Raw genomic sequence first — 113,283 nt, forward strand, 5'->3', positions numbered from 1 at the left:
ATTATGGGATTGGAGCTACCAGGCAGATTTAAAGGGCGCATTTTGGAATTTTTATTTTGTAATTGTTAACATCTTGGAGACGCTTCTGCCGGCAGTTGTGAAATTTTACTATTTGGGCGGAAATAACTATTGGAGAATATACTATTGGAGATCCTTTGAATTTTGAGGAATGTGCTCTTCTAATGTTTATTAGAAGTTATGCATAGTCAGTTTGATTACTTGGTTATGCTAGGATTAAACTTCTTGGAACATTCGATGGGGTGGTTTTGAAGGTTTGTAGAATTGACGAGTGATGTTATGCGGGGTTTCATGTTTCCTGTATTATTGTTCCCGCATTTGAAAATCTTCTAAAAATCCTTATTTGTAAACGGCAATAAAATTGCACTTTTTATATTTTGCAGAACAGATGTAGCGTGGAACGCCATGTAGAATATAAAATTCGAACGTTCAAACCGTCAAAAAATACGAACGCCCAGTCCCCGTCAAAAATATAATATTTAATGAATATGCCATCCAATTAAGATCGTTTCGCGCCAGTCGCTTTCTCGTAAATTAAATTTATAAATTAAATATTTCAAACAGAAAACGTCCGAACCCCGGCGCATCAAGGAATTCCTCTGATCCTGACGAAATTATTGATCACACTGTTACGAAAAAGAGACGCTTAATGCGTTCACGCTGGAGTAATGTCGAGTGCGTCGATTCAATTGAATTAATTATGGTGGAACGTACAGCTTAAAAATAACGAGCTGTGCGGCGCAACGACGAGAAATCAATACGCGCTAACGGCGTTCCGGAGACTCGTGGAGTATTAATAATTCATGTATAAATAATACGTGATCCTAAAAAGGAATCCTGTGAATAGCAAGGCGAAACAACACATTCGTCGATAGAATTTCATACACGTTGACCGAGCTTTACGCTCCTTGATCCAAAAACAATTTTTATAGTCGCACGCGCGTCTGCGTGGAAATGTCAAACGTCCATACTGGGTAAATAACACGATAAAATACCAATTTTCGTACTGTTAACAAAAACTTATTCACGCGGAAGGAAACTTGTAAACAATCCGAAATATTTACGATGGGCATTTTCGTTTAATACGCGCCTATAATCTTTATGCTAAAAATGTACATTTTGAGATGTAATTTGTAGTCTAATGGAAAATGGAAAATGTATATGAAAATTCGTTTTAGACAGAATCCTCTTTAGAGATTTGTCGAACATGCTCGATTGGATCGTTTCTGCCCACTATTGACTGATTCTACTTACAGTGAGAACTCGTGCTGGCAAAATATTGTTTTCTGTTAATATTGCTACTTTTACTGAATGAATTTATGTCGAATTATTTTGCACAATAAACAGTATCGTACTTTTGTTAATATTTACAACCAGCAGCACAAAAAAATGTGAAAAACAGGTATAACAAATTTTTGCAGGAACTTTTTTTAATATGAAATATCGTATGGAAAAGATTGATTTGTACTTCTTATTTGCACTGTAAAATAATATTCACAGCAACCCTTCCCCCTCGGAAGAATTGAATTCGGATATCTGATGAGCATGCGCACGCTTGTTAACGAGGCCTTCATTACTTGTCCACTAGATCCATTATATATTTTGATAGAAACCCACGCTACTGTTTTGGAACCATCTCATTCCGTGTATCAAAGGAATTTTAACACGTGTTAGCGCATTGTTATGAATTAATGAGTTCTTTACTGCAACAATGGGCAAAGTATCGAATATAATCCAGTTCATTACCACACGCGAGATTGGATTGGCTGAATCAGAAATTCCTGTGGTAATTAAAACTGCGCCGCTGAAATTTCATTTAAGATAACACATACGGTATACATGTACTTACAGTGCCCCTTAACCCTTGTGCACCTCTCGATTTATTCTAATCCAAAAGCAAATTTCTGTTTTCAATCATACTATCAAATTATTTACAATAAATCTAACTCCTGAATCCATTTGAAACAGTAATTAAATAATTATTTAAAAAGTAAACACAGGTGATATTACTTAAAATCATATTAATCGATACATTCAAAATCGGCAAATTAGGTAAGAAATAAAAACGAAAGAAATACCAACAATAAATCCAACCACCCATACTAAATAATTCGTACTCTCCAAGCCGTCCCGCCCACTTAGATACAAATAAATAACTATCATCCCCGTTTTTTCCTCCCAACCACTCTTCGCAGCTATCCAAAAGACTGGGGTGGATATCGAGACGCCACGGCGGGAAATCCCATCGAACCCACTCCGGTGGTCTCCGTGGCATCCCTCCGCATATCTTTCTTCTTGAGCCCGTAATATTCCACGGTAGCTGACGTGTACAATGTCTCGCAGACGGCGCTGGCATAATGTCTCGTGGTGTACGATAGTGATCCACCCCTCGAGGTGGCAAAAGCCGCGGCCGTGGGACTCAGCTCGTTAAAAAGTGCGTCGCGGACCACTCGTAACCTCCGCGGCAACGGTGAGAGCTGAGCGAAATGCACCGAGCCGAGCTGCACTCGCTTCCCGTTTCATCCCTATCCGTTTCCTTTCTCCTGGCTGACTTTCCTGCGCGAAGGGACCGAAATTATTAGCCGTCCACGGAGCCCGAACGATCCGCGCGACTCAGTAATTCGCGCGACACGCATCGGTGTACATCTTTGACTCATTCCACCCCAACGACATGACGCACAAATGACTCTCTTTTGCTCAGCGTCTGGACCACTTTACGTGGAACGTTATTTTCAACGTGTCAATGGGAAGATGAAACCGTGGTTCGTTATAATTAGCGGTTCCTTATAGGAATTCAGATTTCTGAGGATATTAGTAAAAATATAGAATTGTTACCCAAAATCGTCTCTCGTAACACATCCAAAACTACATTTTTAAGTTATAATTATAAATGCATAAAAATACGCTGTTTAATTATTACATCTTCTGTGAACAGTTTTTTGAGGTTTTTGATAAACAATTGACGATGAAAATTTAAACGGAACGTGCGTGATTTTTGTTAGGGTTGAATGTGAAAGCATGTTTAACCACTTCTAGGATACTGGCACATATGTGTATATATATTTGACTTAGTTTACCATTAAAGTCCATCAAACGGTCACTTTCTCGTTTTCATATGTTTTTAGTAACTGTTGTCTGTTGTCGTATCGTTCAATTCGTATCAGTTTGAACAAAATAAACTGCAGTGAAACGGAAACTAAAATTATCTTTGTTCTCAAAAAGAATTCGCCTTTGAAGAGAATAATGCTGGTAGTTAGGTAAGGAGTAAATGTGAGGCAGCTTGAACACGTTACTTGAGTAACTTGTCTATGTTTAGTAGTAGAAAAAAGTACATCAATCTTACTTGGATTCAAGGGGAACGTAAGTTGATGTCAATATTATTTTTGTTAGTGCAGGTGTAGAAGGGACGTAAAAGTTAACTTGACTTTTTTCAACAAAATGGTATGCTTTTTAGTTATCTTCGGATAAAGCGTTTGGAGACGGCTTATAATGGCCTATGGTTAAAAGTCGTTTGAGGTCGTTGATGGTCTACTGCGTTGCAAAACAGATTATAAAAAACTGTTGATGATTGATTATATTAGCCTTGAAACTAAGTAAGACTTTTCCAATGCGTTTTCTTGTATCGTCAAAAACATGGGTGGTATATTATTCAGATGAAAATTAGTTTTAGCTGTCTACGGAAATATCATAAAAATGATATTTTTCCAAATTTTGAAGTCATCGATGATTTTCAACTGTATTGATTTACTTTTACTGTTGTAATATTAAAGTCAACATCAATAATTTGAAAGTGTTTCTAATGTTATTAAAATCAACAAAGATATTTTGGATTTCATTCTTAGACGATTCACCTGCACAATTCCAACATCATTTAACCTTATTGATTCTAAAGTCCTCGATTAAATCTTGAGTGGTTAACATTGTATTGAATGGTACTTCAGTATCGTGAGCATTGGATTCATTGAGAAATGGGTGTACAGCACAGTATCGGTTTCCTCTTCGGTTATCGGTATCGTGTGTCTTGAGTTCTAAGTGAGTGTTACTGCTTCGTACATTGATTTGTAATCTGAAATCGTTCCCGTAATCGAGAAACGTTTAACAAAACCAGACAATTTTCAATATTTCGCGATATTCCAAGAAACTCTTGTCTACACTTCTAATGTTCTTAATTATGTATACTTCAAGAAACTTGGTACTAACGTAATACAAAGTATTGAACTTCCATAAAAATCGTGTGCAGTTTTACAGTATCGACGATGTGAAACTGTCTCAATTAATTTTTTCTGTGGGAAATACAATTTCCTTACAATGTTGCTAACTGTTAAAAAATGTATGACTCTATTCAACGTTTAAGGACCCCTCGCGATTTATTCGTCCATTATTCTCCATTTGATGTAGGAAAGTGACGATTTCATTTTATTTTCGAATCGATGAAATTGTAGAACTGCGCTCCGTTGGATAATAATGTACGTATTCCCCTAGGTCGGGGCTCCGTAGATCCTGGCAAGATTTCCAAAGTCACGCGGAGGCCTACGGGAGAAACCGTCCACTAAAATAGCACGTGATCAAGAATTCATGAGTCCTAGAGATACTCAAATAACAGATGATTGAGTATTATCACTGCCATCGTGCGATCGATTCCATCGCCACGGTTGCTTGAATATTTCAAGATCACGGTTGTTTGAATACTTCGGGAACACTGAAGAAGGTGCATGAACGACGACCAGTACATAATAATCAACACGACAGATTATAGTAATCGACATGTTGCCCACGAAAGAGTATCAGCTATTAAAATCTGCCGGTGGGATACTCGTAGAGTAGTCCATTGCGAAATTCTTTAGATGGTACTAACCAAAACGAGAACAACAATAATTACAACTGGAATTTAATTTCATTCATTACGAAGCGTATCAGTAGACCGAACGGCTAAGAGTTGTTACAAAATTTTATCGAGCACCACTCGTAAAAACAGATGTTCCACATCACCTCCTCGCGGAGTGCTTGCTTGAGCCCGAGACTTGAAGAATCTTCAATGAGTGAATAGTGAACAATCTTAAACCTTAATGGAACAATGAATAAAAGGTTGAGCTCCAATATATTCAATAAATATAGAAGTCCATCCCCTAACTAACGAAAACTTTTCAAAAATCCCTATTAGCGGAAGTTATCTATCCACGCTCGAGAACGTTTCTTATTTTTCCTAAGCACTCGTGGCGAAGTTCGAACAACCCTTCGCCGCGTATCGTTGCATCCGGTGACATACTCGATCCTATCGCCATCAATGATTAACCGGAATAAAATCCGCGAGTGTGACGAGCCTCCCAGGGTACTCCGGAGGGCGGCGGAGAAGAGGACGAGGGGGATGAGGGGAGGGTTGCCAACAGTGCAACGAATGGAGATCGATTCTGAGTCTGGGTCAGGCGAGGGCGTTCACCCCCTAGTGCAGCCCGGGAGACACGGAATCCAGGGTCGTAGCTAGGGTATCACAGGAGGGGTACTGATGCGGGGGTCGGGGGGTGAAAGCGGGCGGGGGAGGGTGGGTCGCACGGGACACTCCCTTCGGTGAGTGCAACGTACGCTCCTCTGTCCAAAATCGTAGCGATGCGATCCTCCGTGGTCTAACCCGGCCCGACGCGAGAGCCAGGCCAGAAGGTTGGGATTCGTATAGCGAATTCGCCCGTGGGATCGCCTGGCGTTAGATTTTCTGGGCGATTGAAGCGTTTCGACGACGGGACCCGCGTGGTCGCCGCGGCTAACAATCACGAGGCGTTTAAGATGCATTCCGGGTTTTAGAAATCAACGGGGATCGCCGAGGAGGAAGTCCCAAGGGATGGTAACGGACAATACACGGTTAACGATACGAAACCTTTAGTGAGTTGCGGGGATGATAAGAAGATACGATTAAATTGATATTAGTATGATATTAATATAGGTACTATTATGATATGAATTTAATACTGAATAGCTCCTAGACGACGTTTAGACTTCATGTTTTGAAAAGGATTAGACGAAGTCCTAATTAGGAGTAGCTAAATTGGGAGGCTAGGTCTGGGATAGGTATGAATCTGATTAGTTGCAGAACTCTCGGACCACTCAGCTACCTACGACAACCAGTGTGTTTCCACGTTTGGTCTTGTCTTTGGGAGATGATCCTCTCCGAGGATTAGCGACTCCCGGTGGATGTTCCATAGGTTCGCGCGGACTTTAGTGCTTGTAGCCTTATTCAATTTATGTACGACGCAGATCATGTAATTTTTATGCAAGTTCCCGTACGCGACGTCATGGTCTTATGTAACTGTGGGGATTGCGAGGCGCGGCGAAATATCGTAGGAATACGGATTTCGAGGTCCACGGTTCCAAATTATTGTTCATCGTATCCCGAAAACACTGATCGTTCGGCATATTCACTGTTTGATACTGGATACTACTCTTGGTAGATCGATGAACGTAATACCTGGGTTCATTGTTTAATGCACCTCATTAGTCCCTGTCTTTGTTTGGTGACGTGTGTTTCACTCGCAACTAACGAAACTTGATACTGAAGTTTATTGTACGAGTTAATATAATCCTTGTTCCGATGTACAAATTAACTCGTTCCTCTTGACCGATTAATTAGGGGTGTAATATTAAGGGTGAATGTCTGCCGTTTAGTTGAAAATTTATGAGATTTATTTTACAACATAATTTACTCTTAATTAGGATTTCTAACGAGATATTGGAAGGAAGCACGAAATAATTAAAACGTTTACTAAGGTAGTTACCCATTATATGGCGAAAGATAAAAATGTTTCTGCGTATTATAAATGTAGTGCAACGTAATTAAAAATATAGTAAACTGTTAGTCGTGCATACTGATCTCAGTGCAGATATACCAGTACATGAATTAACAATTTCTGCCGTAGATGCTAAATTTTTAATGCTAAAACTTCAATCTAATATTAATTGTTAATCTCTCTTTATTGTAATAAAGAATTTTCTATACTGACTAATCTAACATTAACTAACTCTTAAAAGCTTTTTCACCTTTCGATATATAGCACTTCAGGTTGGATCATCCCAATAGGTACATTTGTTACAGAATTCATTCTGAGCTGATGTTATTCCTCCTCCATCGCGTTTTACAACATTCTATGCTCACATCTAAAGTGTAGAGAGGTCCTTCATGTCTTCAGCTTTAACCTGACAACCTGGAGCGACTCCCAGGACGAGGTGAACGATCGACAGGGTAGTGGTACGTGACCTTTTGCTCGAAGGATAACGGCAGGGGTGAAGTGGGGACTTTACCCCTCGGTAACGGGGGTGAATGCACGTACGACATATCTACCCCCACCCCACTTCGTAATGGCTGACTATTTTGCCGAAACGGCTGATTAATAATCCTTCGAACCGGCCCTGTGTTGATTTATGGACGCACAAACGAGAATACGAGAAAAAATTAAATGTTGGATGAGTAACAGTCTAACTCCGGGTACTACTTAAGTATGTCTGGCTTGAAACGATGCACCAAACGCAGGATCGATTCGTATTTCGGCCATTGTTTCTCCTACACTCAGAGTTGTCACAAAATATACTTTAGTTGTGAGTTATAAGATAATAAAAGAATATTCTTTATTAGAAAATTGCCCGAAACATTTTAGGGTAACTAACACTAGATAACATGAATTTTCAAATAAAATGTAACATTTTTTTGTCCTGAGAAATATATCTTTTATATTACATTTATTTGTACGTATATTTGTTAAGTATTTTAACTAATGTTATATAAATTTTCTAAACATTATAATAGAATAAATATTATTATTGTCAACATAAAATCTGGAGGAATTTTCATTATCATTAGTGAAACATTATCCTAAGAGTACGTACATATTCCCAGTTACCCGAATAGCCGTAGCGTCGCCACGTGCCGATGTTTATAGACTTACGACATTGATAAGATACAGAATTTAAGATCCGTACAGGCAGTGCGTACAATCATCGATGAGAGACAGGATAGATTAGAGATCTAATGAAAATTTCTGTCACGAGTTTACTATTTTCATATCACTTACAACGTTACCAACAGAGTATGAATAAATATAAATAAATAAATGAAAAATATAGTTTTAGGAAATGGTTAGCAGAGGGTCTAATATTTCTTACAAAAAGCAATAAATTGTTGTAGTCAAATGGAAACGACGTAACGTAAAGGTTCTACAAAACATTCATGCTAAACATTTTAAGCTGTTCCGCAGCTTGTGATTATGAACCACCCTTTAGGTTCATAATGTTCAAGTACTAATTAATTAACAACCAATTAAAATTGTAAGTAACTAAAAATTAATTTAGAAAGACTTGAACATTTTCATATTTTCTATAAGAATTCTTCTATCTTGCACGAGAAATGATCTTATAAAGAAAATATATGTTATGGCTTATTTACAATCTACATACTGCATATTACACAGTGTCAATCTGTTGTATAAAAAACAATAATTGTCAATTATGAATAAATTGCATACACTTCCCTAGATTAAATAATCTAATGTGCAAAGTACTAGTATTTGCTTTTTTGGTATATTTGGTATTTTTTGTAATGTAAAATTCTATGTATTTTCAGTAGATTGTTCTTCATCGGTAAGACAAGGAATTGAATTAGAACTGTCAGAATTGACAGTTAATTCTTACAAACCGTAACAAATTAATATGTATTTTAAATATTAATATCATGTTGGATCGATCAAATAAATACTGACATACAGTTAAATATGCAAATTAAATAATTTTTATTGTAACTATCGTGCTATCGGAAACTTTATAAAACAAGAACGATGGCAATGTTTAGCATAGTGCTAGTAATCGCTTTTGGATTAATAATTATTTTGTTTTTGAGATCTTATTTCCGGCGACGTCGTGTGAAAAATGTTAATAACAAGCACGTTGTTGTAAGTAACAAAAACCTAACCTATATTTAACATTCTATAAAGGTACATGCAAAATATTTGAATAATAAATGACACAGTTGAATAACTAATATCGTTGCAATTTTACTTGTTGATTTGCTTGCAAATATTTTCCTGGAATTATTGCATGTAACTGTATATACGTTCATATTTTTGATATATTTCTTTTAGGTAACTGGTGGTTCTAGTGGTATTGGGAAATGTGTCGCAATTATTGCTGCCAGACACGGAGCACATGTCACAATAATTGCAAGAGACATCCAAAAATTAGAGGCTGCGAAGAATGAAATAATTCATGCTTGCAAAGATAGAGATGTGCAGAAAGTGGAATATTTGTCTCTAGATATTGGTGAAGATTATGAAGTAGTTGAAAAGGCCTTAAATGATTTAGAAAGGAATATGGGTCCAATTTATATGTTAGTAAATTGTGCTGGTACTGCAATCTGTGGTAAAATTGAGGATACCACAGTGTCAGACTTAAAGAAAATGATAAACATTAATTTCCTTGGGTCATATTATTGTATCAAAGCTGTGGTCCAAAGAATGAAGGCTACTCAGGAAGGAATAATTGTTTTAACTTCTTCTCTAGCCTCACTTATGGGTACATGTTTTATATGTTTTCCTTAAACTTAATTGCATAATACATTGTATATGTAATATACATGTATATACCTATTTTCAGGCATATTTGGTTATTCAGCTTATTGTAGTACAAAATTTGCTGTTCGAGGTCTAGCAGAAAGTATATCTATGGAACTTAAGCCATATAATATTTCTACAACTCTGTGTTTACCTCCAGACACAGACACTCCAGGGTTTGCTATAGAAAACCTAACAAAACCACTTGAAACAAAACTTATATCTGAGACCAGTGCTCTAGTCAGTCCTGAAGTGGTAGCGAACAAACTTTTTCAAGATGCATTGGTTAGTAAACTGATAGTAAACTGATATATATATCATCATATATATATAATATAATATGATTATTTAATTATTTAATTTGAAAGATCTCATATGGTTACATCTTTTGTAGGATGGTAACTTCTTCTCTACAGTTGGCATAGAAGGTTTCATGTTATCTGTTCTATGTTCTGGGATGTCACCATTCAATTCGTATGGGGAACTAATTGTACAATCATGGCTCATGGGTCTTTTTCGTTTTATAAGTGCTTGTTACCTGATCCGCTTCCAAAAAATCATTCAAAATTGTATAAAGAAGCGGGATAAGAATAAGAAGTCCGAATAACGAAAAAAATGACTGCTTTGTCATATTTTTTATTCCGTCTGTGCACAATAAAACATTTTATTCACAGAATATATTTAAGTAATTGTTTACATTACTTAATATTGCGTTTTAAAATGACCAGTGAATGTTTTTAAACACAAACCTAATTTTTAACTCTTGAATTATATCACCACAGAAACTTAAAATCAAAATGGAGGGCACCGTCGGGCGAAGGAAAGAAGACACATTGGAAACTTAACGGTTTGGCTTACTTTTATTTAGTATCCCGTAAGTTCATAGTATAATGTTCTTCGTTAAGCTTTATGGTTTTTACACACATAGAACGAGACAGTTCTCGTTCCTGTTGTCACGATACTTTGAAAAACGGAAACGCTGAGAGTTGTGTAGTGTGTAACTTTAATGTGGACGATGTTTTGCTCGTGAGTAATTATGATCGCATCTAGCATCCTCCGATGCATCAAATTAAGCACGGAGCATCCGATGTCGGTTAGCCCGAGATTCGTTACGTTGGCCCATTAACAAAACACTCCACGCATAGCATGGGTCGATTTTGCTGCGATTCATGCCCATGGAGGTTGTTGCGTCCAGCTTGCGAAATCGAGGCTGAACTTATGCAGAGAAAATGGCGAATAACGAAGATGTATTTTCCGGAATTGCAAGTCGGTAATGATCAGTTTAACATTGATTTATTATCGTTCTCTCTCACTCTCTCTCTCTCTTTCTCTCTCATCCTGTCGTTCGTTCTCTCGCCCTTTCTCACTCGTAAAGATACTGCACCCACGCGTTCCCATTTTCGTTCGTTTCGACAACTGCGCTCGTCCACAAAATTGTTGATCCTCGGCATCATCTCGCAGATTCGTTTAAAGTCTATTTCCCCGTTACCCTAAAGCGCTCGTCAATGTGCAGCTGGGAATCTGCGAGACAAGGCTTTCTTCGAGGGATATCTCTTTGTTCCTTTTTTTCTTACCATTTTCTTTTCGTTTTCTTTAAATGTTTTCATCTTTAAATTTATGTTAGCTTCAAGTCGATGTTCGCATATTCGGGCGTTCGACAAACGCATTTCCCCACTGTCCTTTCCTCCACTCCCGACCTGCTACCAAAGTCGATTGTACGTTGCACGTAATTAATTGTCAGCCTCGTCGAACGTTCGAATTGGCAAACGATTAACGTTTAATTAGACCCATTGGCTACACGTGAAAACGGTCACTGTGGGAAATTCGTAAACTGAAACATTTTGATAGACTGGTTCCCCTTCGCTCATGAGTTTGAAACTTTGAATCTCGGAAATCGACGAATCGTTCGGTCGAGATCCACAGAGTCTCAAATGGCGGCCCGTTTTCTCGTCGTACAAGAGAAATGCGACGAATCGTACCGTAACATAACCGATTACGAGGGATTGATGAAAGTATCGCTGTCCCGAGGGTTTCGATCGACGACTGTATACCACTTGTTCAGTTCTAACCCTCCACAACTAAAATTCCTTTTTATTTGCATTGTAAGCCGAGTGTACGTAAACACAAGTGATTCAATGAACATCCTTCAATTAACATGGGAAAATATAGTCATACGATTCAAACATAAGAGTAAATGTACGTGAAAACGAAACGAATAAAAAATATAATCGCGGCAGAAGGATTCATCTAAGGTACATACTTGGCTTTTCTCTTCTTAAAAGTTATCTATACTTACAAGGCGTTCCGATATCATCGCAAATAAGTACCCTATGATGTCTCCCATGGCAGACAACAAGCGGTAAGCGGTAGAGGGTTAAAATCACTATAATCACACGTGTACTCTCCCATGGTTATCAACGCTATTCTCGGCTATTACTATTCACGGGTAGTCCGGGTTCTCAGCGCAACAGTGTACAAGCTTTTTTCGACGAGTTTCTGTGCTCTCTCGTGAGATCGTTTAAGCGGCAATTTAATCATCATCTTTCCGCATGCGCGGAAAAGATAGATATTTCGAACGTGTGTTTCCATCGAATATTTGAAACGCAAGGGTTGTATTCGTTTACGGTTTACGCTGCTCCTCGGTGTCGTTACATATTTTTTGCTGTTTTACCTACTATCGAAAATACTACCTCGAGTATTTACGCGTAAGAGCACATTGACGAACTGTTAGGACGGTCAATCATTACACGAAAAAGGATCTCTTTTCGATGCATCGCGTACCGCGACTCTCGGGAACAGGCGCGCGTGTGTCGTTGGGGCGGACATGAACTTGCGTCGATTCGTTCCGTGATTTGTCGTGGAGCTGATGAGAGATGATACAAGGTATAATCTTTCGCCTCCATGATACTTACTGCTCAAATACTGTGTAGCTGTGAGCGGCAAGAATCATTGAAATGGTGTTCGCGTCGGAACGCCGGGAATAACGAGTCTCTCAAGCAAGCGAAATTTTAAGAGAGTCAGTGGTTCTCAATTGGTGTATGATTCGGTTGATGGGGGAACGTTTGATCGAATCATGTCGCGACTTAATTCGAGTACGAAATAAGAGAACAGGATTTTCGAGGGCGGAGAACCGCTGACCAGGGGGCGTATTCATCGACGCAGGCTCCTTTTAAATGAATAAAAGTCTCGCGCGACGCTGGCAGCGCTAGATATCAACATCCGCCCCACGAGCCATCGACCAAACCGAGAATACATACAATAAGTACGTGCACAGGCCTGCACAGGCGGGCAACCCTAAGAACTGAAAACTCCGCGGCACTTAAGAGCTACTATAGACAATGGTACAAAAATTCAATGCTGTCTACGACGTTAGTATACCTTAGACGACGTTTTTATTTAATCCCATCATCATCATCATCATCATCATCATCATGATCATCATCATCATCATCATCATCATCATCATTATAATCATCATCATCGTAATCATCATCATCATCATCATCATCATCATCATCATCATCATAATCATCATAATCATCATCATCATCATCATCATTATCATCATCATCGTTATAATCGCCACTCCACCGCCGGTCGTCGTTATCCACCGTCTTTCGTCCCTTCTTTGTTAGTTCGGTTGTAATAAAGCAGGCGACGAGGACAAGCACGGGAATTATAACTTTCTTCAGCCACCTCGCGAGGGGTTGGCGCGCGAGAAGAAAAGGGCGCGAGCTTTAATTTGCGGTCGCGAGGCAAGCTTTGCCGCCAACCCTTTTCCTTCATCCTTTCCTTTCATTTTTCCTTCTTTCTTTGCCAAGAGTGGCCCTCGTGAGGTGCGCAACGAGGAAAGGGAAGAAACGGTACAAGAAAGATTGTCCTCGGTCGCCTCTTTCTATTTTGAAGCGTGTCATTCGACCAACGCTTTACCGCGTCAGCCCAACGAACAACCGTCTTTCTTTCAAATTTTTTTTTTCTTTAATTCTTTTACCTTCGCGCACGCATGTGTCCCTTTCTCGCCTATGTATCTGTTTCAATCGCTCGTGTCCGCTTTCTCTGTCTCGCTCTTAACAACCGCACGCTCATACGCACACACAGCCAAACATACAGACAGACAGTCAGTCATAGTTCGCCGCCGCGGACATCACGTATACGCGTGTACGTTCACACTTGGTTATTATATCAGACAGTATATCCCCTTCATTTATATCCGTTAGTTCTTACGCTAGGCGTTAATTAGTGTTACATCTAGTCGCGTGTGGCCGGCCCGTGCTACCCAGGAACGCGCTGCTCGCAGCCGCACGCTCCTTTTTGTTGCCTCGTCTGGCACTGAGATGCCAGAAAAAAGCATGCGCGCCGGTGCTAGACCGTCTCCTTTTCACCTTCCCGCCGCGTTCAGTCTTTTTTTGCTTTTATTCCGCGCGCGTATGCGCTTTCGTACATGCTCTCCCGCTGCGCCCCCTTTCAGACACCGCGTCGCGTTAACAGTCACGCCACAAACACGAATAAACATATCCTGCCACACGACATCTTAAAAGCGTCAACAACGAATACGTCAGGTCCCTCGGAAGGTTCTCGCGGTTTTTGTCGGTGGAACATGATACGCTGGCGTGTATTTTAAACTTAAACGAGTTTGCGCGTGCTTTCGGCCGCGTAAATTGATTTATCGAGTTTGAAGTTGAACGGGCGACGAATTTTTCTTACGCATCGAAATTATTTGTCTAGCTTAATCATACGGAAAATTCAACGTTTGGAAGTGAACGAAAGGGGTTGAACCTTCGATGGAACCTGATTAACTCTCAGAGATAATTGCCTGATCCTATTCATTTATTAGTTATATTTTTTTGTCTATTTGCATCTTTGGAAAACAAATGTTTTTAGAGTTGAAGGTATTCGAAGTATACGTATTAAGTTTCTAAATGATAAGAATAAGAGAGAGATTGCGAATGGGTGAAGATTGTCGCTACTCCGAGCGTTAAGAGATTAAAAAGAGAAAAGGAAGAATGGGAGATAAAACGAGCTTTCGACTTTCTTATTAGCCCAGCCACAGTTACATTGAAACAATCCGGGATCGGTTAGCACGGGCGGCCAGACCCATTCGAATGCGTTTACGATCCGAGAAATTACACAGTAACGTTATTTATTTATTCTTTTTCTTCTTGTTTGTTTCTTTAGTGTAACACGTACGGCATATCAGTAATTAACGTTACGTTATTTATTTACTATGTATTTACAATCACATGAATCGTAGATATTCTAACGTGTCGTTCGTTTCGTACAGCTAGTCTTTTTCTCCCTCTTCCTACTGCCTTTCCTTTTCTTTCTAGCTCTCTCCTTCACTTCTTTCACTTGCTTCACGGTTATTCACAGTCTTCCATCACGATTAAGTCCATGCACTCGCCCGGCGGAAACATTTCTCTAACTCTAAACCCGTTCTACACCTGTGTCGTTTCTTGCGTCACTTGCTCTATCAATTTCATTCTTTTTCTCATTCTGTTTTACTCACATACATGCAAACTTTCTCTCTCTCTCTCTCTCTCTCTCTCTCTCTCGCTCTCTCTACCTCTCATTTTCTTTCTTTCTTCCTTCCATTTTCTCTCCAGGGTCGAGCTGAAACTTGTTCAATACTGCAACACCATTGTGCAACGTATTCGCGCGCGCGTACACACATACACATATATATATATATTTTTCTGTTTCGTTTGTATATATATATGTATATTTATATATATATATATTTATATAATATTATAAAAAACAGTATCTCCTAACGCTTGCGAGATGAAAGCAAATTCACGGGACTGCCTCAGGCGGCCCGAAAAAGCTGTCCGTCCGTACGTTTATACAGCCGAACATGCACAACGTTAAAGACGGCATGGGTCCGCGTGTATAGTAAGGCCAGTCTAACTCACTATCGGCCGATCGCCGTTACACTACCAAAGTTTTACACGCATCGATCGATACAATTTGAAAGACAACACGCGGAGTAGGTGAGAACCTGCAAAGTATAGAGAGTTGTCAGTGGAAAGGATATATTATCTCTTTTCAAATTTTGCGTGAGAAGATCATGAATTATCGATGCTTAATCTACGATTTACTTACTACTGAAGCAACGGTTGCTTCAACTATTGTTAACGATACTTTAAATTCTTTTCGAATGAAGTATTTATAGTCGGGTCAAACACAGTGGACGGTTTTGTCGCGCGTATTCGGACGACGGAAGGGAGAATAGGAGTACCATTGGTTGTTTCCCCACCTTGTCTTCATTTTTTGGCCAATCACACTAGCTACTTCTTTAACCGTCATTTGCGTTTTGGCCAGACTATATCTATCGATGCGAAAAATTAACGAAAAGGGAATCGGAACCGAAGTTCCTCGCACGACTTGGAATTAGGTTCCCAGTTGCCCCACATTTCTCTCGTTCCTATTGTTCCCGATAATTTTATGATTGCGTTATATCCTTCCCACCGAGATTACCTCGTATTCAATGACCCTATCGCTCGACATTGGAAGCTAGTTTATTAAGAAGTATTTTGAATCGAAAGAGGCTTTTGATTTTTCGTAACATGTCGTCTTAATTCGTTTCGAATTCCTGTGATCAATTTCGTACAAGAACATTTCCGATGATAAGTACCAATGATGATTACACGCTAATTCGTAATTTAATCTCGTCGTGACCCATCCCGTTGTGAATTCTAACACGCATGCACGGACATATAAGACCTTTACTTGGCTCGTGTCTATGCTCAATACGCTTTGAGTACCAAAATGTCTGTTACCGTGGATCGTCGCGAGGCATTCGGTACGTTTCACGCCGTGCTTCATTTCGCGTCTGTTTCTTCGACACAAATGTAAATAACGATGGCAGTGTCAATAATACAGGCAGTGTTTCCATCGTGAAACTGAGAACCTTTCACAGGCAGGAATCGATCTTCGGATAGTCGGGTCGCGACTTTCGGTTCGGTTTTTGGTACCAGAAATATTCAGGAACTGCGAGAAACTCTGATATGGAGGTTTGACCTCGTCGTCTGATATGAATGAGAAGTATCGCGGTCGATTTATATTTTCGCTTATAGAACTCACGATAAAAGTGTAATGGAGCCACCGTTCCAGCTTCGAATTTCTTATTACCACTTATTCATCCTAGATCAAATAGGATATCATCTTTTAATATTGGCTCGAGCCGGCGACGATACGAAGGAAGCGATTTTCCATAAATAAAGGTTCTGCTTTTACGTGTCAACCGTGAGTGTTGCATATACTCACAGGTTATTTTTATCGCATCTGATGGAACTTTTCAATGCACCTCGCACGAAGCGTTTTAGGGAAAAAATAAAGGAGAATATTATTCGACGCGATGGGGAAGATTTTTGTTAGCCCGTTCAACTAGGAGGGGTATATTTTCTAAAAAAAAATAGGGACTTTCAATGAACAGCGGACCCTCCTTTAAACAATGCCAACAGAAATGAATTTCCGACGAGTTATGGACCTTCTGATCTTACTCTATTAAGCGTATCTTCTAATCAATCGAACAGAATACTTCCCTTCTCAGTTATTACAAGTTTACATTAATTTGTTGACGTGAAGTGTTAACTTTCTTACAATGATCACGAGAATTAACAAAGATTTCAATAAATAGTAAAATTTCAAAAATTAGAATAAATGATAATACTTCGTTGACTTTGTTGAAATTTGAACACGGTTGAATACGAATACAAACAAGAGGGTCAACGAACTAAATCGCGTTTTAACACTGTCTTTAGTGTACTTTGTCATCGGCTTCTCAAGTTTCTACGGTGTAAAGAAAACGGAATGAAGAAAAAATTCTTCCGCGCGTACCTCGTGCTCGAGATCGTTTCGACGGATCGTCGAACGTCGACGATCGTCGAGACACCCTCTGGCTCGGGACGATCCCGGAGCGCTCGCGGTAAGACGGTCGAGCATAGACACGTATTTGCTAATCGTTTCCTATTCGAATATAATTAATCACATCGCTTCGAAAAAATTCATCGAACAAGTCTCAATTCTATGGAGCGGCGCGGGACGAAGTTCTTGTCAGCATTTAGCGATCTCCTTCTCGCGATCCCCCCCCCCCTTTTTCCAGGTTTCCTCGCGGCAACCGACGGTGCCACCCCTTTCCTTTTTCTGGAGTCACATTCACGCGTCTCGTCGAGTAAATCTCGATGTGAAAGAAACTACGAAACCCTCGCGGTGTCCTCGACAGAATCCCGCAATCGATCACGAAGACTTCGTCACTGTTTGGCTTCCTGCCGGGCGGCGAAGACACGAAGATCACGGAACACGTTTGACATTGATGAAAAATGAACAAGCGGGGGGCCATCCCGTTTCGAGACTGTTTCGTTGCGTCTCCCCCTTCGTGCCGCGATTCTCGATGAACATATACAATGATGCCGCTGATGACGTCCAGGAATTTCTTAAAACGATCGACTCGAATCGATGAAGATACAAAACATTCTATTGTACGTCTCATTGGAAGATCGTCGTTCAATATATCATGACCACTATAAAAAATCCTCGTTCCGTGATTTCCCGCGGAATGGTCAGTGTCCGCAAGCCTCGTGTCGTTCTACCGTTTCGTCGTTAACTGTCGCGACCGCGTGAAGAACTCGCGTCGGTTCAACAATAACCATCGTCAGATTAATTAACCCCTAATTGCTAACGGCCGGATCGATCACATTGTCTCGTTTCTCTTTGTCTACACCTGAGTCCTCCTTCTGTGCAAGAAAGTCGGTATAACCAGGACACGCCAGTGATCGTCTTCGGCGTACGATCGTTCGCCTAGAAGACGATCTCGATCTACATTCGCTCGAAGCGTACGCTTCGTTGTGAAATTATTGATTCCCCTGAATGTGGTGCGTTCGGAACGGTCGTCGTTCCCCGGTATCCGATACGACCGACAATCGCGTAATCACCACTATGAAATTAAAAGACAATCGAATTTTCTAGTTCGAGCGACTGATCGGAATTTTAAGCCCCAGGCCCTTTAGACGCACCTCGGAAAGGAAAACGTTAATCGCTGACCGAAAGGAACCATTAGACCACCCTCGTTTCCTATTAAATTTCATTTTCACGCCGCGTATTCTTCCCGCGGTGACCCCTCATCGCACATCGTCCTCATTCTTTTACCCGTTCACGAAATCGATTCCTCGAAGAAGCCCACAGCACACATATACGCTCCGCCTCGTGTCTCTTCACGCCGTAGTGTTCTTCGAAGCGCTTCCCGGGTCTCGTAGCAGAAGATAATCGATCATCTCGCGACACCGTGCTCTCTCTCTCTCTCTCTCTCTCTCTCTCTCCCCCTCGCTCTCCCTCATTCTCTCTCTCTCTCTCCCTCTCCCCCTCGCTCTCCCTCATTCTCTCTCTCTCTCTCCCTCTCTCTCTCTCACTCGCTCTCTCTCTCTCTCTCTCTCTCTCTCTCTCTCTCTCTCTCACACACACATTCCTGATTATCGTTCCGGTGCGAAGTACGATGGATTCTTCGAATAAAGGACCATGAGGATCAGAAGGGCGAGGACGAACAGCCGGCTTCCGTGACTCGAATACAGCGTGAGGACGCCCGCCAACCACCACAGCGTTGGACAACCACCTGGCGCCGAGTTCATCCCCCTTTGAATCGCGGCGGGATGTTCACCTGTGGCATATAAATTGATTTCACCTTGTGGTATAGGTACATCATACGCTGGGTAGGATATTACGCAGTTTCTGGTAGGTCTGTTGGTCAAATTTGTTCTGCATTAAAATTGACGATTTTTGGTTCATTAGTCTCTTTACAAGTGAGAATGCTTTGAACTTCTACAAACTCTTTCCAGAGAAAATTGAATTGTGCATCAAGTCTTAAATACTAGAAAAAGGTATCATATATCAATGTCCTGTTATTTGAATAATTAAATTATTAATTTACGGCTTTTGGCTTTGGATATTGAGGCCAAAAGTCGCCATTAATATGGCATTTGACAAAAGGTTACATTTGAACTGTTCTATAGATAATTGAAGGGTCTTAGCCCTTATAATCCTTAAGGTTTACCGAACGCGTCGATCTGATGCATATTGAATTTTGTAAACATTATTCACCGAATGTTTACGTCGATGTTGATTGATGCGATTGCACGAATATGTATTCTACTTGCCTATTCTTATATCTCTGATATATCTTTTATATTTCTTATATTTCCGAGATTTAAATGAACGAACATCAACCGTTCTAGGAACAATGAAATGAACTGTACAATAAATCTTCGTAAATCTAGTGTTAATATCATTAATCGATGAACGGAATGTACATTATCGTTTGAATGAATATGTACAGCGTCTTTGGGAATAGATAGGAGAACATTTGAAGAATGATTTTCCATGGCAATATAAGATGAAAATCTGGAATAAAAAAGTAACTATTCAGGGTTTGTGTTTAAGTTATTAACTCTAATATGGTCATTTTGAATGTTGACGGTGCATCAATAGCGTGTAAGATATGTACATAGATCATCGTGAGCATACACGATAACGTAACGCGTGAGAGTTCAGCGGCAGAGACGAACTCGCACTGTGTTATTGGCTAATTATAATTGCTAATTACAATTCTTAAATATTCTACACATTAGAATCTAAATAAAATTTAAAAATATATACTTATTAATTCTTTGAAATTTCTTTCACATACTCTCACGTTTTCAAAATCCAACATCAACTATAACGGAACTCAATTTCAACAATTTAAATTTAGTACATTTATTTCAACTAATAGAAAATCACAAAGCACCCCTTCCAGTGATATAATCTAATGATACTGTATAATTGGTATCTCATATTAACTCGATCCTTATATTTTAAGCCATATCTATCTTAATGCATGTTGAACCAGGTCATGACCTCTCCTGACGATGCATTGCGAACGTAACGTCAGCTCGTATTCACTTAAGAGGCCATCTCTTTTTTTTCCGACCGTCGCGCGAGGCCACGATATTACTACATATTTCTTCGTTGAAACGCGAGGAAGATTTATTTTAATGGAATGCGAATACGCTTACCATTCAACACGTGAAGCTGCACGCTCGCGCTATCAAAACTGCTCGGGCTGCAAGTGTAATTGCCTGAGTCCTCCCGCCTCGCGTTGCGGATTTCGAGACTGCTGACCGTGTCGTTCTTGATCCTCTCCGTCTGGATGTCGATCTTGCCCAACTGATTGTCCAGAACGCGGTCGCCCTCGTGATACCAGAAGACGTAGAACGGTCCTTCGAGGGACTGTTTGATTATGCACCGTATAGCGACTGTACTTCCGGTCTTCACATACATGTCGCGGTCGCCTATGATCTCGATCTTTGGCACTAGAAACCAACAATCGATATTTGTACGTTCGCCACGTAAATTAGAATCAATTAAATGTACAATGGCGGACGAAAGATGCTTTAAAAGACGAGCAAGGTACTTATACAACCATCTTTTATTTAGCATTATACTTTACTTAAATAATAGAACAAAAATGCAATAAGGAGATTGTGAATTTTTCTGCAGATGTGGATTTTCAATGATTAATTTGTAGAAATTAAAGTAACTAGAATCTTTTGATTTTAGGCGTTCGATCGCACTACAAAGAATAGAAAAATTTAATTGACATGTTAGAAAACGCTATCAATGCGTAACATTTGAAGTCTAAATTTCATTATTACAATTCTTTGTCGCATTCTATTAGGTCCGTTCACTGGCTTTTATGTGTACCTTTTAAAACACGATAAAAGAGCGTATCTCTTATTTTTATGAAAGAAAATATTACAATGGCTGCACGTAAATATTAAATTCATTCGTTACATAATACAATTTTCCGGATAGTTCGATATTTGTAACGATATAAATCTCGGTTGCGAGTACGAATAATTGAACGGTTCCGAAAATAGAACTGCAACCGCTACGTAATTCACGAAACAAAAATACATTATCACATGACAAGATGAACACTCCGGGGTTATCAGTTGTATGAAATTCATTACAGCCACAAATACACGGAGTTTCCAGTGACCTGACGTTTATAACCGCTATTGGGAGAATGTTCGGCGAAGAAATTTCAATGCGCGGTATTGTGCGAGTTACATAAAGGAGAACATGTATTTTTCCACTGGTATAATTTTCCATCGTGTGTCGGAACTTTATATTACCGCGATCGATGACAGAGCTGTACAACAATGTTGTAAAAATAACATTCGCATATAAAACGGACAGTAATAGTCAACAACGCGGCATAAGGAAATCGCGTTTACCGTCTCGCGACGAGAAAAGGGGGAAGAAAAAGATGGTGTATTCTCACGGCCTCACCGACGATGTTGAGCTTGATGATGTGACTCTTTTTCGGGTCGGTCGAGATTTGGCACTCGTACTCGCCTTCGTCGCGTTCCTGGACGTACTTAACCTGCAGGGTCCAGCTGTCCGTCGCGTCTACGAAAAGCGCCTGGAACCTTTCGTCCGGGATAAACATGGTTCTATCTACTGAGAGGATATGGGAATCCCTTCTCCTGACCCACGACACCTTCGTTGTTTTATAAAAAGAAACATTACAAAATCGATTAAACGTTTGGGTCGCATGAAGTTTTTTACAGTAATGTCTCGTCAGTAGATCAAATACTGTTCTACTCTGGCTATAATAATCGAATAAGCTTGCACAGACAACCAATTCAGGACTTTCTTAACGAAAGTATTGGCATGCTCGAACTAGTAGCGATACATTACTGTAACATACTTAATATCACACAGCGTTTAATTAATAGAAAAGTTACTAAATGTGATTTTTCTAAATTCACTTGAATTACTCATTAAAGAATTTATGAAATGTTTAGCTTTAATATGATAATGGTTGAAATTATAAGTAAACTGTAAATGTGTCTGAAATTGAAAAATTTTCTTGTAGAATTTAAGCAAGAAGGAAACTGGTACTCGATAGAAGTTTGTTTCTTTTATCGCAAATTTCATTGCATCGATGGTAACGCGAGAGCTCATTTAAATTTCTATGAATGCATAAAATCGGGAATTTAGTCACGTTTCTTAGGAGGTCGAGTCTCATAACTTGCAACCATTACTGTTTGAAAACTAATTTATCATCTGGCAAACTTCCCTTGTTAGTCGTTACAAAGATTTACTCTCGTTTAACGGGGAAACTTGGATTAAACCAATCAGAACCCGACGGATATAAATTGGACCGAATCAGACCAGAGTGTTTTGAATGAAACCAATTCAGGCGAGTTCATTTTTTCGAACCTCGAAGTTAGTTCATTTCCAATTTGTTGGTTTTGGTCTGGCCCGCTCCAAGTCTATTGGTTCCGAGTTAGTTCGTACCGAATTTGTTAGTCTTTTGTTAGTCCATTTCGCGTCTGTTGGTCTGGAGTTGATCTAATTCGTGTTTCTTCAGAATTCGCAATGACTCAATTCAAATTTCTGGGGCCCGTGCTACCGCCATTTCCGTCTTTCTCCTCAGTTTGATTTCAATTCAACGCTCTCCCCACTTGTAATTGATTTCGGAATATCTAATTCGATAACTGATCGTCTACAAACACAGAATATCAGTTTGGTCCGTCAGTTATGAATATTCATCGGCAAGAAAACACGTGTCGCGCGTTTTCGAGTATGTTAACTTACGCATCGCGTAAATCTCGTCGTATCGAGTATCGACGATCACATTTGTCCCTGTGTTTACCCGCTCTCACTTCAAATGAACGATACCAACCTTTAATGCACGTGTCGCGTTCCAATTTAAATTTTAATTAAATCTCCGCGGTAATTTCATAAATTATACAATTTTATACGCGGCGCACTGTTCCCATCGAATTTAAATAAAATTCCTCCTCGATTAATTTCATCCTCCGATGGAATTTATTAAAGGATGAACATTCGGTAAATTCCGCGATCGAAGTTCATACGTTCCTCGTTACTGGCTGGCTCAGTTTTCCACGAATATCCCGTATTCAGTTTCTCCCGTCGCGGGTCCGTCGTCGTTAGCCGACATACTTCGCGGTTCCTGGCTCTTCATCAATTCTCCAGCCGCAGCCGGCTTTTTCCCTTCGCCGTGAACCGATACAAAATTTAAGAAAAAGCCGGTATCCGTTCGCGGTCGTGTATTTTTCTCATCAGCTCCGCTGACGGAGGTCTCTTTCTTCTCAACAAAGGACCGGGATTATTAATCTTTTCTTTTATATGTCCCGCTGCATTGTTATACTTTCCGCGGGAGCGCGGACGTATCCTCGCGGAAGGAGCGAAATAAAGCAATAGAAACGTTTCCTAGCGACGCGGTGAAAATTCGAGCGTGTCCGCCAAACTCCGGCCGAGCTTCTCTGGATGAATACGGGCGGGCAAGCAAGCGAGTCAGGGCGCCGGGAGTGCGGCCGGGGGCGTAGAAAAACTGGGCCGAGGGTGAAAAAGAGCGAGGTGAGCGTGTTCGACTTCCCGATCCCGCTCGATCAATCTTCTTTCCCTTGTCTACGGTTAATTTATCGTGCGTCGATCAGCTTCGCGGATCGTTCTTTCGCCCCGCGCAACGTAGCAGGCGAGTGGGTCGGCTGGTTCGGAGTCGACAAGAAACCATATTAAGAGTGCATTCAATTTATTCGCGCGATAAGCATCTCGTGTCGCGGCACCGGGCGGTAGGTGTTCTACAGATGCAACCATGACTTACGACCGAGCGGAACTTGTAATCAACAAAGCGAACTAAGTGCTTGTTGCCCGTTGCCGAGTGAAACACCGACAGAGAAAGGTAGTAATTTCAGACCGGGAAAAATTTGCCTACCCAGTTCCGCGGCCATTAGTACTGATGAACATGGATCGGGGGGTTGGCGTTTCGACTTCGAGCTTCAAATTGTTGTTCGAGGAACTTACGTTACACGTTATCGATTTACATTGTTCTTTTCGCGAATGGTAATTTTTAATTATTTTTGTGGATTGGATATTTCTTATTGTAGAAACAGTTATTTTGTTTCGTGACGACAAAGGTGAAGGTTCGTTGATTAAAAATATTAAAAATTGAAAGTATGAGCGATAAATTGGTGTAAGTATTGTCTGCAGTAGTAACAGAATATTTTGTAAGTTGTTTTAAATGTTTTGATTGTGTATTAACCCTCTATGGGCCGAATTTTTGTTATTGTTAAAGAAATAATAGTCAAAATGATTGTTTCGCGTAATTCGCAAATCGATAAACATTTTCAAGTGACCGCAACTTTCTGTCCCATTCGACATCGATAGGAAATTACCGATTTAGAGCAGTTTCTTGTTCACTGAACCACTTCATAAGAAACGATTATTTGATAACTTGTATTTGTCAAGCGATCCAGAAAACAGCCATTTATTATTTTGCGGCATTAAAAAACTTAATGGGGATGAAATTGAGTTCACTGCCGTTTCATAAAAACCTCATCTTTCAAATTGCATCTAGATATTATTTCGCACTGACGAACACTGAATTTCGCCAGGAAATTACTAACACCATTAATTGCAATTCTTCTTTTATCGTTTCTAGAAAAACAGGTCCATTCTATAGGAACGTTCGAAATTAGAGAAACTACATCGATCAATGTCAGCGCAGATTAACACAACGTAACGTTTCTGGACTCTAAACTCCATCACAGTAACGGGTTTCACAAATTCGGCGTCAAAAACATAGTAATTTTAATGAGCACGGTCACGAAACGAGCCATAAAGAGAAGGGTCTTGAAGCGCAAAAAAACATATTTATCTCGAACGTGTCCTCATGTACTCAACGATTTCACCTCGTGTTGCGCGAACACGCTAAAGTCGGACGCGGCAAACACGATTCCCGGAACGGAACACGGGAACACAAAGGGAAGGGGACGGGCGGTTGGATGGATGCGTGGACGGAGGCCGAAGGGTGAACGTCTGTTCCGCGAAATTGTGCACAAAGAACAATCGCTTTCAAACGTGTTTCCGAGCATACCGTCGGCACAATGCCCGTTGACAGAAAGTCAGTCCGTGAAAGTACGTTTAATGCCGCGCGCGATAAGTATCGAGGGGTGTGAAGGAGTCCCGACGTTCTCCAGGTCTGGATGGGTCGGCGGTGACGGGGGTGGACGAGGTTTACCGACCCTTAAGTACGCAACCGGACGATTACATAAGGGTCGCATGTCACCAAACACTTAGTCCTAGTTGTTTCAGAGTACAACTTTTATTTCTGTAAACACAAGCCAGCAGGGGGGTTGAAAGTTCACCTAAACGAGTGATACGAAAAAGTTTTACTGCTCCGTGTCGCCTACCCGGTTAAACGCGTCCTTCGCCGCAACAAGACCCACCCCTTTGTCTGTCATCGCCGGGAGATCTGGGTTACTTCGACGCGGCGGTCGGCCGCGCGGGGGCGCCTCGTAAAATTCACGCGGGCTCGTATAATCCGGCTCTAACGGTCGCGAATCCGGACAGATTAGACTTTTATAGTTCGCATAAATTGCCAGCAGAACCGCGGCGGGAGTGAGATACCGGCGTTCGCTCCGAGTCTCGGTTTATCGTCGCTATTCCGATTATTGTAATAGCGTAAACCGGATGCTCGCACTGTGCGAAATATCGACGGTACGCCGCGCCGACCCGCGATAGCTCACGCCGTGTTCGATCGTCGGATCGGCGGAGTTCATGGAAACCGGTGAGCCGTCGGTGCCGATACCATCGACGCTGGATCGCAGAAAACTGGGCATTCACGTGCAAATAAATCCAGTTTATCTGACCCTCGAGAAGGGCGGTTAGATAGACGGCGCGGGAGGGGCGACAGCGGTATCCGGTCGTACTTTTTGCAAGGAACAATGACGAGATAACGGTTTCCGAAGTTCCTCGAGTGCTTCGTAATCGACTAGGAAATTAAGGAATTCGTAATTTGTCCGATGAAGCATGCGCCGTCCGGGGAACGCGTGATGACTTCATTTATTCGTTGTACGCGGTGTTGCGCTGGTGGTGATCGTATAGACACGTATACGGAGTGTTGAGCAAACGAGAAAAGTTTTGATATCAAAAAATGAATTTGTTGTATTCTTTTCAGTGGCCTGACGATTTATTATTTATACGCGTTGGTATGTTTATATAAAGTACTTAAATGGAAAGTTTGAGCGCAGAAAATGTTCCTTTTCGGTTAAAACTAGCTTGTTTCGTGTTAAATTATATTATTTATAAAAATTTGTGTTTTCAAAGAGTCTTGATGAAGAATTTAGAAAACCCCTTTTACAGGGCTTCATGCTTAAGGACATAACCGTGTCAAGAAAAGATGGCGAACTTACTGATTTATTACCAAGTTGCCGCACTCTGCACGGCAAGTACGCATGCCTTCCCAACTGGGCCGTGACGTTCGTAGGGGTGCTTGCGTCGAAGTACGGCCCTGTGTAAATCCCGTCGAACCTCTTCACCAATGAATGAGACCTTGTGCTCACCCCTGAAAAATTCCATCAATTTTTAAACTTCAGCACGTACGAAGTCTCGAGTTGTAAACTGTGAAAAATATATGACGCTACCAGAAGAATTTCAAATTTTACGTTCAACTTCAAAGGAGATGTTCTGCCTAAAAAATGCATCGCAGAAATACACGATGTTATTAAATTTCCATGTTTCATTATTTACATAAGATTTTCCTTTCTAACACTGATTATACGCCGCGTTTGAATATTACAAAAATGCTTCTAAATCCGAGAAAAATAGAAGAATATCGCTCCTACCGTACATATTTCTACGTTTCCAATAATATTTCAAATACATCAAGTAAACTAAGAATCTCAGCGGGGTGAAATATCGTTAAATCTATAAGAGCTGCAACGCTTCATGCAGAATAACAAAACTAAAACTGGTATACCAAAATTAAATTAATTACATCCCGATAATAGTACGCTGACCCGACACTCCATTTCACTTATACGTTCAATATTTACCTCAATCTCCACAGACGACGCTCTAGCGATAAAAATGAAAATCAGTATCAATAAATTAACATAGTTCTCGCTGCGACGGCTCCCGAACAATTCGGTGATTAAATTCAAATTCGCCGCGGCAGCCGCATAATACTGTCGCCGTGCGAATTCCCTGGAAAGGTGTTGCGACGCGAAGCGCTTTCATTGTGCGCCGCCTGCGCTAGCGCGAAACGTTTACGAGTCCCCGCAATCCCCGGGCAAACTTTAGCTTCAGCCCAAACGTCGGTCACATTTTAGATGGTTGCATTAACATGGTGCCCTGATCGCGGCGGATTGTTATACCTGCTGAATTTACATTGTACCGGATATCCCCGGCGCCGCCGCCATGATGGAATAATAAAAGGATCACGGGAATATAGTGTATTCCGCATTCGTGACGTCCATACACTCGCGGCTTCCTTCAGCCCGTCCGCCACCCCCTCATCCCTCTCTGCTCCTCATTCGCTTCTTGCCTTTAGGAATAAATCCTATCAAAGCTTCTGCCAAGCCATCGTGCCTTGGGGAAATGGATACTAATCCCGGGATTCCGATTCGAGGGATCCGAAGACGGATCAGCATTCGGGCCGAAAAGCAACGTGGGCTTCGTTCCAACGACCTTGAGGGCCCACATCCGGTCCGCCGTCCGAAGGGTATAAAGGAACCACCTATTTGTTCGCGCATCATATTTCTTGTACGTGATATCATATCGCACATGCCCCGATGCGCTCATTTCCCATCTTTTTTCGTTCGACACCTGGTGAGGATTTAGCTGAGTAAGCATAGGAAATGCGCTCTGAATCCAATTTTGAAACTTGTGTTAATGCGGCGATGCCATTTACTTGAAACGTCCTTTTGAGTATTTTTGTATCATCTTAGTACTTCGTCCTTTATCTTAGAGTATGAAATGTTACCAAAGTAAATTTTTATTAAGGTAATATTAGATGCAATGAATTTATGCAAAGATTGGTAAATTGAATATGAATATAAAGATTTGATATGATTTTGAATATTAGAATTTCCGATTTTAATAATAATAAATTATTTCTGTACGTATATAACAATTAGAATTAATGTTATTGGAAAACAATGAGCTACGAGCAAATTGTAGTTTCCGAGAGTGTAAGGCGAAGAATAGTGGTAATGTGGCTGATAAATTAAATCTTATTATTTGTCCAGGTTGTTCTGTCTCTTTTACTATTGAACTAATTGCAATTTAAGAAGTTATAAGTCGTAATCCCGGAATAGCCATTGCAAAATTGAAGGCTGAAAACTTGGAGGACATTCTTGAGTCTAATTGAAATATTTATCGACTCCGTTTACAGCAACACAAAGTTCTCCTACTTCTCGAAGCTATTATATATAAAGTATATCTGAATCTGGTTGCCATTTAAACACGATCTTCTTGTAAACATGCTCTTAAGAAGCAAATTCTTTTCGATATATGTTACTTTTTTTTATTTAGCGTATAGATAGTTGATTATTTTTCAAAGCGAATTAAAATTTCACTAGTTAAATAGAAAGTCAATTTGTGTTGGCAGTAGTAAAGATGATATTGATCATTCATTAAAACTTGAATATTCCTTTAAGAATAAGGTACAACGGTATTTCAGAAATTGTTATCCTGTTACATCTGGGGCTAATATTATTTAATACATATTTAAATCTCTCTGGTAATACTTCTCAAAAAAGAAAAATTTCAAAGAACGCAAATTTTCAATTTCAAGGATGCTTTTCACTGCAATATTAACCATTTTCTTTTTATAAAATAATTCTATTGTATCCCATAAACAAAACGTACCCAGATAAAACAACGTACTGGCATAAAACCATCTATTTCAGTCAATGTTATACAAAAAATCGAACATTCACCAATACTTTATCTACAGCAAAATCCACAGTCCCATCACACCGAATAAACAATTCCAAACTTTTAAACAACGCTATATAAATTTACCTAAAAGTTCAGTGTAAAACGAAATCAGGACACGACCAGATTCTACAGAATTACAGCAAATTTTTGTAGTTCAATAAAAAAAACAAGAACATCAAAATAATTGGTACGCGTTTCAGAAAGCAACGGAGTGTTTTCGCCCAACGTATCGTTGATTCTTCCGTGACAGCGATTTACTTTGTGTTACGTGTTCCCAGTGATAAGGGAAACAGTGCATTACTGGTGGCTTACGATTCAATGCTACGTCGCAGAATCGTTGCTCAATCGACACGCAACAAATACGAGGAAGCGTTTATCGTCGGTACGGCGGAAGGGTGTCCGAGGGGGGAGTGGTGAACGTTCGTTTGTACGGCCGGATGCGAATATCGAGCGATATCTCTCGCGAGCGACGCAAAAATTCGCGTTCTCGTTGTCGACGGGGGATCAAGAGGCGTCCCGATTTATCGTCGATGCTCCGAGCCCGTGGAGTTTATACGGGACGCCGGGAATACTGGGTACCGGGGGCGGCGAAGGAGAAGAGCTCGATAAAACAGCTATACGAGGGGGGAAAGTTTTTACACTGCCGAGCTATCGTTGGCAACTCGTCGTGCGCGTTATTTAACTTCGCTCCGCGCGCCGCCGAGGCGTTCTTCGACCGAACGACTTTCAATCCACTGCAGAAACCGCGGATTTCAACGATCCTTTTTCGCTGGGCTCGGATGAACGCGTCGAAGCTCCTTTCATTATAATGTAACTGAAACGCCCATGCTTTTGTTAACCTTCGTGCACGCCGGTTGGTCAGCTTTGACGTTTGACAGTAAGATTATGGTGTGTGTGAAACACATATTGGATTTTATAAACATTTGGTTATATGTTTATTTTATTTTTTATTATATTTCACTGTATTTTTTCTGATTTATAAGATCCGAATAAACGAGTATCAATTTTTCTAGGAACAATAGAATAATGTGTGCGGTAAATATTCGTAAACTTAATGGTGAAGTGAATGGAACACTGATGTGAAGTAAATGCTCATCATTTTTAAAATTGTATTATTATGCGTTTCAATTGAATAGTTGATAAAGAGGAATACGTCGTTTATATTTGCAATATTTGAAGAGACAAATTACGTCGGGGAAATTTATATGTTATGACACTTTCTGTGACAATATTGATGGACGAGTGTTTATTGTATAAATACGAATAAATGAAAAGTAATTCAGTTCGAAATGTTTGTTATTCTGGTGGGAGCTTTTGCAAACTCGATAATATATGAATTCACATTGTGTCGCTATGAAAATAAAATGTATTCAAATGTTTTGATACTTTTTTTGAGAAAACAATTTTACTACGATAAATGTGTTAAAGAAGTGTGGGTTAAAGAAGTGGGTTCGAGGATCCCCTCCCGCTAAGTTTCCGCACGACAGCTCAAGCCTTAGAAACTCTAGGGTTAATGCACACAGGGTGATAAAAAGCGGTTCAGAACTTTAGGGGTAGATAGTATACTAGTAAAAAAATGCTTTTTATAACTTGGGTAATATTACTTTTGCGACACATATTTATTGAAACTTTTTCCCTTCGTTTGACAGGCATTATCTACTCTTAGAATTTTGAACTCTTTATCATCTTGTACAATTAGGGAAAAATGCTAAAACTATAATCGTGATAAAATAGACGAAATAGACTACGAAATGTCACATTCTTATATATTCCTTCATTCTTCTAGTTGTGAACGGCAGGTGGAATCGAATATTTTTAAATAATGGGTACAATCAGGAAATATTAGGTTGAAATTAGAATCTTGCGAACGAATGAATCAATTAAATGTAGTTTATGATGCAAAGTATTCACTACTTATATTTTATTTTTTATACATTTCAAGTCGACAAAACAGCTAAATACAAAGACCCAAACAAAGTAATAAATTCCACGAAAAATTGTCCAGTAAATACACAAAATCGAAATATTATCTCAAAAAAATTGTATTTTATAACCAGCAGGTATAATTACTCTACACACAAGAGAAACAAAAAAAAATATCGCTATAACGCGAAACTTTACCTTTTTTCATCCCCTTTACAATTATTTCTAAACCAACTTCATAAAGGCCGGGTTAAATTACGCCACCGTCTCGTGATGCAAACGAGCGCTTATTTTTCACCTCAAATTACCGCACCCTTTGTGCCTTTTGTTGCGAATTTTTCGCAATAAATTCTAGCAAGGCACAATAGAGACACCGTTAATTAATGAATTAACCGATAACGGGGAACGCTGACGCAGGGTTCATCAAGTGATTCGAAACAAGCGTTTCTTCGGCTGCGCATTTCGTTTCGCCGGAGAAAATAAGTGCCAGTCATCACGCCAATGCAAACAAAAAGCGCCGTGTCGGTTGCCGATGACGTCATTGCAGGGAACATGTTATTCAACAAATTTTAAGCGTCAGAATGAAGGAACCGCGGGAAGGGAAGTGATCACGCGTTAACAGAGTAGGAAGAATAAGAATGCATCATGTCAGAAGTATAAGTGGATGAGGTACTTCATTAACCAGCGCAAAATTATCTTGAACCCACGGCAACTAAATACAGTATTTCTCGTGGTGCGTCCTCGCCACTGTAGACCACGCAATGGTTTCCAATGTGGGTTTTCATGTTTTTTCTTTTAATAAAAACCGTGACACAACCAGAGGAAATATCAGGGCGAGCGGGAGGGAACAAAAGCGACCGAGAAACTGTCCTGGCGCTGCCCGATATAAACCCCCCACTGCTTAAAGAACTTCCACCATCTGTACATCCGTTTCTCCATCCCAGTAGACACCGGTAGACATCGCATAGTGTGCTGTCACTTATAGATATATTTGACCACTTCTAATAGTCACTATTTAGAAAAGAAATTAAAGTAAAAGGTAATATGTTGATGTTTTATTGCTTCTGTTCAGTGATGCGTGTTAACTTAACAGTCTATAGAAGGAAAATAAATGAAAGACAATATTAGCTATTACTTTACGATTATCACTTTGTCGTTTTTATGTTACATGTATTTTGCACTGGGAAAGAAGATATTGTTTTTCATCGAATATTTGATTTTGTTGTGTTTAGTAGGACTGTGTTTTACTTTATCGGAAACTGGAAATGATTATAAATTGATCACGGACATTCCAAAGATGCCGCGATGGGAGAAGGAACGATAAGATGGCAACGTACAAAGGAAACATCGAACACAGCGACGCGTCCACTCTATAGCGGCCCTCTAGTAAAACTTTCTGTTAGATACTGATCGGAGAACATCTCTTCGACAGTTTATTCTCCAATGGCTGTTGCTTTTATTCCCAGGAGTGAAACCGCTGAATATATATATATCATCGGATACGATATCACTAAAAGCTTTTTATTAATATGCTCAGAATTAGGATATCTGTCTCATCTATTTGATTTCAATCGCGTAATTAAATTTCTACCACGAATCGGGGATGCAATCGGAATACCGTATAACCTGGATCAGAAATCGCTCAACTGTAGAAGAGTCGGCTAATTGCGGAACGATGCTTAATTATCACTGTTTACAGAATCATCGAAAAGTCTGGGATATTGGATCGATACGCGTCTGTGGCGGTGGCCGTCTGTAAAAATCCAGCTCCGTCCGAGTTGGCAAATAACGTCCGACCAGATAAATCGCGATCCTTTCAATAACCTCGGTATTCATAACATTTAGAATCGGATCGCTGTATTATTGGCGACGCTGGACGTCCGTGGGAACGTTCGAGCTCACGACGCCATTATATCGAGGCACGCGCGATATCTGCCATTGTCTCGTATAATTTTACCGCAGCCGTATACAACGCCATTTCGACCGTGCAAATACTTCACGCCCCACTCTGTAACGGAAACTGTACCTAGGACTCGAGTACTTTTGGGGGGTTTAACGCTGCTGCAGTAACAACAAAGTAATTACACCATCGACGTTTGCTAAATGCCTCGCAAGTTTTCGACGCTAGTCAACGTGCTCGCGAAAATTGCTGTGACAGGTATGTGGACACGTACGGAATGTCACTGAAATGCAGATTGAGATGAGAAATGGAACACATGAAAAGGAAAATTTCACGCTGATTTCAACTATTTTCTGGTGACTTTTATTTGTGAAAATTGTTTATTTTTTGTTTATAGGATGATGTGTTGGTGAATTGAAATTTGTACTCCAATCGAAGGAGTATTTTATTCATTTTTTTAAAATACGTGTCATTTCAGTATTATGGATTGAGAATTTTCGAAACAGATAATTCGAATATATGTTAGTTTATTTTGAATTTAGTTAATTGTTATTTTGTACCATTCTCTGCGATTATGTTTCACTATATTACGGGTTTCCATCTTGTTGATTAATTATTTATGAAATTATTTATTTTACATAGACTACGAAAACGACATTAAAATCCTATGAATTCAGTAATCGCACTATAACACTTACACCGCAATAATTGCACCATACACTAATTATAGGAATCAACGAACAATTTACATCAAACCGTTCACAAACATCAATGTAGCTACTAAAATGTCCATTCGTGTTAGACGATTGGCGAAACAGTACTAATAGATTTATAAACATCGGAATAACCATAATTACAGTATTCCACTGGTAACATTTATTATAACATGAACACTAATTTCACTAATAACAATAACACAGCATATAATAAATTGTCTGTGACACTGAGAGGTATATACTCGCTAAATGTAACCCATCTCCCGTTAGCTTCTATTCGAATAATTCCAAAGAAGCCACAAGTCCCCGAGTTACTTAAACTAGCGTAAAAACCGTCACTTTTACGTGGCAATGAAAACTTTTCAAAGCGACGTAAAACAGCGGAGACGAGTTTAATACCCACAATAAAGGAGGCCCGACCGAGTATTTCATTCCAGCTGGGCAATCGTTCGAAAATTAATCCGCGCAGAGAAATATGCACATCCATTACAAATTTAACCATCGGTGCACCGTTTACAAAGCCCGGTAAACACCGCGTTCAGATAGGCAAAGCAGAGTGTCCTTACGTCTGCCGTTTAGAATCGAATCAAATAAATGTCGAGCCGCGTTACCCAGGGAGATAGCGTTTCACGGTGCGCTGGAGAGACGCTTAAAGGAGGGCTGAGGCCGCGCACGCGGACCTTGAAAACCGAAATACCACGGGTAAAGTTTCCACTTAACCTCGAGGCGATCGTAAGAAAGCCCATGACGACACGGCGTCGCCGAGGGCACTGACGAACCAACGACGATTAACGGAATGCTTCGTGTCGGTTAGAGCCGTGTCCCGGTCAATTGTTCCACGCTCGATGAATCGATTTGCCAACGCGTTTCCGTTCAGATGGCGCGAATCGGATTGGCAATCAGTGCGCGCCGACCCGGTATCGCGTGCACCGGGGACGACTAGTCGCACGACCAATCAAAGCCCTCCCTCCCAGGACACTCGATCTTCCGGACAGAAGGATCCTTCAGCGATGCAAAATATGGGGCGCAGGCGCCGGTCACCCGGCGACCCGTATCCTACTCGACTGGAAGCATTTTTTCAAAATTCTTTGCTCCTTTTGATACTTTAGCCGTGTACCTTTTTTCCGTCTTCGGAAGGCGATATCTAATTAACAAAGATTGGTGGATCGGGTAAGATCTGTAGGTGCGAAGCTAATAAGGAAGCAGACGTGTACAGAAGAAAAGGAGAAAGGATCTAACGACCCGTGTTCTTCTCAAGCTGAAGATCTTCTGGTACATTGTTTACTTGTTTCAATCCATTAGCTATGTACCCTCTTTTCTACCTTCAGACGGCAGTATCGAATTAAAAAGGTTGATAGAATTCCAAAGATTGGTAGAATGATTAAGGCCAGTACGTACAACAGTTAGTAAGGACGAAAACACAGACTAAAAAGAAAGAGAGAGTATCTGGCGTCCTATGTTCTTTCAGATTTGAAGTACTGTTTTTTTAAATTTGTTACTTCTTTCAATTCTTTAGCTATGTACTTCCTATTCTATCTTCAGAAGATAATATAAAATTAAGCTTGCGAAAATTGATAGATTGTTTAATCTTTTAGCTAAGGCGGGATTAGCTTCGAAGCTATACCTTTGTACGGTAAGATTTTACGCGGTCTGTATATCATAAATGTAACAATGCGATTTGAGACTGATAGAATTTTTCACTGTGCAATTATGTTAGATTAGATTATGATGTACACAGTTATCGACGACAGAGGAAGAATTGAGTCGCTATGGTGGCGTGCCGCTCAAAAAAGATGATACACACGAAAACTACTATAGTAGCTAAAAGTTAAGGCCAGTAGGTACAACAGTTAGTAATGAGACAAAAATACGAAGAGTATCCGACGATTGGGGGGGCATGGAGTCAACCCAAGCGTGATTGGATACGTCAGCGACTGCTGCGTGTGCCGGACACAGGTCACGTTTTTTGCCGGTTACGTTGACCGGCCACGTGAATTATCTCGCGGGTCCACCACCGATTATCGCCGGTCATGTCGCTCCCGGAAATCGTGTTTCACGCCGAGATTACCGGATCAGTGGGAGCGAGACGCAGAGAAAGGGCGTTAAAGGGAGCAGATGGCAGCTCGGTGTAATGCGTTATTTACGGCCGATCTGGACGACAGATATCGTTCGTAAATTTCAGGGTGCTTGCGTCGCGCGCGGCCTCGAGATGGAAAGGGGTTGAACCTTGCGGTGTTAATCGCCCTGGGGTCGTTCAGGTCGTGCAGTAATGTCAACGGCATTGGTTTTGCGTGCGTCGGCGTTCTTAGAGACTTTGGAATTTGTGTGATGAGATGGTAATGCGATGGAGTTTGTGATGCGTAATAGAAAGTTCGCTGTTGTTGATAATAAAATAATGATAGGGGTTGAATTGTTAGTATGATATTTTTATAGCTGGTGGTATAACCGACAAAGGACGATCTCATATGGAAATAGTAGTTATAAATGTAGAGTGAACTTCGTTTAATGGAAGTCCCCTTTTTCAAGGAAAATGGGAATTTTTTGGAATATATAACACCTTTAGCTAAATGGTTTGGTAGAACTGACAGGAAGTTATTCTGCATGAAAGAATAAGTGAAAACCAACTTCTGCGTTTCTGAGAAAATCTACATTTGAAAATTTGTCGAACACGTATCTGGAACACCCACTTCGCGATTTCAAAAATGAAGGTTCAAATAAAAATACCTAATTCCACGTTTTTCATTTACTTTCTCGTACTTCTGTAGATTACGCGTGCGATCATTCATTTTTTTTCAAAAACGAACTTTGAAATAAAACAACATACTACGTGTTCTTGATTTTTCATGTAATGCCTTTCCCTTTTCATTTGTACTATCACTTACAAAATACCTACATATTCTACATTTTTTTTAATGAAAATGTGATACGTTGTAGAAGTTAAACTGGATATTGTTTAGATAGGATGGAATTTCATAGAACAAAGTTAGATTAATGGATAAGAAATTTTTTGTGTTAAATAGGCTGATAGTATAGAGGATGATTGAACGGATCACCGTCGTTGTAATAAATTATCCAAAGTGATGATATTGGTAGTGTTATTACGTGCAATGCAGTAGTATGTTGTTATTATTTTACCTCCTTAAGGGATACTATTCCAGGGCAATAAATCTGTCAATCTATTGTATATAGGTAGCTATTCATCTATATATTGTTCAAGGCACTATATGAAAGAAAGAGACCCTTGAGGCTTCCACCGAGGTATTCTTATTCTGAAACCTTAGAAGATTTTCACCATAACTCATGCTCTTTCAGGAAACAAGTAGTAATTACACACAACGTTAACAGGTTTCCTCATACTTTACTCTATATACAGGGCTTTCTGAAATTTATAGTACAACCAAAAAGATAATACTATTATAAAACAAAATAAGTCTTAAACATATTAATAATAATCTTTTTTATGTAAAGTTTTCTTTTCAAGACAATCAAAGTTAAAAATTTGTCGAACACACTCGCATTGAACATATTCAATCCGAATTTTTTCGAAAACGAAGTTTCTATTGAAACATTTGAAAATTAATTTTGTAATCTGTCACTACAAGTTAAATTGATAATTTTCAAAATAACACAAATTCGAAATGGTCCGATGTAAAAACGGTTGACACTATATTTACGTCGCCAAAGCACTTCCGTTGTTTATCGTTAAACAATTACTGTTCCTACGTGTATCTCCCTTTTCTTGATGCTTCTAACACAGAACTCGATTAAAAGACGTAATGTACGCTCCGAAGTCGTTGACCACCAATCCGCGCGCACAGTGTCTCTTCAAACTGCGTCATTAACCTCCCATCAGATCCAATTTATAGAAAACCACGCACTTCCCCTCAGAATCGTAGACACTTTCAGCCAGCAGCATAAAGCAGAAAGACAATTTCGACGACACCACATTAGCGTTGTTAATCGTACTCGAAGGAACGACGCGAATAAAATCGCGGTGGGTTAGATCGAGCAATTATAATTCGATTTGACCTAATCACGGATTGATAGTTACAGCGAGTTAACTACCGTACAATCGAAATATGCTTGGCGTCTCTCTTTGGCTTCGCGCGTTCTCTCTTGGTTGCCGTTAATATGCTTATCATGTAGCCGAGCGTAACAACACGCGCGTCTAGATTATTAACTGAGAACAATTACGTGTAAACGAGAACGCGTTTCGGGGCCGTGTTGTGCAATCGAGACGATACTCGTCGCGGAAAATGAATATCTGAGACAGAGAGGGACGTAGAAATTCAAAACAGAAAGCAAGTCGAGGTGAGAAGAGAGCAGGTGAAAGTGGAAATAAATTTCTCGGAAACAGAAAAAGGATTTCTGACGTATATTTCCCCGGGGACGGTGATTGGCCGACGCGGAAGACTCGAGCATCAGCTCGGACTCAGTTTCCCGAGGCCGCTTTATTAGAGCGGCACGTACGGGTGTTCGATGTAATTTTACGACGTCATCGGATACTAAACTCAGACATAAATCTGGATTTTCCGTCCCCCGAAGATCGCTTTTCCTCGCACCCCCAGCAGGGCTAACTCGATTTTCTGTCTTACCAGTTCATCAAACATTTACGTTCCGCTACTTCCACCGCCATACCACTTCTCAGATTCTAACGCCGGCTACGTCGGGGGTGTTTCATTTTCGTTTAATCGACCGAGATTGAGAGAATAATTATTTATACTCGTCGAGGATATTCGATCCCCACTCACTTCCCCTACATTTTCGTGATATCTGTTTAGTTAACGTGACAATCTATCACGTTCAACTATTAATAGATTTTTTCTCGTCGGCAGTCGGAGTCGATTGAAGATACCATGAATCGATGTACCACGCGCGATCTATCCTATTGGACAGATAATCTGTACAATCCCTGGAGTTCCATTACCATCGAGTATTAAACCCTTCACCGTTTACAAAATTTGATCGTGACTCGTAAAATTTTGAAGATACGGTTAAAAATCTTTTTCACGTATTTTAATCGCAGTTTTATACGAACAGTTCATAGAAACACTCGTGGTAAAGAATTACACTTTTATATAGCTGTATTCTAATCAAAAATTCCCAATTATTTCCACTAGTATCGTCATGTAATACAAATATCCCGCACATGTAATAAAACGAACAACAATCTACCCACGACACACGTCACACACAGAATGACATGCCCGGCTAAAACGATTTTCCATAAGTGGTGGTTAGCGGAACGCCAAAATCTCTGTCCCAGGGCAAGACCGATGGTCGGTTAATCACTGCGAAGTATAATCAGCGGCCATTTCGGTAATTGTGTTATGGGTTGAAAGTGTATAATGCATCGCGCCGATGCAGAAATCGATTCTGTGTGTATGGCAGCAGGTAGAATTTTCAGGAACTCGAGTAGAGGGCTGGAGTTTCGAAAAACGAAATCGGTGTTACGGAATTGGATAAGTTACTTAACAAATTTTCCGGGCGCGCTAATGGCGGCGATCGCTTTGGCGAAAGTTGCAGCGCACGCCTCGTTGAATTCGCTATTTTGGCAGGTTCTCGCCTCTATTTCACCCGGCCGATGGAAACGTCTGATAGCAGCGGCGCGGCTTTGACGAACGGCCAGTGTGTCTTTCGAAACGCGACAACATCGATTAACCAACGAAGTTAACGTCCGCTCCCGCGTACTGAAATGTTTTCACGGAAAGTTTCCGCCCTCCTCCGTTCGATCGATGCGGGAAACCGCTATCGAGCACAGGCGGAGTTAATAAATCCTGTTTACGGGCTTCGTTACTGTCCAGCCTAGGTCCTGAGAGTGCTCCGGCGGAAAGGAAAATTATTGTTGGAGGGTGCAGCTCCCCGTATCAGACGGAACCCGGGGTCCTGGAAGATCACTGTGATAAAACATGCCGAGGTTAGTGAACCGTGGCTTAATGCACCCTTGATTGAATCAGCAAAAACTGGCGGCGAATAGTGTCGGGGAGGGTGTAAGCTGGTCGTAGCGCAATTATCACGCTGTCCCGTGTAACCGGAACGTTTCTATGGGGTATGGTGCGAACCGCGAAATTGATGGTCCGTTGAACGAAGATCCGGGGTAATTGCCGGGATATCGCGTGGCGACCCGTTTAAGCGGCTGCCCGTTACCTATATTCTTTTGATAGCTGAGAGAGCGCAGTAAATGGGAAACACAGTAAAAACGAGCAGGTCAAGTGTCGCCTTTTAATTGTATAATTAAACTGGAACTTTGCGCTCTTAGATAGCTATCTCAGCCACTCCGTGCGTGTACAGGCTTCGAGGTTTGTTCGATGCGATCGGCGTCGAACGCGACTCGTCGCACAACCAGAACCATGATATTGTATACACGAGGAGGGAAAAAGTTAACCGTATCATCGAGAAACAGCCGCGAGAGATGAAATCGATAGACATGTCCCTGAACGACGTCATACCGAAGATGAGGGTATACGCTACCCTTCTGCCTTCATCGACACCCTGTCCTCTATCTTTTTCTGCCTCCCTGTCTCCGTCCCTCTCTATCTATCCTCGTTGATGACAGAATCATCGAGACCCGACACGGTGACCCGACAAGGATAGCCGACAAGAAAAGAGCGGACGCACTCTGGCGAGAGACGAGAAGAGAGACAACGGAAGAGGGAGAGAGGGATAGAGAAGCGCACCAGGGAAAATACAATACCGTCGGCGCGACAAACAAGGGTAACGCTAGATACAGCCCTGGGCCGGGTCCGGAGGCAGCTCCCTCCCCCTCGACGAGGAATACCCTCCTCGCGGCTCTCCAGACCACCCTTTTTCCCTCCACAAGCGTATTTTGATCCCCTTGGCGTCGATCGATCGCGGATCCATGCGATGAGGTGCTAGATCTTGTGAGAGTATGAAAGGGCAGCGTCACCAAAGAGCACGATCACTAAGAGCACCGGGCAGCATCGTGGCACGGGACCCGTGCACGCGTGCAAATTCACGTACGCACAGTTACACCCCAAAATCTGATCGATCCATCCGCAGTACAAGTATCCACAGCCCCGCCTCCCCCCTCCCCCTTTTCACGTCACTCGTCCCCCCGGCCCCACCTCCACCACCTCCGGCACCTCCAGCACCTCCTCCTTCACTGACCCCCCTGATCCCTCCCCTCATCTCATCCTCACTCGGCCTGTGTAGAAGCAAGTCGGCAGTCAACCGGGGACTGGAACCTAGGGCACCACGAGATTCACGGGCCAACAATAGCACTATTGCTGTCTTTTGTCGCTGCCACTGAGCCGACACGTATGCACATATACCATCCCGTAAGTGTGTCCATGTATGCGTACACTTTCCTTCCAGCGGGACACTTCGTTCTCCCGAGAGAGATCGATATACGATCTGCCAGATAGCCGCACGCGGTGAGTAATGAGGTTCCGGAGATAGAGAAAGATAGATGTAGAGAAAGAGAGAAAGAGAAAGAGAGAGAGAGAGAGAGAGAGAGAGAGGGGGAGAGAGAGAGAGAGAGAGAGAGAGAGAGAGAGAGAGAGAGAGAGAGAGAGAGAGAGAGAGTGAGAGAGAGAGAGAGTGAGAGAGAGAGAGAGAGAGAGAGAGAGAGAGAGAGAGAGAGAGAGAGAGAGAGAGAGAGAGAGAGAGAGAGAGAGAGAGAGAGAGAGAGAGAGAGAGAGAGAGAGAGAGAGAGAGAGAGAGAGAGAGAGAGAGAGAGAGAGAGAGAGAGAGAGAGAGAGAGAGAGAAAGAGAGAGAGAAAGAGAGAGAGAGAGAGAAAGAGAGAGGTGTAGCGTATGTCACGCGGGAGGAATTGGTCTTACCGGTGATGCCTAGGAGAATCCAGCACACGAGGCACAAGACGTAGTAGTTCACGTAAGAGGACCTCCTCATGATGACGAGGACAGTGACGACGACGAGAACGACGCGATCGCCTTTGACGGGTCCACTGACATTTCAGTGAACGGACAGCACACCAGTTCGGTGCACCCCCGAGATCTTCGGCACCTAGTCCACCGTTAACACGCTGCTCATCCCCGTTAGCTCGGTGCTACCAGGCCGCGTGCATAGCACCCCGTTTTCCACCAACACCGGTGGTCCGTCTTCTTCCCCCGTACAATCGCGCACGTTTCGGTTACGTGGTTACCGTATCCACCACCGGTGATCCGGGTTTTCTTATCTTCCCTTCTCTCCTCCTTCTGTCACTGATCACATTATCATCCAATGAACTCCCGGATCGGTACCACCGCCAGTCTATACCCGAATCGTTTCTCACGAGGTGTTCCACGGTTCCTTTATCTCCGATACGTGAACGCGCGCGCGAGGGAGTGTACGTGTACGTGTGTGGCTGCGTGTGTGGACGTGTGTGGGACTGTGTGTGTATGTGTGCGGGGTGTCTAGTTCGGATCGGAGCACGGTTCCTCTCGGTCGGACAATCGGAGACGAAAAAAAAAAAAGGAAGTGAACGAGATTAACCCGCGAGCTGTCACCAGGGGCTTGTTCCGTACGCGTGGTTCGGCCCTTTTTCCCGAACGATCCTCCGACACGGCTAACTACGACCGAGTTTTGCGTACGGCTCGTCTGCGGTTCGTCGTCCCGGGCGAAGCTCTGAAACCGCCGGGCCTCCAGTGGCACTGCCCGCGCCCGCCCGGGGATTCCGCGCAGGCGTGCTCTTTCTCCTCTACTCTGCCGATCAGTCAGCCTCCTCCTTCCTCCAGGCCTCCAACGCTCGCGTTCCGTCCTCCTTCATTCTTACCCCGTTCCTCTTGCTCGGTCTTCTTCCACGATTACTACTACTACCGCTACTACAGGCCACCACCACCCACGTAGAGTGTTGTCGTTGTCGTCGTCACCACTACCGTCTACGCTGCTGGTGTTGGTGCTGGCGATGCTGCTTCTCCTAATGCTGCTCCTTCTACTGCTGTTTCTGCTTCTGGTGCTACTGCTGTTGCTGCTGCTGCTGCTGCTGCTGCTGCTGCTGCTGCTGGTGTTGTTGCTGCTGGCGGTGATGCTCACGGTATTACTAGCACCGACCTCCGCGGTTGGTGCTGCTGCCGCTGCTACTGCCGTCGTTGGTTGCCTTAGCCGTCTTGTACGCTTCTTGCTCTTTCAATCCGCGACGTCTTTCGTCCGCCTCCCCCCATCCCTGAACAAATTTTACGCTTCTTACGACGTTAACCTTCGGTGTACCCTCCGTGTCGGATTCGACGGCGGACGGCATGAAAACGGCAAAACCGGGGAACATCTCGAGTTGGTCTTCTCACTGGCCCTCTCCCCGCCTCTACCTCTTTCAAGCCTGTCCTTCCTTCCCCCCGCGGAGTCTAGGATTTGTAAATTTGCGGTTCGCCGATCGACCAGGAGTGGTTTTAATTAGCCGGGAGGACTCGGTTTAAACGAATTCGCCGGGATTGCAATCGACGGCCCGGTCTGGCTTCCTTTTTCAGGAGACTTTTAATCAGCTTTCGCTTTGGCTGCCGGTCTCCTTCGGTATTTACGATTCTTAATTCAGCCGTCTGATTACTGTTTCCCCACGCTTTTAATACCAGCTCGCTGCTGCTGCTGCTGCTGCTGCTGCCGTTGCCGCTGCCGCTGTTGCTCTCCGCGGCATTCGTCCGTTGGCTCCACGGGCTTTTCCCATTCGCCGCTGCCTGAAATTCCGTCCGCAATTTCGTCCGTTTATTCGCGGACGCGGCTCTGCCACTGCTACCCGTTTTCGCATCATCTTAAGTTTGCATTAGGGAGCTGTGGAATTGCGGTCTGATAGGGAGACCGGTTGGAATTCTATTTTTCTGAAAATATCGTGCACCTCCGTGGTAAAGAGAGAGAGAGAGAGAGAGAGAGCGAGAGAGATTGAGGAGGGGTTGGGGGGAATGATACGTGTCGAGGGGACGAGAAAGAGGCGGCGGGGAAAGTAAAGGAAGGTCGTTTTGTTTCTACCATTCGCTGATTATCCGTTGGACGGCCTTCGCTTCGGGGATCGTAATGAATCCTCCTTAGGATTGTTTCGACCTATTTTTTTTTGTCGTATCGCGCTGTCGCGTTCTTCTTCTTTCGTTCCCTTTTTCGTCGTAACCGTGATTACCATTCGTTTCACCGCTGTTATTTTCTCTCGGTAGTGTTTCGGGTCGCTTACGATTATTGCATCTGTTTTCTTCTTCTCTTTCTTTGCTTGCTCTTTCGCGTCGATGTTCCAATAGCATAATGCCAGGCCTGTAGATGGCTGAGGCGGCCGCGACGTTAATCTTATTTGACGAAGGCCGAGCCGGCCGGCGGAATTAGATGGCCCGCCGACGGAATTAATTGATCTTCGTTCGATTAGAATTCAGGGGTACATACATTTAAGTTGACCGTGATTGATGGACGACCGTTCGCGTAGCAGCTTTCCGAATTAATTCGCTTGTAATAAAAGTCGGACCTCCTTCGCTTGCCCATTCGTTTGCCACAGTTGGATTCTTCTACATACAATTTCTGATTTCTATTTTATGAGTATCTTTTGGCCGTGAATATAGGAGCATGGGATTAGGGGTCATGGTTTAATGGGTTGAGATGTTTATAGGGTGAGGGATCAACAACATTGACTTTTGAATTTGATTAGATGACACTTTACATATTTTCTTTACTGTTAATTGTAAAATGTTACAAAATATTAGATCATTTGTTTTTCGTTAGACAAGATAAAGAAATTATTTGTTTTTAAACATATTTCATAATACGACGAGTATTATATTATTAAGTGAACATTATGGCCAAAATTTCAAACCCGCTTTAAAAACAGATTAATATATTGACAATTACCGATGTAGCTTTACGTTACACTGTATTTACAGGGTGTGACGATTTTGTATTTATAAGAACTTTATCACTCTGTTTTACGGTTGTTGCAGCCATCTGAAAACAAATGTACGTTACAATGTATTGTACAATAAATGTCCCATTAGACGTGGAAATCATCCAGTTACTCTTAATTTGTTATATCCGATATTTTACTCCCACGGAAAACTATCAACGAATTTTAAAATCTCTCAGTTTTAATGCTACGTGTTTACAAAATGTATTATATTTCCCAATTAGCAATATAAGACGTGCGTAATCCAACCGCCAATTTGAATTTTCCGTTTTCGAAACAGTAATTTATCCGTGCATCTAAAACTGAAGCTAATATTCCATTTCTATATACTCCTCTGCTATGCTTTCGACCTTCTCACTTTGTCTGTTGCGCTGCAGATCGCTCTCAGAAGTCAGCACGCGCGCTGAAAGCGCCTTCTTTCCGCGAGCAAATAAAGTAAGAGGCTCGCACGAGCTGATCACTCGGCGGGTCGCCGGTTTATTCAGTTCCGTGGTTTAATTATGACGAAATATTATTGGAATACAGTGTTCTGGAGCACTGCTGTTTGCCCGGCTCCACTGCTTCCTTCCCGGTAAGCCCGGATTTCCTTTTTTGTCGTAGACAAATTGTATGTCCTTTACGGCGTTAACCTTATTCTCTGGAGACCGAACCGGTACGGGCTCATATTTCCTCGTAAAAGAAGTGCTTTCCTTTCTTCCCCTTTCCCTGTTCGTTTTTTCGTCCTCCCCCCCCCCCCCATGCGACCACCCTTTGCTCGACGAAACGTATTTTAAAGCGTCTTCTGCACGGGCAACGATGAGGCGAACTCTCACGGGGACGAAGTGTGCAACGTTGTATTGCATTCCACCGGTTACCTACGCCGCAAAAGGCGGGAACATGTTAATTACTCGTTGTGCGGCAATTTTATTTCAAACGTCTTCATCAACAAGACAGGGTGCGGGCGCACCGGGCAAAATAACGCTATACTCCTCGTCCTCTATTCCTGGGCGCTGAAATTTCCTCTGTCCTCTTTGTCCGGCGATAATTCCATATACTTTACCCGCGTTGTTAGCCCATCTGAATCTCGGTCGGGCCGAAAATTTTCTTAGGCGAAAGATAAACATCCGCTTCCACCCGGTTCTATGAAGGACGGTCCGAGGGGTGATGTTAATCCGACTGACAAGAGCTCGGGTCCCCCATTAGATCCCGGAGCACGAGGAAGAGTGGAGAGTCTGGGCAAAAAAAGAAATAGAAACGGGGGTAGGAAAAAGGAAAAAACGTAGTCGGCCAACCCCGTTCCTTTAAACTTTCTTTTTCACTTTCATTGTCGTCGCCCGTACAGCCCTTTATTTTTTTATCCCGCCCCCTTCCCCGGTCGCTCTGCCCGTTGTTCACCTGCACCCTTTCAAGCAATCCACAATCTTTTGTAACTCGACGAAATTTTACACCTCTTTCATCCCCCGTCGGCGCCGTTGTAATTATTCGTGAGAAACGCTCGGAATTTTCTTTACGCCGGCCCGTTATCACCGTACCCGCGGATTAACTCTACCCTTTCAGCGGTGTAACGATTTTTATCGCAACCGGCGCGCGCCCGTTGCTTTCCCTTCAACTTCGCCTCGCGTGAAACCCGATCTTTTCGCAGGGAACATTTCCACCGGGTTGGAATTACTCTGTAGCCGCGCGCGAGTCGCGGCTTGTTTCGCTGACGAGGCGGTGAGGAAAAATGGGGAAGGGGCGCCGCGGAGGGAGGCGGACACGTGTAAACGCGGCCACGGATCGTTTGCTTTAAATTATCGGCTATTAGCGGAATCGAATGTTTGCGTACGTTTCGGCAGCCGGACCCCGCTTTTCGCGAGCTGCCGCCAAGATTACGATTATACACGAACTGTTTCGTGATCCCGCTAGGAGAACCGAAAACTTATTGCATTCTTTGGTTCAAGGGATCGTAGAACTGTTAGTACCGCGCATAGATGTGCAGAGTTTTTTTGGACACTCATGCATGTTTGCGTGATTCAGTCTTTATGCGTTATTACGTTAATATTCTTGGTATATTGCCTCTTAGATTAATATTAGATTACTTGAGGCAGAATGAGAGTTTGATTGTTGATTGTATGAAGTTGTTTGGGAATGTTTGATGATCGAGGGTTTGACAATTTTCGAACGTAGCGTATAAGATAAAATGTGTCATCGACTTGCAAGTTTGTATGATATTATTCACATCGACTGATGTTTCTTGAGGATTTGTAAACGCTACCCTGATATTGTCTCAGCAGAATGGAACTGTCGCGCAAGAAATCTAAGATGATTTTTGACCCATTTCCAAAATGAAATCTGACCCATTTCTGCAAGGACAGTTTTTGAATTTCTACTTCTACTTGGTTGCATCCTGAGAAAAAAGGGATGTTCCAATTTTCCCTAACTACTGTAATAAAGCAAACTCTTTAAAAGTGAAGTGTATTAAATTTCTTAATATTAATCCGGAATATGACCACGTATGACCGGGTTATTTTAAATTTGTGAGTAGATATTCAGCAGATACTTGAATTCGGGCAAAGAGTAGATTCGTCAACTAACTAAGAAGTTTTCGTAAATAAAGTCTCGGCATTCCCGGGGTAATAAACGTATGAATTTCGCGGCGAACCCGTCGCAATTCGACGTCGGAACGCGAAACGGACGATCCTTGAATTTGTTTGACGTCGGGACCGCGCAAACATTTCGGCAAAAACGGATCAATCAACATTTACCTTCAGATTCTCCCTCTGCTCCCTTCCTTCTTCTCCGGAGACGAGTCGCAACCTCGCCCCCGCCGCTCTATCCCTTGGCCCGGTGAAGCACGGAGGACATTAACTTTCCAGCTACGTCGGTGACGGTTCGATTAGAATTCGTAATTTTGAATAATCGACGACAGAGGAGACGGTCTCCTGTTCACCGGGAAATTTCGAGCGAGTGTCCCGAATATGTAAGCTCTTTCACCCCGTTTCCTTCGGCGCGGCCCGTCGAGATTAACCTTCATCGTCGGAAGTAAGTTTTCGAATCTCGGTTAAGTTTCCGACGGCGAGGAATTTGCATGGTGCGGTAGACTGGCATTTGGTAAATTACAGAACTTTTCTTCTGGCTGATCTGCCGCTATCTACCCCCACCCCGCACCCTTTTCCCTTTTATTCTTTTCCTTTATCGATTATCTCGTTTCTCTTTTTCGCGGCCTTGTCTGTCATCGCTCTTCTCGTTTCCCGCATTCTTCACCTTTATCCCTGTTTCCTTTAGAGTCGTCACTCCCGGTCTTGTCCTCGATTTTTCTGACCTCTTCGGTGGCATTCCACTTTCCTACTTTTGAGTTTGTCACAATTCTATGTTTGACCACGGCGAGAAAATATCAGTAGTTATGGAAATGGGTACCGAAGGGAGGAGAATTTCTACTCCCTTTCATGTTTATGAAAAGTAGACACGTTTTTCGAAGCGGGCACTTATTTCACAAAATTGGGTCGGAACAGGGAGCTTTAATTAAGAGAATGCACAGATATTCCGTATATCTTCTGTTTCTTACGTCTCTATCTAACTCTCCTTCTACCGAATGACTTGCACTTTGTATTCCGACTTGCGTTCTATATCCAGACTTAGATCTTGTATTCTGTACCCGTATTTTCTCTCTGAACTTGGACCTCGTGCTGTGGACTCGAACTTTACACTCTAAATTCGTACTTTACATTTGAAACCAAACTTTGAATTCGGATTTGTACCTTGCATTACGGATTTCATATTCGTTAGCATCAGTTGCTAAACCGCTCGCAAAACTTATCGAGAATAAATTCTTTCCGTTTTACAGTGTCTGCAAATGTTGTTCCTTCACTACAAAATTGTAACATGAATCGTGCAGTAATCTCGGTAATCGCGGGATCACGTGTTTTCGCGCGGTAACTTCTGAACCCCAACCCCTTGACTTGTAACATCGCGCGAGACCCGTGATACGGTTTATGGGCCAAAGTTAACGAACACCAATCATACTCGTGGTTCACTTGTTATGGATGTATTTATCGACAAAGGGAAATCGAGCCTGTGGCCAGATGGTTGTTTATCCACGGCGCACGGACGACTTTGTCGCTGACTACGTCAGCGTGATCGCTAATTAAATTGCGAGCCACAGGGCAAGAGTCTTTAAAAATAACACAGCGAGAAAGTCAATCTGAACATCTGAGTCCTCTTTTTTCCACTCTGTTCATTAACCACGGTTCATACGACAGCTGCGCCGTTACGACAAAAGAATCACCCGATTCAGTTTGGCTTTCCGCAGTGTCGCGCCGCGATTTCCCCGTGTATTCGACCACTCGTATACATCTCACTTTAACCAGTTATGCGTGTACCATTAATACGAATATAGTCCGGTGTCCATTCCCGGCCGAATGGCGTTTGCACCTTCGGGAAACTCGGAAAAATCGGAGAGCTAGTAGTCCCAGTCACTTCATATGCCAGTCGGTTTTCTTCCATTCCCATTTATCAGTATACCGCTTTCATTTTTCATTTTTTCGTTTCTCTGTCTCCCTCTCCGGATCTTTTTTCCCCTTCCACGCTATGCATACATATCCCGTTTTCCTTTTCCACCACCCCTGCTCGAGCAATTTGCGCTATTCTCGGCGGGGAATTTGTTTCCCAGGAGCAACGTACCGACGCTGCTAACTTTATGGGAAGATCGAGCGATGTTGGATTTTTCCCAGGGAAAAAACGGAGCCAAGGGGTACGGCGGAAAAAAAGGGCGGGAGAGGGAGGAGAAAACTCGGCCCACTCGCGTCGGCTTGTACGCTCTGTCGCTTCACCTCCAGACGACCTACGGTATGTGTCACCGCTCCTCTGGAAAATCTTTCGCTTTTCACGTGTCCGGACGTGGGGCTGGTGCAGACGACGAACTAGCGGGTCGAAGATTCCGCGAGGCGTGCGGAGGCTCGGAACGCATCGATAAAGATAAAGTTTGCCAGACGATAAAGTTCCACCGCGACAAAAACGCCCCGCCCCGGTTCGACCGGCTATTCATTTCCCTCGGAGGGTTGCGCCGCGCCGCGTTCTTTTTAATGCACGAGGGGTGCGTTTCTCCTCGTCGCATGAACCGTTGGAAAATATTAATATTGCTGCATCCCGGGGTGCGCTGAGGATTTACATTCATACTCAACCGTATTACTTAATTGCACTTTTATTTACGCACCACCTCGTTGGTACCGTTAAGTGTATTTCGGCCGTTGCATATTAAACGGTGTGTTTTGTAGAATCTCGATTCGGAACGGTGTTGCTTTTATGATATCTCGTGTACATCGGCTTACGATTAAACTACTGTTGTAAGATCATTCACTACGTTTGCCGATTATGCAGGTTAGATTCAAGTTTGAAATGATACTAATTCTTTCAACGATGAATTCCTTATTTTTTCAGATAAACATATAACTCCTCTTTGTTTTGCTTTAGTTTTTCATTAAAATATACCCTAGGTGCATTCGTCCTACGTTTGACGAGTATGCGCTTCATTTTTTGATTTTGTTGCGCGCGAAACGAGAAATTTTTGAAACTCAATTGCATAGTTCACAGGTTAGCCCCTTGCGGACGAGATTTTTTCAAACCTTTACAAACTTATTTCATAACAAATTTAAGTATTTATTGAAATCTTATTTATAAGATAAAAGGGAAGCCACGTACCAATCTCTTATAATTTGAATAATTAAATTATTTATTTTCAGCTTTCCATTTCAGATATGAAACCTTGAGATCATCTTTCCCATGGCATACGAGCGCGAAGGGTTAATGATACACAGTTCATTGGTTGTGTATTTTACAGTTGGCTAAAAGTGATTGACGTTTTATTTGGCTTCTGTGTTTTATATGATTTTGTATTTTATAGTTGAATTTTGTGTTTGAACTTCATTTTTGACTTCGCTTTTGTGTTCTGTATTGCCATTCGATCGGTGTAAGGATGCGCTTCACATCAAAGCAAATTGAATGTATTGAATAAAATTTATTGAATGATATTCGCGTTATGAAATGCAGTGAATGTGTAATTTTCTAGACCATGGATTTTTATGGAAACCTTTGTTTTCGTAGTTAATTATAAAACAAACTTGAATGAAATCGCGAGTGGTTCGTTCGATCTTGAAATTCAATAATGTAAACATGAAACATGATGTAATTATATATCATTAAATTGTTTATACTATGATAATCCTGTTACGCGATTCTATGATTATATAATTCAAATTATGGTAGGTGCTGATTTATTTCAAAGTAATCAATATAATTACCAACGTCGACCTATTGATTTGCTACTGCTTCGTAAATGTAAATCTGCGTGTTCATGTAATCAGTGTAACGTAGATTATCGTGAATATTGTCTCAACATATAGTACACTTTAGTAATTTATCGGGACGCAATATTGACTTTCTAAACATCGTGTATCACACACGAACGTGTTGCTCTGTGAAAATATTTCACGACGAATTGAAAGTTTTAATGTCCGATGAATGAATTTTTTCCGAGATATCTATGTTTTAATAGCTCCTACTTTTTTTATAAGGATGGAGAAGTTTATGTAACGGTGCATTAAAAAATATGTGTCCCGGCTTGTAAAAAATATGCAACTGCACTTTGTAATTGCACCGTTGTACATACACGAACAATAGCGGCGTATAACGGTGTGCCGTTTTTGCTTCTTTTTTCATCAATTTTGCTCTGCGTATTTTCTCCATATCGTAAGTTTTTTCGAGTATACCGCGTACTCCGGTTCTACGATGCACTTCGTGTTACCTTCGAGAATAATCAGTCGCCGAGTTAACTGGTTACGCGTATAAAGGCGGACAAAAGGGTTTTTATATCGGCGGAAGGAACAATCGTTGCGGAGTTATAAAAGATTATTGTTATGTGACATCTGCATATTTTAGAAGCACACTTTTTATTCGCGAAACTTGTTATCTTATGGAATTCATCGATTACGCAGTGTTCACTTGAACGTAAATTATAATATATTGAAATTCTAGTACCTCTTTCTCATTGTGTTTCATTAAATCCTGCGATCTTAAGCGTGACCCAACGCTGTTATAAAGTTTGAAGAATTGATGAAGTTATAAAACTTCGAATAAGATAGTACACTATCTTGTAGCGGAGTCCATTGTTCAGAACTTTTCAGGGGTTGTTCCCCCTTGACACGTCGAGAAAAAGTCTGGCTTTTTGTTGCAATCCATTGTTCGAGAAATCAATTTTCGATCATCGCATTACCCGCCGTTTTAGGTCTTCCAGAGAAAGAAAGAGGGGAAGAAAAGAGTTGTGCAGAAAAATGTATATTTATTTTACACGCAGAAACCTCAAGACGCTTGAAACAGGTCACCCGAATAGTTCCTTTATCTTCCGAGATAGAAGAAAATGTTTCGAACAGAAGCTGTTTGGTTTCGAGGGTCTGAGGAGACTTTTAGATTTTTATTTATGGAGAAAACTGAAACAAGAAGTGTAGGAGCGAAGCGCCCTACCGCGCCGCGCGCGTCGTCGACAAAAGAGTGGATTCAAGAGGGTATAAGAAGAGGCCGGGCGCGCGCTTGTCTAGATTAAAATGTAATCCAGAATGTAATATTTTCCATATTAAATCGCTCCGGAGCGTGTAACGCCCATCAAAGTTATTATTTTACACGTCTGTGTGCCGGCGGCTTGCAGACAAATTGGTGAGTAGTAACTTCTCGCAACTAATTCCATTGTGCAACGAATTAAGCAGCAGGAGTGAATCAGATTCCGGGGAACTGTCAGAGTTCGTTAAGCTGCTAGCTTATACTGAATTTCCATTTGAAGTTTGGCTACCAAAAAATATGAACTTCTTGAATGCCCGACGAAATTCAGAGTTGGACTCTTTGCTAGTGAATACTGTAACATATAATGCAACGTAAACAGTGCATCTGACATGGGAATATACATGTTAAACAGCTATTTTAAAGTAGACATTCTATTTTGAGCATTGGTTAATGAAATTATAAAACTTATGATCCGTTATTCTAACAATGTATTCATTAATATAAAACATATTTTCACGACGTTCTAAGGAACACTGTTTCGAAAAGAAATCTAAAATTGAAGTTGTTTAAATTAGGCGGAACATAACTTATGTGCATAAAAAAAGAATAGTCGTGCTTTTGCGCGGCGATTGGAACAAAATATTCGACGCGTATTCCTTACCGTTCATCGTTCGCACAGAAAGAATGAAAAACAACAGTCAAAGTTGCATGTTGGAAGCATACTTGTGAAATACCCGGAGAACTAGAGCATACAAAACCCAAATTCTTTCTTTCGAATCGTACAGTTTTCAGTCTCAAATTCAAGTGCACACGAAATCAAGAAAAAAGATAATTTAATTAAATAACATGCAAACAATCGTGTTTTCCTTTTTCGCTAATTTTACATTATTTCTTCTTGAAACACCTTTAGAACCTCACACTGATACGAATAACAAGCCTTCACAATAATTTTGAATTACCTCGCATTGTGCGTCATCACCTTTCCTCCAGCGCAAAAAAGAGAAAAATTAAAAGGTACGTCCTGCAAAAACGTCTACCGTCGAAAAAGTGCTCGACAAAAAGGAAGATCAATCGCTAGCCGAAACGGGTTCGCCATGCAAGAAATTGTTCCCGCGGCAAATACAAAGCGTCTGCGAAAATTAAAGGAAAACAAATTCCAGAATTGAAAAGAAAAATGGAACGGGGCGAGATCCCTCGCATTCGATCATCCCTCCCAGCTGGCGGTTACATAAACTTCGTGGCAAATAGCGGCGCATAGTTGAACACGTACTTCGGAATTCTACAGTTCTGCGACGGGAGCGCCACTAAATTCTAAAACAACGACACCGCGTTGATGGAACCCGATACTCGGGGCGCGCGGTTTCGCGCGTTCGCCCGCGAAACGGTGGGCGGCCGTAAACGATTCCCGGCCTGCCATTATTTCCGGCCGAGCTGCGGGCGAGCGTAGGTGGGAAGAATGGCGAGCGGCAAAGGGGATTGCGTGCGACGCAGGGGTTGGAAGGGGGGCACGAAACACCGTCGCCACTCAATGACAGTGGATATTCTATTTCGAAGGGAGGCAACTTCTGTTTGAATACACGTAACGGTACCGTTCATCCCGGAGAGTTTTTAAGTGCGGATGAAAATTGCCCCTGCGAACGGCGTATGAAGGGGTTGCGCCGTACACTACGAGAGGCGAGCAGAGAGGAAGAAGGAGGCAAAGCCGGCAAGAGGGCCGGTGAGAGAAGGAAAAAGTGAATTCCCGCGATACGAGTATAAACGTCGTGTGCAGCTGCAGGTGCATCAGACTTCTTTTCTCGTCTCGCGCTCCTTCGAGACGTTGGTGCGAGAAGGACGATGCGACAGGGCTCTCTCGCGATTTCCGCGCGTCTGGGCCCTCCACTCCGTCTCGGTGAATTTCTTCCGCTCCCCGGAACGTCTCGTCGATTGATAACACCGTCGCTCGCCCGACGGAAATATTCGTGTACGAGTACGACTCATGCATATGTAAAATTTCAATGTCGTCCCTCGGCCCGTACCCCCGGAATCCTGGAATATATATCCAGCGCAGTAAAAACTGTCCGTCTGTTTTTACTGTTATACTCTTGCCCGGAACAGTTCCAGTGCGCTTACGGAATTTACATCATAAATAAGGCATTCTCAATGGCAAGAATTTTTATATTCTCCGCGCGGCCATCGTAAAATCGCTCGGATGACGGTGACAGTGTGGCGCAGCGGGCGGAGGCGGGTGAGAGGGCGAAGACGAACGAATGGCCCGTCTTTTTGTCCTCGCGCCGGCGAATTTCTTTATGATAATTCCGTGCTGAGCTGGCGGAGTTTTGTTAAGTTTCACTTCGATTGACAGGTCTGGAGTAACGAATCGATGTGACCGTGCGATGGTAATTATCATATTCGAGTGGTTTCTATTGTAATATACAGTGGCCGGACGTAGAAAATTAAACTAGTTGTTTATTAATTCGTTGATGCATGGAACAGTGTCGCAACAAGTAGCAGCAAACTTCGTCAGAAAGTAGACACGTCCATAAAAACTTTGATTACGATATTATTGTACAATGGTCATTTTCTTATTTTTATCATTGGGTTTTTAACACTAAACCGACATTTTGTACAGACCAATTTCGAAAGTAACGAGCCGAATAACTGATTACAAAATAAGAGTAAACAAGTTAGATGGCCGATTGCTCATAGTGGAAATAGAGATAGAAGGGAAGAGGAATATTGAAAAACTGATCAATCGAACAATACAGGAATTGATAGAAAGTTAAATGGTCGAAATAAAACGCAGAATTTGAAATCAAATTTTAAAACGGGTCATTTGACCGATCGCGTTACGTTTAGCGTCAACAGCTCGAATTGAGGACTAAGAACATTGTGGCTGAGAAAGCGAGTGTTTCATCCGAGATTGATCGTGAGTCACGTTTCACGCAGAATCATTAGAAAGCGTTTGAGTGTCAGCGAGTTAGATAGTTAGACCTCTAACGGAGTTTTAGTGTAGTTTGATACTTCGTTCAATGCGTCAGCTGGGTTCATATTTGAGTTGAAGCTCTGTATGCTCGGTGACAAAACGATGCGGACCATACACTATTTACCAAACCAGATATTGACAACACGGAAGACATTTGGCACAGTATCGCTCACCCGGGAGTCAATAAACTGGATACAAACAACACAGGAATTACCCACTATGACTCTATTCACCCCGGACTAAATAGACCCGATACAAACCGCATGGGAATTATCCGACACTATACTGCTCATTGGCGACTCGATAGACCTGATAGGAATAACCTGGAGACTTGATACGATCCGAATCCGGCTAATTACACTCAATAACCGTAGTTAGAAGAATCCGAGGCTATAATAAGATTTCCGGCACCCTGGAGCTCTCGGGGAACGGATAGCCTGAAGAAGTTTTGAGGTTCTAAAGTTAGCAGGGAATCTTGAAATGTTTAAAGAAACTTCAGGGAAACTTAACTTCAAGGCTGCTATATTTTAGAGAAATCGTGAGCTATTGAATCGATTAATCGTATTTTCGAGTAATCCATCGAGTTCATGATCATATAATTTTTTATTAAGAATTCATACGTTTCTGATCGTTGAAAGTCGTTTAATTCAGTAGCTGACATGTTGATTTATATTTGAATATTTTGTACCATTAAAATGCGGATTATTGTGTGTCTCATATCTGTAACTATAATAAAAGAATATATACCCATAGTACAATTTTACAAAAGTATACTGAAATTTCTATCTATACGTAAATGTCTAAAATCTGTGTCTAAATGTATCATAACGGTGTGGCACGTTTAATTATCTTCTTTAGTAATGATGATCAAAATTTATTTATAAATACTTTACAAAAAATACTGTAAAATAGTATAGAATATTTTTCTTTGACATTTATACCTCGTGTTATATTACTAGCTTTTGCGTCATTTCTGAATTGACCTACATGTTTCGTGCGACGATTCGTAATGGCGAACAGAATGGGCTTCTCGATGTATGGCGGAGATATCTTAACGTATCGCAGCGTTGTGCAAATACGTGTTTCAGTTCCGCGTTAATTTGTACGGAACAGAAGTTTAGTTACCCCTGTCACGCCGTGTTAGTCGTTACGATGCAACGAGACGGACGCCTGAAGATAACGCAAACCTGTTTCATTATATTCCCCAGACCAAATGGATCCCGGGTTGAAATTGACGCGAATATCGTTGCAGGATCAAGCTGCCATCGACTTTCGCATTTAATAAAAGTCAGGCACCCTCCGGCCGCTAGGTATTTAATATTCAACAGCGGAATTGTATTTCTTGCTGGCAGGATCATATGTCTTAAATTATCTTCAGTCGCAAATCGAATCACTTTAACGCCACCCTTTAAAATGATATTCTGCCGATAGACGTCGATCCTTTCTGATATTTTGAAAATATTTCGATAATCAGACTCGACAACAAGTGGATCTAATTTCATAAAGAGAATGATTATTGAAGCGTGGGAAAAGATATCAAATGAAAGGCTCGATGATAGGTTGCGGCCATCAGAGCCATGACTAAGCGTTCATCACGAGTTCTCATAGAAAATGTGCTGGTTCAACCGGCAAAGTCGATAAGATGATCACGAAAGGGTTTTCAGAGGAAAATTTCAGCCCGATAGGCGGTTCTGCTCCACTCAGAACTGCAAATTCTAAGATTTCCGTCGAGATAATTGCTCCTGTTTCACTAAGAGCAAACTCATCCCAATGATATTGAGACTTGTTTGAGATATATATACACGGCTTGAATTGATCCAAGTTCGATCACTGCATCTAATACATATTTGATTGGAATCTTGCACAAGCCCTGAGAATGCACACCTGATCTAATTTATATCTAACCTTGCGTGAAGCAGATCTAACTCAGAGCTAACCCAGATAGCTGACGCATACCAAACGCGAATCTGATCCTGGATGCCAGTTACCGCGAAATTTTCTTATGTTTCATCAGCCGTATGAAAAATGCTAACAAATTTGTCTCATTGCGGTAATTGAAATTTATTACAGAATAGAAACGTTACGTTCAGTAATTGATTGGTATGAGTATCAATTTGTATTATTATGCATATATAAAATATCGATGTATGAATTGCAATTTACCCGCACATTTTCGAATTGACTGCGCCGTCAGTTTGTTTCTGATAATTTAATTCCTCATGGATTATTAATAACGCTCGATAATAAAGTTTCGACGTTTGAATTTATTCAATGGAAGCGCCTTAATCGGCATTCGATATTCTCTGTACTGCAACAGCTTCGAACTGCACGTGGTTAATACCGCGTGTTCTACATTAAAAAGTTAAGCAATCATTTTACCTTGAGAATTGGAACATTGTTACTGATGTAGACATTCATTAAATTTTAAACGAAAAATTACATAGTTTGCCTTCATTTGCACGGAATCGACATTTTCAACAATCGGATCATTATATCGAATTTATAATTCTTAAAGACAAATTATTACAATATAGTACTTACTTTTTTTACCCAATTCATTACATCATGAAAAGAGCATACATTCTCAACTTTGTTGAGGAGGATGTTATTAACCATTCACAATACAATTTATATAAAACGAACATTACATAATAAAACCCTGAACGTTAATAATTAAGAAGATCACACATCGTCTTAATGATTTTTCACACCACAGAAATCTGCTTATTTACAAGCAGAACCTTAATTGCACTTAATTAACATTATCCATTGAACACTCAATAATATATACTTCCATTCCCCCAACGCTCTCTCTCAACCTCAAGCAATCTAAAAAATTTAATTCTCGCCACGCTGAACAATTAAAAACCGTGCGCCAAAAATATTCAATACACCGAAACCATTAGAACGCTGCTCGTTCGAAAACAGCGAAGAAGATTTCACCATGCATGTCGGCTAATGGACTCAATTAAGGTGTCTAAATACGGAAAGTCCATTACCCGATCGTAACACATTCGAAAAGTCAGCGACGCGGCAAATAGAATTGTGCTAGGTACGAATGACGTTCCCCGACGGACGGAGCGAAAAAGCGGCCGATTAAAGTAAAAGTGAGCTGCGAATAGTAACGTTGGTCGGACGAGGAAGCAGGGGAGCGGGCGAAACTCGATAATTCAATGCGACGAGCAATTTTCGTCCTCCTTTATGACGGGGCTGCCTTTACTTTTCTAGTGGATTGTCGCCGGAACTTTTCCGACCCGGGGACGGATAATTAAGAACGTTACCGGGTACGTACGTGATTCCAAGATAATTGGATGCCGTGTGACAGCCCCGAATGTTTTGATGCAGCCGCGTTTCGGGGCGGGATGTCACCCACAGACTCCGTTCGCGGATGCTAACGTCCAGGACGACGCGTCGCGTCGCGTCGCCTATCCATTTCCTGTAGAAAGTTAATTTGTAGAAACCCGGGTGAAACACGTAGAATAAATACACCCTTTCCGCTTAACGTGCCGGTCATGCAGCCGCGCTATATCAGTCTCGTTTGTCATGTGCTCGGGCCAACGGCAACGACGTTATCGCGCACGCGATTAATATCCCCTCGGACAAATCGGGTTACCCCGAGGAAAAAACAAAGGACGGGGGGCGAACGTCCGGGAACGAGCGGCCCGCGGCGCGCCGGATCATTGTTTCGTTCCAATTATTGGCTGAAAGTTCGACGGGGTTCATTAGAGCGGTCTTTTACCTCGGGAAAAAAACTGATTGACGAATTCGGGACGCTTCCCGTCGGCGTTCCGCCCTTTATCCCCTATTGTCTCCTGCGGTTGACTTGTAAATTGCGCGAGTCGTATTTGTTCGAGGTAATTTGAAATCTTTGTATCTTTGATTGAACGTCGCGTGATCCAAATTAGACAGCTGAATGAAATCGAGGGTGTTATTTTATTTGTAATGTTTGGTTAAATTAAATATTCCACATTGGAGTTAATAACAGTATTTAATCTATACCCAATTGTAGGAAACGCTGTTTAGCGATTTTGGAAATGTAGCAGATAATACCGGAAGATCTAGTGGAAAATTATTAACAGCGGGTTAATCCTTGCTAGCGTATGCACAGCATAAATGAGAAAGCAAGGGATTAATTTACTTTTTAATGAATTATGTGGCGCAGTATAAATTGTGGAGTATAGATCGAAATTGAGAAGATTAATTTTATTGTCGAATTAGCGTTTAGGTGTTTAAACTGTCATAGCACCGTGACAATGAGAACACTAATTTGTTTGCTTTCGTCGGATAGCTTTCCACGCATATTTTGACGAAACGATTTCTATGCGGGGTGTGGTCGCAATCCGGTATGAATTATTCATATATGAATGTCCTGATGTATCATGGTGATTGCATAATGAAAAAAATTCTTTTGCATATGCTTGCAAGATAGCGACACGCGTGGACCCTTGAGACATTAACTGGGCTAGATTTCGATCTCGAGAAAAAAAGGGAAATGAAGACAGCATGCCATTAATTTGTGGCGAACGCGATAAAAGCTTTTACTACTATTAATTTCGATATGATGAGAATGTATTCTATTTCCTTTCATAATTATACTTTGTTCAATTAGATACTTTTACATTCTCGTAAAAACTCTGTACCTTTCTAACTTTTATACTGTCGTCCAAAGTACATAAGCTTTTTAAAGTTTTAGTAGTATAAATAATTGACATAAGTGTAAGCAGAAAACTCGATAAAAATTGATTTATTTCGAACTAAATTTAGTTCACTAAACAGAATCCTTTAAACCCTATTACACATCTCTCCATCCTCAATTCATATAGTTACCAGCAACGCTTATTCTTTCCACTGATTCGCAACCACTCGATTTCATTCAGTCCTTAATTAGAAGTTTCACCGATCTCTTCATAGTTTCACAGTACTTGCGCACGCTTCGATTTCCGCAAAAATTATCCCGAAAGCACACATCCGCGCCAAATGCTCAACGAACGGATATCCGGTACTGCGATCTTTTCAAAAGCCGTATAAAAAAGAATTGCCAAAGGAGATGCAGGGATGGTTGCTCGGCTACGAAAGAGTTAACCGAGCCGTGCATTAGTTCTCGCGCGAGTAAAGTCGACAGATATTTCCGCAGCGGCTACAGTCACCGTCCAACAGTGTAGCGGATTTTTGAACCCGTTCATACATGTCATACTCAAAGTCGTGCCCTTTCACATCATTCGTTCAGCAGGTAGGCACTGATGGTCGGACGGGCGTAGGAAGAGAGGACGGTCGCGCGTGCACGGTCAAATTCAATCGATTCGACACCCCGGCTCTCCTTTATTTCCCCATTCGCCGCTCAATCAAAAAGCACTCCATCAGAATTTCCCTTTGCCGCTGATTCCCCGTGGCCGGCGTTCGACAATTAACACAGTCGTTAGAAACCGGCCGCTGGCCTCGATATCCGACCTTCCGTGCCGTTTCCCTACCTCGCGCGCCGCGTTCCGGCACGCCTGTACCGCCCTCCACCCCTCCGACGGCATTGTACTTATTTTTCCAGCGCTGAAAATGTCGCTCGTGTAGCTGGTAAAGCGAACAATCGGGTCACTGTTACGACGCGTTCGTTGTCGAGGGACAAGCGGCACAAACGTAGAAAAATAAAAAAGAAAACGGACGAACGTAAGAAAGAAAAGAAGGCAAAGGGAGAATGAGAGGAGCGGAAAGATCAGCGAAAGAAGACGAAGCGTAAGGAGAAAGGATGCGCAGGAAGCTAGCGAGACGGTCGGAGTGGGCGCGGCGGGGAGGAAGCCGCGCGCGAACCGGTGACGGTAAAAAGAAGGACCATGGGACGGGGCCGGGGGAGGGAAGATTCAAAGCGGCGGCGGGTGCCTTTCGGTGGAACCATTCTAATTGGGGCAGATGTTAATTAAGGCGCGCTTAGGCGAAGACGACGAGACGGCGACGACGTGGACGGGACTTTGTTCGCGAAAATAATGATCTTCCCATTATCCGGCACGGCCGTCCGTCCTCCCTTAACCATTGTCCTCTTCATCGTCCGCGTTATCGTCTTTATTGTTCCCTTCGATGCGAGAGTCCCACCTCTTCCCCCGTCCTTCGCCGCCCCCGTCGACCCCTCACCAGCGCCGTTTCGCCGCCCTCTTCGTTTTCTTTTATCCCCCTCCCCTCTGTCCGTCGTGTGAACTCATCCGGCCGACGTAAACGTTCGGGCTCAACCGAGGGTGAAGATCTCGCGGAGCACGCGTGATCCTAATCTTTTTAAATCCCTCAGCCACAGCGGAATTAAGAGGGCTCGGATGATTTAAGTTCGATTCCCGGTGGGAAGCCGCGCGATGTAAAATGACCCTTCGAAGGGGCGGGAGAGGAGGAATGCGAGGAGACGTTTGGGTACTTTCGTCTATTCATCACCGAATTGAACCGTCGCTTTGACGGATGTAATGGAAATGTGGAAAGGTGAGAGTGGTGTGAAGGAGAAGAAGCGACCTGGGTAATGCTCATCGGTAGGGTTTGCTAAGTGACTGCTTTTGATGTGGGCTGGATGATGGGTGGTTAACTCTTCAAGTACTGAGTGTCATTATAGCAGCTTTCAGTAAAGTGAGGTTTTTAAATGCTACTATGCTGGTCCATTTTATTTTCAATTTTTATGTGATAAGTGAAAATGTCATTCGATATTCGATGGAAGTTATTAACCTCTATTACCGATTATTAATATAAAAATGCATATTTTAAAATTGTTGATTTTCAATTCAACCGTACTGACAAACGAAATAACAAATAACATACAGATTCATTCAAAAAATAAAATTTGAGATCCGTAAAACTCATAATATACAAAAAAACTCGCCTTTACCAAAAATCAAACACCTCTCACGTTTACTCAGCATTTCATCACAACCTCTACCCTTCAATACCCATTCCGTTCCTCGCTTCAAAATCCGTACACATCGCAAATCATTCACTGTCCGACTATCCGCGGAAGCACGATTGTCTCAGTATCCCTCTATCAACGAGTAAATACAAGAGGTGCCGCCACAGTCGTGCATCATCTCCGTGTCCGGAAACGAAATTGCCAAGGGACGTTCGGTGTCTCCGAATAGTCGCATAACTCGACCGACCCTGTGCATCGGCAGCCGGCGCATTTGTCCCGGAGACTGTGCCGCATTACCGTAAATTAATTTACAACTTCCCTTCGGCTTAATATCTGCGATGTACCTGCGTGCGATAGACCGATAAAGTCACTGGTAATTGGGGAACACGTATGAGCGCGACACTTCAACAAGTGTCATCCGATCTAAAGCAGCTCGGGCCGGCGCGGCGCGATGCGGCTAATGCCGTCGACGACCGGCGTGTCGTCGTTGTCATTGTCGTCGCGCCCATCTGTCACAGGTATAATACGATTCGATTAGAAATATCGCTAACGACGTCGCGAGCCTCGCAGAGCTCACGCGTCCCGCTGGATGATTAATGAAAGCGCCGGCCCAACCGGCCCTTTTCCCCGCCGTCTCTTCCATTTCTCTCTTTCTCCTGCTACCCCTCTGTTCAACGTCGGTTTCACTCCCACTCACCCATTTCCCTGCCACCCGTTCAACCCGCGTTCCCTCTCTCTCGCCTCCTTTGATGGATGAAACTTCTCGACCTGCGTGGAAAATACAATTTCAGTGTTCGCGCGCTCTCGTGATACCTGGCGATTTAACGAGACGCCCGGTGAGCTTGCGTTTCTTTTTTAACCCGGACCTGAACGCCATCATCATTAACGCCCGCTCGCGCGTGTACACAACCCAGCCGAGCCAAGCCGCGACGTGGCGTGTGCGTGGTACACACGTTTAGAGGGCTGACGACGGGACGGTGATATTATATGCGGCGTAATTAACGAGAGCTCGGCGCTTGCCCTACGATTCCGTTTGTCCTCTTTCCAGTTCCCAGTCTTTTCGCGATGCGTATCCTCGTTTTCACCGTGCCTCCATCTTTTCTACTCTTTTCCCTCGCTTTCGTCGCGCGTTAGAGACGCCGCGCCGATGCAAGTTAGACTGCGCGAGACGGGTCTGACTCCTTTGCCGTTTTCGAGATTAAGGGGCGCTACAGTGTTGCACGTAAAAAATTACTCTTTCTTTTGGTATGCCTTTTGCTTGTTATTTAAACGTGACCTTCCTGGGACGAGTGCGAGCATTTGCTTAATAAGTAAGAAAAGTTGTGGAGCTTCGTGAAATGGTTCAGCTTTCACGGACACTATTTGCTTTTTGTAAGTTTCGTGGTGTTGTTTAGTATGAGTAGGTATTAGACTTACTGGAAACTGCAAGTTTGAAGTATGCTCGTGGAATGTCACGAAAATTAGGGTGATATTTGGAGGTGCCACACGAAGAAGATGTTAGTAGCTATTATGTCTCAGATTTGCAAGTAGAGTTTGACGGGAGAGAGGCAGCTTTGATTGGTCAGAATATACGTGCACAAGATTCACGCTGACTGTATAGTCAGTGTATACAATTTAGCTCAGTTCTGTTGTTATATAATAGGAGTGCTGTGACTTCCGCGAACAATGAGTCTGGTACAAGACAGGAACATTTAATCTTCTGTGAAGAATTTAATTTAGTTTCAAGACAGCATTCTGCTGTCCGTAAACAGTTCGGTTCAGTTCTACGACACAAGCATTCCATTTTGTGTGAACATTATAATTTAGTTTCAAGACAAAGCATTAAACTTGCCATAAACATTTCAGTCCGGTCCCAGGATTAAAGCATTTAGACTCCTGCGAATAATTGTTAGCACGATTTAACACATCTCCTGAAATTCTCTTTACATCGGTATTTAAATTGCCAGTAACTGATTGTGGTCAATTTGTTCACAATCAGTTCCAATCCAAGGCATTCAAACTTCGACAAAACACTGATCAATATACATAGTTTGGAACTACTGCTTTCTTGCGTTTTAAAGAGAATCTAGTCTTTTTAGTCAAAGCTCGCAATCAAACTCCAGCCAGACTCAGTGAACGTAATTTGGTACTTCTTTGCTAACTAATAAATGAATTAATGAAAGCAAATATTGGTTTTTCGATAGAGTAGTCTGCACCTTATTGCAAATTCCTGGGAGTCACAAGGAATCAATGTCTCTTAGATTCTGTCTTTATCATTTCTATCCTTGCATTTATTTTATCTTCATTATTCTGTCTGTCTTTTCGTTGCATCCTAACAGTTCCTATGAAACGCTCGTGGTTTTATTGCTCACTATAGTCGAGCTTCAATAATTGAACGGCACCGATAACGACGTATTTTCCTCGATATCGATTACAGCTCCGAGCGACTTTAGAATTTATCCTTGAGCCAGTTCCCCTCTGTTCCACGTGTTTGCGTTAATGAGCGCGCCTTTTCCGACACAAGCGCGGCAATTTCGATTCGAACGATTGATATGTTGTCACAATTGCTCATGTAGCCTCCGTGAAGCCAGCTGACGCAGGTCACGGAGACTTCAAAGGCAAGACAATCCTGAGATGATCTCTATGCCTTATTCAGGGAGACGAAGGTGGTCTCGTTGTACTTCTTCACAGGTTGTTTCGTTCTTCCTTTGTCTTTTTTATAGACTCTCTCTTCGCAGTTGTATCGATCAGGTTTGGAAACGCGATTATAGAGAGCAAGAGTCGCGATTCTGTGCTTCGACTTTCGTTTACTGTCGTCTAGCTCCTTTTATACTCGATGGTGGCGAGACTGTGAAACATTTGGTGACAATGCTAAAGCTATTTTGTGGAAAGTAACAATACACAATTGTAATTTGTAGTAGTAGGTCTTAATAATTTTGGTATAACTGAATTATGTTTGTTGTGGCGTTATTGTTTTATTTATTTAAATATGTATGAAGGAATACATCAAAAGTATAAAATGAAACTTTTTTAGTTAAGGCTTCATTTTTGAGACGATCGGAATTATTTGTGAATTGATGGAAATTTATTGTACATGAAAATGAGTAAAAAATGTGGAATAAAATTTTCCATAAAAAATAATTTCTTTTTTTGACATTAATTTCCAAGCAATTTCATGTATGGAAATACTGTGAATATATTATATGCATATGAATGTAATATAATCATTTCATTGGCGTTAATTCGCCATTTTTAAATGTAAACGTTCCTATATATCAGTGTAATTATAAACATTTCTGTGGAAAATTGTAATGGATAATTGTATGATCATTACATAATTATGAATCGCGTAAATTAAAACGTTTACGACTATAAAACTAGTTAATTTTTTCATAGTAGACTAAACATCCAAAATCAGTTTAAAACTTCGTAAAAGAATATTAGCGTGTGCTCATCTTGAGGATTTAGGATTCATTTTCACCTTTCACGCCAACGTTGAGTAGAATTAACTCTTTCACAGACATCAACTCTGATGGAAAAGCCTTAGTTGGTTGCCGTGTATAATGTGAAAAATCTATAGCTGCATGTCATAAGGTTCTGGCATTTAAATTAAAGCTGAAGGAAAAAGTTTTGCCTTAGACACTTAAAACTGAACAAAATATTAAAATATACGCAAGTTGAAAAGTAAAAAATTTGTAAATATGGAAATGTCAAGAGGGGTGTGGGGGGCACAATATTAAAATTCATTAAACGCACCATGTAGAATATATTAAAATAATTTTACATTTTACTTAGCAATCAAATTTCATACCCAGTATCTCTTTTTAACAATGGATTAAACATTTATGTTTGTATGGACCAATAAAAATTCAGTCCTTCCAATTTCAATTTAATTCTTTAATTTACCCGTAATATCTGTTTTTCATGATATTCGCAATCCAAATAATAAAATATCAATAAACACGAAATACAATTCCCTGCAAATATAAAACGACGTAACCTCGCATCAGCGGCTGTCAATGTGTAAACAAATAATATATTCACTCTCATAAATGATATTTAAACGATTCTTACAAAAGATGAAACACTATTTCTCATTTTCAAGGAATCGCCATTACAAATTTAGCATTTTTAAATCTGGAATACACATAAACAGATGAAAAGTTTCATTCAATTCAACCTATCAACGATTTCAGGTTTATTTACATCCCGGTTCCTCTATTCCAGCGTGTAAATAGCTGCGGAGCCGAATCGCCTCCGGTTTAATATTTAATATTACGCTATTTGATTTCATTTCGAGCGTCCGATTCCAATACAGCGGCAATAAAACATTCAGGATGATTTGTATATTTATCGCAGCATCACGGCAACCATTATTCGACGTTCCCACTGACGTCATCGATAACGCAATCAGCTTTCCCAAAATGAAATTTCCATCGCGGCGTAGCACTCGAATTTTCGCGAAAGGTCAACCGACATGTGCAGCATCAATCGCGTACGGTTACATCACCTTGAGCCCTAGAAAACGTTCCCCGTTACCGAAGCGAGCAACATTTTCCAGCGAATACGTTCCGTCGGCGAAAGAAAAACCGGCTGGCAACTTATTACACGGCAAGACAAATTCTTTTATCCCGCGTAACCGCCGCGAACCGCGCCTCGGCATGACACGACAGCCCGTATCCGCAAATTAAGTCGTCCGCTCATTCAAATTCCGCGTCGCGATCAAGTCGTCGCTTTTTCACCGTCATACGGGCCGACCCATTTAGTTACAGGACTATTTCCCTATTTATTTGCGCTCCCGTTCATCTTACTCCTGCGTCTGTCGCACTCCCGTTCTCCCCGTTCTCGGCATCACCAGCGCTAGCTACTTTGGCGGTTGAAGTGAAATATGAAAATGAAGGAGAAAAGAAGAGGACACCGAGAAAGATGGCAGAAAAGAGCGTACCGTCCTGGATCTGACCAAGGACTCATCAATAAAGCTGCCTGGCAAAATCTGTTCCAGACGCGGGGATGTTCGATGGATGGTTGGTATTAATTATACGAACCGCGGGACTGGATTTACGCAAGTTTTGTATAATTTATACGAAATACAAGAAATACTGCACATGGAGAACTATGGTTCAAATATTGAGCACTCGAAATAAACAATGTAAGTGTATTATTTGAAGGTTACAGTGAATATTTTGTTGACCGGCAATTTTACACAGAAGCTATCATATATCACCGGTTATTATTTTGTAATTAAATATGAAAGTGAGACAGTCTGAATAAACTTCAATATACTTTATTTATACATAAGGAATTGAAATGAAAATTTCGACATTTCTTTTAGATAACTTTGAGTATTTTACTTTTAAAATATTCTATATTGCCCTGCGTTTCAAAAATTGAAATAGCTAATGCAAGTTCAAACATGAGTTAACTCGTAACCGGACGACAATATTTTTAAATCAATTATCTAGATTACAAATCTTCAATACATTTCAAATTCAAATTCTTCTAAGTCATTCGTTATACCGATTTTCTACTTACGAAACAATGAAAACTGTCCTTCACTTGTAGCTACATATAATTCAAAAGCAATACCACTATATCTGTCTTCATATAGTGATCTCTCTTCCAACTAAATTCAACCGTAACATTCAGAATACAAAACAATGACGAAAAATACACAAACCATCGGGAAAGGATGTTTTAAGATCCCTCCGAAGGAAATCCAAGACGTCGCCGGGGTTGCTATCTCCAATGTCCCAAGCCCTTCTAAGGTTCGTGTACGTCGGCGACGGGGTGTGCGATCGAGGCGGTTGAAGAGGCGAACTTTCTCGCAGCGAACGTGATAAATTCTGCGAGCGTCAGGCGGCGCGCGGGGGGTACGTGATTAATCGCGGCGTATCGCGTCGTAACTGGGTGTCTGTCGAGTGGGATGATCGCCGGGGCTTTTCGACTTTTCGGATTCGTTTGTTGTTACAACCGGGCCCGGTGATTCGACGCTGTCCTTAATTACACCGTGGCACGCGAGCCACTCGTTACGGCCGCGGCGCAGCGGTCCTCGAGAGCGCGCGGACGGAACTGGCGTGTCCCGGAGACACCGGTCCGGCCGGTTGTTAAAATTCGACCTTCCAGAATGGCCGGACGTTTGCCACGTTTAAACACCGTGAAAGATTAAACACGTTTTCGCGATCACCTCGCCCGTTATCGGTCGCATCCCTGATACTGACGGGTAGTCCCGGATTTTTACCAGCTTTGTCGCGGTGTATTCGATGCTCACAGCTCATTAAAACGCGACTGTCCACGTGACTCAACTCTCAACATTCTATCCAGTAAAAAGTTTAATATGGTTTTATCAGATTTTAATAATGTTTGCGTCTTTTTTCCATGAATGTGATAGTTAATGATAGCTTTCATTGAAAAACAAACTGCGATGAAGTAATCATTTCTTCATGTTTCTTTATATTAGGAAAAATAATGCATATATCTTGGAAAATGGTTTATTACTGACAGACGTAAATTTCAGAGTCGAAAATAGTGTATTTGGTTACTGTACTTCAAGTATCAATCGCGGGTACATATAATTTTCCTCATTCATTATCGCTAACATTTTCCCAATAAAGGAGCCGTACACGGTTCGTTTGCACAACACGCAGGAAAACATACAGTTTCCTGGACAGGGTGCAGCCATGTTGATCTTTGTACCGCATGCAATTGAAGAACGTCTGAAAGGGCTCGATAACTTTCGACTACCCTCGAAAAGCCTCGCGGGTCCCTGAATGCCATTGAAGTCACTCGATGACTTTTAGGAAGGTACCGCGGTGTATGGTTTGTTAATTGTTCGGCGGAGAGTAGAGTAATCATTCGTTATTAATAGACACGACGGGAAACGACAAGTGCCAGCTTGGCCGGCCGCACGCGTCCCAATTCGCGGCCGATTTTATTTACGCATGTTTTTGTAAAATATCGATCGGGAGCCGATGAAAACAGTCAACCGGTGGCGAATCGGGAATAACGAAGCGAGTGCGCCTGCCTGTTCGCGACACAACAACGGGCCACGTTCGAAATTAAATAAATTCCGCGGGACGGTATCTGGGTTGAGATGGAAAATTTTTCCACCACTCGAGGAAAGTTGCGCTCGGCGAGACACTGCACTCCCTTTCCCCCGCCTTGCTCTCTTCCGCGCGTTGCCGACTCTCGAAAAGTCGACGGCGGCTCCCCGACGTGCGTCCGGATTACCAAATGAGAGAGTACAAGCTAAAACTAACTTCACCGACGGGCTCTATCGGCTCCACCAGTTCCCATAACCAACACGCCGAGCCGCACAGTGCGGCCAAACGCTCATTTTCTGGACAAAACTCAATAACTTGAAAATTACGAGTGGTACAAAAAACGCTTCGAACAAAAATCGCAAGGTATAGAGCTAAACATATGGTGATTATATTTTTTTTACATTATGGGGATATTTATGAAGTTTTTTAAATGGCAATGGATATTTTGCGTTTCAATTTCAACGTTATATAAATAGAGAAACGGAATTTATTTGCACAGAATTTTTAATAAAAATATAAATCATTTTGTATAGTAGGGACTACATAGCAACAGATTGGTAACCTTCAAAACCTGACGGTAACCGTCATCTGGATAGTCGAATTTTTGGGTTTTGTCCACAGGCGGCCGCAGTGTGCGCCGCAATGGTCGATTGGTTAAGGACCTGTACACAGGAGCAACACGATTTCGCTGGGGGAACGCAGCGGTGATGATGTGCCATTTTGGAAGAACAAAGACGTAAAATTCTCTTAATCTTTTTGTTTATGAGACAGAAAAACTTTGTTTCGCTGTTACTCCAAAACAATTACTATGACATCATAACGTGATCGCGTCGCTTGTGTGCATAGACTCTAAATACGCCGCTGAAAATGTCCAGGACAAGTCGAAGCCATCAGCAACATAAGTGGAGACACACTGTTTTGATTTAATTGACGTCCGAATGCGTCGGTTGACGCGATTCCTGCCGTGGAAACAATAACGCGTCAAAATCAGGCCGATATTCTCGTTCGCTCGCTGGCTCTTGTTTCCCGTAAAACCTGATAAACAGTTACGCGTGCAAGTGTTTCCGGCAGTTTAACGTTGCGTTCCCGTTGACCACTGGCTCACTGAAACGTAATAATAACGGTAATTGAAACGTGATCGATGTAATAATTGCACTGGCGACGATAACGCGCTCGCATTCCAGCCGGTAACGTTGTTGATTCACGATTATTTACGTAAAAGGGAATAACGGGAAGGTGCGGTAAGAATGCAATTATCGAAACAATTGATCTTCGAATTGGGTCGCCCGCAGCAATTCGCCGGGCCAAAAAGTAATAGGATCCGATAAATCGGTAAGAAACATTGTCTCCCTATTACCTACCGGCAGATTATTTTAATTAATCCGGCCACGCCCGTTTAATATATTCCCGCGCGTTTTGTCAGCGTTAATCCGTCGGGCGCACTGCACGCGTTCCAAATTGACAATTAACCAGCTGATTGATGAAATCGGCACACCCCGGGGCTTATGACGCTCATAAAAATCCATTATTTCCCCGATGAAAGCAATTTCGTCGAGTGATCGGTGTTTCCGTTGTTCTTCTTTCTCGTTCTCTCTTCCCTTTATCTTTTTTGTTTTCATATTATCCATTACACCCGCGTGAACTTCCATTTGATAATAGGATCCGGACTGATCTTGATGTACGACGATTAAATTACAGAAACTCCGGTTCAATTTGCATCGGCGGGGTGGGGGCCGGTGGAATCGATCATTATTGGTTTCGATGAACTCCGCCTCGGAAAAGGTTTCGTCGGGATGCATTGCGTCGTTCTCTCAACGAAGTCTCAGAGGTTGGTCTGGTTTAACCCTTTAAGGGCATATACGGGAACGAGGGATTGACAATAAAAGAGTGGATTATATCTGTCTTTTCCCTCTAGGCTTGTATAGTAATACAAGATCAGAAACTATAATTATAATATTACTATACCGGGAACAGAAAATATAGTCTATTGTTTTTCAGAGTAACCGTTATTGTTTTAAGGAAATTCATTTTTCCGTGCAGTGTTATAGCTCCCAAAGCGAGAAAATCAACGGCTTTAACCGAAACACAAAATTGTTTACAAATTTGTGAATATTAATTTTTCAATCCATGTGCATTAGAACTTTTATTTAATATTAATATTTGACAGTAGTATCTACCCTGTCAATATTTTGTTAGTATCATCTATAATACTTCATTAATATTTGACAGTGTCCTAGAAATTATTGTAGTGTAAAATATATGAATCCTGAATAATAAAAACAGGAATATAGGAAACTAACAAATAATTACGTTTATTAAAAATAAGAAAAAACTACATATTAAGAACGCACAACTAAAACGACATACGACTCGCTGTCACGAAGACCAACTCGATTTTATACAACTTATTGCTACGAAGGCTAACACACGACTCTCTCGACACAGATACTCTTTCGACCATTCACACTAAAAAATTATTCTCTCCCCCACAATTATTCTCTTCACTCGCACTCTCAACAAACTCTCAAACACAGCCCTTTGAAGCCTAACTAGAAACCTTGTGCCTACGACGTTGTGCAGGCCATTTTTCCTTGATCATTAGTCTTTCCCTTTTTATGACCCTCCGCTCACGCTCATTATCGCATTCACACTTCTTAAAAATATCTTAAAACTACGCTGAAAATTCCCAATGCTACATTATAAATACTTTTTTTCATCACTCTGTATAAATATCGTGATAAGCATCACCACACACCCTTTTTTTATCTCATTTGGGGACGTTAAGTGGAGGTCCTTTCCGAGGTTGCATTATAATCTTCCGCCTTTTCTCCGAACCTAAAACAACCTCCTGTCTATGCACCTACATTATGTATCTTGCAAATCCCTTTTTCCTTCTAGCTGTCCAGGTTTCCTTTTAGATACCAAATTTATGCATCTGATGACAAAATTTACCTTTTCCAAAATTCAGGGACTGCCGTGATGGAATTCCAAGATTACAAAACTACACCCCCACCAAATCGCTGCAGCCCTCAGTTCTCCCAAATTCTCTTTCCTCCACTCCTTCACAAAGTCCTTTAAATACGGTGGAAAAACGGAAGAAACTAGGCAGTTTTCTTTAGACAAGTGACACTTCGACGTTTGTACTTAAATATTACACTCAGTTCAACTAAATAAAAACTTATGCTACAAAACCAGTGAGACTTTCTCTCTTGAACCACACTCTCAGAGTCACCTTGACGACATAAAACGGTTCAAATTCTCGTGCCAGTCAATGTGTGAAGGGATTAATGCGGGTTAACAAGTCTTTACACTGATCTAGAAACGAACCGCGGGCAAATGGGCTGGCACAGTTAGATCTCTAGGAATCTATACCACTGCGCTACAATAATAAACGACACGTTAAGCCTTAAACACGGCGGTACGGTATGCATCGGGGTCGACAGTAAGAGGTTAAAGTCGTTTCGGTTGTGTTCCTCTGCCCGCGATCCAATTGAATGACCGCGTATTCGAAGATCATATTCATGTAAGTACGTACGGTCGCATTTACATACTGCGGCGAGCATATAAATAGGGAAAATCGTTGGACAGATTTCGTTCTGATTTGTACCAATGTTGGGGAGTTTCGAGTCGCTTTTACCACCAGCGAACAAGGATACGTACAAGGATACGTTGCTGACCCTTGAATGTTTGGGTTCACTTATTTGATCAGAAGGAAAATGTGGAGTTCCATTTTTCGCAGGCAAATGTTGGGAGCAAATGTTCCAGCTCGTATGGATTTTACGTGAATATGCATGTATGGTTGAAGGAAGAAATTGATTTGAAATTGTAATTCTCAACTATTTCGCTGAAATAGTTCTTTTTCTTATTGATGAAGAGATTGCTACTGAAGGCTGCAACAAAATTACTTTTAACGCAGTTTAATACAGTTAATACAAGCTTTGTAAAATAGTTTGAATAGTTGAATCAAAGCGTGTCGATAGAAAATTAAAGAATGATTCTTTTCATTAGAGATTTCATTAGAAAAGTTATTTTACTTAAAACATTGAGTGCCGCACGATTTCATAGAGTAAAATGCACAAACTGGAAAAATATAATATTAAATTATTTGATTGTATTGCATTATTGTTATCACACGTCATCGGTGATCCCTATGACATTCAACGAGTTAATTAATGTCTATCTACGGCTGTTCACTTTTTATATTGAAGGTATCAAATGTTTGAGATTGCATTTTAAAGATTTCAAGGACTCATTCACACTCGTATCATGATCACATATGATATAAATCAGTCTTGTTACGATCGTTTCTCGCAAATCCTCGATTGTTCACGATATACTGCAGAATGTCGAGTTCAATCGCACGTGTTCTCACGAGTCCAGACAGGGTTATTCACTTTAGAAGTCACATGAATAATTCTTTCTACTTCGGTAAGGTCCAATTTAATAAAACATCAAGGCCACCGCGTGTGTGTGCCACGGCTCTCGTTATATAACACGATCTTACAGGCAATTGAGAACAAATGTACCGTTTTTGATTTAACGGATCGTAAATTGTGTTTACCTGCGCGTGTTCAATAGTTTCAGGGCGGCCCCGAAGCCACATCGGAACTTTTTTACTCAATCGTCTCGAAAAGTCATTCCTTTTAAGAAATTAAACACCGGATGTCAGAACTTACAAACCTAATCACGTGGAAAACTAGCTCCGGATAGCGTTACTAGTTTTTCCCCGTATTATATGAATCGTATGTTTTTTTCTTCTTTATTCACCTTCCTTCGAAAGCTTACAAGGAGCTTTTCATTTTATATAATCCTTCTGATTTATTCCAACTAACTCTCCATATATTTTATGTGGATTTTTATCTATTATACTTTTGCTAGTTGTTTTAGACGAATATAAAAACATTAAAATGTAGGAATTAGAAACGTTTCATTTATTATATTCATTATTTTAGTATTAAAAGCAAAACCCAAACTTTCATGGTTATATTTTTGTGGATGTTCTTATTACATTGAAAATTGATTCAAGTAAAAACTTAGAAATATTAATGATTTCGGTAACAATATTCTTATGTAATAAAGTTACTCAGAAATAGTTTTCGGCGGAAAGTTAGAAGACGGAACGATGCGAGGATGACTTTGGAAGTTCAAGTAGGAAGATGTTAAACCCGAAGTTGCCTTGGATGGCGAGCAACACTGACGTCTTATAGACGATCATTTAAACGGACTAGTGGTAGCTAATCCCAAAAGAGCTTGTGCAGATTCAGCTGAGAAGCTCCGGATTTCTCACAATAGCGTACAAAATCACCCATGTAAGGTAATAAGAAATAAAAGCATGTTGAATCGATACCTCATAAATAGTCTGGATATTATACGAAGTTCAGTAATATTATGTTTATTACGTTCGTAAATCCGCTTAATGAAATACAACGATATGTGAATCTTGTATGTAACAACAAAAGGGTATTACGATAAGTGGATGCAAATGAATCTTCTTCATTTATGTCGAAATCTTTGCTTACATCGTTTATTTGCTTTATTTTAAAACAAATTAATGTTTCCTTGTGTCGACGCCTAAGGAAGAAATCAATTGTTAAACAGATACTTATAAATTAGTACATTGAAAATATGATAGACAAGTATAATTATATTTATATTTCATTTTAAAAAATGTTGTACCATTGCTTGACGAGTAGATAGAGATTGATTTAACTAATAAAAATAAATGTCATGATTATTAATGAGAAAGGAACTCTGATGAGCACAGTTATGGAAGAGATTGTAAGAAGAAAGATTAATCTATCACAGTTTTTTAAGAGAATAAGAACACTACAATAGAATGACACAGTAATGAATTAAAAGTTGTTTACCGGAAATTAAAAGAACAGCAACCGTCGCCGGTTAGTAGAGAGTCTCATTTTTCTGTGTAATAATGGCCAACTGGACGTCGCAAACACGTTCTTACAAAAATGGCACCAGTTTCGTATCAAAGTTCAACTTCACCTCCTATATTCCAGGTCTATCCCCAACTGACTTCCACTTTCTTCGTCCATTGAACAATTTCCTGGGAGAGAAATGGTTTCGAAAATAAGAGGACATCAAGAACGTTTTCCAGCAGTTTACTATTGCTCGGGACACGGATTTTTATCAACATGAAATAAATGTGTTTATTCCGTCATGTAAAAAATATTCGAGCGAGGTTAGAATAAAACTGCTGAATCTTTTAGCGTTGAGAATGTTATCCTCTTTTTCATTTGGATAGTAATGTCAGTAGTAATGTTTGAGTAATTTATCATATTCCAAATTATTAAAATATAAAATATACACTGCTGGTCGAAAGTTTAGGGCCATATGTCGATTAACATTTAACCCTTTGCACTCGAGAGGTGACTTTCAGCCACTATTTGATTTAATACTATTAAACACTTTTATTCGACATTAGTTATTTTACAAATTATAATTGTTTCCGATTAAACATGTAAAATATTAAATATATTACATATTAAACATGTAATATATTTAATTAAATATTATAAATAAAATTTTATATAACGTGTTACTATGTGAAACATTGAAGTAATATAGCTTTTGTTCATTAATTCATGTGTGAGTTATAATTAAATTAGTTTCAAAACACTTCGTCTATAACTCATTAGAAATTGTGGAATATTTCTAATGAAAAACTTTCGAGTGCAAATGGTTAACACGTTGACTGCCACGGACTTCCAAATTAATTGAAAACAATTACGATTTATAAGATAACTAATATCGAATAAAAATGTTTAATAGTGTACATAACTACGTAATAGTATAATGTAAGAATCGTGATGCAAATAATTAATAATTGTTTCTGTTTAACTTTGTTACGAAAGAATAGAAGTGATATATGAAACATATTAAATTTTCAGTAACAGTGTTTTAAACCTTTTTTACTTAAAATGACGCAAAGAAACACTTTATGTAAAAAAAAAAACGCAGGCTTTCTTTAAAAGAAAGTGCAATTACACTTTGCAACTGCATTGATACATTTATGAAAAATCTAGAATTGTAGTGTGGTAGTGCCTGTCAAATAGTGCAAAGATTTATCATTTTTTAACTTTAATAGGAAACAGAATTATAACCTGTCCCACTTACTAAATATGCCTTACATATGTAAATAATTTCAAGTATGTGTTATCAAACATGCAATTGATCTCAAGTGCTTAACGTCCCAAATATCATCTTACCCATTGAGATAAATTCTTCGCGTAGGACTCACTCAACTTCAACGTAAATCAATATTTTTACTTAAAAATATATTCCTCATTTTTTAAATACATATTACTGAATCTAAAAACCTTAGATCCACTACGTTCAATAGTTCTTTACAAAAAGAATCTTAAAAATCCACTTTCTGTTCGACTGCCACGATTGAAACGAGCCATCCGAGCATCGCCACACGCTTCAATCCTCCCGAAACGTTTAAAAACCGAAAAATAGAAAATATTCATTAGCCTTTCGAACATTTCACCTTCGACGCCCTCGATCCTGCGGCGGATTTGTCAATTTCAGTATCATTATTCCCACTTTTCCGCAGCACTACAACCATTGGAAAATCAAATTTCCGAATTGCACTCGCGGGTTCACTCGAAGCGCGCGCTCGTTGGAAAAATCAACTGCACACGGTTTCACATCGGGCGGCGGAGGCGGCGGGAATACGTTCCACGGTTCCCAGCGAGCCGAGGAAAAATGTTAAATGACCTCAAACAGAGGCGGGGGAGCGTGAAGAGGCGGGGCGGGCGGAAAACCGAATTTTCGAGCCGTAGAGACGGCTGAAAGCGGGCACGGCCGCGATGCAAATATTTCTAAGTGTTTGAACGGCGTGATAAGTAAAACTAAATCGGATTACACGGAAGCATTCGCAAATGTTAGCCGGCCGGCGACGACGACCTGAATTCCGTAACTAACATCGCATGTAACGCGACGTCATTTATACCCCGATCCAGGGGCGAGATAAATATCGCTGTAAACGTCGGATCTGTCTGGCGATACTGTGATTTAATTAAAATCTTTATTAATTACACGTTTCACGGAACGATCCCGCGCGCGGTATTATTTTCGTATCGCGTGATCTTCCGGCTGTCCGACGGTGTGGAGTATTCGGATGGAATCTCCGTTTCGCCCGTTTCACGAACGGAACGGAGAACCGTCATTTTACAGAACCATTGCTTCAAGTTTTACGGTTCGGACAAACGGAAACCGATCGCGTACAATAATCCATGATATAAGGGGAAAAAATATGCAGGGAGAAGAGAAGGAGAAATGAAAACGGGACTCGGAATTTTCTTAGCTCACATCGGAGCGGAACTGCGTTTCGGCTTTCGTTGGAATTCAATTATTGAGGGTATAAAGATTCCGCGGAGCGAGACTGTTTACGTAATTGTTGCAGCACGTTCACGGGAGAAGAGTAAGAAGATGGAGAAGAAGAGAAGGAAGAAGAAGAAGAAAAGGCGCAATTGTGTTTAAAAGCAGCTAGATATTCGTGAGCGCGCAAGAAGGGTTGTAAAGCCATATGACAGAATATAATAGCATTCAATGGGAGAGTATCGTTCGTTGTACAAAAGGCTTTTGTTATGAAGCTGCATACTCCCCAGTTTTTCCAGATTTTTCCTCGAGATTTATTCGTTTCGATTGTGCACCGCACCAGAAAACCGTACGCACTGATTCTTCGCTACGATATTCATGCATTCCCCTTCGAAGTAATTTTCTTCGTACGTCATCTCTACCCTCGCATCGCATTGAATCGCGTTCAGTCATCTGCCACAAAGAAATCGTATCCCCGTGAAATATGGAATCATTGAAACACGATTGCACAAACGATCGCGTTACCGTTATGACCGAGAAATATTTATAATTAATTTCCTGTCATGTCTGGGACGGTATCGACCGGGCTAAATCGACGCGGCAACGGTCCCGACGAATTTTTACCGTGAGCCTTTGTTTCGTTGCTTTTTTTTTGTTTTTTTAGTTTTATTCTTTCTGAATACACCGCAAACCGGCCGATTCGTGATGCATATATATTTCGTTCGATCTGATCGAATAATTAAACACGCGGACCACGGGTATCGCTATTTTTCTACGTCGCGTCGGTTAAACAAAACGGAGCTTTGCGAAACTTCGGATTGAAATCACAGCCGATCTCATTTGTCATGCGGCTATATATTTTTTTTTCTCTTTCCCTATGAAATTTCGCGGGGCTTTTTTTTAAATAAAAACTGAATAACAATTTTGCCAAATCTGATTAACGCGTTGACTGGCGTGCCAGTACCCGTGATTGCCTCTACGCTGTGACAACGTTTCGAAATCCAATCTACCGTGAATTGCATGTCAAATTCGGTGTATTCCATTTTTTTTTGTCACTCCGCAGGAAAAGGGTGTCCTTTGCTCTTGAAACGCGTGAAGTCAATCAGAGCATAATTTTTCACGGAAATCCAGATCGTGAATAACGTGACTCCGCAATGGAAAAATATAGAAAAACATAGTGAAACACACTGAAATACAGTGACAAGGGAATTTCACTTCAGATCAATGCAATTACTATCTACCTTCAATCCGATAAATTTAATGTAGTTTAACCCCTTGAAGATTTCAAATAGAATTTAACAAACATAAATATTATTCAATTTGTTTGAATGCAAATTGCATATTATTCCTCTGTAACCAATGATTATACCTTAGAGCACACGTTGATGTAGAATAAGACTAGAATTTTCTCTCATTTTCAATAAATTATTAATAATAAAGTAGCTAGATTGGTCGTAGTTCAGAAATAAATCCTAGGTCAACGGGTTAAATACAAATGTTTAGTTCACACAATGTACATATATTTACATAAACGCAAGTATCAAGCCTATACATACATATACGTTCTTGTCCAATTTTTTACATATTTAATCGACGTATACCAGTACATAGCAAACGAATCTTCAACCAATTCTTCATTAAGACTTCATCTTCCATACAGATTAATATCCTGTCCAAAGCATCCTACACAGTAAGCTACATCAAACATACATACGTCACCACGGACTCTCCAATTAGCCAAATTTGAACAGTCCTCACTATTACAAGTATCAAACAATTCCGCCGCAATAATACTAATATATCGCGGGATAATATCAAGAAAATTAACAGCCCGGATTAGTCTGAGCCGACAATGAGGATCTTAACACCGTGAATCGATCCCCGGAAGTAAATCCCTGGAAAGCTAGACCGTCAGTTGCTTCAACATTGAGTTAATTACGCAGCAAATACAAAATTAACCGCATCGCGTGAAGTTCCAGTACTGTTAATGTAGGTCATGATGCTGGCGCTGGCAATAATTCAGCCCGATTGTGAGTTATGCCACGTATAAAATCATCGCAATCGCGTTATGGCAGGCGTGCGCTCGGGCTCGCGTTCCCCGTGTCACGGTAAACAGTTTAGCAATAATAACTTTCGCGTCCAAGTAGCGGTGTAACGGCAATAATTTCCTTGTTCAAACTTCTCGCGCGCGTCACAGCGTGGCTGCATTGTGCCCGCGTGAAACGAGAGTCACAGGATAACGGGAGGCGCGCGCTCGCGCGGGCGCAGCCGTCAGAGCGGAACGTAATGACAGATCGATATGCGTCTCAACTAAATCCAATCTGTTTCGGCATCAGTATCCTCCGGCACTTCAATTTCGATTCCAGTCTAAACGTTGCCCGGTTTGTACTGGCACGTGTAAAGCGGCCCGGTACACGCTGGGAACGCGGAACTTCTGCACACACCGAGGCCCCGTGTACCGACTTGTTTGCGTCCGTGCATAAACAGCCGAAACACGCTATGTATTTGTGTTACACCGATGTTGAACGGCGCACGGTCTAACGGGGAGATACAGGGTGACAGGGAGGAATGGCCGGCTTAAATCATTATTGAACGTCATCAAAATCTTCCTCTGCCCTATCGGTGGTCACGCTGATCTTTGATATGAATTTGACCACAAATCAATGATGGAATTTGATTTGACCTTTCGCATGGGTTGGCAGAAATATGAAGGGTGCCAGAAAGTAACGTCGTCTCGGTCTGATGTTTGTCGAATCAATGTTGCAAGCTTCGAGTGAATCATATTGATGATCTATTAACGCTGAAATAACCTAAAACATTGTCCATACAAACTGACTATCATTGTCATTTAAACAGAATGTGTCCAGATAATGTTATGAAGGAGCATATCCCATATTGTATACTGTATGAATTTCGTAAAGAAAACTGCTACTAATGCATCGAACAATTTTAATAGTGTTTATCCGGAAGTCCTAAGTATTTGGAAGTGTCAATAATGGTCCACGAAATTTCGGAAGAGAGACTTTTATCTAGAAGATGATGAGGGACCATGAAGATCGTTTCTTCGTGAAAACGGCAAGTTGAAAGCTATAGTTGAAAAAGATCCGTATTTGATAATTGAAGAGATTGCAGAAATGCTTGGTATATCGTAGTCTACAGTACAAGAACACTTTCACTGTATGGCGATACAGGAATGGATTTCACATGTCCAACTTCAGAATCAAATATTCGTGCGAATAAAGTGTTGTATACATGGTGGAATTTATAGGAAGTTATTCATTTTGAACCCTTAAACCCTGCGAATACTGTCACTGCCAACCTTCATTGCGAACAACTAACGCTCCCAAGCAGAGCGGTTGCAAAGAAACGTCCTGTTATGGTTAACAGAAAGGGTATCGTGCTGCAGTATAACAATGCAAGGCTACGCATTGCAAAACTCACGCAGCAAAAGATCAGAGAATTTGACTGGGAAACTTTGGCACACCCGATACACTCTCATGACTTAGCCCCATCCGATTTTCAAATATTTAGATCTCTACAGCATTTTTCAGATGGTAGATAATTTTCCAATTATAAAGATACCAAAAATGAAACACAAAAGTATCGTATTGAAAAATCAGGAAATATTTATAAAAAGGGTATACAAAAACTCATTTTTAAATAGCAAAATGTCGCAGACAACGACGGCGACTGTCTCATTGATTCAATGTTTCATGTACAATTTATAAAATTTAAATAAACTTTGTATTTAAGAAACGACATTACTTTCCGGTACCTCTAATAAATCGAAGGCTAAGGGTACATTTATTTTATTTTGGGGAACGTGGAATTGTAGCTTCTGAATGGTGATTTTTATTTATGTGTGCTTGGTTTATGACTGTATGTGGACGGAATGCGTCACTTAGAGATTAGGATTTAATGTATTTGTATTGATTTTCTGTAGTAATGTTTGGGTGGGGTATTTAATAGCAGAACTGTCGAAGTTAATCATTTTAGATATTTTAGTCTGTAATTATGGAAAATTTATAGACGTCTATATAAGGATTTATTAAATGTATTGTTTAGTTTAGTATTAATAAATAGGTTCTTTTACGTTTATAAAATTAAATTGTGACAGTCTTAATGTTCGATAACTTTTGGTATGGATATATTTCGATTAGGAAAGTATTTTTAGATAATAAAGAGTAGTTTTGAGTAATGTTTATGTGTTTAAAAAGTATGAATTTAAAAATAATAATTTATTTTTTGATTGTGTTCTTTTTTTTATAAAACATGCCAACGTTGTTTTGCAGGAAAAAATCTAGTACATTCCGTATACATAGGCTTCACTTCATAAACTCCGCTATCTCAGATTAGTCCTTTTAATAAAGTTTATTAGTAGTTCAGCGAATGGTTTTTGTAGCCTTAAATTTACTCGCACAAACTGAAAACGGTGTGTTAGGCGACTACAATTCAACGCATTAACTTGTTTTTATACAAAGTGCATACAGAATGACGGTAAATTTGGGAAAGAAGTTAATTCATGTGAAAAAGTGAGATAAAGTAGTAGGATAAAATTCGTCGGACAATGTGCCTGATACTTAAACTTACCGTTTCTGCTTCTCCTAATTAAGAAAAATCTCAGAAAATTGTCAGTGCTAACTGACCTGGATCTTTAGGACCATGAACCACCTCCAGTTTTAACACTCTCCTCATCACTGAGTTTCAAACGTAATGCTCAATTTTTATTGACTTTACACAGAATGTTAAAGTTTGAAAATATTGAACCGTTGATATTTGCTTCCATTGCATACGATGATTAGATTCATAGAATATTTAATATCGAAAAGAATTTTTTTTCCCCCTTTTCTCTGCAATAGTTTTTAGTAAAAGTAACTTTTTTCTTTGATTTCTAGAAACATTCAAGTGTGCATGAAAAAATTTTTATGCTGATTTTTCATTACCTATCAGGCAAAAATTAAAAATAGAAAAACAAGTGTATATGAAACAACTTTTTAGTTCTTAACCTTTTAATTCACAGTGGCGTTGCTTTAGAACTATATATTTTAATATCAGTAAAATACGAACCAGTGGGCTAGTCGCAAAGTATAACATCAATATAATAATCACCTTTTTTTACAGTTAGAACAGCATTTTTTAAAAAAATATTTATTTTAAAAAATGGTAAGTGAGTTAACGTATATTGTGTAAACAAATGCATTTCTTTAAAAGTTTTTATTTGCGACCTAAAGGGGTGATTATTTCGAAAACGAAACCAAAATTTTAAGATATTTACCTTTATAATTCTTTGATTTTTTTAATCTTAAATTTTTTTTAGTTTATTATCAAATAATTTCTGTACACTAATTTCTCACTAGTAGTTCACTATTCCTCATGAAGAACAAAATAGACCTACTTAATATCTTTAAGATTGTTCTTGAAGTCATTGAAAATAGTCGAAAACAAAGGACATAGTTGAATGAAGTGCAACGAAATAGTCTTTGCCGCAACAGTGCAGTTTCATTTAGAAGAGTACAGATGTAACTCTACATTTCAATGGGGATTGACTGGTGACCTCCAGCAGAGGGTTAGTGTTCTACGTATCATCAGGGGTAGAGGTAGAACAGGGAAACAGTGGGTGTAGAACGAAGGGAAATAATTGAGACAGAGTGGGGGGACTAACGAAGACTGAGTGAGGCAAGAACCATAAACTCCAGGTACTATTTTGGACAACGACGGCCTATATCAAGGTTTTACCTCTTGTCTTTGCATAAACTTGTGAGCACGTACTCCTCGTTTATGCCGATGACAAACGGGCTTGTCGGTTGCAAGAACATTTGACTTCCCCAAATTTAATGGCAGATCTGTACGTGTAATTAGACTGTTTGCATTTACGGAAATGAAAATTGTTTAGTTATAATTGACATTAATATTAATCAATATGTTACACTTCTTAACTTATTAAATTCAAAATGCACTAGATACTAATTACAACTTGTTTTTTCACTTGTTTTTGTTGCAATTAAAAAATTCACTGAGATTTAATTGAATCTCTAATATACTTTATTCACACGAATATAACATTTTTAATGTTTTAAGCATTTTAGAGACTAATTAAAGGCATTTCATTTTCTTCGGAAATTATTAATGACACCATTAGAGGAAATTGTGTCTAATATTATTTAGAAGTCGACAAATCCTATTAATAATATGTTAATAGACTTTAATTATACGTTTCGATTAAATTAATCTACCATCTTCAACCAGAATGTTCTTCTATCGGTCCCTTTAATTCTTTTTCCGTACCATTTCATTTTATGTTAATGGCATAATTTATTCCAGCATCATTTATTATTTGCGTACTGATGTCCTCAAATTCGTGATTCCGAATGCCTTTCGACTCGCATCCGTTTCGAGCCGTGTATTTGGAGTTTCAGTGGTTGGCTTAACCATGTCTCAGTGGTTAAGTGATCGACGCCATCTGCTATGCCAGCTAGTTTGACACGGATGTTCAACGTTAACGATTAATTGCGATCGAGTGAAGAAATAGATCGTTTGTCAGTCATCACGAATGATTGGATGTCGAAGAGAGATCGAAATTAAGAGGAGATATGGAAGCAATTAGTATCTGCAATCGGGTTTCATCTGTTTCCCACGTTATTCGTATTGCATTGCGCGTTGAAATGAAAGCAAATAAAAGAACGGGAAAAAATGGTCCGTTCTCTCCGATCGTTTTACAAAATTCAGTAAAAAATTCTTTTAATACCGCGAATTCATACGCATTTGTTCATCACTTCGTTAAATAGCTCTCGATAAAAAGGAAAACAAAACAAAACAAAACGCAACATTTCTTCTCTATAAATATTCCATAGAACCGGATCAACTATTTCTTTATTAATTCGAAAACTGTTGTGACATTTTAAATGACACGTACCTACGCGTCGACTAATTTATTAAATATCGCGAAACTGACGTGTCAACATAATTGAGAGCACCGTGCGTAATGCAGAATTAACTTAAAGTGTTATACCCGTTAATTTGATTAAGCTCCGTCTCTAGAGCATGATAACGCTGATTAAAATTATTATTTAAACACGAAATATTAGCATAACTGGGAGGAAATATCGTTTCGATTCCAGCTGTATTTCACTTCGTTGAACAACAGCAATTAAATTACGTTTCAATATTTTGTGAATTTCTGTCTCGCGTTTCGCGATCGTCGCGTTGGTAGTTTGATCAGTCTCCATTTTTTCCCTCTTTCTTCCTCTTCTTTCTGTTTTTTTTTTCAAATGTATGCACCCTCGTGGCGCGAGGAACGAGTTCAATGTTAGCATAACGCCGTGACGAGCGGCGGGGATGGTAGTTGGCAAGATATACGTGGGATTAGACCATTTCGACGGTAAGCTCGTCGTCCAGCAATCAGATGTTCCGTTCTCACGCTCCAATCGCTAATCGCTCTCGTACTAATAGCGGAAAGCACTTCAACCCCTACTTTTAACCCTCGCTGTGAAAATGAATCTAAAAAGAACCTTTTAGCGCCCATTTCACGAAGCTGTGTTGTCGGGTACTTTCAACGAAAATCACATTCAGATGGTGCCCACTTTTTTTTATCGCCCACCGAAATTTTCTTCTCATTTTTCCTTATTTACGGTTCGAAATTACGCGCAATAAAATATTGAAAATTGTATCGTCGAACAATTTTCGCTGTAGGTTTCATATTCCTTGTAAAAGTCGTATTTGTTCGATGCGTTGCTATGTACTTTGTTTAAACGTTTAATTAATTGGTTGTAACAAGAAGACAAACGTATTTTAAGGGTTTACATTGAACACACCTCCGTTTAATGAGCAAACAGCGTGATAATGTGAAATTACGTTTGCCAGAGCTCGTTGCGAGTAATGCCTACTGGTTAGAGGTGTTTCAGTTTTTTAAGCTTAACTTTGAAAATTCGTACTGATGAAAAATGGAAAGTAACAACAGAAGAAGGTAAACTGGTGATCCAGTAATTCAACAGGATAAATATCTCACCTATTGACATAACGATATCTTCAGAAACAATTACTGAAACTGTTAATTACTCTTTTCTAAATCAATACAATTGTTCGTAGCCGCTTAAATTTATTAAATTCTGTTATTCGAATTTCCAACCAACCGTACATAGTATTTTTTTCAACGATTCTCGCCTACTTTGTATTATATATATAAAAATTTAATTTACCTTGTATTCACCAAAGACGAATCAGAATTGAATTGTGATGGTATCCGTGTGCGTTAGTACAACAATGGTTTCATTGCAATCAACGATTCGCATTTCATGAATTTCTCTTTTCATGCGTTCGCTTGTGTTTTCGCGAATCCTTCCAATTTCCAGACCCATCGGGCAACCCATAAACAATTCCGATTATCACCCGTTTGTGTACACGTGTGCACGTATGCATGCATTAAAATGGCGGTGTTCACGGGGCACTATGTTCTTTTCGCGGAGATCTTGTTAAACTGATAACAACTTTAATAACAATACCGTCGCGGGGCGGGAGGGTCGCGTATAATATACGTACATCGAAATGCATGCAAACTCGAGTGGAATACAAATCAGACGGCAAGAGGTTCGGCATAAAGTTTAAGAAGTTTGTCTCCCTGAATAAATAGCTTGTCGAGTGTCGCGGGGGACGTGAATAAATGCAGCACGACTAAGACGTTATTGCTTCTCGCTGAATACACGGCGTTGCATAAATTACCAAGTTGTAACAACGTAAAAACTCCGGATTGCACATTGACGTCCATGCAAAGTGTCATAAAAAAGGCGTCGTTGTTTATTTTTGCGAACCACAATTTGCACGTCGTTATACAACTTCCAATACAGGACATACCAAAACATGTGAAGATGAAAGTGAATGTAAGCTGTGAAGGTAACAATAATAATGACAATAAGTAAGTCAAAGATGCAATAATTGAAGGAAATAAATATGACGCGATAGAAATGCACTTGAATTATGTTTCCGGAAAGGCTTTGTATAAATTTCAATGATTATTAAATAATTTACAAATTGTAAAAGAATTACAATTAAACTATTAGAAATATTTTTCATGGTTTCACCAATATATTTGAAGACTCTAGATATTGTTTTCTCTCGTTGATACAAGGAAAACGTGTATATAATTGGAAAACAAGATGAACGTATAAAAATAAAGTCATGTCATCACAGTCGTGTATTTTCAGTCATTCTATACGAGAAGATAATTTGCGTATTAAAATTAATTCAAAATAACGTTTAACGACAGTATTGTTTCTCGATGAGCACGCGGAATAACGTAAGGTTGGAAAGTAACCGGAACAGTATAAATATTCAATATTTTAATATTATTAATTTATGGCATAAAAATACAGCGAGATTATAATACGAGCGAACAATCGGAGAGGGAACGCACATTCCAATAAATTGCTCGCAGCGAATTTAACATCGTGTACGTTGAACGTTTCACCGGGACAGCCTTATATCTCATTGAATTATTAAAGAGTGCGCGACTATTTTCGTATTTGATAGAAAAATTGCAGCACGAGTTGCATGGCGCGTCGAGCGATTACGTTTTATAAAAAATTTCACACGACCCACTAAGCGTCCCTCTTTTTTTTGTTGCTACTACCCGGCAAACGATATGTAAAAACGAAGCAGTCCACGGAAAGGGTTGTTTATTCATATATCCAAAAATGCTAAGAAACAGAGAAAAAGGAATGATTTTTGTACCGCGATGAATCCTTCGTGACGGTAGCGGATTTTTCATTACGGTTTAATTTATAACAGTGATAATGCTCTTTGGGGTGCAGTTTACAAAGTTTCAAGCTTCTTCTTTCTCGTCTCCTCTTAAAGGCCTTTTCATTAAACACCGCGTGCGTGTTACACAAGTTTTTCTTGACGTAAGCGGGATTAAATATGTAGATAAAGAACTGGGACTGAAGTTTTTACATCGCTTGTGACGCAATTTCACGTTCTTTTATTCATTACTAGTAGAACACGAGGAAAATCTTTTACATTTCATTCAGTGAACTTAACAAATACAATGCATTTCTCTTTAAATCTACGTTTGTTTAAAGAACAATAAGAATCGAGTATGTGATTATTTTGAAGTACAGAGACGTAATTTATTAATATTGTACTTATTAATATCAATTTAGTATTAAAAATTTATAAACAATTAAAATAACTGTAATATCTAGAGCAACACGCTTTATTCGGACCATGCCGCGTGAAGACTGCCGTCGCAGGACGGCTACAAAATATGTCTCTGTGGACAACAAATGAAACACGCGCCGGTCGCGGGCGCGTCGGTCCACCATACATTGTATACATGTGAATATCCTACAATAACCAACAAATTCAATGATATATCTCTAATAACAAAACGAAAACAATTAAGATGATTGACAATTTGTGAAAAAAATAGAAGGGTGATTCTATTTTTAAAACCGTACGAAAACGGTACCATGACCTTTTCCGTTTAAAATCTCATTCTCGAGGAAATCCAGTTCGAAGATGTTCATCCAAATCTGATTTTCTCAGAAACGGGTCAAATAAAAAATCCCATCCTAAGGTTAAGAATCATCTCTCTTCGTCCACAAAAACCAAAACCATTTCACCACTTATTGTCAGAGGATAACCGTATATACAACACAAATCGACTAAAAACCAAAAGACGACGCCACAAAGTAAAACTCGGTACTACGTAGACGCCAATCAATAAACAACTTCGTATAATGAAACCAAGACTGCAGAAGCACAACCGGGCAGATGATAATTATAGAGTGTCGCTTAATTATTCAATCAAAATTCAAAGCTGCGCGCGAAACGAACGGGCACAGAGTCGAATGTTATTAGCAAAGACGTGCAACATGTATTTCTTAACCGCTCGCTGGAAACAGGTCAAAGGTATGCAAATCGGGTGTTTCCTCAAAACACGTAAACCGGATGGCTCGAACTTGCTGAAAATCTCTGCCGCGACATTTTCCATTCTCCGTTCTCCTTTTTCCTCCGGGCGTCTTCTTTTTCCAGGCCATATTCGCGCGGCCACAGTCGCCACGGTGTTTCTTTTATAACCGAGCGAAAGGGAGCCTCTTTATGTGGTTTTTTTTTCGTTAGATAGCGCGGCAACTTCGTCAAGATAGACGATCCGTTCGTGAGGCCTTTTCCGCTGTGGCTAGAGAAAGACGGAGGGGTGGAGCAGATAAAGAGAGAGAAAAAAAGAAGGACGGTCGGGGAAAAAAATAAAGGAGAGAAAGAGATAAGAATCCCTCTCACGGAGCGGAGTATCCCGGCGAATCGACCCTTATCGTTTCGCGAATGGCCACGTGATCGAATTTACCCGAGATTGAAGCCGAGCGGGCACGGTCGTACGAGACTTCCGGTAATCCACTTTCCCTTAAACCGCAGCCACCCTTAAAGCAGGATGAATGGTTAGCGCGGAGAAACCAGAACCCCGAAGTAAATTCTCGAGTGTGCACCGCGGATTAGCTTTCGCACTAACTACTTGTATTACAGGGAACAGTCCCGACGAAAATTGGAATATATTCCCCCCGTTCTGCCTGGCTCGTTTGACACGGCTGAATATTCTATTTTGACTTAGCGACGGTGAGCCCACACAAACAACCGGTCCCCCGCTTTTCCGCCGATTAACTCCTTGCTCTATGATTTATTTCTGAACTCTGATCGATACAACTACTTCGTTGTTAATCATTTATCGGACAAAGAGAAGAATTCTAGGTATATTCTATGTTCATGTTTGCTATAAGGCAGGCTTGTCTAATCTGCGACCCAAGACAGTTGTGAATGCGGTCTAACTAAAAATCATATGCTTACAAACTTTATAAAATTGTAACTGAAGGATCCATTAACCCATTTGCATCATTAACCTATTAACTGTGGAATTTAGTTGAAAAAATTTCTCATTTTGCGAGAAAATCAAAAAGTGAAGTGTGTATTCGTCAAACGCAGGACGAATGCACCTAGGGTATATTTGAATGAAAAACCAAAGCAAAACAAAGAAGAATTACATGTTTATCTGGAGAAATAAAGAATTTATCGTTGAAAGAATTAGTATCATTTCAAGCTTTAAGATGACGAGTATATTCGTTAAACGCAGTTAACTGGTTAAGCAGAATACTCGCACACCATAATTGTTGCTCATCACCAAGAGCGGAATATTTCCAACACAATTGTATTTAATCGTCTATGTGTTACTCGACTATATCGGTCGGAGCAAGTTAATTTTAATTAAAAGCTTGAAAGATTTTCAGTCGAGCATCTCTGATTTATAAAGCTTCATACTTAGAACGAAGATGCAATTGGATTAACGATATCTAAAATCGGAAACTACGAGTGAATAATTTTATTATTTAAGTAACGAGAGACTGATATGTGGTTTCTTTCTTTTAGTATTTAAGACTTCGAAGTGTAGTTCAATTTTTTATGAAAAGAAATGTCAGAAGTTTAATATAGTCTCATCCGCAAAAAGTTAATAGAGAATTTTCGATCGTTAAAGCTTAATTTGTATGCGGCCCATAACGTCCCATCTTCTTCCAATGAGATCCAGAGAAATTTTTAGGTTGGACACCCCTGCTCTAAGGTATAATAATTGATAACAGAAGAATAATATTGAAATTCAATTTCAGGGGAATTGAGTAGTATTTGAATCGTTTATTTTGAAAGTATCTTAAATCCATTTTCCAGAAAAATCAACTTAATGATTATAGCAATTCCAATTTTGTAGTATCTTCTTACTTTTTAACAGTTTTTTCATTTCTTCTAAATGGACTTAAGCCGCTTTTTAAAAAAACGGCTCATTTATGCTCGTTAAATTCTATTTAGAATTTTCACCACAAGTCTGACACATTGTTATACGGCAAGGGTTTAACGACGACAGAAATGATCGTTCACAGTACTCTTGGTTGGTTTTTGTCAACGTTTGGACACTAGCTTTGTTGATTATATAATATACGTGGTGGATTACTTTTTAGAAGCTTCAACGCTAGATTTATAGATGTATTTCGTACACTTTGTTGTATTGTTCTTAGGTCTTGGGAATTTGAACTTCAAAAATAGAAAATCAGGACACGTATTCGTATAAATACATCAGTCAAAATCGATTTAAACTTTTACTAAATAATGTTTATAAAGTCGAATATCCGTCATATTAACGGATTCTGGAAGTCTATTAAACATTCGATTTTATCGCGTCCATATCGAGTGAATTGAATTTTGTTACATTATCTTTTACTTGTTCCGATATTACGGTGTACCTTTTATTTTTTGAACGAATTTGAATGAAACAAATAAAATAGACAAGCAGGATGAAATAGTTTTCTTTCATTAGGTTGCAGCTTGATTATGCCAATGTTACTGTCTCTGAGAGGAAATAAATGAAAATGAAACGTGGCGCTGTCAGTGGTTTTTTTTAATACTTTGGTAATGAATTCTATAGTTGATTATAAATGAAATGAAATATATTAACGTGGGTTGAAGTATCAAAAGCACCATTTTCTCAGAAAAAATTCCTTTCTAATGGGCCAGGCATTCGCGACAGTTTATTAAATATTATTATTAATTAGCAAGGTTTCTTTCAACGACAATTTTAATGGACTCCATTGCAGATGACAGTGGTGTAATGTGTTGCTCATTTACATTGCCGTTAGATTATTCAGCATTATCTTTATGTAGGGCATTGTGCATTAAAGCAAGTACACAGGATTACGTTCGTTAATACAATATCCATAAAATAAAATATGTAGAACATTTTTAGTTTATTACTGATGTCTATTTGACCTCGTCATTTGAAACGAAATCTAAACAATTTTTTGACGGGAAATTCGCAATAATAATATAGTGAACCTTGATCGTTTTATACAGTATTTAATCAAATACAAAGATTTGTGTACATTTGGTAAATTTAAAATACCTGATTTTAAGGAAGATAAGAATTTCGGGCATTTTATAAATATTCATTCATTTATTAATTACGAGTGGATGGATTTTGATACACGAATAATATGCTCTATTGGATTGTCTCGAAAGTTCCAATCTGTAAACACAGCCTCGTATAGAAATACATTCACAGGATAAAATTCCAACGTTATCAACGACGCTTAAATTGCTGAATATACAACCCCTTAACCTCGGTCTTTAAACTTAGAAAACCATTTACAAAGACCTCCTTCCCTTAAAGTACATTTTATCTCAAAAGAAGGATTCAACGCCGAAAATGCATACTGTTTTCCTCCATCATTAAAACAATTTAATTTCCACAGAATTCAACTAGTTATAATTAAGCTGCGGGATTATAAAAAATTTGAAAGCCGTTTTCTCCGAGAATTAAAAGCATTCATCGGAAGGTTTCTAACAAACAACGAATAACGAATGTCATGAATATAAATAACGTCGCTTAGCTAAAGAAACACGAAAATCGAAGAAAATAATCATTTGGCTGGCAGTGTGCATCAACCGCGAACATGTAAAGTTCCTTCTTTTATCGAATACCGCAATAACTAATTTCTCCCTTTGTTCAGTATGATTATCATATTTGGAAACCGGACGAGAACCGTCGTCAAGAAACTTAATCGTTTCCGAATGGTCTGAAGTCTGCTTTCCGTTCTAGTTCGCGTGATTCAACAATAATGTCGGAAAATTGAAATTCACGATAAGGATATTTTTGGTTCGAAATCAATTTGTTTGGGTTCCACGGCTCGGCTGCGCGGCGGAGTGCGCGGAGCGGTGTGCCAAATCCGTGCGACGTGCGGCAACTTCGCTCGGTGCCTGGTACCTGATATGATTTCAGTGTGCCAGTACTCGGCCTGAGAAAATGGAATTTCCCTGGTCTCATTTCGGGCCGCGGTTCTTGTACCTACGTGCATTTCAGAAGCATAGTGTCGGATGCAGTGTCTGTCGACTCGAATTTTCGGATTGCATTTCGGAAAAATTCTGTCACTAGGTAACTGGCCCATGATAAAATTGGACTCTCGAAAATCCATGTTTACCCTTTATCATTCGTCTAAAGATATTTGTATGGTGCATTGATTATTGAAATTGTTGATCTTAATTTCCTAATTCAATTGATTCTTAGGTATTTTGTGATATTATTTAGGAATGTAATTAGTAATGATACTGATCTTGGAGATTCATTCTTTCCTCGTTAGTTTTTTCTTTAATATTGGACTAATATAATTTTGATGAATATATTTCTTATAGTTGTATTGAATTATATTACCGTCGAATTGTGCTGCCTTTTTCGTGGTTGCTGAACGGTAGTGAAAAAGATCATTTCCCTTATTTCAAAATGTTTGTATATTCCATGTTTCCTTCCACAGTGTCTTCATCTTTGTGAACTGATTTTCTCAAGAAATCTGTTCTAATAACTTCTTTAATTCTCCTCGAGTGATCTCTGTTTTGTAATTCTTAACAACGCGCTCCTGAAGTTCTTTGAAATCCACTTTTCCCTTCCCTTTTCCTCCTTCTCATTTTTCAATAGAAACACCTTGTTACGACTGCATTCGATCTCCATTTTTGAAGTTTTTGAACAAAATTATGAATTTTTTAGTTTCTTAAAAGTGTGTAATCACAAATTGAAAAATAATTATCATGAATCCGAATAAATCTCTACTATCCAATTACGAGATCTTCAACTATAAACACTTCATTTTTCGAAATTCTAAACCCCATCTTCGAGAAAATCTACTTTATTCTAAGAAATCTTGATATTCATTCGCAACAATATATTAAGAATAATCGACATAATGCCACCCTATTTTCTGGGCGCGCATAAATTTCGACACAACATACATCCAAAGATTTCCGCCGCTCTACAGCACCATTGGCACAAAATAATCAGGTACCCTCTTTGATCGTGCATTAATCATTCAATGCTACGATTTTATTCCATTACGTATCCCACTCCGCCCCGATAATTCGCAGCGATTTCTCGGACGTCGAACTATCAAGCGATTCTTCCGGTTGTTCGGTGCACGCGCGGTAATTGCGTCGACCTACTTCCTTGTAGCGAAGAAATATCACAAATAAATATTCCTTTCTCGGGATCAATTTCATCTGCTGTCTCTTCCCTCCGGGGGTTGAAGAGGGGTGCAGGGGGGAAAAAAGGAATCGGATTTCTTAACTTCCCATAAAAGACTCGGGTGCCGCGATCGGATCGCTCCTCGGCTGCTCTGAACGAATATAATCATCGTTAATTTTCTCCGGTGGTTCCAGTCACGACGGTTATCAACAGAGGCAAGTGATCGAGAAGCCTTGCGGCCGTGTCCCGGCGACGTGACGACGACGGAGCCTTACTCTGAATAGAATCGTTAGGGTTTCGGGATCTTTCAGACCAGTGATGCACAACCCGAGTCCCGTTTTCAAATTTTTGTGGTTCACAGATCCTTTGTGACTTGTTTAACGTGTTCGTGATCGTGTGTCACACATGTGTGACGCTGGTGATAAGCGCTGCTATGATGATATTAACACTTATTGTTAGCTAACTCAATGAGGAGATCTCCCACTATTCAGTTAGCAACGCATTGCCCTTTATTTTGTTTATTTTTTCTTTTATTGTTTAGTAAGTATTGAAGTGGGCTTATTTGCAATTCATCAAATATGGTTCTTGCCTTTAGGAAATAAAGTTTTTAACTAAATCAGTTGAATGCGTTCAATTGAAGATAATGAACGAGGTTGTAGTTATAGTTCATTTTAGGCGGTTGTCTAAATGTTAACATATACTCGACGTGTTGTATATCCTATGGTTGCTTGGCCACGTCAAAATATCACACATAGAAGCCGCTCATTCGCCAAGTCGATTAACTCCACTTTTCGAATTTTTTAAGATTTTATCGTTAAAGCGTTACGTTGATTTGAACTTGATATGTTTAAAATAAATTTCATTGGAGCTAGGTTTGGTACCACGAAATAGTAAAAAGTTTTTGGCCGTTTAAAAATTGCAATAGTAATAAAAATTGCTTCAAGGATATATCATTTTATGCATTTTATATGTTCGTTAGATTGAAGATATACCTTTAATAATAAAATAAAATACGTTCTACAATAATTATTTGATTTTGTCTTTCTTAAGAATAAGTTCCTTTTAATTTGTAAAACTTAACACATATTCGACAGGTATCTTTTGTACCGACATTTTTAGCACAATTTATGGGAAACAATTTAATTTTTAAGTGCCCAAATATATTTCACGTATTTTTTCTTCTAAAAATATCTCCGTTTAGTAACATTCGTATTGTAATTTATTTACATCTGAAGAAGGAGTCATTTATTTATTCACTGCAAAATCCAAATGACGGATTTCTGTGATTCCGCCGAATATGTGATAATGAAAACTGTTAAAACAGTAACTAATACAGCTGATTTTCCGTCGAAATAATCCATTGCTTCGTTGTAATATTTTTGACGCGTCTTTTCCTATTTAACAGTTATTCAATTTGAGAATCTTATACGACTACGATGGAAAATATCCATTGTAAATATTCAGCCTGCGAGTAGTAACCCTTTATACGTAAAAGGTTGTGCATCACTGGATAAGGCGATTACAAATAATAACCGGGATAATGGAACGAACATTCTTATACCAATTATCTCGTGGGCTCCGTATTATTCGGAAGTAATCAGCTTATCTGTATCGCGAGCCTCTTCTGTAAATATATAAGTAAAGAACGAAAGGCGATCGAAGAAAGAAAGAAGAAACGAAAAAAATCGGGTACAGAAGACGGGGACAACGGGAAATCTTTATTGCCTGCAATCACGCGAAGATCGCGGCTCGTCGTTTGCTCGGGCCCGCGTGCTTCATTCGCGCGGCGTTCACTTAACAATGCCTTTCATCGAAAACGGCACGAACCGTGCGGCGAGAATTGAAAACCTTGCAGCAAGAGAGATGCAACTTCATTATTGACAGGTTTTCAATTATGATGCGTAATAATAAGGTAAAAAAAGCTTCTACGCTTTTGATGCTTGTCTTATGTAAATAACTAATGAGCAATTTATTGTAAATTTTATACCTGCGCCCATTACAGTTATATGCAATGCTAATGCAACAATAAATCAATGAATTATGTACTTCATTATACATAATTAATAAAAAGCAATCGCTTTTTATACTTTGATGCGAGTCAAATGTATCACCAGATTTTAAAAGTTCGCCAAAAATAGATGAAAATTTATCGAGGGGATAAGCACTATTTACTATGGAAAAAAATATATATATTTCAATTACTCTTCTCTTCCTAATCTTACGTCAACGTGATCATTTTATAAACATTTTTTTCTAATTTACTTGAAGTAATATAAAAGTATTATCCTCAAAAAGAGAAAAAAAAAGATAAAGTAATATCCTCAATTGAAGAAATTCGGCTCAGAGTGGCAAAAGGGTTAGCGGGAAGGGGGAAATGCGTGGAGGAGAGAGCACAGATCTGTCCAACGGTTCGTGAAATGTATGCAAAGCGTATATTTCTTGTGTACTTGCGCGCTTACATTGGTTTGGGCCAATGAACCGACGGGCATGGCGCCCTCGGAATCAGAATCAATTAATCAGTCGTCTGCCGTCGCCGGCGCTGCATCTATCAGCCACTCGGAACGTGGTAATCCGAATGTCACGATTGCAACATTGATTTCTGATCATTTTTCCGAATTAATTTAGTGGGATGAAATACTTTGTGCTGCTAAAAATTTTAAGGGATGTCATTTGTTGAATTATTATGCAGAATAAAATGAGGATTGCTGCAGAGCAAGATAAGCATTTTATGTTGGATATAAATGTGTTTTTGGTGAAGTGTGGTCACGGGTTAACTCGTGTTTGCACTTGCATTAACCATTTCAAATTTTAAAACGTACGACAACATAGAATATTGTAAAACAAAATGTTAAAAGTTATGTAAAAAATATGTCCAAAGTTACATTTCAATTCATTATCTATAAATAAAGTATATTACAGTTCATTTAGATTGTTTCTCTGTCACATTTAATTACGAAATACTAACCGGTGATATGGGATAGCTTTTGCGTAAAATTTCCGGTTAACAATGTGTTAATGTACTGTATAATTTATTTAAACTATGATTATTAGAAAAGTTGAGTAATGCGTTACTAACTATAGAAAGAAACTGTATTCGCGGCTGTACAATGTTAGAGGTTACTGCGCGGGCCGCTCAGTTGTACGCAGAATAGTTTTCCGGCAGGGCAGAGGTGATTATGTTTTCCAGTGATTTCCAGGCGTGTTTTCGTATATAGGAATTTTGTGATTGGTGGATTTTGACAAGGGAATTTCCTTATTGGCGAATAATTTGTCCGCGCGAATAATGTTTAATGCGCGCGAGTAACAGTATTCCTGGTGAGTACTATGAGGACCTATGAGGTCCTCAAGCATAAGGAAGTCATGTGGCAGTCAAAAAGTCCCGACATGTATTTTATGACTGTACGAGACTATACAAGAAGTCGTAGTCTATTCTCCCGTAGGCCATCAAAGAAAAATCGCGATGCAAAACAATAAACTACTATCTGCCGATGCAGATTGCATACAAATATGGGACATTTGTGTTCCTCCTCGTCTTGCATTTTGTTAATTGCTCTGGAAGTCGTGTACAAAGTTAGAAATATTCGTCTATTTTCAGTTAGAAGAGAGATTAATCGCATCGAGTTCTAATTCGGATCTTCCAATAGTGAGATTTTACATAACCGACTGTTGTTATACGACGTAACACATATTTTAAGAAATTAAGAATATATTTTAATACGTAGAGTTTGATTAAACGATGATTCCAATATCTATTGGGACTTCTGATTATTTGGCGCAGATGGTTTTATTCAATATTTTAGAGACTGAAAATACTGCTTTTATAGCATTTGAACTTAAATGATTTATGTCCACTGTGGAACATGGAAAAATAAACTCTCTCGAGACCAACAGCTATAAAGTATCATGAGTGTGTTATTTATATTGCCTAGAGTGTTAAGAGAAACGTCTATTGTCTCTTGCGTCTTGGAGACTGGCACCGAACGGTTACTCTATTTTAGTAAGGGCACTGTTCCACAAATATAGTTTCCAAAATAAACGGTTCTGTATAAGAGAAGTCGTTTAATCCTAAGGTGGTACTCTCAGAGTTCAGAAATTATTTATGCATTTATGTGCTTTCATCTAACCAGGAATAGATGTACCATTACAATCAATGAACTAAAGTAAATGGTAACTCAATAAATACAATAATTATACTCTGTCCAGTCACAGTAGATTTTCTTATTTTACGTTTTTCTGAATAATTTTTCTGTGATAACGAGGTCAAGAACTAGCCTATTTATTCGAATACTTCGATGAGCTGTTCGTTGAATGTTACTTGTCAAGCTGACTTAAAAAAAACAAATGAATTTTTTCAGATGGATTTCTTGCAGAGTTGACGTGAACAATACGCGCGTAATGCATCCGGGAATTAGAACGTCACGCATACCGGACGCGCCCTTCGTCACTGACGAATTAAATCCGGCGCGAGCCCGCTGAAAGCCGCCCACGAATTTTCGCCACTCATATCCGTGACTGGATTTCATGCTCGGAGAATCGTCTCGAATAATTTTCTTTTTTGGGCTACGATTCCTGGATTGATCGAAAATTATCTATTATCGTAGAATATTTCCTGGTTGAAAAAATATTTCTTGAAACGTAGGAATATATTTAATTTTTGTGATTTGTATTTAAAAATACATTAATGCAAATACACTTAGGGATAGAAATTGATAAATAGTATAGGTTTTATGGTATTTATTATATTGCATTTAAATGTAATATTTGTTACATATTTATTCCTGTCTAATCACTTTTATGCATTTGTAATGGACGTATTTATAAATAAATTATCAATAAAATGTTCGATGAAAACGAAATGGAAAACAAAAATTCAAGAATAACAAAATACTAAAGAGAAATTAAATTATTACTTAGATATTCAAGACAAGTTTTATCGTATTCGGACAACTTTTACCTTATTACCATTTCTGAATTAATATATCTTCATCGCCTTATATGACTAATTCATGTTGCGGTCTATAAATTTATTCGATTAAAATCTCTATCTCATTTAGCTAACCTAAGAAATATGGTCCTCGGAAAAAATAAGTTTGGCTGCTGCCAACTCGTTACATTTAACGAGAAAAAAAGCAAGTGTTCCTGTACTACTTGCGCCACGAATTCCTGACCACCCTGTATATCAAAGAAAATATGTCAAGTGGCCTGCTCGAGATCAATTCAAACCTCACAGTATCATCTCATGGATCGACAAACGCGCGAAACTCTTGGAGCATTCTAAATTTTAAGTAAATTATCTATAACACCGATCTCATGTTACAGATCAAGGAAAAAATGTCAACGGTTTCAGCTCCAATTTCTGGAGCAGCGCGAAAGAAACGTGACACAGGAATTAATTTTAAATGACAAAAACAGGTAAGTGTCATATCTGCAATACCCTCTGCAAACCTACATAATCCTCACATAACACGTTGACCTCCACATTGACCTCTACGGTGATCACCGCTGATCGGAGCGTCCAAATTACTTGAAAACAATTACAAGAGAAAAACTGATGTCGTTTCAAAATATTTAGTTACGTAGGTAGCTAAATAATAGTGTAATTTAGGAGCTATGATACCAAATTATTCCTAATTAACACTAAACGTACCAACACTTTATATATATATATATATTCCTACCGCAACCAGTCAAATTATTCATTATAAAATAAAGGTAAACAAGTTGGACTATAAAGTTTTCTCATTGAAAACAGAAACAGAAAGAAAGATAAAAATTGAAAAACCGATTAATCGTACGATATAGGAATTCATATGAAAATAAATAAACGAAAGAAAAACATAGAATTTGAAATTCAATTTTAAAACCGATCATCTGACCGGTCGCGGTACATTTAGCGTTAATTTTAATACTATTTACGTTTGATATGATACGATAAGTAATGCTATACGAAATGCTCTAAACTCTCGTGGCGGTCAACGTGTTAAAAGAGAACTTCACATTTAATAAGAATATTAGCAAACACGTAATCCAAGAGCAAATGTTTAGTTTCGGTCAAAAGAACTGAACAAATTCACACCGCAGGGCCAACAGTATTTACAGATTTACGATTGAAAATATTATTTTGATATGAGACAATAAAATCATACATTCTTGGAGAATAAATTGATTCTTCTCGCATCGGGTGTTAATACGGGCGAAATAGAAGAAGCGTGCTCGCGCGATCAATTGATCGCGGAGACGCTAGAACAGATATTATTAATCCAGGCCAAATGCTCTAAATACAATCGGGATGCATGCAACTTGGATCCAACAAAATGCAGATCTTCTCTGCACCTCCATTGCAGGGACGCTTAATTAACAGACGAGAGAATTGATACGATTCTACGCGGCTCTTCATCACGGAAACCTTTTTTATCGGGCCAGCGTACGTTTCAGAGCATAACGTTTCAAGAATGATATGAATTATAATCGTTTGTGCGCGCCGTGCACGGTGGATTACATTTCTAGGCGAAGAGCTTTTAGCTTTGCACCCCGTGGCGCATCGGAGCTTCGCAAATACTCGAAAATATGGTTCCCGTTTTTGTCGCGGTAAATGATTCAAAAAAGTAATTCCCCGCTCGTAAAGGTTTGTAATTAGCGGCGGAACGAAAGGTTTCACGAAGATAATTGGCTGCCGCTTGAATTTTGCACGAGAACCATGGAAAATAAAAGCTGCCCACTGCACGGGTATGAAATAAATTCGTCAGCGTTCCTTGTGCCCTCTTGTCAATTAGAGCCGCGTGCAAATATTCCAAAATACTCCGTTCTGCGTTTGTACGGTAAATATTTCAAAAACGAAATTTCTCTCGACGGATTACAATCGGTATTTTCGACGTGTCGAAAGATAATTGAGGTGAGACCTGTATTAATAGCGATCTCAACTGAATCAAAAATAAAAAACTCCGGTTTGATTATGGTTCGAATAATATTATCGAATATAAAGCTCTCCTGAATAATTTACTAAAAAAGGATTTCGTATTTAATAGTGTCCTCGAAATAACGTTTACCGATTTGTTATTTTTATGTGAATATTGGAAAACTGAGGGACAATATTAACCGTTCGAGTGCTACGGATCTTTGTAAAAAATACCAATCGATGTGATTTCGCTTCTTTCGTTTCGGTTTGGAAATTGATTTACGCTCTTCTATTTTTACATAAAAATTTGTAAATCGTGCGATTGTTCCATTTTTCCATTTCTAAGGTAATAAAAGAGATAAAAATAAATAATTAGAAGGAAAACAAATAAATGGACATAATTTGATTCCACGAACGGATAGGCTGACACTTTTAGGTAGTGTATATGTTACGGGCAATGCGTTTAACGTGGGAATTTTGTAAAATGACCGTGCATTGTGTACAGTATCCGTAACAAGTTTTGATCAGTCTATAATGTCCAGTCATTATACAGAATGCCTAGAGAGTGGTCAATGTATTGAAACGCTCTAATAAGGAAATTGAAAAATGTGTTTTTTGTTGAAACAATATATCCCTTGGTCAAAATCAACAACAATCATTCTAATCACACTTAATCATAACAATCATTTATTGGAGCAGGACAAATAACTGTGGCACTTGAAATTACAGAGCTGACCGGTAGCTCTGCACTGTAACCAAGACCTGCCCAAGACCTAACCGTGGGCATTGCATAAAATATCCGGGACATTTGTGAAATACCTGCCCATTATATACATTGCCCAAAAAATTGGACATTCTACACAATGCCCAGTCATTTTACAAAATGCCCACGTTAAATATATTGCCCGTAACATATATAATACAAAATACAAAATTTACTTAGAAAAGCGAAACTAATTGCGATAGAATACTGTATTGTTTTAACACTGATATATTTACTGTGGGCACAGAATTGTAAAATATTTATTACCTTGTAACATGGTGTGCGGCATCATGTTTCATAATTCGCGATTAGACGCGACGAGTGGATACATATAACAAGGGTCAATTGTGTTTCGATTATTGATATGGATACACTAAAAAGCACGGAGCAGATGCAACTTGTAGCAATAAAATACTGCAATTTGTAGTTTTTTTCTGTGTATTACGTTGTTAAATAACGAAATATAGTTCTACGTACAAAACATACATTGTAACAAAATAAGCAGGCTAAATGTTTAGTATGAAATACAATGAGACAAATAATTTTAGTTGAACTGAAAACAGTCTTTGTATTACTCTCGTGATATTGAGAATTATAATAAAAGATACAGAGTTCTATTTAACATCCATGTTTCCAAATTAATTCACGAAAAACATTTTCTGTATTAAAATCTGCAGTCTATTAATTGTATATTACATTATTTCTACAATATGACTTTATTTCAATTGGAACATCATTGTTATTATTATTGGTATTTGATGCGATAATACTTATTTGGTGATATTTCTAGGTGTACAACAGATTTTTATTCTACTTTCATTGGATTTTTAATAAACATTTCTGTTTGCAATACACAAACATTTACACTTGTTCCAGCAGTGTTCTGTGCATAACAACGATTTGAATACATTTACTGATAATACCAGATTTTGATGTTGAATCAGAGATTTACTACCCGTTTATAAAGCATTATTTACATTATGGGATGAAATCCATCATGACGTGTCGATTCGCTCGCATCAAAATGTAAACAATTTAATCACAATTAATAACAATTGAAAGGTTTCGTATCCACGAAACCATTGTGCGCGAATTGTTTCTAAATTTAAACATTCCCTTCGAATTGAATCCTGAAGGGAGGTCAATTAGATCAGCTGGAGAAAAAGCCGTCTTGAATTTACGAACTGATCGTTCGCTGAGGGAGCCGGGCGTGATGAAACAGGAATCTGACGAATGGCCGACTCACCAATTACAGCGAAATTAAGAACGAACAATCCCTATTGATTCGTTTCGGGCGTAGTATTTACGATGAACGTTGCAGTTCGATGAAAGTGCTCGGCTGTATCTTTCTCATTACTCAAGCAAAGGGTATATAGGTCACAGACGTTTCCATTGTCCATCTAGTTTACGTTCCTACGCTTTCACAGGGAGGGGATCGTGTTAAATGGATGAAGATTCCGGGCCGAGTTCGATTGTTTCAAAGAATTCAGAGATAGCGAAACAAATTGAATTCACGACGACGACGACGACGACGACGACGGCGATGCGAACCTTGTCGGTGCTCAGCCTGAAAATGAAATCGCATAACGTGGAAACCATTAGACGGAAATGAAAATACAACTATTATTCTGCCGCGAGTTGTCATAGACGTATAATCTTGTGCACGAGTTTCTCGATGCTTACACTGGTGCAAATAAGTATTGTTCCTTTGTTACTAACGTTCGCAGTAGTGTTTTCCATAAAATGAACTTGTGTAATTACATTATATCAAGTAATGAGTACTTACTATTAATTAGAAATCAGGAAATTACAGTTTGCCGGCACTAACAGTGGTAATACGAGAAAAATATTCATTCGAATGGTGCAACCAATAGTATTAGTATTATCAGTTGATATCTTTTAATTAAATTAATCTTTCACGTTGAAGAAACAATACAAATTAATAGATATTTTGTTAATCGGAATTTTTAATGAGAAGGAGATGAATATATATTTGGATTCTCAAATTCCTGTTTCCTTAACTTCTTATAATAATGACGAGTAAGACTCGTGGTGAAGATTTTTAATTAAGCGTAATAAAAATTTATGTTATTTATTGAATATAAGTCGAAGTTAGAATCTATTTTCCTATTATCAATACTTTACCTTCAAAGTGAGTGTGTGCTTACAATAAATAACAAATTTCTTCGCGTTTTGCCGAATTATTAATAATAAAATAAATCCGACAACCATAATCGTAAAGAAAACCATGTTGCAACGAGTTAAATAAATTATTTCTATTTTCATATATGCTTATAGATCGTTTCTTTCAAATGGTTCAGCAATTATGAAATATCGAACTCTCCGTCGTTCCAACGACATTTTCTCCTAAATCCCTTGGAACATAGGTATCACTCGATCGCAAACAGAAAGGGTTAAGCCGCGGACAACAACGTAAGCTGTAAACGCGCGAAATCCACGGTTTACTTTGCACCGGGCAGAAGAAGGAACACGTATAATCTCCGACCGAACGGGACGAAACCGATTTCCCGGAACTCAATATTTTACTTTTCACCAGGCCGCGGACTGGTTAGGTTTTACCCGTTATTTTCCTCGGCGAGTCGATGGTTTAATGCCGGTTGGTCGTGCGCGACCCTCCGCAAAGTGGATTTAAAGGTCCAGAAACGGAGTAGCGGCGGTAACAAACTTATCTTGGACGTGCGGATGAAATAGAGAAAGTCCGTAGCGAACGGACAGACGGACGGCAACAGAAAAACTAAAGGAAACAACGAGTCAGCGGATCGTTAAGGCATAGATACAGTAGCAAAAATCCTGCGACAATATTTTTCCGATAGCGACTCTCGCGACGCGTATAAGAGCATCCGAAATTGCTGGAGGCAAGAATTCACTGTAATAGTAATAAAATAAGATAAAGTACACTTGGCCCTTAATTTACGCGATACATTTTTATGCTGTAAATTAGAATACTATTCATGCGGTAGTTTGTATGCGTGATCTGAATTTAGTAACACCGAATAAAATGTACTTTGTTTTCTGAAATGTTATTATTACTTTTTCTTTTGTTTGGCTACGTGAAATATTGTTTGTTTTATAATGGAATAATGAATCAGTTTTTATTTAACTAAGACAATAAGTAAACGCAACATCTATCCGGTACAATAGATCGGGGCGTAATAAGCAACTATAATACATTAACTTGTTTCATAAATATTGTCATGGAGATTGAAATCTGTGTTTTGTTTTAATTAATTATAGTTTTATGCAGTCAAATCTATAGATAGCTATCATTGCCAACTATATTTTTAATAAATATGTATTTCTAAAACCTATACCAGCTTTCCTTTTCAATATTTTATTAACACTAAGTTTACAGACATTAATGGTACAGTTTATGCTATTATTCCTAGAAATATTGATGTTCTTTCCTTTAGATCTTGGAGAAGTAGGGGCTTAAAAGTAGACTATTAGGATACATATTCGTCTAATCACATCAATTAAAACCGGCATAAAAACGTTTACCAAGTTACATTCATAAAGTTCATTATACGTCAAATTGACACGTTCCGTAAACCTAGTGTCTTAGTTATCTTAAAGTTTTGATTATCCACAAACTCAATAATTTGGATTCTTAGTTCATACCTCAGGGTATGATCGAATTTTGCAAACATGCTTTGAAGAGTTTCTTCTTAATTCACCATTTATTTGGATTGTTAGTCGCCCGATTAAATCGGATAATCGAGGTTATACTGTAAAAGTGTACAGACTTCTGCAAATCGTTTTCGAAGATAAATGTCACAAATTACTTGCTAGTGTATGTGCAGCTTCACACCGCTTTTACATGACGATACATGTATCGCGATGCGCGTATGATGGATATAGAATGCGCCTGCGGTTGCAATAGATGCGTATTTGGACGAACGGACATCGTAACGAATAAACATCTGAAGATAGCTATGTATATACGCTCTCAGGAATTCGTACACATACGTGACTGCTTTGACCCATCGAATTCATCAAAATGCCAGTTCGTCCGAACATGAACCCAGCGTAACCGCAGCTTCTACCTTGTAAATCAACGAAAGCGTTCAGTCGACAATTTCTGATACAATACCACAGACGATTTCTTATTTATCACGATCACGGGCATTTTCAATAACTTATAACCCTTAACAGTCAAAAACGTCCATTATACAGTAATATAAAAAAAATTTTCTTTTCATTTCTATTATATTCGCTGCAGTTTCAGATATACTTCCAGTTTTATTATATTAAAAGTTCTATCAATATACTTTCTACATTTAGCCAGCATTCTGTTTTACGGGTGAAGTCAGCACCCAGTTCCGTTTTTATACGATCTCAATTTAACACGAATTAAGAAGAAAATGTTCCTTTTTACACTTCATAAATTTATTTTACAAGCTTCAACATGAATGTCCATACGGTTTATTATATTATTTTACTGATTTCTTAGGTCAGCGATCAAGTTCTTTTTTCTATAAGTATAATATATACATTTACAAGGAGTCTTTAGAAGATTTGATCGTAGAAAATCGTGTAAAAACAGAAAATTGGGCGTACATGTAGTTGCGTAGGCTACCCGGTCGTGTTTTTCGACGGCGAGGGTAGTTCGGCAACGATTTCCCGGCACCGTCGGATCGATAACCGGGCCGGCGTGCTTTATCGCAGCCGCTGACGGCGATACTGTCCACCGTTTCTAACGACATTCGGCTAAGACTCCAGTGACATCTTCGTCCGCGATGCAAATGCAATGGAAACGCCCGGTAAAAAGCTTCATTCTACCGTGGCCTCTTTCAGCAGCGGGGAGACAATCACCGTTTAGTCCGATCCGAGTCTGTGACGCTTTTAGCGGCGGTACCTCGTCTCTGAAAACATTTCGTCGTTCCGGCCTTTCATCCACGAGTGAGTCGCATTTTGGACCACGACGGACGCTTCACTCTTTCGATGATCTCTGACACACGGTAAAATAATTCCGACTGACAAGGAAAGTTATCAAACCTGGAACTTCAAAAAATGATGAAACTGTGTGTATAAATAGAGTAAATCGAGTCCAATGCATTGCAAATATTTTTTCGTGCCGAATTTCACTTTGGAGGGATGAAACTATCCGTTGAAAAACATGCAAATTTTTCTTTCCCTTGGATTATCTTAAGAACGGTAAGAGATAGCGAAAAGAAGTTTAAACAAAAAATACATTGTTTTCTCGCATCTACAAAATTGCAACATAAAATTTTGTAGATAGTTCAAATTTTGAATAATACCCGTACTACCAGTCCTTTATGAAAAATTTTGTTTTGGAATTTTATAGATGTGGAAGAACAATGTCCTTCTTGTTTAAATATTTTATTTCGTAATTAAGCTTAATCTCTTTCCGTACAATATCGTGCCAGACACCTGGCGAAAATTCCATTATTTTAAATAATTCTGTTATCAACTGTTACACTTTAAAGTAAACGTAAACATAGGTAAATGTAGATTTCTTCTTTGTTCCTAGTAAATTATTAATGTGGAAATGATTAATCAGTTATGAAAGAAATCACTTAGTTTAGAGGTTAACAACGGCGTTGAGAACGTGAGAATCGAAGAGAAAAACGCAAAGAGAAGGGGAGGAAATCGATTTTCTTCAGCCGCTGAACGAGAAGATCCCCTTAAAGTAACCAGAAAAGCGCGCGGTCGTCGCCGCATGTAAAATGTCGGTCAGTGACTCTTGTGGGCGTACCAATTCAGGCTTCCCTCAATTTAGGCGTAGTTACATTGTGAGCGAGGTGAGCCCCAAATTGTCCCCGCCGGCAAAGAATGTTAACCAGACGTTATTCGCGCGCGGCCACCTCGCCGCAATATAAGAACGAGGGAGCGGGGAGCAAAAAAAAAAGAAAGAAGAACGAGAAGAAAAGGGGATATGAAAAAAAACGGAGGAGAAGATAGAAACGAAAGTACCGAATAAAGAACACGGTATACTCTGTTTTTGCGAAAGCGGACATAGCCGAATGTTCGCGAACGACGTTTATTGCGACGGTAATACTAGTTGCGCCCCGGTAAAAAGAAGAGGAGCCGCATCTCTCGAAAGGTGGGGTTTCGAGGTGGTAGTGGGGGAGGGTGGCCGAGCGGCGAACCGGGGCGAAACAAAAATCGCGGAGTTTTCTAGGGGGTTCGTTTAGTGGAACTTGTAAAAAGCCGGCGCCGGAACAACGGCAAAACAAATTTACACGAAAATTCATGAAACGCGGGAAAATCCCACGGTATGCAGGAAATAAAAGAGTCTTCGAACACCTGCTACGGTATTTGCATAAATGAAAAACTGACTGAACTTCTTACCGGTGTAACCCAGCTAGATAATAAATTTCAACGGAGTCGTACTGGTCTCGGAATAAAAAAGGGAAACAAAAGAGGAAGAGAGGAGAAGGTTAAAAAAAGGAGAACAGGGGAAAAGGAGAGGACTTCCTACCGAACGGTTCCCGAAACTTCTCAACCGATAAGTCACGTGAAGTTATGACGATCGTTCGATAACGATTTCGAAAGAAACTCACGGGAGTGGTGATCGTTCCAGCGGAATTCCGCGCAGAATATACGAAGGATCGAGTGTATGTGCCATTATTATCAGTTTATAATGGTAATTGTTAGCGGCAATTAAACGCGTGCAGAAATTTATACGTGTATATATGCACATGAATCCGCGGATGAATTACGCTGCCCGCGGTGAGTGGAACTGACGCGTGTTAATAATATTTAGACTATGTATAACTGAAATGTAATGTTAACAACAAGAATCGGAAGTTGTATGAGCGGTATACGTCATCCTATACACAAATCTTCATTACCATAATAGATTTATAGCTAATTTTCATGAAGCCGAAACATACACTATTATTCGATAGTTTGCAATTGCTGAATGTTTGAAAATGTTGTTACGTTATCATTTGTTTTGTATTATTCTGCGAATTGATGGTGATAGAGATATGATCGTTAAATCAACGGATTTGAGTAATTACAAACGTTTCCCAACATGATTATAATGGTTAAGTTATATTTAGTATCTACTATTCCTAATAATTTACTAGAATAAAGATTTGTACGATTTCTATGTTACAGCTTAAACATTCGTAACCAAAAGAGTTTAATTTTGACTGAAAGTAAAAATTAATATTTGTATTTATTAAATTTAGTTTGGAAACTTCATTACGAGATTGACTCGATATTATAAGGTAAATGGTTAATATATGGAAAGCAAGAGCTAAGAGTTTCGGTAGCTCTTTCCAAAAATATTAGCTTTGGCTCAGGAGAAACTTTGTCACGTAATATATTTTACTTGGATCATGATTTATGAGAAACATATTAGCACTGAAAGTAATGTAATCATTTTGACATGATAATAATTTATATTATTGTTGACGTATTCTCTTCCGTTATTTGTCACGTTTTGTATATTTGTATACCTTCAAATCGAGATGAAAACGCAGAGTATTTTATAAACGTAGAAAACGAAGTAATTTTTCCATCATTCATTTATAGAAGTAATTACTACGGTTATTAATTTTTGATATTAGTGAAGTGGATAGTTATTCAAGTTTATTTGATTCACTTTGATCGAAAATATGTGTCCGCAAACATACAATATATAGGGTCAGTTTCATTCCGAGTGAAGCTTACATAAATTGGTTTTCAGTAAGAAGTATAATAGAGGTAGGCAAAATCCAGAGGAAAAAATATTTCAAATGCCATTTGAAATATTAGATGTTGCACAGCTCAAACAGAATAATATTGCAAATATGTAATAAAATTTCTCCTAGTTTTATTCAATGATCTGAGGTATATCATAAAACATATTAATTTTGTATCTCAAACGTTTGCATCGGAAATTTTTCACTATAAAAAATTAAATTGAAAAAGTGGTACTATAACCTAAAAAAGCATGTTATTCGGCTGAAAGGATTTATTTTTATTTTATACGTACGATTTTCCGGATGTAACAAAGTACACGCTTAAAATTTTTATCATTCAGGATATTCCTTTACGGATATAGAATCAGCCTAGTGAAATGAAACAGAAATATTTCAAAGTAAAGTGAAAAATATTTGCAGTATCCCCTCGACAAAGATATTGCGATATACTGTTTGAAAAACATTACAACATATAAAATATTTTACTTTCAAAATTATACTCGTGTTTTAAAAGAAATTATACTGCATACTACTTGTTATTTAAATTTATATTTGTTGCAATACTGAATTGTTAACACTACATACGAAAGGGCGGCTAGAACTTCTTTTCATACAAAAACAGGTATTTTATTTTTTAAAGTATAGAAAAGACACAGTGTGAATCGGCAGGATTCACATTCAATACTACTATTCTCGAATGCACCCAATAATATAGCATGACATAGCAAGTATGGCGCTCATAGACCAATTCAGTGGAATTCGCGTGACACTTCACGCAAGCATGTTGCGGTTTCAGTCACAGATAGTCTGACGTCTGACTACTATATACACTCCTGTTCAAAGGTTAGAAGACATTCTCTCATTTTAACAAACTTTAATAACACAAAGGAAATTTTAAGAAACAGAACAATATTCGCATATTTTCGACGAGGCACGATTATCTTGATCATTAATTAATTGGAAACAATAAAATTGTCTACGATATCGTGCCTTTAAACATCTATCTAAAGCTTGCGAAGAATAAATTGGATTAAGTTAGATTAGAAACCCAAACAAGAAAACTTTGAAGCGAGTTAAATCAGAAAGTTGGAAAAAAACTGTTAAAAATAGTAGTCACAACGATGAAGCAGAAAGCTTTCATTATTATTTTAAATTATTTTACAAATTACCTTTTCTCTTACAATAGCTGCCGCGAAACAACAAAATCGACCTTTTTTAAACATGTCGCCAACTCCAATCAATTTCTCAAATTTCCCTGATATCTTGGCACTAACACTACCTAGCAATTATTAGGGTTGATACGTAATCCTTATAAGGATTGCAACAATACATTTCCTCCGATTTCTTCCAATAATAATCACAATATTTAAGTGAAACTATTTATTTTCAAAATCATTCCGGATATTGAATACTTTTGAAAATATTAATAACCGCAAGATGAGGAGACTAAAACCAATCATTTTGATGGATACGGGTAGCTCAAGTGTTAACGTTCGATAACTTTCACGCAGCAATATACACCGTGTGAAAATCCCCCACAAATTTTAAATTTTTATTCATAATTCGAGAATTCACGACTAATTTACAGTTCATGTATCCCCGTGAAACGCTATCCACGATCGCACACGAAAGGGCGCATCGCTTTTCGTGACCGTCACGGAAAAAGGGAAGAATAGAAAAGGTCGGAACCGTTTCGTATTGCCGGTACATAAAATTAAGTCCGCGTCCCCGCTGGCGGAAATTTAATCAGAATCCATAGAAAATCATAAAAAGTTTCGGGCGTCGTGCCGGAGCCGTTCGCCGTAGCCGGCTGCGGACGGAAGACCCGGATAAGTCTTCTCGGTCGCGCGATTCGCAGGGTCCTAAATTTCAGCCGATGTCGTCTCGCCTTAAGTTTTCCCCGGAGCTAAGGAAGACGAGGTCCCACCGGCCGCGCTACGTATCCGAGAACTCGAATTCATCGATCAGCCACTTTCCGCTGGAACTGCCTGGGATCAAGGTGAAGTATCCTTCGGAGGGGAGAAAAAGGAGAAACTCTTTCCCTCGGTGAAATTCCGATCCCCACCGTCGTCTTTGCTAGCAAGGCATCTTTCAAAGGGGTTGGAGGACTAAGTCGATAGCAAAAATGAATAGAATCGTGTGGAAAGGACTTGCTCGATATCCCGAGTTTTAAGTTAAGGTGTATTCAAAATTTTGTTCAACGCTGTCGATATAACCTCAGCAGTCGCACTGGGTGATAGGGAAATCTGCCTTCAGCTTATTTCGAGCATTGCTTTCTTCGTCTCTGTTTATTTCAATTCGGAGACGGTTGACAAAAACATTGCACACCGGCCCCGTGATGTAAGGGGACTTTTTTCTGTATGTATGGACGTTTTATGTATTGATGTTTATTTTCAAACTAAAAATGTCGATTTTGTTGGATCTTTGATTTTTATTAATACAAACTACCAGACGAGTCAAAATAATCAATTCTTGATGTCTTTCTTTTTGTAATTATTAAATAGATAACAGATGTTACTTTAAAAAATGATTTGCAATGCGAAAATTGAATTGTAAATCAATTAAAGTCTGAACAGAGGCACTCTTGGAGTTTCTATAGAAGAACTTGAAAAAGTTAATTTAGTTGCTCGGTGGATTTAGTGTTAAAATGTATATGACGCATATTCAATAAAAATATACTATTTTACGAAAATGTATAACGTTTTTAATATTTTCTTTAACTGCTCATTCTTCTGGCGCAAGCAGGTGAGGCCGGCATTCAGCTTTCAGCAGCTTATATTTAACTGGCGTGCAATGTGCTAAGAAAAGAAGAGTTTCTTTGCGTCCTTGAATGACGATTCTGTTAAACCCGTCTGCTGCTAGTGTCATACATTTGTAATTACTAATGTTTCATCAAAGAAAATCTTTTCAATCTCTTGCACATTATATTGTGCATTACAATATTACATAAAAATACACGTGAATGTAATTTATCTGTGTTTTCGGAAAGGAGGTTTTATTTAATATTGTAACGCATGGTATGATGTGCAGGAAATTCAGGAGACTTTTTTTATATTATTCGTGTTTTGAAAAAACGATATGATACGTTTTATTTAATGAAATATTGTAACCGCGATGACTACTATTGAAACAGATGCTGGTAGCGAATCGGTTAATGGCGGTTAATAAAAGTGATTTTAAAAAGTTAGTCCTATGACTAAGTCCCTTGGGAAATTGCACAGATGTATCTATGTTATCGGAAACAAGTTTGTTGCTGAGGGATTTTTTCTTGATTGATTTCTTGCCCTTTATTATAATATATGTATTTGTAAATGGATTCTGTTTGGATAAGGCTGTTTGAAAGCTTGAAGCAAACAAAACGGTCTGGACGAAGTTGAATGGAGATTGTTTTCCGGATGGTGTCAAAACTTGTGAACGTTGCAATGCTTCAAACTTCTATATTTGTAACGAATGTTTCGAAGTTCGGTCGGTATTAATACTTTCATCGCGTTGACCTTATCGACTTTCGGAGATGGAGTTCAAACTGAAAATGGAAATTCTGAAGGGAAAAAGAGAAAGAGAAATCTGTTATATATGAAAATTTTGAAAACTATACAGTGAGAAAGGGTATCATTTCCGGTTTTGTTCGGAATGAAAATGACGCTTTGATCTACCCATGTAACTACGCTATAACAGTTTACGTAAACTATCTAAAATGAAAGTCAATAATTAAAATGCGCAGCCCATCATAGGAACGAAAATATACGTGTATACATTCATTTTGCTCGAGCTTAAATGTAGTTCGAGACGAGTTATGGAACGAGACAGTGTTTAACCTATTTACATCATTAGCGCGTGTATGCTCTCGATTTACTCGCTCATTACCACTAGAACACATGTATGCGCTCTTAGACCATGTTCAGATTGCCAGTAAACGGTGGGTACAAGCTATAGTAATGTGATATCATAATACTATGATAATATCATGATATGATGACACAACAATGTAACATTATAATAATAGAATTGTAAAGCAATATAACACTACAATAATATAATAATTCTAACATTATTATTACACTTGCATAATATCATATTATCATACCACGGTATTGTTGTACTATATATAACCATATCCTCAAACTAACATACGTCTATGCTATCACAATATTACATTACTACCTCAATACCGCATCATTACTACATAAAATTCTAACTCAGAAACTACACATTTATTCGCTCCTAGCATTCCCAAATTCCCAGAACCACCATTCTCTCAACTTTGCAAAAACACTTTGCGCCTATACACACGACCAAGAAGGATCATCAACACGTGAGCGCGATATTCCAAAAACACGCAGTACCACTGAGCAAAAAGCAACCAATCGAATTGAGGACCGACACCAAGCCATACATTTCAGTCGCCTGCTCCGACGAGTTTTCTAATATCGATTCATCATTGTAAAGGAGCGTGTAACCGCGCCGTG

General features: G+C 39.8%; 3 protein-coding genes and 1 long non-coding RNA gene across 6 annotated transcripts; 2 read left to right on the forward strand and 2 right to left on the reverse strand.

The window, feature by feature from the left end:
- Nucleotides 1-8,199: 8,199 nt before the first annotated feature.
- On the forward strand, nucleotides 8,200-10,287 carry Kdsr (3-ketodihydrosphingosine reductase). Of its 3 annotated transcripts, none has more exons than XM_031980854.2 (5): nucleotides 8,200-8,325; nucleotides 8,621-8,945; nucleotides 9,135-9,564; nucleotides 9,646-9,887; nucleotides 9,997-10,287. In XM_031980854.2, exons 2-5 carry the CDS (start codon nucleotides 8,832-8,834, stop codon nucleotides 10,207-10,209), a joined length of 999 nt encoding a protein of 332 aa, XP_031836714.2. In that variant the 5' UTR covers nucleotides 8,200-8,325; nucleotides 8,621-8,831; the 3' UTR covers nucleotides 10,210-10,287. The 3 variants fall into 3 exon arrangements, with proteins under 3 accessions (XP_031836714.2, XP_031836713.2, XP_031836715.2); XM_031980855.2 differs by lacking the exon at nucleotides 8,200-8,325 and adding an exon at nucleotides 8,538-8,554; XM_031980853.2 differs by lacking the exon at nucleotides 8,200-8,325 and having other exon boundaries at nucleotides 8,453-8,945.
- Nucleotides 10,288-12,971: 2,684 nt separating this feature from the next.
- On the reverse strand, nucleotides 12,972-42,956 carry LOC116428819 (zwei Ig domain protein zig-8). The gene is made up of 5 exons (XM_076371190.1): nucleotides 41,736-42,956; nucleotides 26,864-27,015; nucleotides 21,927-22,137; nucleotides 20,648-20,944; nucleotides 12,972-19,254 (listed from the first exon to the last, which is right to left on the reverse strand). Exons 1-5 carry the CDS (start codon nucleotides 41,803-41,805, stop codon nucleotides 19,070-19,072), a joined length of 915 nt encoding a protein of 304 aa, XP_076227305.1. The 5' UTR covers nucleotides 41,806-42,956; the 3' UTR covers nucleotides 12,972-19,069.
- On the forward strand, nucleotides 42,800-50,562 carry LOC143175006 (uncharacterized). Its single transcript, XM_076371547.1, has 3 exons — nucleotides 42,800-42,928; nucleotides 49,386-49,561; nucleotides 50,455-50,562. The coding sequence occupies exons 1-3, from the start codon at nucleotides 42,800-42,802 to the stop codon at nucleotides 50,471-50,473; spliced, it is 324 nt and encodes a 107-aa protein (XP_076227662.1). The 3' UTR covers nucleotides 50,474-50,562.
- Nucleotides 50,563-74,573: 24,011 nt separating this feature from the next.
- LOC116428768 (uncharacterized) lies at nucleotides 74,574-86,028 on the reverse strand. Its single transcript, XR_004235344.1, has 3 exons — nucleotides 85,649-86,028; nucleotides 74,981-75,174; nucleotides 74,574-74,684 (listed from the first exon to the last, which is right to left on the reverse strand). It is a non-coding gene; the product is annotated as an uncharacterized LOC116428768 (long non-coding RNA).
- Nucleotides 86,029-113,283: the final 27,255 nt, after the last annotated feature.

This window comes from Nomia melanderi, chromosome 10 (genome assembly GCF_051020985.1).
Source record: "Nomia melanderi isolate GNS246 chromosome 10, iyNomMela1, whole genome shotgun sequence".
NCBI classification, from domain to species: Eukaryota; Metazoa; Arthropoda; class Insecta; order Hymenoptera; family Halictidae; genus Nomia; species Nomia melanderi.

Coding starts and splice junctions, on each gene's coding strand:
- Kdsr (XM_031980854.2), top strand. CDS start 8,832: ATGGCAATGTTTAGCATAGTGCTAGTAATCGCTTTTGGATTAATAATT. Junction 8,946..9,134: donor TTAATAACAAGCACGTTGTT/GTAAGTAACAAA, acceptor TATTTCTTTTAG/GTAACTGGTGGTTCTAGTGG. Junction 9,888..9,996: donor AACTTTTTCAAGATGCATTG/GTTAGTAAACTG, acceptor CATCTTTTGTAG/GATGGTAACTTCTTCTCTAC.
- LOC116428819 (XM_076371190.1), bottom strand. CDS start 41,805: ATGAGGAGGTCCTCTTACGTGAACTACTACGTCTTGTGCCTCGTGTGC. Junction 22,138..26,863: donor GGCAACTTGGTAATAAATCA/GTAAGTTCGCCA, acceptor AAAACAACGAAG/GTGTCGTGGGTCAGGAGAAG. Junction 20,945..21,926: donor CATCAAGCTCAACATCGTCG/GTGAGGCCGTGA, acceptor GTTGGTTTCTAG/TGCCAAAGATCGAGATCATA.
- LOC143175006 (XM_076371547.1), top strand. CDS start 42,800: ATGCTGCTTCTCCTAATGCTGCTCCTTCTACTGCTGTTTCTGCTTCTG. Junction 42,929..49,385: donor TGCTGGCGGTGATGCTCACG/GTATTACTAGCA, acceptor TTTGTTTCCCAG/GAGCAACGTACCGACGCTGC.